Source organism: Sphaerodactylus townsendi, linkage group LG08 (assembly GCF_021028975.2).
Source record: "Sphaerodactylus townsendi isolate TG3544 linkage group LG08, MPM_Stown_v2.3, whole genome shotgun sequence".
Classification (NCBI taxonomy): Eukaryota; Metazoa; Chordata; class Lepidosauria; order Squamata; family Sphaerodactylidae; genus Sphaerodactylus; species Sphaerodactylus townsendi.
The window spans coordinates 62,269,291-62,413,469 of record NC_059432.1 but is presented as its reverse complement, the minus strand read 5'-3'; the positions used below and the strand labels follow the sequence as shown (position 1 = coordinate 62,413,469).

The window sequence follows — 144,179 nt, the reverse complement described above, 5'->3', positions numbered from 1 at the left end:
AGTATTGACAAGGGAAAGCGCCAACGAAGGATTTGGGCGGCGGAGTCCCCAGTCGGTTGGCTCATAAAATTATTACCCTGATGGATGAAGGCATTGCCATGAAGGGGGCTTAGCTGAACTCCGCTATAGGAGAGTCTCGAGACAGCTTTACCCAAAGGCGAGGAGGCGAGCAGGAGCTTAGCAGGCTCCCGACTCCTAGGTACTGGCCAGAGCAGAAAAGATAGAAGGCGATTGGCAGCGGCAGCAAACTGCTCCCAGGAATGTTGGTCTGGTGAAAGCTTCGTCAGGGGGGTGGCCGATAAAAGCCATGTCGGCAGGAGGCGTGAAACAGAGCAGGCAAAGGATGGTGGCGCCCGAGTTGGCGGTGATGATCGCCAAAGAGAGGCACAGAAGAGGTTCTCGGGTGTCACCGGGGGGTGGTCTTGCTGGCGCGCGCCCAGCGTCTCTAGGAAGCTTGGCTGGTGAAGTAGCCTTGACGTCTCCCCAGGTCATTCTGGTCTTTGGGCGTTGGCGACGGCGTTCCTGTTGAACGCTGGGCGGGATGCTTTAAAGAAGATGTGTTCCATCTCCCGGGATGGGGTTAGTTTTTTCCTCCTGGCGCCATTCCATGGGTTGGCCCTGTCATGGCGAATCGAGTCCACAGGGACCTGTAGGAAGAGGGACTGAAACACACCTTTTTTCCCAGGTTTATGGGGGGGCGAAGGTCCATGAACTCCAGTTCTAGGCGGATGGCGGGGAGATCAGGATCGGGTTTTGTTTGAGTTGGGGTTTTGAGTTTAGAAGTTTAATATAAGAAGGCTTGTTTTGCAGCCTGTGAAGGTTGCTTGAAATGCCAATCCTCCTGGGGGCCGCTGCTCACTCTTTCTTTAATTGTTTGACAGGGGAGGGCAGGAGTAGAAAGAAAGCGACCCTGAGAATGGAATTAACTTTCAAGGCGTCATCAAGTGCGTCAAAGGCGAGGTCGAACCTCGAAGGGACAGAAGCGGGTCCTGGGGGGATTGTGGGTATGCATGCTTAATCAGCAACACAAAGGGGCTTTAGGCGCCTTTTGGGGGATAGAGTGCATCGAGGAGAATGATACAATCAGAGGCTGATTAGAGGCGAATTCTAGCACACAAACAAAAGAGTTTCTTTGCAAGGGAGTTGCACTTACGTGACAGCAATGGTGGCTAGGCTGGATGGTGCTAAAGTTTTGTGATCCGAGATTATCTTGGGGAATTGCGGCCTGCGAGACCGCTCCTTAAGAAGTGGTTTATTCGCGCTCCTAACGCTAGCGATGGTACTGATAAAGTTGCCAGGCGGCTGGGCAATATAACTTAACGGAGTTTTATTATTAGGGGCATAATGGTGGCAGCCCTTTTTTAACCTGGGGCCTGTCCTGGCAGTGCTGCGGTATCAGAAGGGCGGGCCCAGATTTTATCCAGGGAGCCAGTCAGCCAAGTGGCCCTCCGCCTCTGGTCGAGAAAAACAGAAGAAGGAAGAGGAGGAGGAAACAGTTTTTCTTCACGGAATTAGAAAGTAATTTTCGAGGAAGAACACTGATAGGATCAATGATCTGTGGCTTTACCCATCCCAGACCAGAGTCGTTTTGACCTGACTCGGCGGTCCCTTCCCAGAGATTGACATGGATGTCTAAAGCGATGGGGCGGACTGTCGGCTACGCTTCAGTCCTGGGCGCTGTTGACCGTGGCGGATGCTCCGTCTGGCGGTTTGTCTCCCCACCCCAGATGTGCGGGCAAGCCTCGATTGACCATTGAATGGGGCCGCACCGGCTTAACTCTGATAGCGGTAACATCAGCGCCCGGTGTCCACCAGGCCTTGAACATACATCCTTCTATGGCGAGCTCCAGGTATGGCGGGAGCTCCGATAAGCGTCTCCACCGCTGCGGCGGTGGCGTAGGCATCGCGCCATGTTGGCTGCTGGGGCTTGTAGCCTTTATTGGAGTGAAGCAGCGGGCAGCATGGGGGGGTAGAATCAACTGGCGCAGCTGGCTCCGAGCAGGCAACTCCGCAATGGGATGTTTGTCCAGACCCCAGAGATGGATGGGTCCTTGAGTGCGTGGAGTCGATCACTCCGAGGGGCGATGAACAGTCCTGTTCAGCGGCAGAAGGCAACAGCAGCATAGCCCAATAGTCGGTAGGGATAGGCTCGTCATACTGGAGTTGGGGCGACAAGAACCTGGGTAAGGGGAACTTAAAGGAGATGGGCTGGGTGCATGCGGCGGCGAGATGATACCCGCGAGAGGGTGGTTTTGGCAGGAGCCTTGGTGTTTGGAGTCTGCTCTAGTATTCTCCTCCTTGGTCCTGGGCTGGGGGGAGGCGCCGAGGCGGGGAGTTTCCCGGCGGGCAGTCGTTTCTCCAGTGGAAGCCTTTCTGGCATCGTGGGCACCGGGTTTTAGGTGGCCTTCTCCTCCTGGGGGGAGGACCCTCCCTCTCCGCGCGCTCGGGGTTGTAGGCCCCACCGGGCTGCCTACACCCGCAGGAAGTGTCGGATCTGCCGCAGTTAAAGCAGTCATCCTGGGGCTGCCTCCCGCCCGGTGAAGTGCTGCCCGGCCCGAGGCTAGCAGTGGCGGAGGATCCGATGTCCTGGCAAGCCTTAAGCATGTCGGCCAGTTCAGGATTTTTGCCCAGGCCCGTGATTGCCCTCACGGCACTCCGTGGAGGCGTTCTCTTTGCGAGCGCATGAGGCTTCGTTTGGGCCTCTTAAGCTATCTACCTGCCTCTTGGCGCTTCCTGGAGCCTGTTCACAAACTTCGGCATAGGGCTCTTGGGGTTTTGCGGATGGTGGAGAAACTCTGGGTTAGCTGGCGGCATTGGGGACTTTGATAAATGCCTTATAGGCACTCAGAAGGTGACCGTAGGAGTGGCCTCAGAGCAGGACTAATCTGATCGTTGGGGTTGGCTTGTCAGAAACCGTAAAGCTGGCTGTGTAAGAGAGCGCCGCCAGAGGTGGCTGCCCTGTTGAAGCACTGCTGGCGGAACTTCGCTTTCCCAGATCACAAATTGTGCAGGGCTCAGGAGCATCACGAAGGTGGTTTTCAGTCGTCCGGAACCATTAGGTGATTCCTCGCATGATTGCCTCCAGCATGCCTCTCACGTGAGGGGGCTGAAGTGATTCCCTACGATCTTTCGCCGGCTAAACTAGCGCGAGCTCAGTGAGGGGATGTTATAGCTTAAAGGGGAGTGCGATTACTTTCGACAACCCAGCCCGAATGACGCCTTCACCACTCCCCTCGGTATCTGTGAAATGGGCCGGGGCATGACAATGCAAGAATGTCGGCATAGATCTTCCGTCAGGGGTTTCTTTCTTCTGCCAGATAAATCGTGGCTAATGCGTTCTCGCGAGAGTTTTGAAAACCAGCGCCATTCACGTCACGATATGGCGCTAGCCGGAGTCGGTGGCCCGGTAATGAAAAAATGAAGGCGAGGAGCAAAGGGGAGAGGCGGCTGAGCAGCGAAGGAGAAGTTTGAAAATGGGCGAAGGAGCAAGGGGGGGGGCAGAAGAGGAGGACGAAAGCGTCCAATTTAGCGGATGAGAAAATTCGGGGTTGAAATTGAAGGTGAAAGATGTCGAAGGAGGCGATGACCTACAGCAAAGGGAGCCACCGTAGGTCATGCAGGCTGATGGCGACATAACATTGTCTCCACCGCGTCCGGTAGCAGTGACTTTATCCCGGTAGCGAGGCTCTGTGTCGCGAAAATTAAGAATGCGCCCGATGTTTTCCCAGTCATAAGATTCAATGTCCCCACTCTGGGTACCATGGACACTGAGCTTCAATGCTCCCTCAACCAATTTCATCAGCTCCCAGCGCTTCTCTTCACGAGGGACCCTGCGCGTCGCCATTTTAGCTAAGCTTTCAGTTAGAGTCAGCGTGCTTGTCATAAGCCCTGCTTTGCAAGCTCCCCATACTTCCGCACCGGTGTTCCGTCCGGACGAGAGAGAGAGTATCCTAGGAAGGGCAGCTGGATGTCTCTGCGATCGCGCCCGATCCAGAAGGACGGAAATGAATGCCGAAAGCTTGGTGGTCCCCTGGATGCGCCCGATCCAGCGGACCCATTATCGCTGACCCTTTCCAGAGGCTGACGGTGAGCAGGGTGGAGGTTCGAAAATTCCGGGTTTTACGGCACCAGCATGATAGTCAGAGCCCGCGTGGTCAGCGTAAGAACGAAGAGCGAGACGAAGGCGGAGATAACATCTGGTGGAGATCGCCAGCGAAGCGGGGAGCCGAGGAGGAGTCCGTGTTCCCCTAGCGAGTCTCTCCCACGGCGCATGCTGGTTCCTGGCACCTTTTATTGTTATTCTATCGGTGTAGGAGGAGGAGGACCGGGAGTTCGAGAGGCGGGGCCGAGAATTGAGAGAGATCATCATGCTGTGATGCATGATCTCACCTGGCTTCACGTCGAGGAGAAGGGCGTAGCGTCTGAAGAGCCTGAAATCCCTCACCTGGGGGCAAGATCATTGTCCCTGCGCCCGGTGACTGAGCCAGACAGTTCATGACCCGTGACTCATAGGGGGATGAGGAGTGGGGGTGCGGTGCGACCAGAAGGCCGTAGGTCCGTTGGCGTCCCAACGTTCTACCACGGTGCTGCTGGGTCAGCAGTGCATTACTACAGGTTCCTCCAGATCAGAGTGCACCTGCTCTTAGCCACTATGCCACTGCTGCTCCCAAAAGGCTATGCTGGGGATCATTGGACCTTCATCGATATCTGTGTTGGTTGCAGACTGTGATGAGAAGGATAATTGCCACAGCAACACGTGGCCGGACCCTGCTAGTTTGAAATAAGATTAGCGGGAACAAAAGGCAATTTCTGTACAGTGCACTAGCAACTAAAGTGCAACTTCCCTCCCCCCAAGCCCCGCCTTCTGGCAAAATAACATTGCTGTTCTGGAACATCTTGGACGTGGCATGCTTGTCTTTGCACTGATTTTCATTGCTGCTGATTTTAATTTTATGGGTTTTTTTGATTGTCAGTATGTTATTCATCCTAGTTTTCATTTTTTTTTAATTTGATGAGGTTCCTTTATTGCTTGAGAGTATTGTTTTTGGCCAAACAAAGTTACAGTCTTCTAAGTCCATAGAAATCAAGCCACCTTGCATGCTTTTTTAGAAAGTGAAAAAATGGGTTTATAATCTAAGCAAACAACAACTAAATAGATTGTGAAGTTTCCACTTTATCAGGCAATTTAGCTCAGTTACAGCCCCATCCAGTGGGCTGCCCCAACCATAGCAGCACAGCTGCGACAGCCAGCCACTCTCACACAGGCTTCCTGGCAACGTGGGGAGGCTTAAAATGCAAAAAAGTCTTCCACCACTGGGAAGACCATGGGGCTAACAGGACTTACACCACCAAAAGGGTAGCATAAGTCTGAGGGCTAGGAGCCAACTAATGTCAGCTCTGCCTGTGTGAACACCATGACCTGCCCCCACCCCCCCATGCTGCTGTCCGATTGGGATGGTATCATGAGCCATTCTCCGGACACTGAGGACTCTGATGTAGAGACTGGAGACACTGTGGAACCACATCTGGCTCCTCGCGAGGAGATGCAGGCAGCAGAGCCAGCTCCAAGCCCTTCCTTGCAAGACAAGGCAGAGTCTGATGCTGTGCAGCTGGGAGAGCCATCAGGAATCTCCAAAGAGCCAAGTAACAAGCCAGCTGCTCAAAGGAGGCAAAGACAGAGGATACAGCTGTAGAGTCAAAGGAGAAGTACTTGCATTGCTGCTAGATATGGCAGAAGGCTCTGCCAGATGGAGGCATCTGCATCTGAGGAGGATTGAGCTCTTGCAGGATCCCAGTCTCATTAGTCAGGACTGCCTTGAGCTTGGATGTGCCTGGGTGTAACGAGTGTACTTCCTGGTAAGCTCCATGAGCTTGGTCTCTCTCCTCCAGCTTTCAGCCTGCCTGCGTGCCTGATTTCCTGCCTATGCCTTGACTTTGGTTTGCTCTGACCATGCCTTTGGTTGCTGCCCTGATTCTGGGCTGTTTCACTACACCTAACTTTGTTGCCTGCCTTGACTCAGGTCTGCTTATTAGTACTTGCTGGCACTACAGATGCTAGTGCAGCCCAGCTGCAGCCAGGGCTTCTGGGTGTTGTGATGGGCGGCTGGCAGCGCAGTTGCCACCTCCAGCAGGGTAGGTGTTCCAGGGAGAGCAAATGTGCCAGAGCAAGGCTGAGCTACCCCATAATTCCCTTTTGCAGCCCCATTTGGATGACACTGTTAGAAATCCATTTATGATTTGCTTCAAATGACAAGACGAAACTGAACAGGTATGAGCTTTCCTACTATGTCGTTGTTTTCATGTATCCCACAATGTTCCTGTTGGCACTATTGTTGTACTATTTTTCCTTCACAGTCCAAGCCTTTAGCAAAATGAAGGCATGGGAATGCCATTTTAGAGTTTGCAAAATCCCAGCTGCTTTATAATTCCATAGTGTTATCTCCAGGACATACATGCAAACTAATTCCTTACCAATTCTCCCCCCCCCCCCCATTACATGCAAGCTATTGATATTTGCCAGCTTTCACATTTGAAATAACTTAGCCTCATTTATCAAAAACATTGTATATATATCAGATGCACAGAAACAATGTATGGTAAACCAAAACTAAACCTAAAAAAGAAATGTCAACTGCAAGAAAGTACCCATGTTCTAGATATCCCTTTAATCTGGTATCTCATATATCAAATTAGACTGAGTCAGACCATTGGTGTATCAAAGTTAGCACTGATTGCTCGGATTGACAGTTGCACCTCACGTAACAGTCATTGTTCACATAGCCTCCTAGTTGCCCTCTAAAAAAAACAGGAGATGCTGGGAGTAGAAACTAGGGCATTCAGCAAACAAAGCACCTACTCTGCAACTGAACCATGGCCTCTCTTCTCTAGCAGGGACCAGAGGCAAAATAACTGCTTTGCATTTAGAGGGCCTCAGGTTCAATCCCTGGTATTGCTAGGTAAATCTAGGAATGACCACCTGGCAACCTGGAAAGCTGCACCATTCAGGGTGGGCAGAAGAACATAGATGGATCAATGACAACTTCTTATGTGGCAGCTTTTCAGATCTGCAGAGCAGAATGCTGCAGAACGGGACCATAAGGCAGCAGAGTTCTCTGTTAAGTCAGTGCCCATTCCTTTATTTTTGTTTCTTTTTCTTTGCTGCTGTTAGTATTACACAGATACAGATATTAGACACACAGAAAAAGATATCTCTGCAGGAAAAAAGCTAAAGTTTGAGCTCTAGTGAGCCTGACTTTTCAATAACAAAAAAAGTGCAATGTGGCCATTGAGGTGAGGGGAAGAAGAGAAATTTGGATTTTTAACCCAGCCTTTCTTGCCTGTAAGGTGTCTCAAGGAGGCTTACAAACACCTTTCCCTTCCCCACCCCACAACAGACATCTTGTGAGGTAAGTGGGGCTGTCAGAGTTCTGAAGAACTGTGACTAGCCCAAGATCACCCAGCAGGCTTACTGCACAGGAGCAGGGAAACAAAACCAATTCACCTGATAAATGTTCACTGCTCATGTGGAGGAGTGGGGAATCAAACCTGTTTCTCCAGATTAGAGTCCACTGCTCCTCACCACTACAACATGTTGGCTCTCAAGCCAAGAGTAGGACTGAGAAGGAGTGCATCAAGGTCACCATTGCAAAATTGTGAGAAGGTAGGCTGGACTGGACAATAATAGCCAAAAGGGCTATGCAGGTCAGCAAAAGTCAGCTTGATCACAGTGTAGGAGGTACTACTGGCTGGGGATTTTCTGCTGCTCTACATACCGAGATTCTGGCTGGGATCTGTTGAGGAAGTTTACCCAATTTGTCTGCTTAAAGCTGCCTTTTTAATTAGACAGCATTGTTGAAACAGATGGGAGTTTTGAACCTGAAGGCTTCAAATCCTGCCTGAGCCATGGATTTCACTTAGGTGACTTGGGGAAACTTGGAGCCTATCCACTGTACATATATAAATTGACTTGAAACAGAAATGAAGCCAAAGTGAATTTCATGGCTGCGTGAAAGAAACCTGGGAATTGGGCTTTTTGTTAGGATGCTGAGTATTTTACAGTTACCATCCTTGAATTCCTTGGAACCATTACAATTGAATAAAAATGGAAAAGATACATAATGAAACCATACTTCAAATCCCACTCCAGCCATATAATAGGCACGGCTTAGGCCAAGGCAAGAGCAAAAGAGATGGGGATTTGTTTTTGCATACTCGTTGACATTCTTATGCATAGTTAATATCAACAGTTAAAACTCACCATAACTTAAAAAAGGCAGAACCTTCTTGGTCATAATACCTAGTTATGTAGCGTCATCCCCACCATTATTTGCCTACCTATTTTACTGTTGAGCTTTTGACTGAATAAAGACACACATTTTTCCTAGGCATTTTATTACTTATTTTTGTTGTCTTCTATGTATTGCTTGGAGAAGGGGATTGTCTTATCTGATTTATGTTGCATGTTTTATGAAATTGTTATCCACTTTTATAATTTATGATGCTTCTTGATTGATTTTAAAATATATTTGTTTTTTTACAGCAGTGGTTCTCAACCTTCCTAATGGTGCGACCCTTTAATACAGTTCCTCATGTTGTGGTGACCCCCAACCCTAACATTTATCCATTTTACAGATGGAGAATACTGATGCAGAGAGTCTTAGGCGACCCCTGTGAAAGAGTCATTCGACCCACAAAGGGGTCCCGACCCCCAGGTTGAGAACCACTGTTTTACAGGCTATTTTTAAAAATGCTGCTGTATTGTTTGATGCTGCCATAAGTTTCCACTTTTGTTAATTGTACTAATACAGGAATTCCCAGCCTTTTCTTTAATGAGTGATGCATCTCAGTAATTTAAAATATCTTGAGCTACTTCCTACTCTGACCAACATGATACCAGGTTTTGTTTTGTCCTAGTAACAGAATATAGACTAGCAAGACCATAAGAAATGAAACTATCAGCTAAGGCACACTAGGGGAAAAAACCCTCTATATTTGCCGCCTTTTCTAGGTCTTATAAGGGATGTGTAAGTTATTGTGCAGTTGCCAACAAGCTACCAGAAGCTCAAGAGCTTCCTGTTGGAACTCCCACTTTTAATTAATTTGTGTTTGTTTTTATTACCAATATTGTAGTTTTAGAACTGTTGCAAGCCACTGTGTTGCTTGAGAGCTATGCAATAAAAGCAGGATAAATAAGTAATGTTTTTAAAAGAGCCATAAAAACTTTAGTAAAATTAGATATGAAAATATTATAAGTGCTGTAGTTTAGGCATAAGGAGAACTACTAAAATGTTTATTTTAACAAATTTATTTACTTATCAAAAAATTGATGTGACATTTTTTCAGAGACCCTATTCAAATCAGCTTACAAAGCAAAACATGATAAAATCATAAAACAGTGAAAATAAACTGTTAAAGAACCAGCCATTAAAAAAAGCCAAGCAGGGCATAAAAACAGCATAAAACATTTAGCAGTCTAATATTATTTTCATTTTCTTATAAGCTTCGTTTCCCTAGGACTCAACAGCCCTTAAAATGAAAAGTAGTGAATCACATTAAACAGTTTCCCCCAAATGCTGTGGAAGCAGACCTATTTCAGCAAGGATGGTGATAATGGTTATAGTTTAAGATCTAGATTGAATCAATCACGAATAAGCATGTTCAGAGCAATGCAGAAGTCATTAAATGTTTTGGAGAAGAACCTTTCCTGAAAATGTGCACAGCTAATATGCACTCCCCCATGCCTTGGTTGTGATAAAATATGAGCTGTGGGCTATCTTTCATTGCTAGAATGCCTTTTCATTATCCCATGGAACAATCTTTCTCCACCAACTTTGACTTTAAGCCTGTTAAATCGTCCTGGGTTGTAGTAATGCACCGCTGACCCAGCAGCACCGTGGTCGAGCGCTGGAACACCTACGCTCCTACGGCCTTCTGGTCGCACCGCACTCTACCTCATCCCCTATGAGTCCACGGTTCATGAACTGTCTGCCTCAGTCACCGGTACGCGAGGGACAATGTTTTGTCTTGCCCCAGGTGAGGATTAGGCCTTCCAGACGGCTTACGCCTTCCTCAAGACGCGTAGCCAGGCGGGATCATGCATCACATGATGATCTCCCCGACTTCCCGCTCTCCGAACTCCTCCGTTCCTCCCTTCTGCGCCCGATAGAATCACAATAAAGGTCTGCGAGGGAACGAAAGCACGCTGGAGACTTCAGCTAGGAACATCGACCTCAGCGCTACTCGCTGCTGGCGACTTCCACCAGATGTTATCTCCGCCTCTGCCTCGCTTCTTGGCGCTTCGACCACGCGGCTCCTCGACTACAAGCTGGTGCCGAACCCGAGGAATCCTCGAACCTCCACCCTGCCTACCGTCGGCTTCGGGAAAGGGCCGCCGATAATAAGTCCGCTGGATCGGGCGCTATATCCAGGGACTTCAATGCTTCGCATCGCTTCGTCTCCTCTGGATCGGCGCGATTCAGAGAGACATCGCCCTAGGACACTCTCGTCCGGAATGAACAGACACCGGTGAGGTATGGGAGCTTTACTGCAAAAAGTTGGTGCTCTGATGACAAAGCAGTTGACGAACTGAAAGCGCAGCTTAAATGCGACAGGGTCCCGTAAAGTAGCGGTGCCGCTAAATTGGTTTGAGGAGGGTGAAGCCTTCAACGTCCATGGTATTTTGCCAGTGAGGGGGACATTGAATCTTATGGACTTCAGGAAAACATCGGTAGCTTTACTCTTCGCCGCACAGAGCTCGGGCTACCGATGTCACTGCTACTCGACGTGGAGACAAATGTTATGTCGCCATCAGCCTGCAGACCCTATAAATGGCTCCCTTGCTGCAGGCAGCTGCGCCCTCACTTCTATCTTTCAATTTCAATTCTCAACCCCAATTCTCTTCTATCTACGCCAACTGACTCTTCTGTCCCTCCTTCTGCCCCACTTGCTCCTTCGCTTCATTTTCAAACTCTCCTGCTGCTCAGTCAGCCTCCCTTCCTGCTCCACTTTCATTTTCCAAAGCCACGCTTTACCTCGTCGAAGCGCCAGTTTCATACGTAATGGCGCTGGTTTTGAAATCAGCAGAGCCGAGCCAGCCACGATTCAAAAGGAAGAAACCCTGGACGGTATCTACGCCGTGATATTCTCAAGACAGTCTCTCGGCCCATTTCACGAAGACCGGTGGGGAGGGTAAAGCGTTCAATTGCGGGCTCGTCGAGCACCGCCTCTCTTGCTTTATAACATCCTTTACTGAGCTCCGAAAAGCGATATGCGGGACGTAGGAGTCACCAGCCCCATGTGAGGCATTGCTAGAGGTAATCGCGAGAAATCACTTAATGGTTCCTAATTTTACTGGAGGAATCACCCTTCCGCGCATGCTCCTGAGCCCTGCACAATTTGTGATCTGGGTGCTGAACTCCGCCAGTAGTGCTTCAGCAAGGCAGCCTTCTGGATGGGCGCCACATCACAAGACAGCTTATGCACGGCTTTAAATGCCTTCTTGTGCACCCCAACAATCAGATTGTCCTACCTGAGGCTACCCTCACGACGCTTCCTCCGAAAAGGGCCTTCTACAAGGCATTTGTCAGGACTTCCCAATGCCGGCCAGCTCCACTCCAGAGCTTCTCCACCATCCGGCCAAAACCCTAAGAACCCTATGCGCCGAAGCCGTAGAGCAGGGCTCCGGTGTGAAGCTTTCGTGCAGCAGGTTGACAACTTAGAGCTCCAGGGTGAACTCCTTAAAGCTGCCTGCCAAGGAGAACGCCCGGCTGAGGCTTCAGCAAAGCAATCACAGGTCTAGGTAGTGAACCCTGAACTGGCCCGACATGCTTAAGGTTTGCCAGGATATCGGGTCCTTCCACCACGCTGGCGGACCTCCTGGCCGCAGCCCTCTCCATTGCTGTGAAACAGCCCCAGGCAGATGTTTCAATTGCCACCAGTCTCTGGACACTTCTCAGAGATCGCAGGCTACCCAGTAGAGGCCCTGCAACCCCACCGGGGTCTCCCCAAGGGGAGAGGGACTCCCCAGGAGGCCCGGCCCCCAGAGCCTTCTCCCACCTTTAAACAAGAACTATCCTCCTATTGCAGGGGCCACTGACTCCTCTGCAACGTCTGGCCAGCATTACGCACACACCCCAATGTGGGCGGGTATCCTTGCAGGAACAGCCCCACGAGGGCAGCCGCGTACGCCGCTGGCTCCTACTTCCCCAAGAGTATCCTCACGCCCACTTCACACACAGTTCAGAAGGCCCAGGTAAACCCCAGGGTGCAGAGAGCTCCGCACGCCATCGGGCGAAGCACCCGATGCCTGATCGACTGGCCGCTGTGCATTTTATTTATAGCTACCTGGGAAGAGAGGAAGGTGGTGCCAGGCCACACCGAAGCCCTCTGCGGAACTCGGGCGGGTAACTCATCAGCCCTCCCATTGCCATGGGAGAGTTCGAGGCGCAGTAAGCCCGGGCCCCCACTGCCCTCCCCCCTCACATGGACCACTTAAGACCCCAGTATGGGTGCAGAACAGTGGCCACTACCCCAGAGAGAAAAATCACCTGACTGGGCTATGCACCCAACCTGGTGGAGGAACAGCTGGCTGCGGGCCACATTGGAGATTCCCTACCATCACCATGGAACACCGCCTGTCTTTGTGGGATAAAAAAGAAGAGGGCCGATGGCGCATTGCTACAGGATCTCTCGCAGCAGTAAATGCCTGCATCCAACCCATGGGCCCCCTCTTTCACGCGGCTTCTGTCTAACCCTAACCTTATCCCCCTCCTCGACTACCAGGTCCTGGCTGTTGACCTGAAAGATTGTTTCTTTTGTGATTCCCCTCTCCCCAAGACCGAAAGTACATTTCAGCCTTCACGCCGGTGCGATTGGCAATCATCAGCAGCCCACGGCCAGATACCAATGGAAAGTATTGCCCCAGGGAATGCTCAACAGCCCCCACCTTGTGTCCAGTTTTTTTGTCCATCACGCCCTAGTCTCCGCTTTCACAAGGCCAGCGCCTGGAGAGCCATAATCATCCACTACATGGATGATATCCTGAAGTAGCCGCGACCGACCATCCTCGCGAAGTGGATAATGCTGCTGGCCGCACATTAAAACAGAAGTCAGGCCTATACATCGCCTCCCGAGAAGGTGCAAAGAACGAGCCATTCTTGTATCTGGGGCATGAACTCCTCCCACTCCTACTCCGGCCTCGTCATACCAGAGATGCAAATCCCAGACATGCCTTACACTCCTCTCCAGCTGCAGCAGCTGCTCGGAACCCTCAACTGGGTCCGGCCCCTTCTTGCGTCTCACTCACCCTCTTTGCATAGCCTCCCCTGTTCTTTCGCTTTACTCCCGCCGCCAAAACCCAGGGGACAGGATCCAACTCGCACCAGCACAGACGCTTCTTCGGTGCAGTAAAGGGAGGTCCTAGTTCCGCCGATGGGTGGATCGGGTCCCCAAAGATCAACCTCTCTCCCTCTTCCTCCTCTTGAACACCCCCCCTCTCCCCAACCGAGTCCTAGGGCACACCTCGACCGCCACAAACCTTCTCTTGGTCTAATGAAATCTCTACTCCACCCCATGCGCCCCGCGAAAAAATCTCTCCACCTCTGGCCAGCTTTACGCCAGATCTCGTACTGGACCAAGGGCGCCAGCGACTATGGCAATGGTGGGGTGTAATCCCCAGCACCGGGCTATGCCTCTAAACAGAGCAGAATTCCAGCATCCTTTTGAACGGCTTCTTCACCCCTCCAGCTGGGTCTCTGGAGGGATTTACCTGGGGAGATCCTTTTCCACCTCCCCCCGGATCCTCGGGCCACTCTCCTCCACTCCCCCACCCCGGGTCCCGCCCTCGGCCTTTAGCAGCCTCTGTCCCCACTCCAAAGCTCTTACCCTCATCTTCGCCGACCGGCCGGGGGGGCAAACGCTGCCGGGCGCCATTGCGATTTCAACGAAATGGTCAATAATGGCAGACCGCTACACGCCACCCTAAGCTCTCCACCACGGCTCAACGGGGAGCGAACTTCGCTATGGCAGCCATTCTGGCCTTCCAAACCTTTCCCCTAACCTTTTCAACCTTTTGGTCGTATTCTGCAATACGTATGACGCGGATCGCAGACACCTACTCCGGAGCCTCACGCCGCCTCGAACCGACTTAGAAACCCCGCGAGTCTCTTTACGACATTACTACGGAACCTACTAGCATCCAGAACCTCTCAATACCGTAGGCCATAGCGCGCAGCCACACGCCGCCCCAGGCCCCCCTCAGCCGAGGGAACCAGCGCCAAGCAGGACAATTACCCACATCTCTGCACTTTCTCCTCGGACCTCTTCCAGTCACACGATTTCTTTCCCACCAGGGGCAAAAAGCACTCCCTCGATCACTGTAGCATCCCTCTCAACCAGGCACAATCCCATCGCTAAATCTTGTGCTTCATCGCTCACGCCTTTGCCCTCGTCAGACCCCGGGTAAACCCGGTGGGGGGTTCTGGCAAATGATTCTGTGGCAAGCGTGGATCGCAACCCTGTCCCTGCCTCTAGCCCCTGGAAACAATTTTACATGTAACTATAGATACCTACCGGGATACGCTCTGGGCCAATTCCCACTCGAGGTATGTAAACGCATTCAATCACGCCATATCCAGCACCTTCTTTGCACGCATAACCCGCCATGGAGCGCCCCTCCGTAGCCTAAAAACGGACAAAGCGCCAAGATATTCTTCCGGGCAGCATGCTCCAGTTCTGCGCACTAACTGGGGAATCGTGCTGCTACACGCGAATTCCCTACAACAGCACCCGGAGCAAGCAATGCGCTTGAGAGAGCAAATCGCAACTTCAAAGAAATTCTAGCCAAACAAAACTAAAAGAAAGGGAGGTAGCCCCCCCCCCATTTAGGCCACATACAACAGACGAGTATCAAAAGTAATCTTCACCATCAATCATTTTAAATCTGCTGCGCCTCTACCATCAGGGCACCAGGATACACCCGATAGAAAGACACTTCAGGTGCAGTCGTAGACCCCTCTCCCCACGCCAAAGTCTACTACCGCCAGCTCCCTAGATCGGAACCTGGCGGGGACCGGCCCCCTCATAACCTGGGAAGGGGGTGGCGTTTCAGTCGCTTCTTCCTACGGAGGCCTCTCTATGGATTCCAGCCCGACATGTCCGGACCAGCTCGAGGGAACGTATGCCGAATCTAAGCCAGGCCACACCAATAAGATGGAGTAGGTCCCCCGAATTTACCCTCTTCGCCCCATAGCTTCAGCAGACCTACAATCAACATCGGAACGCACCTGAAGATCCAGAGGGATCCGCCAAAGGCGCCAGACATACGACCAGCCTAACCCGAAGGTTCCCGCAGCAGCCGGCCCGGCTCAAGACACCCAAGAATCCCAAAGTTGCAGCCTCGGCGCGGCTATCGCTAAGTGATTTCACAGCCATCGCAGCTACTCACACCAATTTCCCACCGTGACAATCGGGTCACCCCTGCAGGATCAACGCCTTCACCCATAACCGCCATCTCTCTTCTTTCCTCCTTCACTGCTGGAATTTGAATTTACAGCCCGGGAACATCCCTGGCGGGTTAACCCTTGGAACTCTCCGCTGTTTTCAGCCCGGCTGAATATTGTTGAAACCACGCTTTCTCTCACAACCTTTGCTCGTGAGAATCACTGAACCTGCAATGCTAAAGCAAGACTAATAGTAGCTCTCCCCTACGCATCTTAGCAGAAATCGCATGGACTCTAACTCCATCGGGCTTCTGTAGTTTTGCAGATAGTCAAACAGCAAGAGCCATGCATTACACAATTATAAACCACAGGTTTGCCTTCCTTCCGCATACATCATCCAGCCTATGTATCGATTTAGCCATGTTTTTTATTGTTTACCGCTTGAACCAACCATTGCTGAAATTCTATTGCATGCCTTAATTTTAGAAGTTATGTTATTTGTTGTTGCTGTATTTCCATACCTGTCTGTCTGCCGGGACTCTCTGCTATCAGCCTCACCATTATCGCTTCTGCCTCAGGCTTCACCCCGAAGCTCCAAGCACAGCCAGCTGGCTCCACCCTTCCCTCACCCCTTGTCGATGCATGCGATCCTAGCTAAGGCGGAATTAATGGTGGGCCTCTAACTTCCCCTTGTGGGAGCTCCCCGACTTGTTTCCTGTAACATCTGGCACTATTGGCCGGTTGGCCTGTTAACGCCTCTGCGTAGATCCATCAACTCTGCACCTCCCATTGCTCCTGGATGCCCTTGGCCTCCGGAAAGTAGCAAGAACTTCGGCCAGTTTAATTTTAGATAATCGCGTGCACGCCATTGACTATTTGTTGTTATCATCGAGATCACCAGAGTTGTGAGAATGTACACATAATATGTGTTGCTTTAATCTCTTTGATAATTCCCAGTTGATTCATGAAAGTAATGCGTGAGTTGCAAGGAGTTGCATCCAGTCTGGAATATGATGCATACCGCTCCCCATTGGCGGTCAGCCCTCTGGAGCTGACTTTGCCGTGGAGGATGGTTAAGTGCTATCGTGACAGCTCCGCATTTACCGATTGGCCCATGCCTCATCATCCGGATCTTGCTTTGTTCAATGTGTATCTAATATTGCCTGTACCGCGTGTGTAAAGAAGCCCCTCGACTTTCCCTGCCCCGCAACCAAGTTCTAATAATGTTGCACAAGCTTAGCTCGGCCAAATCGCATTAAACAGCCGGAGGAGACAAAGCGCCCTCTAAATGCAGCCTCTGGCATTTCGCCTCCCCTTCTAAAAATGTAAGCGTGGTATGGCAAGTAATGCAACGCCGACTCCAGCAGCACCGCGGGTCGGTAGCTGGAACACTCTGACGCTTCCTCACTGCCTTCTGGTCGCACCGCATTCCCCACTCCTCATCCCCCCCTATGAGTCACGGTTCATGAATCCTGTCTGGCTCCAGTCACCGGGCGCCAGGGACAATGGTCTTGCCCCCAGGTGAGGATTGAGGCTCCAGACGGCTTTACGCTTCCTCTCCAAGACGCGTAGCCAAGGTGGAGATTCATGCATCACATGATGATCTCCCGACCTTCCCGGGCTCTCCCGGAACTCCCTCCGTTCCTCCCTTCTACATCACCGATAGGAATCATCACAATAAAAGGTGCAAGCGAACGCAGCACGCTGGAGACTTCGCTAGGAACACGGAACTCCGCGCTCCCGCTGCTGGCGGTCTCCACCAGATGTTATCTCCGCTAGTCTCTGTCTCGTGCCTCTTGGCGGCCTTTGGACTAATACTTGGCTCGACTACACTGGGTAGCTTAGAGGCATTAAGTTATTCAAAATTTGCTACAGGGACATAGGCCTGGCAGGGAGAAGGAGAGGAATATAGCTTCCTCCTCCACTTCCCCCTTTTCAAGGCTCACCACACCATGGGGCGAGGAGGAGAGTACACAGAGTACACAGACTGGACACAGTGTGTAGCCCACTTCTCTCTGTGATATTCTTCTGAAGATGCCAGCCACAGATGCAGGTGAAACGTTAGGAACAAGATCTACCAGACTGTTACTGGTTAGGGTTACATCTTTTATACTCAGGCAGACAAGACCATGGCCACACAGCCCGTAAAGCCCACAACAACCTAATTGGAAGTTTGTTTGCATATGACACATGTTTAGCACAGGAGAGTGTATCCCTCTTGATTCTGCTGGAACTTTTGATACAATCAGCTATGGTATCCTTCTGCAGAGGCTGGGTGGATTGGGAATAGGGGCACCATGTTTCTGTCTGGGTATTTTTAGCAGAGGGTACTGGAGGATTCTGCCTGACTGCATGCCAGTTAGGCTATAGAGTCCCTTAGTGATCCATCTTGTTTCCCATGCTTTTTTAATATTTACGAGAAGCTGCAGAGAAAGATTGTCCTAGAATTTGGAGGGAAGTGCCACCAGTATGTGGATGTCACCCAGCTCTGTTCCTAGAAGCTGAGTTGGGGTGGGTCTGTGGAAGTCTTTAACAGTTTTCTGAAGAAAGCAACAGGATAGATGAGGGCCAGTAAACTGAAGCTCAGTACAGATTGAACTGCTGGTCAAGGTACTGCTGGTAATCAGTGACTTAGTCGGCATGTCTTGCAGGAGGTTGCACTCTCCTTAAAGGAGCAGGTTTGTGTTTTTGAGGTACTGCTGGATCCTGGCTACAGTTGGAGGCTCAAGTCTTGTCCGTGGCACATAGTATCTTTTATCAGCTTTAGGGCATGCACGGGTTAACATGGCAGCTTTCAAAGGAGCCAGAGATACAGGTCAGGAAGGAGCAGGCAGGATGCCTCCAGGCTGAGGATCCCCACTGGCTGTGGGAGTATTTCCAGGCATAATTGCAATTGTTGATTCTTACCTTGAAGGCACTAAACAGTTTGGGGGCAGGGTACTTGAAGGAACACCTCTTCCTGTACTGTGCAGCTTGCTGCTTCAGATCTGCAACCTGAGATGGGGCATTTTCAGTGGTGCTGTCTCAGTTTTGGAATGTTGTCTGGTTAACTACCTGACTTTACATTTGTACCACACCAGAACCTTTCTTATTCCAGAGTTTTCAATTGAGAGATTTTATCTGTGTAAGCAGTCTTTATGGCCTGCTTTTAGTCAGAAAATTGTTTCATGAGCATCATTTTAGGTTCCACAATAATTTTTAATGCTGTTTTATGTCCTGGCTTGGTTTTTTAAATGACTTTTAAACTTTCTGTCACAGCATCTTTTTCTTTTTTGCCATCAAGTTGCAGCTGACTTATGGTGGCACCATAGACTTTTCAAAGCAAGAAGCGAACAGCAGTTGTTTGCCATTGCTGGCCTCTGTGTAGCAACTTTGGACTTCTTTGGTGGCCTCCCATCCAGAGTTATATTTACCTAGGGACATGGGGTACCCCATGTCCCCGGGCTCAACCATTCCGGTCACAGTCACGTGGGGACGCAAAATCAGCCCCCCACATGACCAGAGAGTCGGGCCAAAGAGGCGGAAGTCTGACGAGCCGAGGGAGAGGGGAGGAGGTGGGGGGCTCAGAACCTGGCAGACTCCAATCCCAGCACAGGCTGCAGCTGGCCTTGCCCTCCCCACCTTTATTGGAGACTCCATGGGGTCTCTGGTGGAAGTGGGGAGGGAGTGGCTGCTGAGGTGGGTGCAGGCTGCAGCCAGCTAATTTGCTGGGAAGAGGGGCTGCCGTCGGCTCCTCTTCTCTTCCAGCAGCTAGGACATCAGTGACATCCGGGCTGCTGGGCTGGGAAGAGGGGCTGTCTTAGGCTCCCCTTCTCTCCCACCAGCCTGGATGCCAGAGAAACTGACATCCTGGCTGCTGGGCTGGGAAGAGGGACTGTAGCCCAACTCGTGAGTAGGCTGTGCTCTGCGCAGGGAAGGGGGCGCCCAGAGGGTTTTTTGCCTCTGGGCACCATTTGACCCCTTACGCCTCTGCTCTCATCCTAGTACTACCAGGGCTGACCCTCTTAGCTTCTAAGATCCAATGTGATTAAACTTGCTTGGTCTATCCAGATCAGAGTATCTGTTGGGATTTTGCAAATTTCTTTCACAACTCAGTCATAAAAGGTTAACTGTTTGTATGTAAACAAGTTGCTGAAGTTATCGTTTATGACCTGGTCTGTTGATTAGCTATTGACCAGTCAGATAGCCATTGCTTACATGTTAGTGAGCACGTAATCTGAAGCTATAAAGTTAACTCTCTTTCTTTGCTTGAGCAAAGAACATCATCACCACTATGAGCACGAGACAGCAGAAAGGTACCAAGATGCAACCAAATGTACAGTAATATAGATGTGTAAGGATTTCTTATTTTATCTCCATGTAAACCTCCCCTTATAGTTAGTAGAACAGTGTCTGCTCTACATCTCACTAAATAGCTGTTTGGGTGTCCTGCTGAAAATATCTAGCCTACTGATCATTAGTGAGAAAAAGCCATGTCTTGCTTAATTTTCAACCTGCTTCCCATTTCTTTCTTCAAGTGTTCTCGTATGGTACGGTAGATTCTCTGCTGATTTGTTACACAGTGGGATGTTTTACACCAGAAGTAGGCCTCTATTATGATATATAATAGACATACCCATTTGTAAGAGTTGCCTGTCCCTGGAAGCTCATATTCCTATACGTATAGTTCAATAGCTGCAAACATTTCAGCAGCTGTAACTATTGTTAAGTTTGTGTTTGTCAAACAGAATAAGGAATTAACAGCTCTTTGGAAATGAGGGTTTTTAACTTTGCTTCCATTCATCTCAAAGAACTAGTGTATCAAGAGCCCATCTGGGAAACAAAGAAGTGCCGCATTCCCCAAATAATATGTTCTTCTGTTCCAGGTGTAGTTCTTCTAAAAAGGTCCCAGATGGTCATGAGGGCCATTCACCTCTGTGAGGTTTACGTAAGTGTCATCATCATTTTCAGAAATACAGCATATTGCATAGTACTGACACTGCCAATTATATCAATGATATAACAACAGTTACAATTTCTTTTACTTTTTCCTTTGTTGCAGGAGCACAAATATGTCATCTGGCAAAGTGAAGAAAAATGAAGAGTCTGATTAGAACTTTGATGGGATTCCTCCTTGAAAACACTAATGGGAATATATTCAGCTTGAGAGAACAATGTTCTGGTTGGGTTTTTTTTATTTTTTTATAACCAAGTAGTTTCTGCTTGTAGCTTAAGCTGTGAATGTAAAGGACTAATACAATGTCTGGAAGTGGGCATATCCCTATTGCCAGAGTTGCAGAGTGCTAACTTGGGAATCCATTGTGCTGGCAACAGGAAAACCTACCAACAACCCTTAAGGCCTCCCTTTTTATCACTGCCAACAGCTGTAGTAGCCTCATAAGGATTTTGAAGCAGGCCAGGAAGGAAGAAGGTGGCACCATGCTGTGTGGGAGACACCCAGTAAGGCAGAACAATAACAATGATGTCCTGATTTCTCCCCACCCGCCCTTCTTAGGCTCTGCAAAGCCAAACAGGGCAGGAAAAAGTGTGATGAACAAGGGAACCACTGATGATAAGGGCACAGTGGACGTCAGATCCTGGGCTAGCACTCCAGAATTGTTATTTAGGGCATCAGATTCCCTGTTTAATGCTTTCTCTAGATTGCCAACCTTAACACCTTCAGCTATTGGTTGTACACTGCGCTCACTACCAATACCCCAGTTCCAGGTACCATGTTTCTGTATGGTGCTGAATATACAGATGTTGGCATTATCTCGAGGGTACAATGCATCTGGGATTGCCATCAGCTGTCAGTGCAAAAAATAGCAGATTAGGAGGTGGCCTGCACCACAATTTAATACAATGTCATTAGTTGAATTTGAATTTGTGGCCCTGGCTTTAGTATCAGAGATATACAGAGCTGTATAATTTTATCATGCATCAACCTTCATCTCTCAGAAAATGTTCTCATGCATCAGCTTTCATCTCTTTATCTCTCCAAAATCCTCAGTAAATTTATGCCACTCTGACACTAACAGTTGACTTATCTTTTCCCCAGCCAACCCACATGCTCCTCAGGGTTCCAGTGCCCAGCAAACATGCAGGGAACGCTCTGAGGACTAAGCCCGATTAGACACTTGTGTTTCTCAAGGATGCTATTTTGCCTGGCTGTTGTAGGCCAGCTTCTATTTTGCTTTGGTTCTTGGCTCTGACCTAACATGACTTTGGTTTATACCTTGGTAAAACTCTCATCCTGTTAACCCTAGACATTTTTCTGCTTTTATCCTGTGATATGGGAGGTAACCATTACTTAGTCCTCTACAACAAACATCCATTCTCATGCTTCAGTTCATTTATTTCTTTTCACCAAGGGCAGGAAATAGCTCAACTTTTACAGGCCAGAGTTGAAGAGCTACTTGAGCTCAGATGCTAAGAAATGCAGATGCTTTCTTAAGTTATTTCCACACTTCCTCCTTTTCATAAGCTTTTGTAAAACCTCTGTGTTTGCATAAGAAGTCCAGCTAGAGCACATGGTTGTGCTGGTCCCCTGCATGCCAGAAACAAAGAGGTTACATCAGGCCCTTCTTTTTCTCCTTCTCCAGATCCAACAGTTCGATTCACAGAAGCTGATCCTATGAGAAATGCTACAGCAGTAATTAAAATATTTAGATTAAGACTTCAGTTGTACACACACTGATTTGAGAATAACTGCTATTATCCATGGGACCTACCTGTGAGTAGACAGGCTGCACATGAATAACTTTTGTTTATAATAACCTGTTTTAACTCCTCCATTCCATCCCATTACTCCCTTCTCATTACATTTCCTCCTATTTTATACTTGTCCTTTTTCTTTCCCACACCCACTTTTTATAGAAAAAAAAAAGAATGGTAAGGTTTACACAATTTTTTCACAATTTTTTCACAATTCTGATTTACCCAATAGCTGTATACTTACACTGTCTAGTTGACCAAACTAAACATCCTGTTCCCAAACCTTTGGAAAATCAAAATGAATTATTATAATAAATGATTATGGACATAATAATTTTTCATGACTTAGTAAAAAGCTTGAACCTGACAAAAGTTGGTTTCAGGTAGCTGGCTTAAGGATGTCCCAGCTTTCCATCCTTCTGCGGTCAGTAAAATAAGTACCCAACTTGCTGGGGGTATTGTAGTGTAAATGATTGGGAAAGGCAATGGCAAACCACCCCATAATGTATAGCCTGCTTAGTAAAAGTCATGACGTGAGGTCACCTCATGGGTCAATAATGACCAGGTGTTTGCACAAGGGACTACCTTTACCTTTTAAGAAAAAAACTGAGGCATGGAAGTTATGCACAAAAACAGGATTTGTTCAATTTCATCTTGTGGTTGAATTTCTAAATGAGAAATTCTCTACTTTTCTATGGCCCAGTTTGAAACAACCTTCATGTGAACAAACCTGCTGTTCTCCTTCTCAACTTAGCCTGTGATCCCATATGCTTGACACTAAATTCAGTGGGTCTTATTTCCAAGCAAGCATTCTTTGAATGGGGCAGCACTGTAGGAGCTGAATAGCTGGGTTGGGTGAGGTCAGGAAACCTAGACTGGATGTTCCACGGTTGCATCATCCTTGCTTGTCCCCTGGCAGCCATTACCTCAACCTCTCCTAAATCAGGAACTTGTGAGTTGGAGCCACAAGTAATACAAACATATTGCAGGCAGTAGATCATAAGGCTCACTCATACAACCTCAGGCTGGTTTGAACAGAGAAGCTTCAGTAAAAAGAGCAGTCATAGTGACTAGATCCATAAGGAAAGGTGGATAAGCAGCCTGTGAAATAATGGGGACTTTCCCTGGGCAATAAATATACACATAGATTACGTTCCTACAGAAACAGCTTTGTTTCCAGAGTTTCATTTGTACAACTTGTCAGTGTGTCAAGTTATGGCATCACATCAGTACCATTTGGACAGCTTTTCCAAGGACTGTGACAATTTGCTGGTGAGCAAGAGGCCCATGTAAGGGCTGTAGCACATACTTATTGTTGGTGGATGGCAAATATCCATGTGCATAGTTTGTGCCTTGCTAAGAGACACGTTCCTACATGCAAGTATTTGTTTTACAGTCTTTTTAGGCAGGCAGGTGAGGGGCTTTTGGGATTTATTTTAACACCCAGTGAATATATTTTCAAGAAATCCCCAACTGGAATTTACCTAGTTAAATAGTTGTGAATAAGTAACTTGCTTCACTGTAGCAAGGAAGCAGATAAGTACATTTCACTGCAACCAAAGAACACAGTTCATTCACCCTCCATCGTTTTTGAAGAGGAAAAAGACAAAGAAGAGCGGGGGGGGGGGGGAGAGTTTGGAATTATATACTACCTTTCTCTCCTATAAGGAGACTCAGGGTGGCTTACAAGCTCCTTTCCCTTCCTCTTCCCACAACAGACACCTTGTGAGGCAGGTGGGGTCGAGAGAGTTTCAAAGAACTGTGACTGGCCCATGGTCACCCAACAGGAATGTAGGAGCGTGGAAACACATCTGGTTCACCAGATAAGCCTCTGCCACTCAGGTGGAGGAGTGGGGAATCAAACCTGGGGAATCAGATTAGAATCCACCTGTCCTTAGCTACTATACCATTTTTTGCTCCCTGTGTTTAATATAGCTTTGAAAAGTTGATCTGTGCCAACTACTGCCTTATTGTCAGATTGTCCAAAGATTTAGACCTTTACAAACTGTATATGTGATGGCTACATTGCATTAATCCCTATAGTTTGTCCTGTAGGCTCCTTTCACATTAAGTACCTTGATTCTTCCTGCTCTGTTCATGTGCTGCATCAAAACAACAGGATCTATGTGGGTGATACCTACATATGTAGGTGATGTACATACCTATGTAGGTGATGTACATACCTATGTACATACCTATGATGTAGGTGATGTACATACCTATGTAGGTGATATACTGTTAAGGGTGATGGACAGATTAAGATTCTACTTCAGGTTAGAGGACTGGACTAGACATGCTTCCAGCACCATGATTCTGTGTTATATACAACACAAACATTTGTATTGACAGATGCGAAGGCAACTTTTACACATGCATGTTTCTTTTGCCTACTTCTTTCATCCCAGGAATAGGAAAACAAATCTGTTCTCAGTCTCTTCCCCATTCTGAGGTCACTTCTTGACCAAAGACGAATATCCTACTCTAGTTCATAGAAAGGTTTTCATGCTTCATCAATCTTAAACCAAGTCATGTGTCATCATGTGGAAGACAGTTCCTTTCGTGATGTCTTCAGGTAAACCAAACCGGCAGATGTGGTCACTATACTGCAAGTAGCATTGACATCAAGATTCAGAAGAATGTGGCTTATAAATAATGTTCTGGATTCTTTGCTTGTAAACTAGTACAAATACTAGTTTGTACTCCAAATGAGGACATGTGGTGCTGGTTTAAAATGCCATCAAGTTGTAGCTGACTTTTGGTGAACCCATAGAGTTTTCAAGGCAAGAGATTCAGAAATTCATGTCCCTGGACTTCCTGGGTGGTCTCCCATCCAAATACTTATCAGGGCAACTCTGCTTAACTTCCATGTTCTGATGAGATTGGGCTAGTTTGGGCCAACCAGGTGAAGGCAAATGAGGGCATAAGGAGGCATTAAACCTGAAATATATCTTCTAATAGAATCAATCTGGTCAGCACATGATCAAGCAGCCTGATTTGGAATAATTCCTGATTTAGCCAAGCATATTTTCCATCTTGAGTGGCTCACTATGTTCAACTTCCCGTAATCACAGAGTTACTGACACACTTACTTTTGTCTGTTCTTAGACCATGCCAGAAAAACAACTTCCTCACATCATTTATGAATTTGGACAATTCTGACCAGGATCCTCAAAGTGAAGTATTGCTTGGCCAGGGTCCTGGAGGGGCTTGGCTGTTGTCTTAAGTTAGTCAGTTAAACACTCATCGTTTGAAGAGAGCAAGATAGTTTTGAATAGCTGCCATGTACATTACCACCAAATGATCTGGACTTGAGTCTGACCAGTCCTCAAAGTTGCTGATTTTCCAGGTAACTGGAAGGCTGAGCTCAGAGCCATTTAGCACTTGTGGTAGCTCATAAGGAATGTGAAAAAGTCAGAAGACGTTATTTCCTCTGTGCCTATTATGACACTGAATATGTAGACATATATTTGAGACCTGTTGAATAGTGGCAAAAAGATATGGTTGCCCCATGATTCTTCAAGGGGACCTAGATGCTAGTTTCAAGTAAGGTGGTAGATACTTGAGATCAACAGCTGCTTCAGAAAATGTCAGCTTTGGTCTCATCACTTTTAACACAGGAATGATGATTACCTGCTTTCAGGGCATTCTGGTGTTTAGTTTGCTGACATCAGCAGAGTATACTCATCTCATCAGGTAGAAGATGTTATGGCAATTCATAGTATTGTGTGATTATAAATCAAAGGGAATTAACCTGTTTAAAAATCAGTCCTGACTATGTGGATTGTGAACCCCTTAGGCATGGACTTAACCTGTCAATTGAACTCAGCCTATGTATTTGGTGCATTTCAAATCTTTACAAATTTAAAAAATCAAACAAACTGGGATGGATTGTAAGCACTGTCATGAATAATCTGTCCAAAACAACGATCATACTACTAGTGATCTCTGATTTATCTAGTATGTATATAGTGTTTTATTTATTTCACAGTAACTTTATAGAGTAGGTCATTATTATATCCATAAACTGCAGATGGAGAACAAGCAGATGAGACGTCTTGTCTAAGGCTACCAAGTGTCACTGAGCAGGTTTTAAAATAAGCTCCCAATTCAAATCTCAAGCCAGTTTCCCATCAAACCTCTTCTCTTTCATTTGTTTAATGGATTCAGTTTTCAAGCACATAAATTAACTGAAAACCTTAATTTTTTGAATGATTGATTTTTTTATATTTTAAGAATTTTACATTTTAGATATTTAAAACTTTTTTACATTTAAGGGGGGGAAGCTAGACTGTTGGTTTGCAGGGGAAAAACAATAGTGGCATATGGAGTACTGACCTTTACTTATAAATAATCATGATACAGAATAAATCTTTGAATTTCATGGGAATTCTTTTCAAGTAAAGCATTGCATTTCATGTATTTTTAGAAAGTCTGCAGTTCTACCTCTCCTCAACGCAAGGTCTCTTAGAAGAAGAAAAAGATTTTGGATTTATATCCCCCCTTTCTCTCCTATAAGGAGACTCACAGGGGCTTACAATCTCCTTCTCCCCTCACAACAAACACCCTGTGAGGTAGGTGGGGCTGAGAGAGCTCTGAAGAACTGTGACTAGCCCAAGGTCACCCATCTGGCATGTGTTGGAGTGCACAAGCTAATCTGGTTCACCAGATAAGCCTTCACAGTTCAAGTGGCAGAGCTGGGAATCAAACCCCGTTCCAGATTAGAGTGCACCTGCTCTTAACCACTACACCACGCTGGATCCCCTCCCATGAGCGCTTCTGGAATGTTGGGGTAGGGTAGGGTACACCACCACAGAATGGCTTGCCAGGGGAGGCAGGATCAATCACAAACTGGCTGCCATGGGGGCAGTTACAAAAGGTTGGGAAGTCTTGAGTCAAGCATCCTTCTATGATGGAGCCATATATTTCTGAGAAAGTGTTCCCTGCAGAACTAAAAATGAAGCTTCCTGTAGTCTTCTGATGCATTTTCTGCTACAATGAGGTTGAGAAAAGTCAGGACTGGCACACATGGGCACCATGCTGATGATCACTGTTTTAGTGGAATTATTAGAGGTCAATATATTTGTTCTACAGAAAATGAATTTTACAGGGGTATATCTTCATTTGCATTTTAGACGATATCTGTATCTTATTCTGCTTTAGCAATGTCAGATTGCAATCAGTTCTATCAACTGAAGAATTGAGGCAATCAGGGTCTAGAAGCAGCCAATGCAAGTTTTCTTTGACAAAGCTTTTTAATTATCCTTCCCAGTCAAGGTATATATACATATTTTAGCATACCAGATAAAATTAGTAATAAGAATTTACATAAAATCCTTCCCCCGTAGGTTTATTTTACAATTAAGAGAGCCTGGCTTATCAGCATATAAATTCCACCTACTCTAACCTTACTTCCTCTAGGAAGTAGTCTGACCAGCCCTTTTTCTCCTTTTAACTAAATTAGTAAGTTGCCCATCCATAGAGACCATGACCTCTTCCAGGTTCTAAGCACTAAGGATGCAATTCCACTGTATTAAAATCAATGAGTGTTTTGTTTGTTTTTTAAAAATTCCTGAATCTGAGCTTAGGCATTTTTCTTCTGGCATTTGTCTGTTTACACACACTAGAAAAGTATATTATACCCTGCATATTTTCCTGGATTTGGACTCATAACACTCTCCCCAACCTCGTGAGAAAAGCTGCTGCTGATAAGGAGATTGGCAGGAAAATTCTGATAACAGATATACCATTGTGTTCACTTCCAAAGAAGGGAAGAATGGCTCAATCTTCCAAAAACGAGAAGAAAACAATAGTGAATATTTAACATTTCTTACACACACACACACAACCCAGGTCCTTTGTGGGTACTTTCTAAAATTATAAATACAAAGTAGAGTTGAAATATGTTAGAATAATGGCCTTTGGCTTTAGAGCTAGATTTGGTCCCAAAAGCTGAACAGTTCAATGTTAATTTTATTTAGACTGTTATCTAGCATGAAAGGTTAGCCTTGACTCAGGGTACATCCGAAACATAAATAATAACAAATTTCTATGTGATCAGTTTCAGATCATTTTAAATTGTCATTACTTTGAACGCCTAAGGACTTTGAGAAATTTAGTTTTGTGAGGCTGCTTGGACTTTTTTGGTTGGTATCCCCATAGCAGCAGGGAGAATTGAGAAGAGTTTACACTTGTATTATATAAAAGAATGTTCTCAATGCCTATTTTTTTCCATCTGTGGTTGGGTAACCAATATCCCATAGTACCAGTCAAAACCATAAATGTGTACTTTGAGAGGTGGATTTACCCACTTTGCATCAAATTTTAAAAATAGGCCATTAAAACCTTTCATTTGCTATGTGGTTCAAGCAGCCCCATCCAAAGCCATCAGCAGCAGGATATGGGGCTGCTATGGTTCCGCCCCACCGCCTCCAAGAGGGCTTTCTGGCTGCACAGAGAGAAAAACATGTAATCCCCCCCCCCCCCCCCCCCCCCCCCCCGAAAGTCCTCAATAGGGCTTACAGGGTCGAGGGCCAGGGTGCTGAGCTCCTGGCCCTAAACCCTGGATGTGAGCCAACTAATGTTGGCTCCACCCCTGGGAACGCCTCCCCACTGGTGTTTGATTGGGATGCCAGTGCAGCTCTGCCGTGGGTTGGACTCTGTTGTAGACAGGCCCTTACCAAGCAGAGTCACGAGCAGCTCACAGCTGGGTCAGTAGTTTAATGGAATCCAGCACCAAGTACAGAACAATGAAACAGAACAGAGTCCAGAGTTCAAAGCAAGACCAAAACTGGATTCAAGCACCAGAAACATAAACAGTGTCTTGCCAATCCATGCACGACACTGCTTCCACAACTTGACTATCAACCCCTTTTATAGCAGATATCCCACCCACCAATGCAAACACTTCATGCAGCTGTGTTACTGCAGCCTGGCTCTTGCAAAGACTTCATCAAGCCCAGCTGGCCCCAGAGCTGCTCGCCTGATGCTGAAGCTTCTTCCCTGCAAATTGGCATGCAGCTTCCTCCAGTGACGATCTTGGGGCTCTGGAGACAAAGGGGACAAAAGGGCTGGCAGGACCTCCCCTGGTTTGGTGTTAGGAAGCTAGAGAATCTTGGAACTGGGGTCTGACTGTGGCCCCCCAGCCTACTTGCTCTGTCAGAGCCTCTGGACCTGGTCCTGTTGAGACTACTGAAGGTTTTGCCGGAGCCTCTGGGCCACGTACTGCAGGAGGCTCAGGCTCAGAGTCTGTAGGTGCTACCCAGGACTCTGGTTCCAAAGCTATGCCCTCTTCCCTGTCTGCGTCCTCCTCGGAGGTCCTCGGAGGGGTCCCCAGACATACTGGACTGGGCCACAACAGACTTCCAGGTTTTGCAGTGACAAGGTTGAGAAGCAGGCAGCCACCTCCACCTCTTCCTCCTCTGCAGGGGTAAATACTCCAGGGAGGGCAAATGTGCCAGTGCAAGACTGTGTTGCTCCCTCCAGCCCTTTTGGTTCCTCCTTTGGATGGGGCTGTAATTGCCACAGTCTACATAACCAAGCCCCAGCCAGTGTTGGCAGAATCAATGTGGGCAGAAGGCACAATTCAGTTCAAAGTCCATGCTAGATAAAAAGTACTTGTTTTTCCTACTTCCTGTATTTCCAGTATAGTACAAATAAGCTACGTCAAGTTCTCATTCAGACATGATGTAAAAATCAGCTGAGATATTTTAATAAATGAAAATACACTCATCTGATTTTTATATCATGTGTGAATGAGAACTTCTTGTTCTGACCTAGCCTATTGGCACTATACTGGAAATACAACAGTAGGAAAAAGAAGTATTTTTTAATCTGGCATGGACATTGCTACAATGCTTATTTACTTGGACTCAAGGTGGTTGTCTTAACAGGTTGTTAAAAGATGGTGCTTTTGGAGTCCCTCAGGTTGTGACCCTTTCAAACACCCCTGTGCCACACATTAAAATGACTCCAGGATGATAGCAAAAATCATGGTTCAGTGGGGGATAGTTGCTTGAACCCATCTTGACATTGGAAAATACCATGCTATTCTATGCACCCCAGGAACATATGCATCAAAGAACAGCATAGATTGTTTTGGCATTGTGCATATTGTCTTCCCTAACAGGAGTTGTATTTGTATTACATTTCATATAATTATACTCCCCAAAGATTATAGGATAAACATTTTTTCAAGAACTGGTATGATTTAATATGCATATATATATACTAATCGTGAACAAATTTTCAGGGCTGTTTTGCATATTGCCCAGCTGTAGTGACAGAGAATGTGTGAGAATCTGTCATGGGGAAAGTTGTGAGCATCTCCCAAAGGCAAAGTCATGTGCTATGCCTACCCATCACAATGCATGAATTTTGCTGTGGAGAAAATGAACATTTCCTCCTTCCCATGAGAATTTAAAGTGTGGGAAGAGTAGGACACTTGTGTATTGCAGGTTGCTCCTACTCTGTAATATGCAAAGTGGCCTTTACAGAGCTTTAGTCCTGCTAATCCTGAAGTGTTCACATGCATCTCATTCTAAATGCATGTTAAAAGCATCCTAAACTAGTGCTAGGATACTCACACCAGAAACTCCCGAGTGCGCAAACAGTACAGAAGAAAAGTAGTTAGGGAAAGAGTAGAAAGGGATTCGATAAAATTTAAACAGGCCCAACAAATCTATTTTGTCTGTCTACCGTTTTTTATATAATTTTATATTGTCCTTGATGCCATGCAATAAGTGATTTTGAACAGATATGCATTTAAATTAGTTTGCATATGCAAACATATCCCCTGATGATTGCCAAACATGGATACATGTTTTCTACAATATAAAAAATACATGTTTTCTATGATATTAAAAAGAGCTACTCAAACTGAAGCTGAACAATAGTTGTCAAGAGAGTAGAAGGTAGCATGGTACAACCATTGTATCCCACATATTTCTTTCATCCTACTGTGACCTCTGGTCAGAAAGGTTGTGGCAGCATTACATAAACTTGCAAGACCTCTGAACAGACATGACACTGAGTGATGAGTGTGGGCATACCATGCAAAATAACCACACGATTTTTACTTCTCTTTAAAAAATTGCTGTCTTCTGACTGAGTTGGATTAACCATTTCTACTGGCATACCTCATAAAAGAAGTTTGGAAATTTTAATTTCAAAATGTGCATTTCCTACCTTATCTAGAAAACATACAGTTCTGTTTTTTAGTAGCCCCAAATCTGTAAATTAACACATTATATGTATCGGCCCAAATGCAGGATTTCATAAAGCCCTGGCCATCTCACTCACCCATCACTAATGCAGGGGGAATACATCACTGTACATGCTGTGGAAATAATACATTACTTCTACAGCATGCACAGTATCTAGCAATTAGCACTAAGTTAATGGCAAATTTTAGCAGCAGTAGCAAAACATAAAAGATGGCCTCCTCTTGTCATATTAGTACAGTGGAAAGGGAAAGAGAAAAGGAATTTCAGATCTTCTTCCACCTTCTGGAGAGTGAATACTGTAAAGAAATTTACTTTCACCCATCCTTGGAATATCCCAATCTTCATACCACAGATCACTGACAGAGATCATTCCCCTCCCCATTATTACACATTAGCAAATGTCTCTTTTCTTCCTGCTGTTTTCATTTACTTTTCAACAGCCTATCCTCCATCGAGCTGAAAGCTGGTTAAAAGTTATCTAAAAAGCATAATGTCCTAACAGTGCATTAGCAACGTATCAAAATATAACTCAGCAGCTGCAAGATGTGAAATGGCAGAATGCATGTTGCATGCATTTCCACAGGTGTGTATCAGAGGCAAAGAATATATGTTCTTGTGGACAAAACTGATTTCTGAAAAATGAAAGGGCCAGTAACTAATCCAGTAACATTTCAACAAGACAACCCCACCACTGCCCACAAAACATTAAGTAGGGGCACCAATTTATGGTGAGGAGTCAGATACCCGTCCCTGGTAAAAATGGTCAACTGGAGTTTATACAGAGGACAGCTAGAGTCTTTGTGTAGAATTTCCATGAGGCCATCTTTTCGACCCTTCTGCTCTATTCCGAGAGCAGCTCTTCAAACAAAACTGAACAATAATTTTCAAGAAAGCTGAAGGCAATGGGGGGAGTACCTATTAATTTCTTTGATTCCTATCATTACCAAAAGGATTTTGGAGCAGTAGGACTCGACAAACTGCCCTTCTTCCATGCAGCCATTAAACCTATAGCAAAGGTCACCCTGTACGTTCCCCAAAAGCAATTACACCGTGCGGTATGCCGGTTATATACATTATACATGTACTGCGTGAAAACAGGCACTCTGCGCCTGTTAAATAGGCAGACCTAGCACGGGTCCGCAGGTAAGAGGTGATAACTCATTATGACTCATCCTCTAACACCTGGCAAATGTACGAGAGCAGAGTGGGGCGCTCAGCAATGGCTGGCTGTCCTCCGACGAAGCAGAAGACCTCGCCGCCGTTCTCTTCACCCCGGGTAAGTAAAAACCCTGACAGTTAAGACTAGGCCGAGGCCGCTTTCCCAGACGCCCCTTCGGCAGAAACGGCATTGCCCCTTTAAGAGAGGACGGACGCCTTGTGTTTAATGTATCGAATTGTGGCGGGTCACGTGAGGCCCCGGAGAAGGGGTTGAGCAGGAGCAGCGCCGTCCGCGAGCCGGGAAGAGAAGGGCTGGCTGGCGGCAGCAGCGGTGGTTGCGGCTGGGCTGGGCGCAGACCCGGCGGAGGTGGGAGCGGATCGAGGCGAGGCCCGGAGCCGGCGCCGCGGTTCCCTCTGGATTTTCCCCCTCCCCCTCTGGTTTTGTCCTTGCTGCTCTTCAGGCTCTGCGTTTGTTATTCAGTGGAGTTGATTGATTGATCGGCTATTGATCGGTTAAAGGGGCCCTGCCGCTCGGGAGCTACGACGTCGAGATCGGACTGAGCCGCTGTTCCTTTAAGCCAAGCCGGGAGGGGAGGGGGAAATCCAGAAGTGCGCCCTTGATCTTTAGTCATCCTTCCGCCCTTGAGTTCCTTCATACCCCCATTGCACCCTCCCTTTCTTTCACACCAACCCTAATGCACTTTCACCACCCCCGGAGGAAGAGGAAGCAGCATCTATTCCCATAGGCACCCCCCCTCCTTCAGTCTTTCTCCTTGATTGCTACCCTGTCAGAGCCGCCCCCCCCCCTTTAATTTTCATTGTGCCATCTCCCCAACCCTTTATGTTTCGAAATATTGGGCTTATAGGGTTTTTCTTTCTAATCGGCTGTTTGTGTGCGTGCGCGCGAGCAGAGAGAATTCTCCTAGGCAGGCAAGAGCTATAGGCTCAACTTCTCCCCCCGCGCCTCGAATAGGTAAAACGATTAAAAAAAATCTTTATAGGTTTTCTATTTCGAGGTTTAATCTATAAATGGGCCTAGATATATATTTTTATCACCTAGTTTACATGATCTGGAACTCTCGTTTTCTTTCCTTCCTTTCTCACTAGCGTGATAGAAATCTCAGGTCCCCCCCCCCTTTTTTTTTTTGTTGTGTTCTTTTCTTTGGTTTCAATTGGGAATCTCGATTTTTTTCTTTTGCATGTGATGCAGGTGAAAGACAGTGCCTGATCCATTAATCTGTTAGTTCATTTTTGTTGTTGCGTTGTTACTGTGACAGCATTAAGGAGATGTGCTGAAAATTATCTATCTATATAGATTTGTGTATATATATATATATATTTATTTATCTAAAGTGGGGAGACCCAATATGGCTGGAAGTGGCTATGAAGAGCATGTAGGGTTTTTTTGATCTGATGATAAAAGCTAAAAGACACAGCAGCTGCGGCTGTATAAACTCAATTTAGAGCCCTCCCCCTTCCCTCCCTCTTCTCTCCCCCCCCCTCACTGACACATCAGGCGCTTACTTTGCAGGGTGGTGCCATCCACCGGGCCTCTCTTTTTTCCTCCTCCTTTAACAGATTTGTTTCTGTTTTCTCTAATAAAAATATTCACTAATTTAAAAAAATCAGTTCAAAATGGCTGAGGATTGACCGAGTCCTCTTGGAATTGTACATTTCAGCAGTTCCTTTTAAGCTTGTGAGTGTCTCTCCCCCCCTCCCCTCCTTTGCAGGCTGGTTCCAAAAGGAGAAATAGCTTTCATGTCAGAAGGAAAACAGAGAAGCTAAGGGGAAGAGGCGGGGGCTGGGCTCTTCATTAGCAGTTGAGAAATTCCTTTTCAGTTTGATCAAGGCATACTTGTTTTCCTTCCAGCAAGAGCAACCCATCACTCTCCAAAAGATTGAGGATTTTGGAGAGGGGAGTACTGTTTCCATTTCAGTTTTATTAAAATCAGAACTGAGACTGATTTTGCGAGGAAGAAATCCCAGGGCGTACTGAAAGCAGGTTGATTCTCTTGGTTGAATTCAGTGGTTTCCACCCTCCTTAGTCTTTAATTTTTTCCCCTCATTCCTATTTGAGAAAAGGAGCAAAGGATGGGAGGGTCCCTTTGGCTCTGGGCTGGAATTTCATCCGAATGACTGACCCGTTTTCCTACTGAGATTGCACTGTCCCAAACCAGCGAAGAATTTTTTTCTGCACCATTCAGCTCGTTCTGATCTTCTGCTTTTTAAAAACCTTGCATTTGGATTTTATCTCTTTGTGATTAATTCTGGACTCTCTTATGGGAGGAAAAAGAATTGAAAAGGATTCTCTTGGGCTTAGTTAGGAGAGATAAAAGCCCTTTAAATGTTGAACGTTGGACAGAAAGTTGTCATAAAATACTGAATTCATAGTTTTTAACTTGGACAGCTTATATGGAACGTGGATCTTGTCCTTCTGGATTTTGTATGGATTATTTTCGGTTCCGGGTAAGTTTTTCTTTTAAAATTTGCTTTTCAGAATCGAAAGTAACAAGCTTTGTAAGAGTTTAGATTAATGGTTTTAATTGTTTGTTGTGTCTGTGCTTTGCAGTTTCTCTACCAGTAGTTAATTACGTTATATCTATTGGGATTTTGTGAATTTTCTGGGAGGAGGAGGTATTTTACTTTGTATTTTAGGTGGTTCTGCTTTTAATTGATCTCTCTTTTTTTGGTTCATTAGCAACTTAGTGGCCTTTCTGTTGCAAAAGTGGAAAATTATCATCTGTGTCGGTAGACCAAAAACTGACTTTTTAAAAGCGAATTTTCTTAAACAAAAATATCTGTGGTGTTAAGACATGGCTGAAAACTGGAAGAACTGTTTTGAAGAAGAACTTATATGTCCCATTTGCTTGCATGTCTTTGTGGAACCTGTCCAGCTTCCTTGTAAGCACAATTTTTGCAGGGGATGCATAGGAGAGGCATGGGCCAAAGAGACAGGGTTGGTGCGTTGTCCTGAATGTAACCAGGCCTACAACCAGAAACCCAACCTTGAGAAGAACTTAAAGCTGACCAACATCGTGGAGAAATTCAACTCTCTCAACCTGGAAAAGACCCCCACAGTCTTACACTGTGTGTTCTGTCGCCGTGGGCCACCTTTGCCTGCTCAGAAGATCTGTCTGAGATGTGAAGCTCCATGCTGCCAGTCCCATGTTCAGACACACCTGCAGCAGCCGTCCACAGCGCGTGGGCACCTCCTGGTGGAGGCGGATGACGTCAGAGCGTGGAGCTGCCCCCAGCACAATGCCTACCGACTGTATCACTGCGAGGCTGAGCAGGTTGCTGTTTGCCAGTTCTGTTGTTACTACAGTGGGGCACACCAAGGGCACTCTGTATGTGATGTGGAGATCCGGCGCAATGAGATCAGGGTAAGTGTGGAGCAGTGCCCCTCTCTAAAGTTGCTTTTTTGTCAGCAAAACATGAGAGGGGTGTGTCTATTACAGTACCAGAAAACTAACACAAAGTTCATTCCTGCCTCAGGGAGTCTCAATTTTCTAAAAGATAAGAAGCCCTTGAAACAATTTCTGCCAATTCTGATCAGTGGCCGAGAAGGGACCATTAGAAAACACAAATAGTACCTTGTGGGCAGAGCTGGTTTTGTGTGGATTTCTTGCCTATTAAAAAGATCAGTGCTGGTCCTACTACTTCTTTTTAACTTGGCTTCTTCCAAGAGAGAGGGTGCTTCTTTAGCTGAAATTTAGCCTTTAAAAATCACCCAGTGGAACAATTCCATTTAAAGATTTTTTCCTTTTAAATTAAGATGGAGGATTCCCTCCTCTTCCTATCCTCTTTTACGAGTTCTACAGGACAGATCTCCCTGCCATCGCCAATAGAATTTTCTGTGAGTTGCCTAGCAGTAGCTCTTCCTGTACCAGAGGTATGCTGACATCTTAAATGTGGTGAAAATGAGGAAGTAAACAAAAGCAGACATGATATTTTCAGGCTTCATTAGAAATGCATGCAGGGAAATGGACCCTTGCTGAGCAGGATGTTATGGAGAAGGAAACAAACAAGTGTGTGTGGGGGGAGGGGTAAGGGCTTCTTTCAGTGTGAATGTGGCTGTTCAAACAATAGCATGTGAAGTGGGGGAGGAAAATGTGGTGGTGGTCCCTGAGATTGGTTGTCACACTGTGGAAACAACAGGATCTTCAAATCTTCTAACTGCTTAGCAAATAAGTAAGATAATAGGGGAAAATCTGCTAAAGCGACAGATTGTTCTTACGTGGTTGGGGATGAGTGCAGACCCATTAGCAGGTACGAAAGGTCCCTCCAGTATTTGTTTTTTGTGGTAGTCAGTGAGGGAGTATAATTCTTTTTTCTTTACTTGTTTAAAAAATGTTTGGGGTGGACCTTGTCGAAGGCCCAGTCTTTTTGTTACTTTCCACAGGGGAATAATGTGAGTGTGGTGTGGGAGGTTGTTGGGGGGTGGGAATCCAATGGCTTCGAGTCTTTGAGTGCACTAAAATCTGGTTTCAGGCGGCTTTGCTCCCGGGGGTTGGGAGTAAGGCCTTGATTACAGACTAGTGTGGCTATTGTAAGGCTTGCCAGTGTCAGATCATGATTTTCTCACCCCCTTCCCTGGCCAAACTCTTGGGAATGGGAAGCTGTGTTTGAATTCAGCTCTCTTGTGTGATGCCTTGCCTTCATGGATGGAGGTGCAAAGCTATATCTTCCTAGCTGTCCAAATGGGGAAGGGTATTCCTGTGACAAGCTGATGTTTAGTGTTGGGGGAAGGGAATGTCTGTAACCAGTGTCCCAGCAGCTTCCTGCTAACATTTGCCCTAACAATGAAATTGAGGAGGAGGGATCATAAGAGATCTGTCTACTTCCAAAGCAGACCAGATCTCTGTTTTTCATGTTGAGTTGACGTTTGAAGTAAGGAAGGGTATGTGTGTTTTGTAGTAGTAATAGCATCTAGGCTACAAGATTCCAGTGTGGCTCTGTTCTCAGGATCACTTCATTTTCAGGTGTAGTTATCCCATATGATTCTGCCTGTATACAAAAGAGTGGCTTTAAAAGACTGTTAAAATAATAAATCCCCACTCTTTTAATGCATGTTTGTGTTTGAAAATTCTAATTTACATTGATGATTGGAAACCAGTGGTATTTACTCTGGACTAATGTTCAAGGTAATTGATGTTCAGGATAACACCCCTACAGAGAATTTTCTGTTCGTTCCTGAGAAGGATAGCCATATTAATCTACTGCAGTAAAAATGAGCAGAAGTATAGTGGCACCTTTAAAGATTAACACAGTTTTTTTCCCCCAGTGTAAGCTTTTATGGAAGCCTGTGCTGAAACAAAATCTTGTGTCTTTTAAAATGCTACTAGATGCCTGTTTATTCTAACTCTGTGGCACAGGTCGAATGGCATGTAGGTGATGAACACTACAACTTTTCACAGTTTCACTGGCTAGAGTTTTCCCCTCGTTCTCTCCTGCTTGGGCCACTAACTTGCCTCTGTGGTCTGATCTCGCAACTTTGAAATCTCTGAAAGCTGCACAGACAGGCCTTTGGATTCCTTATGAGGACCATCGTTGTGTAGGATAAATATTTAACAACAAATGAGCAGCAGTGGCTGTAAAACAGAGACAACTTCCTGTGTATTGTAACTCTGCCAAATGAGTCACCATTTATCCATTAAAAATGAGGGGAGCCATAAATAAAATTGCTATCAAATTATTCTCCAGTTGGACATCCAGACCTTGATTTGGGGGGAGGAGAGTATACTGTATAGAAAGAGGAGTTTGTGTGTTTGAACAGGAAGGCTATTTTCTTCCTTCCCCTCTGGGGTTTTTTGGGAAGCTGACAGCCTCAATGGAGGTACTGGCGGCTCCATCACACCCACACAGGAAGAAGGAAGCTCCAGCTAGTCTTTCGGGAAGCAAAAAGGCTTGGCTTCTCCCCACCACCTCTTTTCTTTCTATTAATAGTCACCCATGAGGGAGAGGAGAGAGAATGCTGGGCCAAACAGAAAAGATGCCTTTTCCCCTAATCTGGGAGAGGCTTAGTGGTGACGTGACGGGCACCCTGATCTTGGCGAATCCAGCAATGATTCACTTGAGAGCAAACTTTTTTTCCTGCTTTTTAATGAGTCAAGTTTTAGGAATTTTTGGTCATGTCCACACCCATCCTTTACTATAGGCCTGCCCTGTGCTTTCTTCTTTTGCTTTAGGCTCTTAATGTGGAAACCTACAGTCATCCAACCCCATTTTACTTTCCCTGTTGGCAACAGTCAGGCCACAATCTGTGTGAGTTGCTCAAAAGCCCTTGCAAAAGCTCCAGCAGGGATTTGCTTGAATGAGTAGTGGTAGGCTGGAGCAGCTGAAGCAACTGAACTCTGCCCTTATATTGGGGCGGGTGACTTTGGTTCTATTCTTAATTCTGCAGGCCTGTATGTTGCACGCAGGGGGAAACCTCAGCTTTTCTTAGCTCTGCCAAGGCTTAAGTGGCAGAGCGCTTGTTATGAGGCTACTTGGTATCCTGTAGCACTTCTAAATCTTACCCACCACTTTATCTCTGGGGCTGTTCTTCACCCAGATTGTGAACCTGGGCTTGTGTGCAGCTCCCTGGGCAATATTATGTGCATTTCTAGAGCTGCTTGAAATAGTATATCTATAGGATGAGTTGTCATTCACACAGTATGCTCTTGAATGGAGCTGAAATACCCATAACTACATTTGCTTGCACTTATCCTTTTATTGGTGTTACCTTTTCTTCGCCTCCTTTTGTTTCCCTTACTGTTGAGGTTTAGATTGGAATCTAATTGGGGCAGCAGCAGCCTGCTTATTTTGCTCCTACTCCCATGCATCTGGATGTTGCTATGTAACATAAGGCCAAGCAGCTGATGGCCTTCCACACTTTGTCCTTTCCCTATGTAGTACTTGATTTCCCTTCTCTCCTACTTGTATGCTAGTATTTCATTGAAGAAGCATCAGTGCTTACACCTTGCTGTTTATGTTTTCCTGGATTTCCTGGAATGTCCTCCATCCCAGCCATTGTATCAGTACTCTGGTAACAACCTTACTTTTTCTCTTCTTCGTCTTTTAAAAAATCCTCTATTTTGATATTTTTAAATTTCAATTTCCTTGGAACCTAATTCTGAGCAATTTTCTCTCCTTTATAAGAATGTTAAGATTAATAGATAGTAGTGAGTTAGTATTAGTGGTAGTAATATTATACTTCATATTTTATTTGTCAGCTTACTTAAGCAAAAAGGAAATGTGTGGTAAAAATGGTCAATATACATATTATAAACTTAACTGTTTTGTTAATTTAGATAGATAGATAGATAGATAGATAGATAGATAGATAGATAGATAGATAGATAGATAGATAGATAGATAGATAGATAGATAGATAGATAGATAGATAGATAGATAGATAGATAGATAGTGGGAGATGTTGGGAACTGAAAAGGCATGCTGATGGCAATACTCCAAGTGCAGCTGAATTCTGATTTAGATTTTTGAGAAGCTGAAAATATTGAAATGTATTGTACAGCCTTAAAATGTAGAGTTGGAGTGGTAAAGTTTTGAATATTTTTTTCTTTTGTAAGGTGTATGGATGTGATCTAAATACAAATAGTGCAGTACTTGATCAGTGTTACTGGCTTAATGCTGTTTGGGAGCTGAGATTCATGGATAAGGAATGGAAGCAGTAGGTATGCAAGGAGGCTGGGACATCTCACTTACGTGTGAGTGTGTATATGTGTGCACATGCTTAAATGCAAATGTTCTGATTGCATTCTTGGCACCATTTGACAAAGAGGCTGAAGTCACGTCTTTGGCTAAATATTGTAAAGATTAGGAAGCATACTGGATGGTTGAACAAGTATTAATGAATAAAAATTTGCTGTATTGATATGCACAAATCCAAATTACTTATTTTTCTAAAGGAACTTGCTCCAAGGATTTGGAAATTTCTGAGGTAAAATTATTATTTTTTCGATGATGAAAGAGTTCTCACAGGACTTATACATGTGTGTTCTCCAGTAAACATAATTGCTGCATAAAGTGTGAAAGGCAGACCCATATTTTCAAATCAGCAACAACTTCTTTTTAAAATATCTGTTTAACAGTTTTGTATATTGGTGCGTGTTTATTTGATTTATTTATACCTTTCTCATGGAAACTCAAGGTGCATTACGTGGTGTAAAGGGTTATAATCAAATAGCATGAGAAATCCAATGAACAGTGCAAAAGCACTGGGATTATAAAAATTTAAAAAGTAGTGCAAAAGAGAAACAGGCATATCAAGCTATGCAGATTTTACAAAAGTAGAAGACAATAGTAAGAACAGGATAATGTATACATCAAATAAACAATATTAATAAATATTTATAAATTTATTATATATTGAGATGGATAGACAGTTAGATAGATGCCCCCACCTTGCAGAAGCCAGGAGTCTCCCACACTTCTCTCATCCTGCAAACCATGAGAAACGGATTTGTTCAGGAGAGCATTTTTACTAAGGGAATAGGGCTGTGGTATAGCAGAAAGGTCAGAAAGGTGCTTCTGTAAGATAACACGACTGTATTCTATGCCTCTTTTATGGGGCATATTATGTCTCCTTTATGTGTTATTCTACTCTTACCGTATTCTAATTCTGTTAATTCCTCTCTCCACGTTGTTTGACATATCATGTCTGATACTTTTTTATTTTTTTCTTATTTTTGTAATCTCACTCCTATTGCACTGTTAGATATCTCATCGTATGTTCCAGAGATACCTGACCTTTTTGAGCACCTCTGGATTTCTGACACAGGGTCGTGGCCATAACCCCCAAATGGCTGCTGCATAAGGCAGAGCCATCTACAGAGGAATAGAAGAATTTGAATTTATACCCCACTTTTCCCAATCATAAGGAGTCTCAAAGTGGATTACGAGCTTCTTCCCTGCTTCTCCCCACAAGAGACACCTTGTGAAGTAGGTGGGGCTAGTTCTGAGAGAATAGTCATCCAGCGGGCTTCATGTGTAGAAGCGGGGAATCAAACCTGGTTCACCAGATTAGAGTCCACTGCTCTAAACCACTGCACAACTCTGTTAGGGAGTGAGGACTTGCCTAATTCTTATACTGACTCTTATACATTTCAGGCAGAAACTCTATTTAATAGGATGCCTTTATGAACGTATTTAAGAATATTTTCTTTCACATTTAACATACCTTCGGTCACAATGTGAAGATCCATGTGCTGTTGTGGCAGCTGTTGTCGAAGCACTTTTTCAAAGATCTGCCAAGTCAAGTAGATCTCCAATAGTCTATTGGAAGCCCTGCTGGCAGAAGCACGTCCTGACTCCACCCACTCTGATAACACTTGGCAGGCTCCAGGCATGTTGTTGTTGGTGGGTCCCTTGAAACCCATGGACACGGTGTTGAGGACCCTTGCTATATGCTGTTGGATTACCATGTAATCTGCCTTGAATCTTGGTGAGAAAGGCAGACTTTAAATTAAGTAACCAAATATGTAGCATTCATAGTGGCATAGATTACAGCAGTGTTTCACAGAAATCTTTCATGTGTATGTGAAGTTTATTTTGGGATTATATATAAAAATGTTGTCATAATTCTGTGAGCTGAGAAATGTTGATCCTTGAAGATAACGACTTCATCTATCCTTCTAGCTCCTAGCATATTAGAGAACAGAGATTCTCAAAACAAAGATGTGCGTTTCTCAGAAAGAACTATAGTGATGCCCAGTTCTACTCTATGCCTTCTGGGATAGCCAGCTCTTTGGATTATTCCGGCTAGTAGGAAACTGATTGCTAAGGCAGGGCCTTCTGCCCATTCCTGCCAGTGCTTGAAAATCTAAGAGATTTTCCTTTCAGTGATGACCTGTGAGTTCATGTCACACATCATAAAGCTCCATCTTTCTATGCTGAACATAAAACCACTACAATTTGGTCTATCTAAATTGCAGGCCCCTTCTAAATGTATACTGATACACCCACCTCCCCACCCCCCCAATCATACTATTGTGATTACCATATCTTAAAGTGGTTTTCAGTTTATTTTCTTTAGTTTGGCTTTGTTGATCTCTTGCAAAACTTACCTTAGCTTGCAGAAGGGAGGAGAGCTTGTGATGCTCTCATTTCCAATTTTCAGGAAATATTCATGAAGAAGTAAACATTATGGAATAAAAAATAAATGATAAAGTACAAGATTAAAATGCTCTTCCACCTCTCAAAGAAAGAATTGGCAGACCTGTGTGTTTCTGGGTTGACTGTATTTCTAGCGTGTGACAGGATGTACTGAAAGGCTGTTGGACCAGGGGACTGCTACTTAGGAGAAGGCTTGAACTGCTGTAGTTGAAATATACTCTTTTTTTCTCAATATGCTGTGTCAGAACTGTTAGTTGTTTGTCTCTTGCTATTGAAAAAGAATCCTAGCTCTCCTAAAAGGGCCTAAAGTATTTAAAATCCCCAGGTACCAAAGCTGGACACCAGCATTTCTATGTGTAGTGTAAATTCGAGTCAATATGAAGGGGGTTGGGGGTGGGCAGGGCAATTCCAACAATTTATAGACTCCAGCACAAGGGGCAGCCTAATAACATGAGTGTAGCTGTCAGGACTTCCTTATGGGGATCAGTTATATTTTTGGGCTACTGTCAAAGCTCTTGTTTTAGTCCCAAGAAATACAGTTGAAATTACCTGGCCCAAGATTAGTCTTGAATTATCCAGCAATTACAAAGTCTGTGCATTTTGCAGCAGCCTGTGGTTTGTCATCATCTGGTGTATGAAACACGCTTCCTTCTCTTTGAGCCAATTCCTGCTTGATGTCATTCATTTGTAGTATTAGGGACCCTTTTATGTTTAGTGCTTATTTTGCTTGTTGCAGAGTTGTGCTAAGTTGTTTTTGCTCTAGCTCGTCTTCAGGCGCATGCCTGGATGATGCCTCCAGTAGTAAGCCTTTATTTGCTTAGGTTCTTGTTATACCATTACACAGCCATTGGAGTAGGGCAGTGGTGGTGAACCTATGGCACGGGTGCCAGAGGTGGCACTCAGAGCCCTCTCTGTGGGCACACGCGCACAGAGTTCTCTTCATGTGGGGGGTTGAAAATCACCCCCCTCACACACCCACACCTAGTCTGGCCTGGGCCGCTGGGTATGACGTGCGTGTGAGCAGGGAGGACTCAGCTCGGGGACCTGGTGCTTGTGCTCCAGGTGGCTGCTGCCCAAGTGGGGGGGGGGGGCAGAGGAGGTGAAGATGCTAGAGAGGCACAGAGCAGCGTGCAAGGGATTTGCTGGAAGCTAGAGGCCCCTGCTCAAGGAGGTGGGGCAGAGACAGAGGGGTGGGGTGGATGCGCTGGAGCAGGGCAGGGCAGAGCTGCAGGTGCATGCAGGGCCTGCTGGAGACTGGAGCAGGCAGGCTGGCTGCTGCTGCTCGAGGGGCTGCTCGAGGGGTAGCCACCACCACCAAGTTTACTCCCGAGTAACGCACACCTCGGAGCCAACCGTTTTTTCTAAACTAAAATTCAGGTTAAATTGCCATGTTGGCACTTTGCGATAAATAAGTGGGTTTTGGGTTGCAGTTTGGGCACTCGGTCTCGAAAAGGTTCGCCATCACTGGAGTAGGGTGTGTGTTAAGTGCTATTCAAGTCACTTCCAATTCATGGCGACCCTATGGATCAATGTTTTCCAAAACGCCCTATTGGTAACAGCCTTGCTCAGGTCTTACAGAGGAGTAGTAGCCTTTAAAAAGTCCCTCTTAAAAAATCTGAAAGGTTGGCTTGGATGAAATATACACATTACAAATCATCCCATGTTCTGGCTGCTTGCAGTTGGCTTAATGTTATATTACATATAAAAGTAAAATGTTGTATGTACAGCCTTTTCTCCCACTTTCAAAATGAACATTTATTTTTTTGGCAATGTTAGAAACTTTGTATACAGAATGTTTATGAAAGCAAAATGTTTACTGGTCCCACTGTAGACTGTGTAAAGGGATTTTTTTTCCTTGCTGCTGCAGTACTGCTGTGGCTAATAAGCAGAAAGGCTTTGCTTTTGATTGTGAGATGTCCATATAGGGTGGATAGAAGTATCTGTTTTACAGAAGACAAAACCCATTCTGTTCTATCTAATGAAAGAGAAGCTAAAACTTTGCTTTCTGAAATTGAAGGGTAGGTGATAGGTTTGTCCAGCACAGACGGATTTTTGTGAGTGTAGACAGTACTGAAAGGAGTGATCTTTTGGGAGAGATCTGGGACTGAATACTGCAGCATTGTCCAAGAATGACAGGAGAGATTGGAGAGAGGTTTTCAGAACCCCTGCATCAACTGGACTAGCTAAGTAGACAAAGCAGGAGCCAGCTAATGCCCTCTGAATGGTATAGTCAGATCTCTTTCCTTCACTAGCTGCAATCAACCACTTCAAAGCCCCCACTTTGCCAATAGCAAACATTTATTGGGGGGGGGGGGTATAATGTAAGTTTTGCAGGTGATACATTACCCTTGTAGCAAAAAGGCCTCCTCATTTTAGTATGAGTTAAAAATTCAGAAGTGATTCACTAGAACTCAAACCATAGAGCAGTGAGACGACAAACAGACTTGTTCAACTATTCAGATCCTAGTCCAGCACCTTTACCACTACACAGTGCTGGCTCTCGTTCTTAACTTAACAGGGTTGTCACACACAGTCTTGGCTTTTTGACTTGTACACGAATATACTTACAAGGACAGACCAGGTTCATTGAGCTGACCTGTACCATGTGTCTTTCACTGGCCAGTCCTTTGGGCGCTATATCTTGCCTTAATCCCACAGGCCATTGCTCCTGCACTGTCCTGCTACTCCTCTAGCTTGTTACACCCTCACTCTTTCCCTGTCTATATTGCTGAGTACTGCTGTATATAGTGATTTCTTTCCATTGGGCAGGCTGCCCATATGTACTTTTTCATTACTGGTATGATCTCAGTAAATCTGCCGTCACTCCCCCAAGCCTCATTCTCCTCCCCCTTCGCTGGTTCTCCTTGATTGATTTGTCTGGACAGACCAAGTTCTTTAAGCCGGGCTTTTGTTTTCATGGAAATTTAGAAGGCAGGAAATTAAATTTATGAGATAGCAAAAAAGGCTGCTTCATAGGAATCTGTGAGATTAAGGTTTCTTAACCATCACAGATGCTGGTGGCTTTGCTTCTGGGGTATTATATTTGTACAGAAGACTTTATCCTGCTGTAAGACAAACATGCCTTAGAAATCTTGGGCTTAAAATGACCTTGCATTTCTGTAAGCTTGTTTTATTTTTTTTCTGGTTCCCTTTTTCTGCATTTCTTGTGAGCTCTGAATGTATGCTTACTCTCTGTGGTTGCCTTGTAGCTAAAAATCCTTCACTACCCCTACCCCCATATGTGTTATGTTGAGTCAACCAAGAAAAATAGGCAGATGTTAGAAAGGGTAGGTTTAGCTCCTAGTAGAAATGAATACACGGAGTTGGTGATGCAGAATACACAGTTCCAGGGTGATTGCATGTGATGGGAGCTGGCGGGGTGGAGAAGGCATATATGATGGATGATTTGAAAAATAGCTTGCCGGTGTGAGTGGGCTTGTGCTTTGTCACCAGTACTCTTAATTGATATATTTAGGCTCCCATTTTGCCAGTAAGGGAGAAGGGAGCACATGAGAAAACTTGAGCGCCATTAAATGACCTTATGAATAGGTTGGGGAATGGAGCTGTAACTCATGGCTTTCATTGATGTCCATCTTCCTTAGGCTGTGCTTGAAGGAGAGAAAAGCAGAGAGTGGTTGTCTGCTGCTATCTTGTTACATTTATTCATTTCCAAGGCCACGCTGGGGGAAATTTGACAAGGTATTCCCCTCTGGAATACCTCTGGACCAGCAGATGTATCTAGAACTTTCTCAAGGGCTGTGGAAATAGCTTGGCAGTGATAAATTTTGGTGCTGTATCAGTCTGACCTTTGGTCGCATCTGTGCCATTGAGCGGGACCATTGGGTGAGCAAAGGCACGGTGAACTATTCTTTTTCCTCCCATGAATCCCATTGAAAAGGCTAAAGGCACCTTCATTTAAAAGTCTAATTTCCTCCTCTGAACAGAGGAACTCGATGGCAAAGCTTGACATTCTCTCTGACCTCCCGCTAATTAAAAGGGCAGAAGACGCGCTTTTTAGTATGGGTCTACATTGTTTGGTAAGCTTGCTCTAGTTTCTTCCTTCCCTTATCTCATGGGCTGTGCTTTAGTTACAGTTCCTTGCTGAAATATGCTTTCCTCCCCTCCCCCCTTTTTTGCTCCCCTTCACTGGAATTGCTCTTGATCCAAACCGGTACCAATTCTCTGCTCTTGTATGCATTGAAATGAGATAGAGGATGAGGGCTGTCTGATAGCAAATGCGTACATGATTGGCTGGGAGCTGGAATAAAAGGTGCTTGCTTCCCTAGAGCCTCGCTGCTCCTAGCCCCTTTCATCTCCCCCTCCCCCTACTGTTGGTGTGTGTCTGATAGCCTGATGCCTGGCATTATTAGGCAGTTGGGCCATATGTTATGGGGGAAGCCAGAGGCTTTCTGGTGTGAATTACCTTGCAGCTCCCTGACTGACCCTGCCTCTTCACTTAACATAAAACAAAACAAAACTCTCGCATTGCCCCTCAGCATGCTGTGTTTGTGGCGTATATATGCTGTATGAAAAAGAATCAGGACTTCCAGAGATTCCAAGAGAATGAGGAGGTCAATTGAAGGAGCAAAAATCTGAACTGTACCACTTTGGAATACTAGCAGAAGATAGTGTGAAAGGAAAAAACTTTTATTCAAAATAAAACACTCCTGTTATCATAAACACACATAATGGGCTGGGGGGAGAACTACTTTTTTCCTTTCTTCCCGATGCGCCAGCTTTTGGTACACAATATGTTTGTTTATTTATGTACTTATGTACTTATTTGACTTCTATACCGCCCACCCCTGGAGGGCTCTATGCAGTTCTTTTCCTCCATTGTATGTATTTTTATTTGTTTTCTTGATTTATGCCCCACCTTTCCTCCTAGTTGGGACCCAGAGCAGTTTGAAATGTTCTCTCTTCCCATTTTATCCTCACAACCACCTTGTGAGGTAGGTTAGGCTGACAGCATGTAGCTCAGGGGTGGACAACCTATGGTGCTCCAGATGTTCATGGACGACAATTCCCATCAGCCCCTGGAGCACCATAAGTTGGCTGCCCCTGATGTAGCTGGACCAAGGTCATCCTACAATTTTCCAGGGCCAAGTGGGGATTCAAGCCTGGGTCATTCAGAGCCTGGTCTAAGATTCTGACCACTATTTCCTTAGATGAGGCCAAATATTAATTAATATTCTTAGCATCTTAAGGGTATAAACAAGAATTTATTCTTGCCCAAAGTCTAGAAGCTTTATACAGCATAATATATAGTAGGTTTGCTGTTGTTGAGGAAATGATTGAAATTATCTTGATTCTTGCTTTATAAAATAATATCAAAGCATGTTTCCAGTCCTCATATGCAAGTTGCTGTTTGTGCTGTACAATTCAAGTTTTGTGTTTGCTATGCTGATATGATACCTGATTTAAAAAAAAAAGTTTAGTTGATTTCAGACCTGCAGTTCCGTCTGTCCTCTCCACAAGGGTGTACTTCAAATGAAGAAGCAGAAGGTTGGAGATAAGAGAGGCTGACAACTAATGCCCTCCCTAAGAAATAAGTTGCAGAAAGGACATTTACTGAAGGTTCAGCAGCTTTCCAGAAGGGCTGTTCTGTACTATGTCATCTGAGTCATTCCTGTGCTGCATAGCCTGCCATGGGCAATGTGATGGGGGAAGAATGCTTTGAATTGGGAGCATGCCAACTGTAATTGTGTCAGAGCTTTAAAAAAATGCATTTATGAACAGCTCTTAAAGTCAGCACTTGTCGGGAAGGATCCAGCCCAGCGCACTTGTGCTTTTTGCCCCAGTGGTAGACAGAAGGTGGTTCAGGTCTGCTTATCTGCTGGGTTAATTTTTTTTTTTTGGTTCTGACTATACATTCAGAGAAGTAGGCTTGAAGTGCAAAGGATTTTGATTACCTCTACAGGGAGAATGGCCAGGAAGGAATGCTGCTGCTGCATGTGTGTTCTCTTAATGAAGAGCTAGTCTCCATGGTTAAAGTGTTTTTGTTCTGTTAGATGCAATGTCTTCGTTCCTGTTGACCATGGGAAAGTAAAATAGCTGGCTTCTGTGCCTATAAACCCCCTCTGTTCTTGCACGTAAAATAGTGATTTTTTTCCCATTACTGCATTTTTATTTAATGTACTGGCAAACTAAAAACTTGATATGAGCTCCGTGAGGAATGAAGGCAGGCTATTTCTATGAATCACAACTCATGTAGTTCTAAAACAGCTGTGCAGTAGAGATCTTAGATGCTGCTAAATGCCAGAGAAGATATCTGTCTTTGTATGTTGAACATTTCTAGGGTGGAGGGGCTGAAAGTTAGATATCAGCAAAACTGTATTCTCTTTATACTCTTAACAATTGAATTTCCATACAATTCCCACTACCGGTCTTCTTCACACTTGTAGAACTGCTTTAAAAATAAATCAGTATTTGATTGTTAATTTGACTTTATTTATTAATTAGATCTTGTTGCTTTCGGACTTGCCTTGGTCAGGTTTTGCAACCTTTGCAGCTAAAACAATGTTTCATTTTAAAGGAAGTAAAAAAAAATCCCTAAATTTTTTAATCTAATCCCATGAATCTGGACTTAAAAGAGTTCTGCAATTAGTCAAATTGGAAAAATAGGAAACTTCTAAGAAATGCAGGTGGCTGCTGAATGTTGTGCATATTCAGATTTCCATGGAAATCACAGGAGCGTGAGGGACGATAGTTGTATAACATTTGCAAAGAGCATTGTCAACAATCAAACTGTCAGGGCTTCAGTCATCTGGAACAAAATATATCTATCATTATGACCTCTTTCACATTGCTGTTTGAAACCGGTTGTTAGTTGTTGCTGGCCTGATGCCTTGTAAAGCTGGATGGGGACAGGTTTATAGCACCCGGTATTCCCAGCCAGTCTCACCAGGCCGGACCCTGCTTAGCTTCCAAGATGAGATCGGGTGCATTCAGGGTGTTATGGCCATAGGTGGAACAGAGGCTGAAACAACATGTTTAGATCCATTTACGAGTTGTGTCAGAAGCAGTCTGCCCTTTTCAACCACCACACCACTTTTTCATGCCCTTTTTTTGGCATGTTCTATTTTGGCTTTTTTTAAAAAGCCATTCTATCTTTTTAACTATAGTGCTAGACCAGTATAGCAATTCAGTGAATAACTGCAAGCAGCTGAATGATAGTATAGCACTGAATTGCTATGTTGGTCTAATGCTATAGCGCAAAAGGTATAATGTTTTAAAAAGCCAGAAGAGGACGTGCTGTGAAAAAGGAGAGGGGAAGCAGCACTTTCAGAAGCATTGCAGACATTTCAGAGAACATATTGCATTGATTCAGAAATGCAAATAACCCCTGAAAACAAAAGAAAGATCTGCCCCACTTTGCAAAATGTGTCACAAGCGGTTTCATTTCAAAAGGTAAATAAAATCCATTAGCAGCCAGCTAATGGATTGCAACGGTGGTTTGAAAGAGACCAAAGATTTTATGTAGTTTGATTCTACATAGCTAGCACAGTGGATAATAGACTGAGCTATGAACCAAAAAGTCCCAAGCACAGTCTTTCCCAAGACTCTTGGCCTGTGCTGTTTGTTTCCTCTGCACTTATTTACTTTATTGATAGCCCCTCCTTTCTTCCCAAGAGGGACCCAGAGCAGCTTAACGTTGTTCTGTTCTTCATTTTATCCTCACAAAAGCCTTGGGAGGTAGGTTAGGTTGAGTGTGTGTGATTTACCCAACGTCACCTAAGAAGCTTCCAAGGCAGTGTGGGGATTCAGACATGGGGTTTCAAGATCCTTGTCCAGCAATCTAATCAGTATACTACTGAAAGTGTAAGCTCCTGAGGGGAAAGTCACCAGGCAGTAGATAGGAGGGATCATCAGGACTTCCGTAGTCCTACTTCTGAGTCAGTCACCACAAAAGACTTCACACGCAACAGTGACTCTTGGAACTGGGTACAATTTGTTGTCTGGAAGATTTTTTTTCTTAGAGTCATCTCAGATGAGAAAATGTAGGACAGACTCTACTTCCTGATCCCTAATGATGCTGGGTTGAATGCTAATGGTTTTTAAGGCCATTGGCCTGGGTTTGACCCCAACGGATATTTTCCCATGACAGATGTACGTTGTCCCTAATCTGGGTTCTGCTTTTCAGTGAATGAGACCAGTTTAGAGTTAACTTGCAGGTACTTTTCTCATATGATAAACAATGCTTTTTCTGTGTAAGGTGTCTGTTGCAGCTCTGTCCAGGAATACAGTATAAATCCAAATGCAGAGCATCCAATCACTAACTGAAACATGCTTGAGACATTTTGAGGTACTAGTTTCTGCATTATAACTTCTATTTTTATGAAGCACTCAGGAAGCTCTTTGCTGTTCTGAAGTTTTATGTTCATCCCTGTTTGAAAAGCTCTTTAATCAGTAAATATTTATTATATCTTTCTTTCCCCCCAATTGGTAGATTGATCACAGTTTACAAAAAAGAAATAATTTAGACAAAGGGAAAAAACCCCACAAATCTCACAGTCAAATCAGCTCTAACTCTCAGCTATTTATCGTTTAAGAAGAGCAGAGAATCAAGATTTGGGAATATTATATAGGGAAAACACTTCTGAAAGAAACACAGTTGACTCTCGGCCTATCTTGCTTCTATGGTTGGGGGTGGGCGGGGTGTCATTACAATAAAATGCAATAAGATAAATCTGTAGGCCCCAGTGGGAATGTAGAAAACCTCGTCAAAGGAAAGATGAATCATGTATACCATTTCCAGGGGAGACACTATGCAGCATGCTCCAGTGAAAGACTTCTAGTTTAGTGGTTCCCAGTCTTTTTAGTATGGTGACCACATGTTCAAATTTACTCATCTAGGACAGGCCCAAGGTTTTTTTGTGTCCTAGGCAAAAGATGACCTTGGCACCCATCTGTTCTAGTGTCCAACCAAATGTTTTTTGAGAAACCAACAAATCACACAAAGGGTGCAACTGCCCCCACTTCAATAGGAATTGCTTAACAGTGAGATCTTGAATTTCAAATAGTTCCAATGAGTAGGAAAAATGGGAGATATCTAAGGAAGCCAGGATGGATGTCTAAAGAACTTTCAACTGAGCTAAGGGACATGTACAAGGAAAGGAAAAAGGGGAAAATTACAAAAGAGGAATTCAAACAAATATCCAGGACGTGTAGGGAGAAAGCCAGAAAAGCTAAAGCGCAGAACAAGGTTAGGCTTGCTGGAGAGGTTAAACACCATTAAAAGGGCTTTTGGGTTATGCACATAGCAAAAGGAAAAAAAGAATATGATGGGGTCAGTGCATGGCAAAGATGGCAAATTGCTAATGGGACAGAGAAAAGGCCAAACTACTCAACGCCTTCTTTGCCTCGGTCTTCTCCCAAAGGAAAACAGTGCTCAACCCAGGGGAAATGGAACAGAAGATGTGGAAGGGAAATTCAGCACAGAATAAATAAAGAGGTAGTACAGGAATACCTGGCTACTTTAGATGAATTCAAATATCCAGGGCCTGATGAACTACATGCCAGGGTATTAAAAGTACTGGCAGAAGTAATCTCAGAACCACTTGCAATATTCTTTGAGAATTCCTGGAGAACAGGAGAAGTCCTAGCAGACTGGAGGAGGGCTAGTGTTATCTCCATCTACAAAAGGAGGGGGGAAGGACTCAAACAATTATTGCCCAGTCAGCCTGACATCAATATCAGGAAAGATTCTAGAGCAGATCATTAGACAGACAATCTGTAAGCACTTAAAAGGGAATGCTGTGGTCATTAAAAGTCAACATGGGTTTCTGAAAAACAAGTGAATGCCAGACTAATGTTATTTTTTTTGATAGAGTGACAAGCTTGGTAGATGAAGGGAACTCTACAGACATTGTATATCTTGATTTCAGTAATGCCTTTGACAAAGTCCATGACATTTTTGCAAGCAAGCTGGTAAAATGTGGGCTAGACAATGCTACTCTTAAATGAATTTGTAATTGGCTGACTGTCTGAACCCAAAGGTTGCTTGCTCACCATGGCTTATCTTCATCCTGGAAAGAAGTGATTGGTGGTATGCCAAAGGGTTCTTCTCTGGGCCCAGTGCTGATCAGTATTTTTGTCAATGACTTGGATGATGGAATAGAGGGCAAGCTAATCAAATTTACAGATGACTCCAAATTGGTAGCAATTAGGAGGGGTAGCTAATATCCCATAAGACAGGGTCAGAATTCAAAATGACCTGCATAGATTAGAGAGCTGGACCAAAAAGAATAAAATGAATTTCAACAGAGATAAATGTAAGATAATATACTTAGGCAGAAAAAATGAAATGCACAGATATAGGATGGGTGACACCTGGCTTGACAACAGTACACATGAAAGGGATCTGGGAGTCAGAGTAGACCACATACTGAACATGAGTCAGCAGTGTGATTCAGCAGCCAAGAAAGCCAGTGCAATTCTGGGCTGCGTCAACAGGAGTATAGTGTCTAGTTTGAGGGATGTAATAGTACCATTCTATTCTGCATTGACCAGACCTCACTTGGAATGCTGTTTCAAGTTCTGGACGCCACAGTTCAAGAAGGACATTGACAAGCTGGAATGGGTCCAGAGGAGGTCAACCAAAATGGTAAAAGGACTGGATTCCATTCCCTATGAGGAGCTCGGTATGTTTAGTCTGGAGAAGAGAAGGTTAACGGGTGACATGATAGCCATATTTAAGTATTTGAATGGATGTCATGTTGAAAATGGAGCAAACGTGTTTTCTGCTGCTCCAGAGTTGTAGGACAAGGAGTTGTAGGTTCAAGAAAAGAGATTCCACCTAAACATTAGGAAGGACTTCCTGACAGTAAGGGCTGTTAGACTGTGGAATACACTGCCTTGGAGTGTGGTGGAGCCTTCTTCTTTGGAGGTTTTTTCTTTGGAGGCTGGATGGCCAACTGTCAGGAGTGCTTTAACTGTGTGTACCTGTATAGCAGGGGGTTGGACTTGATAGCCCTTGTGGGTTTTTCCAACTTGGTGATTCTGTGACCCCAACCTCCTTCTCCTCTGCTAGCTGGGTCAGAGCTGAAGTTAATGAGGCACTGTGGGGGCAGGGGGACTTGGTTGAGAAGATACATGAAGATGCCAGTGAAGATACTGGTTGCAAGGGTCTTGGTACAGCACATTTGCTGTAGCAGGTAGAGGTCAGTGAAGCAATGTAGGGAACTGGGTAAGAGGTTGGATGCTGAAGGAGCAAGACAGAACCCATGCATATACATGTCTCTTTCTGTCCTTGTCTGGTTTTAGCATGGCATGCTGAATAGCTTCCACCTGTTCTCCAGGCTTCCTGACCCTCTTTTAGATACCACCTGAATTACTGTCACAAAGGAGATGGAGATGAAAATGTGAGAACCTGGTGAGGAGGAAAGATGGAAGCCACCATTAGGGAATGCTGGCTTACCACTCAAGTTTTGGAAGTTTCTAAATCTACTTTTGCTCTAGTGTATCTTGCTTCCCAAAGAACATAATGATAAGCTATGATGCTTGAAGCAGTTGCTGAGTGATTCCAGGCCATAGATAGTGTGTCATGGGAGGAAAAATAGGATACGTTCTGTAGCCAATCCCTAAGAATGATAAGCATTTAGTTTATTCTGAACTGGAAGTTTAAACAGGCTTCCTTTATTACATGAAGACCCTAGCCTTCATAGCTTCCATGAGAGAACAAGATAATTTCACAGTGTCAGAAGACATGAAGAATGTTTACTTCTGTGTGCAAATTAGATCATCGAACAAGAGGTTTCTTTGGTTTTGTTTCAGTGAGCAGCATTATTGGTGTCTTGCCCATTGGGCTTTCCACATCACTCAGGGTAGCTGAAGTGCTGATTACAGTGGCAGATAAATGCCTATTCATGACAGACAAGCATACACAACACATCCATAACTGTAAGCTAGCTCACTTGAAATGGCTTTCTGATCAAGTATAAATTCTCCAATCAGATCTATTTACACAATATTTATGGGTGTCCCTGGACCCCATGTGCGCAGTATATTTCTGTCTCAAAGGGAAGATCTGGGTTGGTTTTCTTTAGCAGAGTTAAAATCAGGAAGTCAGTTAGGACCAATATCCCTTAAAATTCTGTGGCTTCTCATTAAGATTATATTCTTTTAGTATTAAGAAATGTAACAATGATAGGGTCCTTTTTTCTTATCTTTTTGTTCTGTTGTATTAATGTTTATTAATTAAAAATTGAAAAAATAAAAAATTATATTTTATGCATATTTTATGCCTATTTCACATTGGTTGTGTGATGGTAGCAAAAACACTCTTCTAAAGATATTATGAGTTGGTGGGAGGACAGTTGTCTACCCAGAAGCGAAACTTCAGAGATACCCCAGAAAATGGCTGTGGATGTGTTTACTATGGTTGTTTAAGGAAGTGTGGGACCTCAACCACCTCAGGAGCTAGGATCTAGACTAGAGATCATTCAACAGATTCTTTAGAATTTGGTCGGTTTCTTGAATATTCTAAATAAGACGAGTGAAGTGTTTGGATTTCTTTCCTGTAAGGAACTCAAAGGGGCTTACAAACTCCTTCTCTTCCTCTCTCCCCAGCAGACAGACATCTTGTGAGGTAAGTGGGGCTGAAAGAGTTCTGGACTAACTGTGACTAGCCTAAGGTCACTCAGCAGGAATGTAGAAGTGCAGAAATGAATGGGGTTCACCAGCTAAGACTCCACCGCTCATGTGGAGGAGTGGGTAATCAAACCTGGTTTTCCAGATTAGAGTCCACCTTCTCTTAACCACTATACTACGCTGGTCCTCCTACCTACACCACACTGTTTTATGTCCAGACACACAAGAAATTGAATATAATTGTGCATCTAAAGTAGTACAAATCTGCACATACAGGTATGCTCATTGTCTTTTTGCCATTTCCTCGTCTTGTCCAGTATCAGCTAGAACAGTGATGACGAACCTTTTCGAGACCGAGTGCCCAAACTGCAACCCCAAACCCACTTAGTTATCGCAAAGTGCCAACGCGGCAATTTAACCTGAATACTGAGGTTTTAGTTAGGAAAAAAATGGTTGGCTCCGAGGCGTGCGTTACTCGGGAGTAAGCTTGGTGGTAGTTGTTGGCTTTGCTTTGAAGCAACCGTGCAACTCTTCGAACCGGTGAATCACGACCCTAGGAGGGTTTACTCATAAGCACGCCATATTGCCAGCAACTGAGCTTACTCCCAGGTAAAGGATCGTGCTTTAGTTCTTTGAATGAAAATCAGTGGGATTTAACAGCGCTTAACAGGGTTACCTACACTGCTTCCCCAAAACTAGGTCTTAGGTTTAATGCTAATAATCGAGCCCAGTGGCCCAGGTCACCCTAGATGTGTGGGCGGGGATTTCCCCCCCCACACACACACATGATGAACTCTGTTTGCGTGTGCCCACAGAGAGGGCTCTGAGTGCCACCTCTGGCACCCGTGCCATAGGTTCGCCATCACGGAGCTAGAAGCTAGGTCTTAGTGGCCACTCCCATTTTATGGATCAGTCCTTCTGATGCTGTGCATAGGGTTCCGTTCCGCCTAGTTTTCAGGATAAACATAGGACTTGATTATTCTGTCGGATTTTTTTTCTTCTGAATTTCGAAATTCCTGAATTTTCTGATATTGATGACCTTCTGGATTTTTCTCGGTTGTGATTGCGAGTGGTTGAATTTAGCTTTTGGGGAATGAGTTGTTTTGGTGAGTTAAACTTATAATTTTATTGTTCCAATGTTTTAATCTTCATTAGCTGCCTTGAGTCTATTTAAAAGGTGATGTAAATAGAAATAAATCAAGAGGGGTTTTTGGCATTCTTTGACCATTTGAATGGATTGTGCTCTGTAAGATGTAGGGAGAAAGAAAAAAATCGCAGGAAACGTAATAGTGGCTTGTATATGGCAGCTATACTTCAAGATACGAGATGAAATAACACTTTACCCAGTAGATACTCTCACAGCTTCTAATTCAGAAGCAAGTATTCCATTCAAATCAAATGTTTGGTGTTTGTGTGAAATGCTTCTGAGCCTTTGTTTGCTCTAAATAACATCTTAACTTTTATTGCATCTTGTAAACAATTCACTGTTAGAACTTACAATACAATGTGGGAGTATTTTTGAAGGATGGTGCAAGGACTATATATTGCTTTCAACCGAAGTGGAGATTTTAATGCAGTGGAAAATTCCTTGATAAGTCATCAAACAGTGAATCTCCAATACGTGAACATGTGACTTTCCTTTTTGAAAGGCAAACACTTTCTTTTCTCCCTCTGAGCCTCTGCTTGGCAATGCACTTTCCCCCCTGCATATTTATTTAATTTCAAAATTTATATCCTGCCTTTTTGTTTGAACAGGGCCGCCAACACAGCTATTAAAGAGTTACATAATATTGAAGACTTACATAATAGAATATTAAAAACAAAATCAAACCAAGAACGCACAATTAAAATTAAAACTAAGCTAAAATATACATACAGTACATTAAAAGGTGGGCAGGAGGGATCACTGAAGAAATACCAGATGAAACAAAATCTTCATCTGCTGGTGAAAGAAAGCAACACAAGAGGAGGAAGTTTGAATTTTTTGGATATGACTGAGAAGGTCCTCCCCTGGTTGCCACCTGACTAATCTCAGAATGTGGAGGCTCATGAAACAGGTCCTCAGAAGATGGTCATAGCAGGCAAGTCAGTCCCAAGTCATGTAGGGCTTTAAAGATCAATACTAGAACCTTTAATTGTGCCCAGAATTGAAACTGTGTATATGGATCAAGGCTGGAGTGATATAGTACCTACAGCTCACTCCAGTCAACATCTTGACTGCAGCATTCAGCACCCTTTGAAGTTTCCAAATACATTTGAAGGGCAGCCCCAAGTAGAGTGTATTGCAGTAATCTATTTTAAATGTAACCACAGTAAGTACCACATTGACCAGATTGTTTCTGTCCAGGAAAATATGCAGCTGGGTAATCCATTGAAGCTGAGAAAAGTTCCTCCTGGTCAATGCTGCCACCTGCTTATCCACCTTGCACTTCAAGGGGCGTGCAATCCCTATCCAGAACAGGTGCTATCAGAACTGCTGGGTCAGACTGTCTGTTCACTAGTAGCACTTTTAATCTAGTGTATTAATGAAGCCTTTCCTTCTGCTGTTAAACCAACTGGGGCAATGCCTAGAGCTTTTTCTTTCCTATCCAATGTGTGCATAATTCATAAGGATAAGATTGTCCTTTTGACTGGGCATGGACTTTAAGCTCAAGGTGACTCTTCTTTCTTATGGGTTCTTTGTAGTAAGAAAAAAAATGACAGCCATACTGTGTAAGAACAGAAAAGATTTTATATTTAGGATAAGTTTTAGGAAGGACTTGACTGCTTTTATGAATTATGGCATGGAAAATACATGCAGAAAAGCTTTGACAGAGCTTCTATCTAGGCAGATAAAAAGCATTGAAGCAGGCCTCTGGAGCTTCTCTCCCTCACACAGGTGATGTCGGGTGGCTTTCTGAAAAGGAAGAGGAATGCTGAACAGCTGCCTGGAAGGGATTTCTTTGTCAAGTGTGAAGAGTAACTGGATTCAGTTCAGGTAGCGGTTGGTTGTATGATACTATAGACTGTTCTATACTAAATATATATGTTCCATTTGGGCAAAATAAAGGAACTCTGATCCAGCTTATTCTAATTTGTTCTGCCCATTCTTGAACAGCTTCTGCACTTGGCTGTGATTTGTCTTTTTTGTCTTTTTCCTTTATTTAATTTTTCCCTGTCAAGTCACATCTGATGTATGGCAACTCTGTAGGGTTTTCTAGGTGAGAGACATTCAGAGGTGGTTTGCCATTACTGCCTCCACATCATGCCCCTGGTTTTTCTTGGAAGTCTCCATCCCAAATACTTGCCAGTGTTGACCCTGCTTAGTTTCTGAGATCTGACAAGATCAGGCTAGCCTGGGCTATCCAGGTCAGGGTGTATCTTCTTACTAATTGTTAATTGTTGGGTGTGTTTCTTTTCCCTCCCAAGTATTCAGGAAGTAATGGTTAACACCATTCTTTCAAAACAATAAGAAGGCTGATAGAGGGGGCTTCATGCAAGGGTATGGGATTTCTAGGGGTACTGTCCAATCAGTTGTTGTAATATGGTCCATCTCCTATTGCCCCGGGTGAGTTTAAGCTATCTTTGTGGAACAGACCTGAAGGGATCCAAGAGGACACACATGAGCACTCAATTGACTCTTTCCCTGTATTATGAATGTTCCTAATTTTTCTTAATTGCTTCACATGTAACCCATTTTTTAAGTTCATGATAGTTCCTTGCTCTGCCCACCATTTCTCACCCCTTAGCAAAGGCCCTGTCACCTTGTGAGAATGTTGTGCTGTTGTGAACATTCTTACTCAGAATAAAAAAATAAACTGGGCTGTACAACATGTCGCAAAACACAACAGTATTTTAAATCCCCACTCTTCTTCTCTTTGTCTAAATAAGGGCGGAGAGAAGGTTAACTTGTTTTATCTAGAAGTTACTACAGTACCGCCTGACTGGCTTACTTTTGGCCTCAGGCAGGGTGGAGGAGAACACACATATTAAAGGCTCTGGCTAAACTGAGTACTGTTATTGAAGTATATACAGACTCAAAATTGTTCACATGCACGGTCATTGCCCCAGTTACTACCAGTCCTTGCTAATGAGGCATGATCTAACCCCATGGTGGTGAACCTGTGGCACTCCAGATGTTCATGGACTACAATTCCCATCAGCCCCTGCCAGCATGGCCAGTTGGCAGGGGGCTGATGGGAATTGTAGTTCATGAACATCTGGAGTGCCATAGGTTCGCTACCACTGATCTAACCTATCTTTGCCTGGGAATATGTTCCAGTTCCAAAAAATGTTGTGTTGGACTGCAGCCTTAGCCTCGAAATAAATAATCTTGCTTAGTATCCTAGCATGTATGCAAAGAGCGATAAACATGTTGCTTGTTTAAGCAGATATAATTTTGCCATGCATGTGCAGTGCCTAGTCAAAGGTTTTTGGTTATGCTCCTGAATTATTTAAAAGTTCTGCTTATTTGCTACCAAATTAGCTTCAGTGATGATATCAGCTAATTTACATATATGCTTGTCCAGGAAATATGTTTTTAAACTCCCAGTGTCTACAATTTCATTACAAAGTCTGTTCCTATCAGTCTGTCTCTCATCCTCAGCTACTGGATGTTGAACATGCTACAATTAAGTGTACAAAGGTTCCTTTTGCCAGTGGCTCCCATAATCATAAAATGGTTTTAATTTATATGCCGCCTCTGCAGAAACCTTCCCAAGACAGGTGACATGGTATAACTTGATTCATTACTTACTGAACTTGGTCCTAGCTTTGTTAGTGGGATAACCCTCTTGAATGTTCTTGCCATGACTGAAGAAAAACTGCCCATGGCCATGACTCAGTTATTTGTCTCACACATGCAAATGTAATTCTGGGTAAATGGGTCTCCTGTACACGCAAATCTTTAGGTAACTCTGAGGCCAGATATTCTCACATCAGAGCTCTTAAAGGATATTTATCATTGCAATAGTGTTTTTTTATTTGATCATATTCAATAACCCACGCAGGTTTCTCTAGGTGTATTAAGATATAAACCAGCACATAACAGATAACCATCTCTCTGGTTTTGGTTGAGCAGTGGGTAAAGAAAAAAGCAGGGACATAATAAATTTCAAACAGACAGCAAATCACAGGAGACTGAAAGCCTGCTGCAAACAGCAAAGACTCATGGACACTATAGAATAGTAAATGAGCTCTTGGAAATGAAACTTAAAGGCATTTTTTCTCAATTTCTTCTGAGGCATTGTGGCATTTCCATTTCCCCCTTTCTCTGGAAAAAGAGAAAATATATAATATTGCTACTGTATAAGGCTATGTGATAGTGGCCATTTTAATAGGCAGACCAGATCACTGGGATAGACGACTTTACTGCAGAATAATAAGAGAGAAAAACAGATGGAAACAAAAATTAATACATTTTATCCCATCCAAGGAGCTCCAGGCAGTGCATATCATGCTCTCCTCCTCCATTTTATTCTCACAGCAACACTGTAAGAAAGGTTAATTTGAAAGAAGTAGAAGATGAGCTTGGAGTTATATCCCCCTTTCTTTCCTGTAAAGAGACTCAAAAGGGTTTACAATCTTCTTTCCCTCCCCCCCCCCCCACAAACACTCTGTGAGGTGGGTGGGGCTGAGAGAGCTCTGAAGAACTGTGACTAGCCCAAGGTCACCCAGCTGGCATGTGTTGGGAGTACACAAGCTAATCTGGTTCACCAGATAAGCTTCCACAGCTCAAGTGGCAGAGCAGGAATCAAACCCGGTTCTCCAGACTAGAGTGCACCTGCTCTTAACCACTACACCATTCTAGCAAATGACTGGCCAAAGGTTACCCAGGAAGTTTCATAGCTGAGTGGAGATTTCAACTTGGCTCGTCCAGTTCCCAGTCCAAGTGGGCAAATTGTGTGGTAATATAAACACCAGAGGAGGGAGTCCACAGGCATACATTTCACATAATTCATGGTTAATGCCAACTCTACACCCATGTTAGCTAGGCATGTCTTTCCAAGTTGTTAAATATACAAAGCATAGTAGAACTCCAACTGAACAAATATAAGAATTAATTTTCATAACAAAAATCAGTGGATAGGCAGAAAAGGCCTCTAGTTGCATCTCTGAGGTTTCCCTACCTGTACTAGGTTGCAACAGAGACCTTTCTGACTTTCATTGTATTTTGTTTGCATTCCAGCCACCGTGCCCCTATCCCCAAGCCCTTGTGAAAGCAAATTTCAATGTCAGTGTATGGTACAGCAGAACAGGAGAACAAAGGGATAGGCAGGCACACACTCCCTCCCCCACGATCCCTTTGTCTGCAAATGGCCATCCTTGCCTGCTATAGTAGCAGTTTGTACTGATTAGGCCATCCCTGCTTAGACGCTGCTTACTATTATTTCTCTTTTGCATATGCGTAGCCAGCCCCTTTCCTTACAGAGGCAAAAGAAATCCTCCCAGGCACCAGATAAAATATCAGTGTTCTTTCCTCTACAGTTGAATATCCAACCTCATGCTTGTTTGCAGTGTCAGCAAACAGAGCACAGAGAATGGAGAATGACCTACCGGGAGCTAGCTAGGGCAAGAGAAAAATGGATTCAAGAAAGGGCAAATTGTACAGCCAGTAAGCCCAGGGTTCATTAGATGGAAGTTGAATAGAAATGAATCAAGGCGAAGTTATAATGCTGATTTTCTTGCCCTGGTTTACCATACTGGCTTTTGGAAGTGCTGCTGGGTATGTATTTAAAAAAGGTTAAATAGGTAATATACTAGGCGAAGGGGGAACAACAGACCACAGTTCCCCCCCTCCCCCCAACTGCAGACTGTACAAGCAAGATTGGCTTGCCAGTCAACATTTATGCATATTTCAGAGAAAGAAAAGACAGTCATCCAGAACTTTCTTGTCTGCCAGCTGTTTCATCTGGATCCATGAACAGCTGATATATTTCCAGTTTTGTATAGAAGAAGAAAAACGGGAGCCCTGCAATGCAAGTCTGATACCGAGTCAAAAAAGAAGAGCCAGGTTCTTTAAACTGCAGGCTCTTTACTGTGCTCGTAATACAAGCCATATTAGATCTGACCTTAGTCAGCCAAATAAGAGAAGAATGAGGTTCTCCTTGGTGACTGAGTGTTTTTAAGCTGTGTGCCTTGAGGGACTCTCTGCTTGGTCATAATCTTTCTTTTCAGTGTATATTGACTAAAGGCCGTTACTGGCTGGGGTTACAATTCAGATCCACTTTCAGACTCTGCGTAAAATAGTATTAAGTTATTTTGGTCCTGTTTGTTGTTGTATTTGATGAAAGTTGATGACTTGAACCTGACGTGACAGCCCCCTTCCCATTTTTACACCATACAAATCAAAATATAAGCTTTGTTAAAAATGGGACCATACTTTGTTCCTTCTAGTAATTTGATGCATTGCAGGAACCACAATGAACGTGTTCGCTTTTATAATATTTTAAAATAAATATCAAATTACTTCTTTTCAGAAATAAGACAAAGATTTGTATCTAACTTCCATATAAAATGTTTCAAAAGTAAATAAACATGTGTGGAATCCACTACTGCTTCACTACTTAAATTTTAGCTGTATTTGTTAAGCTTCATCCACTTCTGTCTGCCTAGCACTGTGTTCCAAATATTCAGGAAGTTTTATTGGACAGTATATGGCTAGTAAATAACCAGTAGTTTTCCACACAGTCTTATAATTTGTTTTTCATAATTTTTCTGATATTATATTGACTCTGGTATTTTGTTTCTCATGGGTCTCAAAGGAGTGATCTGACTCTTTGAGGGGTAGTGCTACATTCTCGTATTTTTGGGAGACCCAGATTTCTAGGTGTTCATCTAGAAATCTTATGGTAACAACAGTACTAATTGGGATGGCTCACTATTGTGGTACAGATCTGAGGATCCCCACAGTGTGGGCTCCTGTACTTTTTGAACGTGGTTCTTATGTGAGGCTGGCAATGTAGGGCAGTATATTTATACATGTGAACCATTTCTATGTTTCCTTTCCATCCAAATAGTGTCTCCAAGGTGGTGAACATCAACACTTTAAAACAGTTCAACTATTCTAATTACAAACATTATTTTGGTGGGGTTTTCTATTTCCTTGTTTTTCTTTGTGTTTCTGTATTTTTTCTTTTTTAAATTAAGATATATGTACAATATACTTATACAACATTTTTGTATAAGCTTTACAACTGTATGAAACACTGTATTGCCTTTCTACTTAATTTTAAATTATTGTTACTATATTTGTGCAATAAAATTTTTAAAAAACCATTTCAACTTTAAAATATTTGGGACGTTGAAACAGCATTTATATATATATTTATTTAGCTAGTTAGTTATTAGGCTTGATATCCCTCTCTTCCTAGCAGATATCCAGGCTCAGAGCAGCTAACAGATATGAAAATAAAACATAATCCATAACAATAAAAATAAAATTAAAATAACATCTCCATAAAATACTTAAAACAAATCTGATAAAATATAAACACATGTGACACAACTACAGCGGAAGACCAATAAAGGGTTTGTGAGAGGATGCCAAAAAAGTCTTCACCTGCTCTGGAAGGCAATGCTAGAAAGAGACAGAAGACTCTTCCTAGGAAGGGAGTTCCAAAGTTTCAGTGCCGCCCAAAGAAGGCCCTTTCTCCAGTTGCCACCTGTCAATCCTCAGATACCGAGGAATCTGAAGCAGGACTATGCACTTCTTATATAATAGGTTATCTAATGTATCAAACATACCAATATTCAGATTCATGTGCAGAAGAAATTATGCGGAAGAAATTATGAGCTAAATCAGAGAAAATTATTTCTGTGTAAAATTACATTTTGGATTGTTTACATTTTTATAGTATTGTCATCATGCAAGACAACAGTAGTATCACTCTCAAATGTTGGTAGAATCTTCTTGATAACACAGCCTACTTCCTTTTGAAGTTGTAAATCATACTGGCTTTCCTTCGAACTAGAGAAGATGGGGGATGTAAAGGAAAAGAAGGAAATAGTAGTATAGCCCCAATTTTAAGGTTAAGCAGCCATATTTTGAAGCTGTCACCTCTCACCTCCAACCTACAATACATTATGTGGGTTTATTTACTTGAAAAAAAAATTCAGCTCTTTTTGTATGCCACATTACAACTAAAATACTCTGGCCAAGAGTTCCTCCAAGGCCCCAGTCTGTGCATGCCAAGGAATTCTGATCCAAATTCCTTGCCCCTAAGCTATTTCCTTTTCTCATATCCTCATTCCTCACACTTTCTGATTTTGGTTTCCTGTTCTCTACCACCCATGCTTACCATTGCAATGCAATGTGCCATGAAACAATTAAACATCATGAAGAAAATGCAAGGCACAGAAAGTTTGAACTTGTCACTAGCAACCACACTAGCTAAGATGGTAGTAAGTGATTGGTCACTCAGAAGACAGCAAAAATAGGGGAAGTCTGCTTAGGCTGTGTGCAGGACTTCAACTGTGTAGTGTTCCTGACTGCATGATTCTAAGAAAGCTGGGAATGGAAAAGCTGAAATAGGAAGTTGTTGGAGAAGCAGCAGGGAACTGCCTTTTGTTGATACCAAGAGTGAAGATGCTATTGGATCCAGAGAATGGTCTCAAGGTGCCTGATACAGCAAAGCAGATTTGGGCCTAACCTGTAACTAGGGAAATATAGCATTGGGAATTGACTCTGAAGACTAGGCCTCAAGAAACTGACACACTAGGAAACTTGCTGTATTAAAAACAGTAATCAGAACTAAAAACAAGATAAGCTTTGTGTATGCAGACAGTTTGCCTTCCTGTAAATGTGTTGACCAACTGAAAATACAAACAGGAAAATGGGGAAAGGTGTTTTTTTTTTAACTTTGAAGGGATTGGGGGAAGACTGCAGCAAATAATTGAGGGTTATAAAATTGTGTATTGTTTGGAGGAAGTAAATGGAGATTTTTTTTTAAAAAAATATAATATTAGAATAGGGGTCATCCAGTGAGACTGGTGATAGATTTAGGATAAAGAAGAAAGTACTGTTTCAAGCAAGGCATAGTTGGTCAATTCCCCATGGGGGAAATATCCTGGAATTGGACCGGGACCATAAAATACCAGTACCTTTTGATCCCGGTCTGTCCCTCCCCACCACAGTCATGTCTGCAGAGAGCTCTTGAGTTGAAACCAGGATCAAGACATCCACCTCCTTTCCACGAACCTGGAAACAGCTTGGCGGCTCTTTTGTTGCTAGTTCTGATTGGCTGTTGCTTTGGGGCGGGAACGTGAACGAGCATTCCCTTTTCTTTTTTCTGCAACAGCTATGTAGTTACATTGTCACAAAGCAGAGAGCGTCAGGAGGCGTATTGAACGTCAGTTTTTTCCTTTGCATAGTTGTAGTTTTGTAGCCATGAAGAACATATTTTTTTAAAGAGCACATTCCTCCCCCCGCCACGCCCCTGAGTCACTCGTTCTGAGCATGCCCAGGCCACTGTGCTGTGACTGGCTGATGGCTCGAATGGAGACTCAGGGCGGGAACAATAACACAGGACAGTTCCCCATGATACTGACCTCATCCCGGGATTCTCAAAAAACACCATCTTCCTGGTGGTTTTTGAAAATCCCGGGATGAGGAGAATATCCCAGGGCAGGGCCGGAACAGAGCCAAATTTGGCCTAGGAGTTCTTCATCTGTTCAGTATTGTATCCTTGCCTTGTTAAGCCCTTCATAAACTAGAAGCACTTAATAAGGCTTTGCTACCGGCTTTGTCAGTGCAAGATTCTATGCAGTTCCAACAGAAATAATTTATTTTAGTTAGGGTAGGCTGTTAGAGTCCATCCTTCAGGCTTGTGGCAGAAATTCATGGTTGGAACTTCTGTTTGGTCAGTCTTGTATCCTGCTGTGTTTTTTCCTCCGAAGACAATTGTGATAGTTTCCTGGTATTTGAACAAGGAAGATAAAAGATCAATCACTGTTGCAAGAATTCTAGTGTTCAAAGGGGACAGAAGCAAACAGATCTTTTAGTAAGCTGGTATTGGGCTAGATTGGTCAGTAGTTATTCCCACACTAAAATCTGTGAGGGTATTCTGGGTTCAAAATACAACACACTTAATATTTAGGCTATGCTGGCTCCTGGATGTATGTATAGATATAGAAAATAAGCTTTTAGAGGCAAGGTGCTGATGTTTCCCCTTTTTGTCATTCTCCTGTTATTAATGGTCCCATCAGTCCATGAGGAGGGCTTCCTCCTCCTCCTGTCAGCTAACTACATCCTACTTGCAATGCTTCTACAGAGTTATTCTTTGTGATATAAGGTAACCTTGGCTTGCTGAATGTTGCAGGACCAACCTAGAGAAGTGATAGCATCACATTCCTTCCCGCTGATCTTGTTTAGACCTCAAGGTTAATATGATTATATTTTTATCTACTTTAAAATAATGTGTATCGATATAGTTACAGTTGTGTGGCATTCACATTCAGGGGTACTGTTGGTTTGTTGGGTGAAGACTTGTTCCAGATTGCATGTACAGACATTATTCTGGGAAATTAGTCAGAATGAGCTCAACATCATACATGCCATCCTGGTTTAAATTTGTACAGACTGGATTTGACAAAGGTCAGAACAAAGCAGATGAGACTTTTACTCCTGGATCTGAGTCTTGGCCCTGATCAGCATAAGGTTTTATCTTATGAAGTCTGTCCTAACCAGGGCTTTCCTTAGATATAAGGTTTTCTATTATCTTGGTGTTTGGTTTCCTTATTACCCCTTAGGTGTAGCAGCTTCTCCAACAGGTAGCTCTTTCCTCGTGTGGAGGAGAAGCTTCATCATGGTCATGAAAAGGAACAAAGACCCTTGCAATGGAAAAAAGTACCTTGTTCACAACTGCAACTACTCTCCCCAAACCTGCTATTTGACTAGCAAAACAAAGAAGAGGTGGTGATGGAAGGATTACTTAGAGATTATATGTCTGCATATGCATCCCAAAAGTGTCATGGAAGCAAACTATACTATGCGCTTACAATTAGTTTGCTTAGATACTAATAGCCTCATCACTGTTGTGTGGTGTGGTTAGGAGAGATGAGGTCTGATAAGTAATCAGGTATGCCTTTCTGCTGGCAGTGGCCAAGTTCACTGTTTTAACTAATCATGTCCTGCTTTGTCATTTGGTCCCCCTGCCACCCTCCATATTATATGGTATTGCTATGAGTATAATTATAGCCGGGCTGTAAAAACCTGATTGCAGCTGAGCCTCTATACCATTCCCTGACAAATATAGCTAAAAGCTGTGCTTTTATTGTGCAAAAATGATAATCTTCAAAGTTGTTGGTGGTATGGGTACTGAAACGTTCATCTTTAGTATAGCACACGTTGCAGACAGCAGATTCCCCCAGAACGCATCCAGAAATATTTGCTGTTCCGGAATAAAAGGAAACAAACAAACCCAAACTCATTTACCCTTACAGGTTGCATGTCCAATGTGAAATATTGTGCAGAACATAGATGCAGTGTTTTGGGCACTTACTGAACAATGCCTATGACATCACTAATTTTTGCACAAATTTTCCTTTCATAGTTCTGTCCCAGTATAAACTCTTTAAAAGTAGTGAAAAGCAAACTTAAAACCCAATGCTCCTGCTTTGTTCTAATTCTTCATTCAAGAGTTCCTGTAGCAATTGTAAAATAAAAAAGTGGCATGTACATATTATTATTATTATTATTATTATTATTATTATTATTATTATTATTATTATTATTATTATTATTATTATTATTATTATTATTATTAGGGTGCTGTGTGGTTTCCGGGCTGTATGGCCATGTTCTAGCAGCATTCTCTCCTGACTTTTCGCCTGCATCTGTGGCTGGCATCTTCAGAGGATCTAGAACACGGCCATACAGCCCGGAAACCACACAGCACCCAAGTGATTCCGGCCGTGAAAGCCTTCGACAATTAATTATAATTATTGTTTATTATTGTTGTTGTTGTTGTTGTTTATTGCCTTCGACAATACATTGTTGTTGTTGTTGTTGTTATTTACATTTGATAACCCGCTCACCCCCAAAGGGCTCTGCCCCTTGGATGTTATAGATCTTTGAATGCAGTGTACTTGTGGAAGGTGCATTTATCTTGAGTTTTGGCATTATTTTCCTTGTATTGTCGAAGGCTTGTATTGTCGATGATCCTCTGAAGATGCCAGCCACAGATGCAGGCGAAACGTCAGGAGAGAATGCTGCTAGAACACGGCCATACAGCCCGGAAACCACACAGCACCCAAATTATTTTCCTTCTCTCTCCCCAACCCCCAACAGCTATCCCTGTTCCTTTAAGCAGTGGAAGAATGTAACATGCTGAGCTACAACAAGAATAGCACTAAGGAGTATTACCTGAAAAAAACAACACATCAAAACGTTGCAGTGCAGTTCTAATCACTTAACCTTGCATGCTTTCAATTAATAATAGCAAGTGCAGACCTGCAGGTGGAATTCCATTTCTGGTTCTGTGTTCCCATCCTCAGGCAATGGACTTCTGTTGAAATCCATCTGCCTCCTTGCATTTTGGCCAATTCCATTGGTATTCCTTCAATAGTGTGGTTGCATGCTATTAAAATGGTTCGGAACAGAAGTATGTAAGTGTCATTCAAATGCAAATGGCTTGGCACAGAAAGGTTAAAATATTGCAAGTACATGAAAGGGCTTAGTTGAAATATTGCATGAATACTAGCTCATATGAGTGTAATTTGCCAGCCTGGGCTGGATTTAAAACAGAACTGGATACCATCAGCAAACTGATGACACTTCTCCCCACGTCCCTGAACAATCTTCCTATAGACACTAAGTGTTTGGGATGAAATGGATCCCTCATAGTACATAATTGCTAAGAGCTTAAGCTAACATTGTCCAACTCCACCTTTTGGAATCTACCCTCCAGATATGAACACTGTGCTTTGGTAGTTCTGTTTCCATCTCCCATGCCAAACAGGCCTTCCATATTGGTAGTACAGTTAATGGGGCAACTGAAAGATCTAGGAGGATCAACAAGGTAGCACTCTCTCAGTCTGAATGAAAAATATGGATCTTTCTTTCAGATTGAAGAAGAAGAAGAAGAAGAGTTTGGATTTATATCCCCCCTTTCTCTCCTGCAGGAGATTCAAAGGGGCTTACAATCTCCTTGCCCTTCCCCCCTCACAACAAACACCCTGTGAGGTAGGTGGGGCTGAGAGAGCTCCGAGAAGCTGTGACTAGCCCAAGGTCACCCAGCTGGCATGTGTGGGAGTGCACAGGCTAATCTGAATTCCCCAGATAAGCCTCCACAGCTCAGGCAGCAGAGCTGGGAATCAAACCCGGTTCCTCCAGATTAGATACACGAGCTCTTAACCTCCTACGCCACTGCTGCTCCAGGGTGATTTCAGTACCAAATCCTGACCTGAAGCCAGAATATAATGGGTCCATTTAGTCCACTTCCTGTAAGCGCTTGGAGTTGTCCTGCCTCAGTCCACCAGTACTTTGCCCAAGATTTGCAACCAGGGGCAGGCAAGGGTTTTTTTAGGAGTGGCTCACTCACTCTGCTTTTCACAGAGACTGACTAAAATCTTCTTGATACAGCTGGTTACTCTTTTCTAGTCAAATGCAAGGACTGAATAGATGGGCTAAGCCAAGCACCCTACCCACATCCACTGATTGCAATAACTGGAGTTTTGTTATGACAAATCTTGACATAATTTCAAAGAGCAACACTCAACCAATACTTGGAGGAGGACATTTGGCATGGAAGAAGTTAAAAAAGAGGTATCCTTTGAATACTGACTGATAATGAGGGGCTAATAAAAAAAATAAAAATGGCCATGAGGGTTATAGGTGCACACTAATGCTTGTGGGATTCAGCAAACAACATTTTGAAGAAATGAATAGTCTAGTTTTGTGATTTGTGGATAGGTGGTCACTTTAAAACACCTATTTATTTACTTATTTATTTATTCATTCTAGTTCTTCATGTTTACCTAAGAGGGATGCCTTATTCACTGAGGTTAGGTGGTTCTGCATCTGTCTGAAACACACTGGAGAAGGTAGTGGTTCTTGACAATGTTTTTCTTTGCCCAGTGATCAGCACAGTGTGTGTGTGATTATATGGCAAATTACATGATTGTGGAATGGTGTAGATTTTGAGTTCCCTGAGTGAACTCTAAAATACACAGAATAAAGTTGGATTTAGGCTATCTAATTTGGAGAATTTTGAAAATGTCTCCTGGAAATGTGGACATGGGCATTGGTATGTTGATGACACCTTCCTCTTGAATTTTTTAACAAAGCAACATGGAACTGTCATCTTGGCCTAACAGCTTTGGTTGAATGAATGTGGCTGAACAAGCTGAAACTGAATCCAAACAAGTTGGAAGTAATGCTGATAATGCTGTGCCCTTTGTGGTAGCTGATACTCTTGAAACTGATGTCAGATATCTTTGTCACTCCTGGGAAGAGTAAAGAAGTATTGTTAGATCTTGACCTGTTTGATAAAAAGAGTATTGTTAGATCTTGACCTGCTGTGTGATAATCAAATTGCTGTTGTGGATACAAATGTGTTTTGCATCTTCATTTGACATGGAGACTTTCTGGTTTCCTTGATACAACTTATCTTGCCTGCTGATCTGTGCAACTTCCAGGCTTGGCTACCACAATATGGTGTATGTGAGGTGGCTCTTTAAGGCAGTTTGGGGACCACTCTTCTTTTCTCTCTTTAATGGGACAACTCCCAGACGGTGAGTAATTTTAGAAGGGGAGGGGAGAGTTTAGATTGGATAATTGCATGACCACCTACTGGTTGCCTTATACACCAGATGAAGTTAGTCCCAAGGCACTCTTAGTAACTGTGTTGTAAGGGGAAGCAGTGCCACTAGAGTCTAGACCAACCTTCTTAAAAGTCTCTGCTCTCTAGTGCTCAGGAGGAGAGAGTGTTTTTCAAAATAAAATTTGAGCCCACTAGTTTGAATAATTTTCTCTTAATGAATGCTACTTGCCTCTCCCACCCTCTAGATAAGCAACAGGTTTGGAAGGCAGACAAAGGTATTCTCACCCCATTCCTGCTTCACAGGAGGAATTCCCCACCTCTCTTTCTTCCCCACCCCAGTTTCTCTACACTTCAGCCTGTGAAATCATAGCTACTTATATGTCATGATCAGAAAGCAAGTGGAAGGGTAGTGCTCATTGGGGATTTTGGCCAAGTCAAACCTACCAAGCAAAACCCTATCCACCCTCACCACACCCCCTGGGCCTGCTACACTACTGTCAGGCTTTCCGGGCCATGAGGCCGTATCTGATGAAGCCACCCCTAACCAAGCCTCTCATCTAAGTAACTGGCATCTTCAGAGGTGTGTCACGGTAACATGTGTTTCTATCCGTTGCACAGAGTGGAGCAGTTGTGTGGTAGGAGAGAGAAACACATTGCCGTGACATGCCTTTGAGGGTGTCGGCTATAGATTACCAGACCACGATCACACAACCCTGAAAACCTATAACAGCCAGTTGATTCTTGCCATGAAATCCTTTGCCATGAAATCCTTTGATAATACATTAGCTGAACTAACCTGAGTAAGAAATATCTGCTTATCCTTAGAGGTCAGTCAGATCCTGAATAAGATCCATCTGCAGAATTTTCCAAAACTCATAAACCAGATTCTAAAAAATAAAAATGCTTGATGTTAACTCCCTTTCCCTGTTCAACTTTGACCTCTAAAGTCCTAAGTAAAGTTGTAACTTCAATCTGCCATTTCTTCCTGCCCCCCCCTCAACATGCTCCATGCCCCCCCTTCATTGTTTTGTCCAGACCAGGCTTTATGTGGAACAGGGTATAGTTTGTTCCATGAGATACCATGGAGACGATTGTGTTGATTTGTGCTGCTTTCACTTTCCTTGGCTTGTATAGACTGGTCTCCCCTACAAGAAGGAGTATTCCCACCCTAATGAGAAACGTGCTGTTCTCTACCTTTAGGATAGGCCCAGAATTCAGGAAACAAGGGTACTCCTTTCAAGATTGGCATTGGGGGAGACAGTTCCTTTACATGAAATAATCCTCACAATGTTGTAAAGCCTGGGTTGTGTGCTTGTTAAAAATATAGATCTGTATCATTTTACTTTTTAAAATTAACAACAAAATTCTTGCTGCAAGCTGCAGCCAGCTGCTGGTTGGCAGCTTTTCTTGAACATCTGGTGTTCCTGGGCTGTTATAAGGATAGGATTCAGAAAAGATTATAATTCAGTCCTTTAGAATTCTGAACAACCACCCCCTCAAAAAAAGTAAAATCCAAGCTGATTTTTATTGGATTTTTAAAAAAGAAGACAGCTGGAGGGTGTGTTAGCAAAATAGTCAGGATGCTTCAACAACTTTGTAATTAGCACTGGTACAGGGAGGTTGAATGGAAAATCTGTTCTGATGTGGAAATCTCCTTTCTAAAAATTGCCATGCAACATGGCTGTAGGCTTTGCTAACTGATGAATCGGAGGCCCTACCCTAGAAATAAATGGTTTCTGGCTAAGGGAGAGGACCAGGCATCTCTTGTAGCATAACAGTGAAGAGCAGAGATAAATGATTAAGTAGGTTGTGGTGAATGAATTGACAGGTGGGAAAATGGAGCAAGGCCCAGGCTTTTAAAAATATGCTTATACAGTGCCAAATCTTGCCACTGTTGCAGGACAAAATAAATGGATATGCAAATGCTTATGGTTGGAAGATGGGGGATACATTGATGCAAGCACCATATTTAAAATGTTTTTAGATTCCTTTTCCCCTCCCAACACAGTTTGTACAAAAGGTGGGTATCAGCATAAAATTAGACAGTAATAAATCTAACAAAATATTCTAAGAAAAAACAGCTAGAAAAATAAAACAAAAACAATTACCTTTTGGTGCCCTTTAACTCTGCACACTTGCTACTACACTTGATCTAAGTCATAAGGCCAAGAAGCCTTTTCCTAACACCATGCATTTATGTACCCTTAACTCAAAAACATTATCTGCCCTAATCACTATGCTAGGAACCTCTGTTTTACAGCCTTTCCAGAAGGCTGCAAGATCTTGCCTCTTCTGGGAGGCTATTCTAGAACATGAAGGAAATAACTAGTCACAGCAAGGAGAGGAACTAGCAGAAGGCATTGTTGGTCTTATTGAAACTACTGTACTTGTATTCCTAAGGAGAAGCAGTCATTCTGATATTTGGTCCCAGTTTGGGCAACACCTTGAACTGGACCTTGCAATGACAGGAAACCCGACAGTCTAAAAATATGATTGGTATATTCTTGACAGCTCCAGTTAACAGACCACATTTTTCACAAACTGAAATTTCCTAATCATCTTGAAGCACAGGCCAATGTAAAGCATGTTGCATCGATCTAGCCTTGAAGTTAATATAGAATGTATCAGTGTGGCCAGACTTTATATGAACGAGGCCAGATTCTGTGCCATATGCAGCTGACAATAAGCATGTTTTGCTACCATATTCCCTGGTATCTCCAGCAAGAAAGCAGGATCTAACAGAATAGCTAGGGTTTTGGGTGAGGACTCTCAGTGAAAACTGTACCCTGTAGATATATAAAGTTGTATCTATTGTGGGAAGCAATATCCTGCCTAAAGCAGCAGTCTTACCCCATGAACCTAATTTCTGTCTTACTGGGATTTCATTTCAACTTCTCCCTCAAGACACTTGACCACAGCATTCAGGCACTTTCCCATAACAAACGACAGCACCTGGAGACCTGATTTATGTGATATATGGCTGGGTATCAAGCAGTATTTTAAAAATATTCCAAATTCTTAAGTGCCAATGGCACATGTGAAACTGCCTGGACAGTCAGGTGCCTGGATTTTTCCTGCTTTGCCTGTAACTAATACAGACAGCCGTGTTTTCAGTTCAGGTGATGGATCAAATGTAAATCAAAAGTGCTTCCAACTAGTAATGGCCTGCATAGGGTTTAATGAGTAAAAATATAGCATCCACTAACTGAAAAATTGAAAGCCAGTACGGTGTCGTGGCTATAGTGTCAGACTATGATCTGGGAGACTCAGGTCTGAACCTAACCCCCACCCCACTCCACCCACTGTGCTGTGGAATCTTGCTAGGTGAACTTAGACCATTTACACACTTGCTGTCTAACCTTCCTCACATAGTTGTTGTCAGGATAAATGAAGATGGTGAGGAAAATGTGAGCCATTTTCGGGACTCCCATTGGGGAGAAAAGTGGGGAATAAATGAAGTACATAAAAGAACCAAAATGTCCATTTCTTCTCCCTGCCATCAGTACAAATGGAATCCTTTTGTTAGAAAGATGGGCGGCAAGTGGGGATTTCTTCATCAAGAAAATGTGGTGTTGTTTCCCCTTGACAATGTGGAAGCTTAAGATGCAGAGCCCAGTTTTCCTTATATTGGAAGCAAGCCCTCTGATTTTGGCTTAGATTGCTTCCAAGGAAGCACATTTAGGAGTGCAGCCTCAAGGCATAACTTTCTAAAAGATCCCTTGAGTAAATGCAGTTAATTTTTTTCAGAAGTTTTTTTAAATGTATGTGATCTTGGAAATGGGAAGCTCAGCTGATGAGGAAGAGAAACACAGTAAAACTCAGAGCTGTTCCTATCTTGTCAACAGATGCAGGAAGTCTGATAGTGGGCTTGGGTCTCCGACTGCAACAAGGAGCTGTGCTCAGTCTGACTACAGCTGGCCTGACCTTGAGGGTTTTAAAGGGAGAAATTGAGGGCCTGAAAAAAAGGAAGTGGCAGGAAGCTGGAATCCATGCAGAACTTTCTGGGTGTCAGCTGTGCTGTTCTCTAACTCTGGCTTTACTCCACACTGTATAAGGAATATTTGAAACATTCCATTTTCATTCTAAAGTCATTTCTGTTTTCACAAATAAATATTGCTAATACAATATAACTTCAGTGTTTCTTTAAGGAAAGAAGCAACAGTGTTCTGATACAAGAACAATCCGGAATCTTGTAGAATGTGTGCACTCAGACAGAGTATAGGTCTTCCTTTTTTCACTATGTGTGTTTTCTCTGCCTTTGGGAATATTCAGATATTTGAATCTAATCTGCTTCCTGCAGTAGTATAGTTCAGAAAAAAGATTATATATAGACAGGTTGTTTCTAAGGTACCATACCACATACTAGTCTTTATAAGTGTGGATTTGATTTCCACTGAAAGACAAATGAGTTGTTCTTTATGGAAGTAAACTTATATAAATGTCTGATCTAAATAGCTCAGAAGGAGGTGGGGCGGTAGTCATAAGCTACCTCATTCTTTGTAGTAGGTCCTACATTGTGCGATGGTCTACCAGAAGCTATTAGGAAACCCTCCACACACACTTCTGTTGTTTCATAAAATGTGCAAAACAGAATTGTTCAAGAGGGCATTCTTGTAGAGGGAGCTAAGCTGCAGTGTAATGGTTTAGCTCAGGAAGTAACTTAATTAGGGATAAAGTCTTTCTTACATTTATTAACTTATTGCCAAAAACAGAGGTTAGCACGAATTCTGTTTTTCCTTTCCCCTGTTCTGTATTCTTTGTCCAACTATATTATTCTGTTTCATTAGAAATCTTTGCTTATTAAATTGAGATGTTCAAATGTTATATCTTGAAATTCGTGCACTTGATTGCCTGATGGTACTGTATTTTGTGGTCTATTTACTGGTTGACTGAAAGTTTTTGTTGTACTTCTAGAGAGAAAAACGGACTGCTAGTTATGGTGACTTCATCTCAATAATCAGGTCAACATAGGAGGTTGGAATACTCCCTTCATGGACACCATGCTTCAAGGTGTGTATGTAGAGAGTATCCATACATGACAACAAGAAGGTGGCGTATTTTTGGCCTTCTGTGAGCTGCTGCATCAAGTTTACAGAGTGTGTTGAGAATTTCTCTTCTGCATCCCATTTCTACAGACTTGGGCAAAAGCTTTGTATACCTCCAATCCTAGCTCTGTTGACTTCAAGTGAGCTTTATGATTTGTGTATCCAGAACATCTAGCGGGGTGAAGAAAAACAGCTGCTTTAAATGTGACAGAAAAACTCCTCTGTGCAAATGTGTAGGAGACTTTTAATCTGCCTCTTGCCACCACTTGTAATAGCTTCCCAGAAACTTCCTAGAACAGCTTTCTACTTGGGATGAGCAAGAGCAGGAAAAGATTTAATTCGTCATTCCAAAGTTAGGAAAAGCATCTGGAAATGTCCCCTGTACAATGTGATTTGGTATCCATCCATATACTCTGGCACCATAACCCTAGTTCCTGGTCCAGTGAGTGGGCAGGGGCTGATTGGTTCATTTGTTTCCTCATCTGATCTCTCTCTCTCCCCCTCTCTCTCCTTGAGCTGCTTTTCAGCTGAGCAGATTCTATTCCTTACTTAGCTGATGGTCGTGTCTGCTCTTTTAGCCACTTATCTGCTCACTTGGCCACAGTCCTAATGTTGTTGTGATTGACGAGGCCACACTGGTGACCTCATTCTCCACCCTTCCCCCTACAGAGCTGATACACATGGTGGTGCCCTCCTGTTGCCATGGTAACTAGGCCAGAGCTTCTTCCTGGCTTGCTATAGGTTGAATGGATAGCACTTTAATGGAGGCCCTTGCATTAGGGGCTTTATGGCTGGCACCGTTTCACTTATTGCTGAGAGAGGGAATATAATCTAATTAAGATCTGAGACACAAGGTCCCCCACAGTGGGTATTATTTTCTCCATCTCCTGTTTTGAAACAGAGAACAGTAGAGGGAAGTAGTCATCCCAAACATGATTTTCATCCCTGAACAGCAGCTAACATGGGCAACACAGTATACTTGCAGAGTTTCTGCATGTCGGTAAGATGTACCCTGTTCTTGGTAAAATGCACCCACAATCTCCGAGAGGGCTTTTTGCAATCTGAATTCATTGAATAAGGGTTGATCTACATGTCATATATAGCAAAATCATGTGACAGCCGAGATAGGTGGATCCCAAACTTTTTCAGACTGCTGCCGCCTTGGCTCCCTGGCCCCATCCCTAGTCCCCCCTCTCCCCAACACACATATGAACACACATTTCTTTCTTGGTGTTAGGTGTACTGCAAATGTTTTGAAGCATTTAGCAATATGAAAGAGTTTTACAGTTTTAATGGAATGGTTGTGCCTGGTGCAGAGAGATCAGCTTCTCACCATCAGGCTGCAAGGCACGAAGAAGAAGTCTTAGATCCCCACATTCAATAATTTTCAGCCTGTTTCTCTGCTGGGTGACTGCACTGAAGCCCTTCTCTACTAAATATGGTGTTGGGGAGGCAATAATGTACATCTTGGCTTTGTCCCACAGTTCTGGGTAGTGGTCAGGAAGGGGTTTTTTTTTTAGAGAACCATTTAAATGGGACACAGAAATTGAGTAATAGAGATGCCTTTGCTGGCTCTTCTTTGGCTTGTTGCCCCGCCCCTCCGCCCCCCCACCCCCAGCTGCACAGTGAGGAGAGTGCTGCTGCTTTTCCTTTAAAATCTACCAGTCACCAGAATGGAAGGACAAGACCTTTTTCCTGCCAGTTGGCCCAGGAATCCCTTTGCCATCCCCTATCCCCCCCAAATTCTCTGCCACCCCCTGCTACCCCAACATTTCTTACTTCCCCCTTGATGTTTCCACTGCCCCCAGAGGGCCATTACCACCCACTTTGGGAATCCCTAGCCTAGACTATAGTACTTCATACTGCAGGTATGGAGACTCCATTGTTAGATGTTCCCCCACATTTAAAAATTAAAAGTTAGAAACTTAACACATTGAAGGGAGGGACTTTAGGTTAGTCCTGTTTCTTTCCTATGTGCGTGGGAGTGTTCCAGAAATAATTCCTTCACCCAAGACTATAGTGGAATAGTGCAGGAAGGATCTGCAGTGTGACTTTGTTGTTTCTGTTCAAGTTTGTGTAAATGGGGAGAGTTACAGTTTCTGTCACTGGTCCTTAGTTATGTGCTGTGTTATTGCTTTGGGATTTGCTCATGGAAACTGTATACAAGATTGCTGTCAAGCATGTGGGCTTTGGAGGAGGCACAGGAAGTGCTCGTCTTGGGAACAGAAGCACAGCTAAGCATTCATGGGATTTTTGTCTTTGTTCCTCCAGACATATTTAATATGGGAAACTCGCCTGCTGCAGTTCTCTTCCTCTTTGTCTGTCCCCTCTCCTTGTAGCTAATCTGGGACATGTTAGTATAATATGCAGAAAACAGGTTTCTGTTGAGCAAATCGTCACAAGACTCTAGCAGAGGAAAAAAGCCAGAACCTCCAGTAGATTGGCGTTGTTCACAGTATCAGTGACAGATAGAAAGAATGAGAACCTGTGGGGGGCAAGCAGGGAAATTCTGCAGCCTCTATGAGTAAATGCATCTGCTGAATTTTCCCAAGGCAAAGTTTTGGGACTGCAAGTTGGTGTTACGTGAAGGCGGATATATCTGATCCCTAGTGGGTAATCACAATTGTTCTGTAATACTTTGCTCCTGAAGGTATCGGCATGGTGACCTGTTCTTTTTCTGGATCTTTCTCTGTACCTTGGGAAGCACATCATTTACTGCAGTACTCACTATTAGTATTCAAGGTGTTACTTTTTAAATAATCCTGCTGTTGCCAAAAAAGAAGTGTCAATTACAAACAGAAAACCAACCTGCTGGAAAAGAGATGCAGATCTCTTCCATGGCAACATGCAGAAATATCCAGTTTTCCAAGGTCTTAGTGGGCTTTTTCTACCTTCCTCTGCAGTATTTTGTACTGAGACAATAGGACAATTGGATTGCAGCCTCTGCAGATGCAGTTCTCATCATCTTGTCTCCTACAGAGGAGACATAAATAAGATTACCTGGCAAGCTGGTAGAAAATGCAAGGAATAGCAGTAAGATATCAGTCCCTGGCAAAGCTTTCAGTACATACTTTTCTCCCATCTTGAAGTTTACAGATTATATACAGTGGCCTAATGTCCAGTGCTTCTTCATAGAACTGGCAAATGTATTGTTTATATTAAGCACTCAGCCTGAGATTGAAGCATTCTAAGAACCTGGGTTCAAGCATATTGGTCACATAGGTACTGGGTGATTGATGACTGACTCTAGGGAGCTGAACCAAGTGTCAGATAGTGCAGAGAGGGAAGAAACTGGGTTTGTCATTGTGGGATTAGTAGAGGTGAATGCCAAGAAAACCTTTTCTTGCAACTGATTGACCTGGCTGCAACTGATGAGCCTACAATATGTCCCTTTGGACATGAATGCTTTACTTTCTCCAGTGATTCCTTCTGTGTGCAGACTGCAACCCACATCCCTATGGTCATTTTGTTAATAGCAAAGGAATTTGCTTTTTTTTCAGAACTATGGACCGGGTTTACGCTCTATATCCTAAGAAAGGTTCAGCCCTTCCTTGGGAAATCCATTGGGAATCTTCCTCATTAAGGGCAGATTTTTCCATCAAAGTTGCTTTGTCTTCTGCTTTTCCATTCCTTTTTGCTTTGTAAACGGGGAAAATGAGCAGGGGATTGTTTCACCATAGACCGCTTCTTGATTTTTCATTTAGTACCACTTAGTTCCCAGAATCTTTTTCTACTCTCTGACTCGTATGAATTTTTGTTACTTATCAAAATCCATGTGGGAAAATGCTGTGGAGAATTTTTTTGGGGGGGAGGGGTACATCTAGAGTAGAAAGCGTGACTGAATCATCTCTAAGCATATAATCACCATTCATATTTTTTTCCCCTTGGAAGTTCTTGACTTTGCCTTTTCTAATCATTCATTCCTCATGTGGTGATCTTCTGGTGCCTTCAGGGACTGCATGATTAGTGGGTCTTTACTGGGTCAGGAGAGTTTTTATGATCGTGTATCCTAAGGTGTGAATGTTTTGCCCATTTGCACGTTTCTTGAATACCAGCAGTTCTTGGGAAGCTAAAGGTTATGGTGTCCTTGGAATTGTTGAATCACTGGGTGGAAACATGTATAAGTTTTTGCACAGAATTTACTTCACCCTTGTTCTGTGAGTGTTAGCAAACAGTCTCCATTGCACACCAGGGCTGGAATGTGTTACCTAGGTTTGATGATCTCCCAGGATACATTGTCTATGAAGTCAGCTGGCTGGAATTTTTGAGAAGTCCAAAGTTGACTGGGTGGTACTGTGCTTAGTTGAAGGATCTAGGGACTCCTTCCTGACCTTGGAGTCCTGAGGCATGAAATTTAATCATCTTGACCATGCATGACTTTAAAGTTATGGGTCATAAAATTATCTTGCTGACATACTTGTCTCCATTACCTACCGTGTTTTTCCAAAAATAAGACAGGGACTTATATTAATTTTTGCTCCAAAAGATGCTTTAGGACCTATTTTCAGGGGATGTCTTATTTTTTTCCATGATTTTGTGCCCCCCATGACTAGATCAGCTGCCCTGGGAAATCTGTAACTAGGGCTTGTTTTTGGAGTAGGGCTTATAAGCATCCTCCAAAAATCCCAAAAAATCATGCTAGGGCTTACTTTCGGGATAGGGCCTATTTTCGGGGAAACGGGATATTAGTAATGTCATCTCACTTAGGTTGGCTTTGTGCAACAAGAGTAGTGAAGGGAAGTTCTCTGGTTTGTTCTAACTATGCTCAGTTCTTGCTGCTTAGCTCCATTTTTGAATTAGCCCTGGCCCATTCATTAGCAGAAAATCTTAGTGGGGACCTCTTTTCTGATATTAACAAAGTATGTTTGGCAGAATAAAATTTTTCTTTGGCACTGTGGATTCCTATGAAAGTACACTGTAAATTATTTTGAAGTCTTATTTGCATGTAATTAGCCTAATGTACCTCTTAGCTTCAGGAGCATGGCAGGTACTGTGTTGCAGTTATTCTACAGCACAGATCTTCAATTCTGTTGGCCCTGTAAACAATTGTGGAATTTTGGGAACATGAAATAGATAGCATACAAAAATACCTGCCACCTTGGCAGGGTGGATGAAACCAATCACAAAATAGCTGCCATAGGGACTGGACTTGGTCAGAAAACACTGTTGCAAGCCAAACATACTCCTATAATGGGGGCAGTTGTTTCTGAATCAGTGCTCCCTGAAAAGATAAAGGTTATGGGTTTTTTGCCTTTTCTGCCCCCCCCCCCCCCCCCCGCAACATTGTTGGCTGTTTGCTTTTTAAAACAGATACTTTGAAGAAGAAGAAGCAGGTGGGCACAAGGGAACACATTGGCAGATATCACATTAGGGATTATTGTTCTACAAGATGCTTATATGGCAGTTGTTATATTCCAATATGACAGTCCTGAGTTAGCCTTCGATTTGCAAACCTGAGTGAGTTTGATATGTGGTCTGGGAATTATAAGAAGCATGAATGATTCAGAAAGTGTGTTGCTTTGTGCTATGGTCCCTACTTCATCTTTTCAACACTGAGGGTAGAAAAAACTCTTCATCTTTTCAACACTGAGGGTAAAATATTTCAAATTCTTACAAGAGGTCACTGGGTGCACAAATAGGCCCTTGAAACATGTACACTGCAGGCTTTCTGTTGCCTTCCCCATTTCTAATGTCTCAAAAAATGTAGATGAGATGTCCAGGTATTTTTTAATCCAAAAAATGATCTTAAAATATCTGGAAACACTTTCACCATTGTGAACTTGTTTGATTGGTATAAACCTATTTGATTGGTATAATACAGTGCTCATTTATGCCAGCTAGTGGCATAAGTGAGTTTGGCTTTCTTTGCAGCAAATGCTGTTACAGATTTGTGGCTGGGAATATTGTTTGTCCCCTGTGCTGCTCATTATTGTGTGAGTGTGATGTTAGCCTTGGCAACTGCAACAGCACGAAATGCTTCCTTATGCCAGACAGATCAGATGATTAATTTTGTTTTGGAGGGGGAGGGCTTTTGTTTCTGTGATCCAGTAATGCTGGGCTCTGGAAAACATTGCACCCTGACCATCCCTGTTGAAAGGAGGTGGGGCTTACAATGGGAACATGACAAGAGATTGGGCTGTTGATATAGACAACAAGAGTCTGCTTGAAAGCAAACTTTGGAAAATAAGGTCTTAAACAATAAAATAATTATGAGGCCTCTTGAGTTTAACAGATACTTTTTAAAGAAAAAAAGTAAGAGGTATGTTCTAGTTTTACTTGCCTTTTTCACTTTCTTGATTTTTAGTCACGGTCATGAAACAGCTTGTTCAAATTAACGTTCTGTTTACCCATCTCATGACTCTGAACTACTTCTTAAGATGTATGTGAAGGAAAGAGAATATAAATATATAGTTATATAACATTCAAAATACGTTAAGTCAAGATAAGGTAAGCTTGAAATGAGAATGAGATCAATGCTGCATTGAATCTTAAAATGTCTTGGGGGATTTTAGGCCAATTCTATAGATTAGTTTTAACTAGCATAGAACACTCCCTATAGAAGTATTTTATTAAATAAATCAACAGCCTCATTTCCAATAACCACCTAGTTCTGCCATTGTTTCTAGATTCAGTATTCACAGGCTGGATTGCAAAAGCCCTATTTCAAGACAACAGGTGGGGCTGTGTCAGCACTTGGGATTGAGGCTTGGTCCTTCCTCTGGTATGGGGTAACCACATTTCTTGTATCCAGCTTTCTTGGAGGGATAGTTTGTCAGCTGTCAGCCCCCTCATTGTACCATTTTGTATGATTGATCTCTTAAGATATTTTCTGCAAAGGAGAGAAAACAGTAAGTAAAAATTTCAGTTACAAAGAAGCAAGTTTTGTAACACTATGGTGATCTCACAAAAACTTACATTGATTTAATTCAGATCTAGTGAACAGGCTTAGTGCATCTGGAGTGTATTTATCCTTGGTCTTTACTCAAGTTAAGTTATAACCATATAGTAGTCAGATTGACTAAAGTATACTACATTTTAGTGGAATTAGGGTATCGCAGTTCTGTTTTGCTGCAGGCTGTAGAGTTTGGATAAAATGGCTGTTGACTTAAAAGTTCATATGAGTTTTAGAGTGGAATCCCCAGTAGCCACAGCTGCTTTGAGGAAGTTAGAGCGCTATTTCCCTTCATTCAGAAATCCATTGTGTTCAGACACTGCAATTGCGTCTGCATTCTTCCTGTTCACTATTGTATCACTGGTTGCTAGGGAAACTGGCTATGGTAACTTAAAAATGGAGGTTTCACTCAGTATAGCAATTGGAGTGATACTGAAGGGTGCATAATGTCATCCTTCTGTTCCATTGAGAGACTTTGTGTCTACAAAACCTTCCAGAGCAAGGATGTGCAGCATGGATTGTGTAATGCCGCCTAAACAGAGGCTCTTGTTCCTAGGCTGAAAACTCCAGGGTATTTTGTTGTTGTTAAAGCAAGTTTCTAGTTCTCAGTTTGCAGAGATGGAATTTTTATAAGGTTGCTGAGAGCGATAAGTGATGCTCTGTAAGCTAGACATTCCTGGTTGGAAATATTAGAAAAGCACATCTTGAAATATATTGTGTTTTCGGCCCTTTACCTAAGTGTTCTTCTTTTCTGGCTCAGAAATAGGTAGATGATTAAAAGGGTGTGTTTATTTTCTTTCCAGGTTCATTATTTCTAGTTCACATTTGGGGTTAACAATTCTAGAACAAGCCCATCACAGCATATGGGGAAACAAATTCACTAGTCATGGCTTGCCATATTCTATGCTAATTAAAATTATATGCAAATGAAGTTGTATTTGGCAATGTGTAAATTATTCAAAGCCCTCTGGCTCACTTTTTCTAATGGGAGCTCACAGTACCAGGGCAACTGGCTTCAATAGCAGCAAAAGGTGAAGGGAACATCACCACAAATCTAAAATCTAAATTTTAAAATCTGTATTTTATTAATTTTCTAAAATCTATAGTTTGAAATGGCTTCTTACCACAATGTAAAGGCTTTACATCAGAATTTTAAAATGCTCCTAAGTGGTAGTAATTTAAAGCAATTTTATCTCTTTCTTAATTAAAGATTTTTCTGCTAGCCTCAAGGTTCCTTCAAGTTCATATAAATGTCTCCCCTTTGTGTGACTAGCCCTATTGTGTAGCTTGTTACTCTGGCGCCAGGTTTGGCTATAGATAAGTAAGAGTTGTTCCACTATGCCACTACACCATATTCAGTGATTATCCAGTTGAGGGGGGGAGGGGAGTTTCCTGAATATTTATTTTTATACTAGGAAAATGTACTTGCTCCATAAAAATAGTCTAGTCTAGAATCATGTTTCCCCACAGTGGCCGGGCGGGTACCCTTGAAGGCCTACAGTAGGATACAGAGGACATTCCCTTTGGTAGCTCCTTATCCCCCAGCAACTGGTATTCAGAAGTGTACTGCCTCTGTGTAAGTCACACTCAGCCATCCTGGCTAATAGCCATTGAAGGACCTCTCCTCTGTGAATTTTTGCCTTTAGTCATTGAAACATTACTGCATCCAGAGGCAGTTAGTTCCACTAGTGAAGAAGTCTGCCCTGCATCTATTGCTTATCAATTGTGCTGAGTGTCCTTGAAGTCACATTATTTGGTGAAAAGGGGGGGGGGAGTTTTATCTCCACTGCATCTTCGGTAAACCCCTTGTATAGATTTTTTTTTTTAGCAGAAGTCTCAAATGTTTAGTCTTTCCTCACAGGGAAGGTATTATGGTTTTGTTTGAGCAAATATTGTTGGTACGATATGCCTTGTGATATTATCAGTGACTCCCCTTGCTATCCCCACTTGGCGAGGGGGTGGTATGTGTCTTAAATTAAAAGATCAATGGAGACTGTGAACTCCTCCTTCTGTGCAACTCAAGCACTCAGCAAACAGCAAATCCCCCCTCCCCTTTCCCATGGCTTATAATTCCACAAGTCTTTGGAAAAAATGTTCTTTTTTTGTAAATTTCCCCTCTCCTGTGTTAGATGGCTCATTTTAAAAGACAGTCAGAAGGAGTGTGTGAGCTGCTGCAGCACATGTGGTACTTTGCAGCAAAACTTCCCCACCTCCACCCCCTTGTCAGTGGATTGGAGCACCAAGTTCAAACACAGGATCGTTTACCCCTGTACACATGAAGCTGGAAGATATTCTCAGTCTGTGGCCTCTAGTCTGAAAGAAGGTAGCTGTGTTGGAAGAGCAGTGGTTGGTGACTTGCCTGAAATAGATTTGCAAGCACTGCATATTTGTAACTCCCACATTTGCCTTTCTATTTTAAAGCTTCTGTCATTTTCTGTTTTAAATTTTTCTCACATGAATGCTGCAAAGCCTTGCCTTCTGCTGGTACTTCTCCAGCTCTTGTGGTCCCAGGAGGGGTTCGCCAAATGGAGATGGTCTTTCCTAATGAAGGAACAGTTGAGGACATGGCAGAGGTTTCACCACTTTCTCTGTGCTGGCAAATGAATAGCAAGACCAGGTGCTTGTGCATTTTTTCAGACCCTTTTTTGAAATGGATGTTGAACCTTTACAGCTTTTTTTTTCATTGCCACATTTTATGGCTGAACATCCATTTAATTTCTCCCTTTCTCTCATAGATACCAACTACAACTGATTCATAGCTCACCTTCTGCAAAGCTTACCTTCCCAAAGTAGCAGAACTACTACACTTTCGCACCTAGTTTCAGTTTCACAAAACAGGATTGCTCAGAAAGGATGCATTTCTGAGCTTCCAATAATAATGGCCAACAATCTCTTGGTCAGGTTGAGCTGCAGAAAAGCAAGCAAAGTTGTGAGGCAAAAAAACTCACTTGAGAGATGGTACGAGTCCCACCAGGTGAGTCTTTTTGCTTCAGCAGGCCTAAGAAGCATCAGACCAAGAGGAAGATCTCTTTCTGCTAACATAGGCAGAGTTGTCAAAAGTGTCTCCTTTTAAGGCAGAGACTGCTCAGCTTCTCATTGTGCTTGCCACAGCTACTCAGCTGTTTCTTCCTCCCAATTTCTGCATGTGTTAATGAGGTCTGAGGTGCCTGAGAAATTAACAAAAACAAAGGGGGAAGCTCTACATCCCTGCTTACTGGAATCATAGAATTGGAAGAGACCCCAAGAGCCATCAAGTCCAACCCCCTGCAATTCAGGAACACACAATAAAAGCACTTCTGACAGATGGCCATTCAGCCTCCATTTAAAAACCTCCAAAGAAGGAGACTCCACCACACTCCGAGGTAGTGCATTCCACTGTCAAACAGCCCTTACTGTCAGGAAGTTTTTCCTGATGTTTAGGTGGAATCTGTTATCCTTCACTTTGAACCCTTTACCCCTGGTCCTAGACCTAGTCTGTGGAGCAGCAGAAAACAAGCTTGCTCCCTCATCAACATGACATCCCTTCAAGTATCTAAACATAGTTATCATGTCACCTCTTAACCTTCTCTTCACCAAACTAAACATACCCAGCTCCCCAAGTCTTTTGTCGGGCATGGATTCCAGACCTTTGGCCATTTTGGTTGCCCTCCTCTGGACACGTTCCAGTTTGTCAATGTCCTTCTTGAATTGTGGTGCCAAAAACTATTCACAATATTCCAGGTGAGGTCTAACCAATGCAGAATAGAGAGGTACAATTACCGTATATACTCATGTATAAGTCGTCCCGCATATAAGTCGAGGCACCTAATTTTACCACAAAAAACTGGGAAAACTTATTGACTCGTGTATAAGTCGGTGGGAAATGCAGCAGCTACTGGTAAATTCAAAAATAAAAATAGATACCAATAAAATTACATTAATTGAGGCATCTGTAGGTTAAATGTTTTTGAATATTTATTTCAAAGAAAAACAGTAAACTAGCTCTGTAAGTGGAAAAAAGGGTCAACAAGAACAATATGGTATCAACAATAACTTTAAAAGTAAAAAAAACCTTAACTTTTTTGTAAGGAATAATTGTAAACAATGGATCTTACAATAAAAACTGGAATGAACATTCCTGTTCACTGTGACTCAAAACTACCCTGCTTTTTAAAAGAATAGCTCATTATTTTTAGTGTACATATTTTTAAAATTGCACATAATTTGTTGTCATCTGCAGATTTGATTTAGCATTCACTCTATTCCATCATGCAAGTCGTTGATAAAAAAATATTGAATAGCACTGGGCCCAAAACTGAACCCTGTGGCACCCCACTAGTCACTTCTCTCCAGGATGAAGATGAGCCATTGATTAACCCCCTTTTGAGTTCGGTCAGTCAACCAGTTACAAATCCATCTAGTAGTAGCATTGTCTAGTACCCTTGCATGCCATCCCTCACTCACTCCCCTCCCCCTCCCTCCGCTAGGGTGGGTGGGCTAGGTCCTGATGCCGGGCCCCCTCCCCTCCCTTGCATGCCACCCCTCCCTCCCATCCCTTGTATGCCACCCCTCCCCCTCCCTCTGCTAGGATGGGTGGGCCAGCTCCAGATGCCGGGCCCCCTCCCCTCCCTTGCATGCCACCCCTCACATTTCACTAGCTTACTTGCAAGAATACTATGGGGCGCCTTTTCAAAAGCTTTACAAAAATCAAAGTATTCTACGTCCACAGCATTCCTTTCCTCTAAACTATACCAGTTTAGAGAGAAGGTGATGCCCTTTCCCTGCAGTGCAATTAATCCTTCACCTCCCCCCTGCTTAGACCCAGAATCAATTACTTGATTATTAATTCCATTGTGGTAGTTTATAATGGTAACATTACTTTCAAAATTGGGTTTTGGTGCTGTTTTTCCCCTCCCTCTCAGAAACCCTCCCGGCCAGTTAATGTTTTTTCCTACTTTGTCCTCCCCCTTTCATTAAAGATTTGAAACTAGGCAGACTTTTTTTCTTCCCTGTGGAAGATTAAACACACCATTTAGCGCAAACCTTTGTGGATGCCACAGAATTTTGTATCTACATTATAGGCAGTGTACCCTTGACCTGGTGACTGGAGATGCCCAGCACTGATCCTGTACCAGCAACCCTTAGCTAGAGAGCTTTTTCTTTCAGTGAAGCTGTTGAACAAATGAGTAAGACTGAAAAGTGATTTTGGGGGTACAAATTTCGATTTGACTATCCCCCCCTTTTCTATACAGCCTTGTTTGAAAGACTGTATTTTCCCATTGGGAAATGTGTCATTATTTGCATAGAGTGGGACTTGATACCACAAGTAGAAGAAATAGAATATATTGTGGTGATTTGAAATACTTTGTGTTCCACTATCTCCAGGTCTTTCTAGGTTTGTGCTTCTCTACATAAAGATTTTGTAGAGAGTGGAATATATCCAGTTGTTTATGCAACACGGCCATTTTAAAAAACATGCACACAAACTTCTAACCCTAGTCTCAAGTACCGACCAGAAAAACCTTTTGCTTGATCTAATTAGAATGTATGTGATGGGTGGGAGAGAGAATTGTTAAAGTAAAATAATCCTTCATTTATGCTTGTGTTTGTGTTTCCTCCGTAGCAAAGCAAATCCAAATTCTGTGCTAAAACACTATAATTCTGCAATAAAAATAGAAGCTGCTTAAGGGACATTCCTGTTTTCCTCACACAGAAAATGCCTCTTCTGATATGTTGCTTGCTGTGACAAAAATGTAGCATCTAAAAGCTTTAAAAAGTGTTGTTTGTGGTGGGTTTTCTGGGCTGTGTGGTTGTGGTCTGGTGGATCTTGTTCCTAACGTTTCTCCTGCATCTGTGGCTGGCATCTTCAGAGGTGTATCACAGAGGGAAGTCTGTTACACCCTGTGTCCAGTGAGAAGGGAATGTTGTAGTGGGGTATAAATTGTCATGTCTCCAGGTGGGAAACCAATCAGTAACTGTTTGTGTTTGGGTGTAACTTGCTATGCAAAGGTGTGGTTGATAGTATAATATTGCAGGTGGGGTTTTTTAAAAGTGTGTTTTTTCATGACTGTTTCTCTAACTCCTGGACAGATATATGGAGACTTAATTGGTTAGCATTCAGACAGTTAATTAAGATTAAAGAAGACAACAGACTTAATTTTTAAAAGCCATGTGTTGTAGCCTGAATAAATAAAACAAATGTCACCATCCTCATCGCCATATTTTGTTCATATAGAGCCGAAAATTACTAGGCTCTGTACAATACATAAAAAGATGACTCTGTGCCTGTAGGCTGACAATATGAAATCTGTTGATCTTGTGAGATCTAGAAGGCAGGAGAGGGAAGGAAACCAAAATCATCTTTATTTTGTATTATCGATTCCTGTTTGTTTCAGAATCCTTGGAAAGCAGTTTGCATGACTAGTTTTTAGTGTACTGAGAAAGGATCTGGGAGACCTGGGTTCAGATCACTGCTGTGCCAAGAAGCTTACCATATGACTTTGGGCCAGTCACTCTCAGCTTAGCCTACACCACGGGGTTCTTATGTAAGAATAAAAAGGGAAACCAGAGAGAACACAAATGGTGGCAAAAGAGAAGCAAGTTAGCTGTAAGGGAGGCAAAAAAGGATTATGAGGAACGCATGGCTGTGAACATCAAAACCAGCAACAAACAGTTCTTCAAGTACATCAAAAGCAGGAAGCCAGCAAGGGAAGCGGTAGGCCCGTTAGATGACAAAGGAACAAAGGGTGTGCTAAAAGATGACAGGGAGATTGCAGAAAAGCTGAATGAATTCTTTGCATCTGTCTTCACCCAAGAGGAGGTGAGGAAAATTCCTGCACCTGAACCAAGCTTCTTAGGAGGCGAATCCGAGGAACTAACGAAGATAGTGGTAGACAAGGAAGAAGTTCTGGCAGCCATTGATAAACTAAATGCTACCAAATCCCCTGGCCCAGATTGCATTCACCCAAGAGTTCTTAAAGAGCTCAAGCATGAAATTGCTGATGTTCTCACTTTAATATGCAACTTATCCTTGAAATCAGGCTCCATCCCTGAAGACTGGAAGATGGCCAATGTCACACCAATCTTTAAGAAAGGATCTAGGGGGGACCCGGGAAATTACAGGCCAGTCAGTTTGACATCTGTTCCTGGTAAATTAGTAGAATCTGTCATTAAAGATAAAATTATAAAACATGTACAAAAGCAAAACCTGCTGAGAAAGAGTCAGCATGGCTTTTGCAGAGGCAAATCCTGTCTTACAAACTTACTAGAGTTCTTTGAGGATGTAAATAGGCATGTGGATAAGGGGGAACCAGTGGACATTGTCTACTTGGATTTCCAAAAGGCTTTTGACAAAGTTCCTCACCAGAGACTATTGAGAAAACTCAGCAATGAAGGAATAAGAGGGGAAGTCCTCCTATGGATTAAAAACTGGTTGAGAAACAGGAAGCAAAGAGTGGGTGTAAATGGGAAATTCTCACAATGGAGAGATGTGGGGAGTGGTGTCCCCCAAGGATCCGTATTGGGACCAGTGCTCTTTAACCTATTCATTAATGACCTGGAAGTAGGGGTGGGTAGCGTGGTGGCCAAGTTTGCAGATGATACCAAATTATGTAGGGTGGTGAGAACCACAAAGGATTGCGAGGAGGTCCAAGCGGACCTTGATAAATTAGGTGAGTGGGCTAAGAAATGGCAAATGCAGTTCAATGTAGCAAAATGCAAAGTGATGCACATAGGGGCAAAAAATCCAAACTTCACATACACGCTACAGGGGTCAGTGCTATCAGTCACAGACCAGGAAAGGGATTTGGGCGTCTTAATTGATAGTTCCATGGGAATGTCAACTCAATGTATGGCAGCTGTGAAAAAGGCAAACTCTATGCTGGGGATAATCAGGAAAGGAATTGATAATAAAACTGCAAAGATTGTCATGCCCTTATATAAAGCTGTGGTGCGACCACACTTGGAGTACTGTGTTCAGTTCTGGTCACCACATCTCAAAAAGGATATTGAAGAGATAGAAAAAGTGCAGAGAAGGGCAACGAGGATGATTGCGGGACTGGAGCACCTTCCTTATGAGGAAAGGCTGCAGCGTTTGGGACTCTTTAGTTTGGAGAGGAGACGTCTGAGGGGGGATATGATTGAAGTCTATAAAATTATGCATGGGGTAGAAAATGTTGACAGAGAGAAATTTTTCTCTCTTTCTCACAATACTAGAACCAGGGGGCATTCATTGAAAATGCTGGGGGAAGAATTAGAACTAATAAAAGGAAACACTTCTTCACGCAACGTGTGATTGGTGTTTGGAATATGCTGCCACAGGAGGTGGTGATGGCCACTAACCTGGATAGCTTTAAAAGGGGCTTGGACAGATTTATGGAGGAGAAGTCAATTTATGGCTACCAATCTTGATCCTCTTTGATCTGAGATTGCAAATGCCTTAACAGTCCAGGTGCTTGGGAGCAACAGCCGCAGAAGGCCATTGCTTTCACATCCTACATGTGAACTCCCAAAGGCACCTGGTGGGCCACTGCGAGTAGCAGAGAGCTGGACTAGATGGACTCTGGTCTGATCCAGCTGGCTTGTTCTTATGTTCTTATGTTCTTATGAAAGGGAGAGCCGTGTGTCATCTGGAGCTTCTTGCAGGAGGCAGAGAATTAATCTGTCCTAGGAAGATATAATGTAGTTTTACTGCTAAAGCAAAGTGGGTTTGGCTTGCCTGGGTGGGAGAACTACCTGGAAGCCACAGAGTGAGAGTATAATGGATAGACTACTGAACTTTCATATAACCTATCTGTGGGTATTTGGAATATTGAAAATATGGGGGCCTTTTCCCCATGGTTTTGGGATACCATACACCTATGGTTTCCTTATGTGGACTGGTTTCTACAAATGGCTGTAAAAAAAGGAGTTAGTTTGTCCTGGAGAGCTGATTTACAAAGACATGCTAAATGACATAAATAATTGAAGAGCCAGCGTGCCATGGCACATAAAATACTGAATCTTATAATGCTGGACAACTTTATCCCAGCCTTTGTAATCAGGAAGCGACCCCCTGTCCACTCCAGAATTGCAGATAGTATGTGGCATGGCTTCCTTATCTGAACTACATGAATGTGTGATACACAACTTATTTACTGCCTTTGGATGAGACATATTACAGTCTAGTGAATTATCATAATATAGTCTGTGAGGTTTAGTGGGTGGACATGTGTCAGTCCTGTATTAGGGAGATATGGATTCAGGTCCTTGACAGAATATCACTGGATGACCTTGACAGTGTCAGTGCCTTTCACCCTAACCGGACCACAGAGTGATTGCAAATATAAACTGTTCTGAGCTGCTTCAAAACCAGAGCAGAATATAGCTGTAAGTACACAACAATCATTACATCACAGTTAATCTGCAATCCCCATTTTACTTAGCTTTCAGAGAGAGGGTTTAATCATTATGAAAACAAGATATCCATCATCAGAATGTCTGGGCAATGTTATCTAGTATAAAGGTGTGCAGTTCACAATTTGTTGAGGTTATATTCTGTCAACAGAACCCACTTGTTGATGTGAAAGGCAAGACACTGCAAGACTGGTTAATCTGGATCTTTATTATCAAAAAAACTCAGGTGCCTTAAGTGAAACTGACTTTCTCATGCGAAAACTTCTTTGCCTAAAGTGCTTCCAACTTATTAGTAGTTGAGGACTGATGATGTATTTTGTCTTTTCTATCTAAAGAAAGAACTTTTTAGTAAGAAATAGAAAATTGTGTGAACTTTCTTATTGTGTCAATTGGGCAGTTGTCATAGTGTGATGTGGCTGTGGCTCAATATTTGGTTTTCCATATGGGCATTCAGGGGGATAGTGGGCCAAGGGCCCAGAAAAACCACATGGTAGTGGCAGATAATTAAAAACCTGCCAAACTGTGGAAAGTTGATACAGTCATCCATTAGTGCAAGCAGACCTTCAAAATTTGTGACTCAACAGACCTGTTGAGTGACTCACTGAAGGTCAAGAAACCTCTTGTGTTTGCTGCAGAAGACTAAGCAAAAGGGTTGTTGGACATGTAGCAGCCAGGATACGTGGGACTGGATGTAATGTTAAACTCAGCTAAGACCAATGATCCTTTTTCATTAAGTTAGCTTCTGGAAACTAAAGGACTTTTTTGACCACTGGAGGAAGTCTTAAGGACATGCTTGGATCCAACCTGTGGTTGATAGACTAAATTTGAAGGCTTGTACAAAGCAAGTATTTCTTGAACACCACTTTTTTGATGGTTTGGTTACTGATGGAAGAGTGATCTACATTCCATTCTCCTTTTAATCTATCTATTATTTTATATAGTCTGCTTTTCTTTGGGTCACAGCAACCAGAAATGTTATAAATTACTTTTGTTGAGTTTTTCCAAATGGTTTGTTGACAGTTTAAGACAGTGAGATGAGCAGAATCTCTAGCATACATTTCAGACATTGCTGAAATAGACTGGGGAATCTAGGCTTTTGTGCTGTGTGTTAATGGTCTGTTCATGAGTGAGTACTTTGTCACTGTCTATGTTGTTAAACTCTTAAACAACAAATATTATTTAAAACATTTTATGCCACCTTTCCTCCCAACTTAAAGGTCCCCAAGGTGGTGAAAAACTAAGAACATTAAAACAAACTTATATATAAATATATTAAAACAATTATACAAACACACAAACTCATAAATGAGAAGGAGGGTCAATGAGGAAATGCCAGATAAAACAGTTTCTCTTCACCCACTTTTGAAAGACAACGATAGAAGCACACAGAATGTAGCTTTCTCACAATCAGATACTGATCTTTGCTTTTCAATTCTGAATTAGTAAGGGGAAAGTGTTCTTGCAGTTTCTAACAGAGATCAGAATCTCTAGTTCACACTTCAGGCACTTCTCAAGTAAACTGGGAAATCTGTCCTTTACGCTGAGTGTTAATGGTTTGTTTGTGAGGGAGTACCCAAACCCAGTTGTGAGGATAGGATTAGTCTGTGATAAGTGTTTCTTGTATTTGGGATTCCATGGAAGAGATCAGGAAGGCCCAGGTAATTTTGCACATGCCGTCTCATGGTTCTTATCATTACAAAAAAGAACAAAAGTGAAATCTGGAGAAAAATGCAGAGCTCCACTCTCCAAAGAGGCCATGTCGCCTATTGTTCTCTTCTTTTCCCATGGCTATTTCTGTTGCTAACAAAAGGAAATGTCAGGAAACTGAAGAAGTAAAAACATGGAACCAAGGAGAAGTGCTTTAGAGAAACTGCTCCTCGTGATCCATTTTCCTATTAAGGTTTTGAAAGCCCATGCACACCAGAAAATGTGTGTGAATTGCCCATCATACTTTATACCAGAAGTGAAGAAAGAAAAAGTACATTATACGACGCTGCTGCTTTACCTGTTTCTGGCTCTTTAACCATACACCGTTGGGATCTTCTTCCCTGTTCATGTTCTTCAAGTTTATGCCTGGTTATTAATAAGTCTCAAAGATGGCCTTGAGTATGCTTCCTGGCAATTGACCAACCTGCCTTCTTGAATCACAAGTTTGGAAATGTATTTTTTGGTTGCTTCCATTATTCCTTGTAACTGCAGCAGCTACTGAAGTGCAGGAACCCATTTCTAATGGTCTAACAGCTTTCCCCTTCCCTGTTCTTTCTGTTACAGAAGATGCTGGTGAAGCAGCAGGACCGCCTAGAAGAGCGTGAACAAGACATTGAACAGCAGCTATACAAATTGGAGTCTGACAAGCGGCTGGTTGAAGTAACTGGGATTATTTACTTTATTACACCTTTCCTGACATTAGAACCAAGAGCTGTGCCCACCCAATCTCCTTTGTCAGAGGGGTTCCTTGATAGGACATCTTGGAGGGAAGAGGGTCTCAGCCAGAAGTATAGTGAGAAGCTTACATACAGTGGTGGGCGGAGGATGGACTTGTACAGACAACCTATAGCAGTGGTGGCGAACCTATGGCACAGGTGCCAGAGGTGGCACTCAGAGCCCTCTCTGTGGGCATGCGTAAACAGAGTGCCCACCATACACATCTAGGCTGGCCTGGGCCGCTGGGCTCGATTATTAGCATTAAACCTAAGATCTAGTTTTGGGGAAGCAGTGTAGGTAACCCTGGTAAGCGCTCTTAAACCCCACTGATTTTCATGCGAAGAACTAAAGCGCAATCTTTTACCTGGGAGTAAGCTCGGTTGCTGGCAGTGGGGCTTGCTTCTGAGTAAACCCTCTTAGGGTCGTGATTCATCCATTGGAAGAGTTGCATAGTTGCTTCAAAGCCACCGACTACCACTAAGCTTACTCCCAAATAATGCACGCCTTGGAGCCAACCATTTTTTCTAAACTAAAACCTCAGTATTCAGGTTAAATTGCCATGTTGGCACTTTGTGATAAATAAGTGGGTTTTGGGTTGCAATTTGGGCACTCGGTCTCGAAAAGGTTCGCTATCACTGACTTATAGCATGGCTTCTCAGAAAGTTGCTATCCAACCAGAATATATGAAGTCTTACAGGAAGTCTTGTACAGAAAGAACAATAATGCAGGTTCTGCAAATTATTCTACCACCATTCCTATGCTGTTTGTGACTTTGTTTTGCAGGGACTACACCCCAGATATTTGGTCCTTGGCATGTAGGCCCTCCTGATTAAAACATCTAACTCTTTCCTTGCATGACTAGGGACAAAAAGCCTAAGACTCCTTGCTCACACCCACTTCCAATGTATTTTACCCAATTCTCCTTCCAGGGCCCTCCATCTGTTACTAGATGCCATTTTCTCTGAAACTGAGAGCATTGTCAAGCTATGGCCACTCTGTCCAATTTGTTTTTTTGAAATGCTTCCATATTCCTGCAGCCCCTTTAACATTCTAAAATATGCAACCCTTCATTACTTAATAACTACACTAGAAGAAATGGGCAGAGCTAAGGAGCAACCTCCCCATTATATGAAGTGTGATATGAACTGAACATGGGCGTTTCTCCGTCTCCTTTCCATTTTATCAGGAGAAAGTGAACCAGCTGAAAGATGAGGTACGTCTACAGTATGAGAAGATGCACCAGATTCTTGATGAAGATTTGCGCAAAACCATGGAGATTCTAGACAAGGCTCAGGCTAAGTTCTGCAATGAGAACGCTGCCCAGGTGTTGCACCTCAGCGAGCGCATGCAGGAAGCTAAGAAGCTGCTCAGCTCCGTTCAGGTCATGTATGACAAGACCGAGGACATCAACTTCATGAAGGTGACGTGAGGGTATCGGGAGAAAGGGAGGGTCATGATGAGCATTTGGTGGTGGTATAAAGAAAGATGTGGGAATTGAAGGTGGCAGTCTGAACCCAGTATTGACTGCTTCCAATTCTCCATCTGCCTTAGTATGGCGATTGCATCTTCATCCTCACTCTCATGTATCTCTTTCCTCTCTTGCTTCTTCAAGGTTGTGTGGGCTGCCCATCCATTACCATTTGCAGAGTTCCCTGGGGCATTTCCACCCATACTTTCCTTATGGAGCTCAAGCTGATGATCATAGCTTGCTTTAACCTCACCTGCCATGGCTATCCCAGCTAGAGTCCAAATCAGGGGAGGGGGGCCAAACCCACCTCTGGGGCTGATTCAGCCTTTTACTGATGCAGGCGCCCGGATATCCTGTTGGCACAAGTGGCAAATTTGCTGCTGGAGGGGGTAGATACACAAATGCCTGAGAGCCACGCAGCTCCACAGCACCCAACCCCGGAAGCGGCCGCCATGTCCCAGCTCTGGCAGTGCAGGTTGCTGTGCTGGTGTGGCTGGGGGCAGTCTGGGGATATTCCTGGGGTGGAGCCAACCTTAGTAAGCTTCCAGTCAAGTTTTGGCACCAAGAGTGCAGGGCTCTGGCCCTTGGATGGTGTAAATCCATTGAGTCCAATGGAGGGCTTTCTGGTGGCGTGTTTTTTTGCTGTTTTTTCTCCCTCCTTGCACCTTCAGAAAGTCCTCTGGAGGCAGTAGGGCAGTGCCAAAGTGCCACCATCCTTGATTGCCCAGGCTTCTGGGGTGGGCTGCTATTCTCGTATGCGTTTGCCTGTAGTATCCCATTATTAGTCATTTTGTTGTAGGAAAAGATTAGTTCACCAGGAAAAGCAAAAGGATGAAAGTGCTTTCTTCTTCCATTCCTTTAATATAGCAGTGCAACCACTATTCGTCCATTTTCATACACCACCTAGTCCCTTAACCGAGAATCAGAAATGTCAGAAAGAGTTTGTACATCTGTTGGGAAATGTAGCAGGTCTTTGCTGTTCAAGTAAAGTGAACCAAGATGTGGTTAGCTTCTTCTTCTTCTCTCCTGCCTACAAATGACTTAACTGTTTGGCATTAACCTATCAGACACACCCTCAGTCACCTGCATGTTACATGAGTTACCTGTATAAATATTAATATTATTGATTATGTCTTCATAATAAGTCCCTACTGACCTTTTTTCCCCCTGCACGTTGTACCACACCCTTTGATCTAATGTGTGGTGAAGTCATCCTTACCCATTGACAGGGTGACTCAGACAGCAGACTACTTCTGGGCAATTACCTCAATTGCATGGACTCAGAGATGTACAGCGACATTTGTTAGGACTGCTTCTCATTTTGTACTTTTTTTTGGATGCCCAAAAACAAAGTGTGTGGGCCCTATATTAATTCCAAATAGAGCATGCATTTCAATGATTATTGTTTTAATGATCAAAATACATGGAAAGTCATTAAGGAAAGCACTGGGCTTCTGCTTCTGGGTATGTTATCAGTACTCCATGTGGTACAGGCAGGAGGGTTAGACAAGAAACAAGTTCAAATCTTCCCTCTCTCAATCCTGCAACTTTCTGGGTAATGTTAAACCAGTTGTCATTTGTCAGTCTATATATTTGTGGTTATTATGAGGATTGTTGGGAGAATGATCTGCAAATGGCCTTGGTTGATCTAAATGAGAGAAGGTTGTAATGCAAATGACAGTGAATCCAAGGCACCATTTTAAGAGACATCATGCAGCTAACTTTCTGAAGCTATGTGGGTCCACATCTGAAGATGGGGTCAGGCCCCTAACTTACAGGAATATTATGTAAAATAAGGGAGGTCTGAAAATCCTGTGCAAGCTAGGGTTTATTAAGGGTTAAGGCAAACAGAGAACCACTGGCAGCCTTAAAAACCATCAATCAATCAGAAAAATTGTTAGTGAATGTCTACAACTTGGAGTGAAGTTTCTCCTGGGAAAATCCAGGCAAGCTTCCTTGGGTACACAAAGAAGGGTTTTGTTATTCAGATTCTGCTTTAATAGTTTGTTGTGATGTAAGACTTCCCTCACTGCTGATGATACATAGACATGACCTCAGAGGGTTTCCCAAGATCAAATCTTCCCATGCTATTCAAGAAATGGTTGAATAAAAAGGTCACTTCAGACCTTGTACTTGCGGTAAGCACCCCCCTCTGAGGCTAATCTAAAACTCACAAAGACCAGATGGTGTACTCCTCGGTTTAGAAGATATATCCTTGACCGCTTGATCAGTGCTACCTGTCAAAAGAAGGCGTTCAAAGTAAATCTCAGCAGCTGACTTATAGGGTCTTTGCACCTTAGTATAGTGTATGCTTCCGTCTGGGCTGTTCCATCTCTATTGCCAAAATTGTGCTGTGCAATAGATATTTAAAACAAGATCAGTCAAATGGTCATCTTGATAGCAAATTTAAACATTAGCTTTGCTAGAATGCAGGATGGTTAGCTGGAAGTGCCTTTGAAGAGAGTTTGTGTGTGCAAAGAAGTGGACTAGAGAAGCATATGAAGGTTAGAATAATTTTGTGCTTTAGAGACCACAGACTGAAACTTCAGACTGTAGCTGAAGTGATAGGTAAAAGCTTAGAATTAGTCTTGTGCAGCAAATCCAGTCTTGGACTGAGGCCTTGCCTTGAATTAAAGAATTACTAGGTGGTTTCTGTCTAGCATGCCTGGTTCCTGCAGAGAGAGTATGAGCAACCTTCATTTAGGCTTATGAAGCCAGCCTTTTTTGTTCTACCTTTGTCATCCAGAAGGACTACAGGGGGAACATACCCTTCCAAAAATTATTCAGTTTCTCTGAAAGTGGCCCTACTTTTTAGCAATTAACTCAATTGTTGGTCTTCCCTTTGAACAGTTTATACCTGACTGGTCAATTGGATTTATCAATAACTTGCCATTTATACAACACCTTAATTTTGTAAAGTAGTTCAGTATTGGTATCTCCATAAATCAGTGTAAGGTGTTGCCAGATACCACCAAGATGAATAGTCAGCTCATCTAGGTAAATTTCAGCAGTGTCCCTCCCAGATCTCAAACAGAAATTATTCTTAGGCTTGTTATCTGATATCATTTTGCTGGGGATTGAACATCCAATCTTCTGCATGCAAGCTTGTGCTTTTCTTCAGAACAGTCCTTTCCAGGCCGTGCTGCATGTTTTTGAAGCTGGTTGTGGTGAGTGGGGAGGGTCTTGGGAAACCAAAGAACTGATGAGAACAGCAGAGAAGTCATCAGGTTTGGATGTAGTGAAGACGCTGGGCTATGAGACTGCTGCATGACTGTCAGCTTTTGATTTCATTTTCTCTGTTGCCTTCCAGAATACCAAGTCAGTGAAAATCTTAATGGATAGGTAAGAAATTCATTTCTGAGTAGTTTGGTTTTGGATGAAGCCGGATGCATATGTTTCATATAGCAAGTCCAGATGATCTCCTGGGAATGGAGCTAAAGTGACTTACTGACGGCTGGGAGGGTTTGGGGCAAACTGGTGTTCCACCTTCTGCTGCTTAGTACACTGTGATGGGATCTACTTTGGGCTATCATATTCCAGAAAAAAATATTAAGTTCTGTCCCAGTCAGCTACAGCCATGGGCTGGGAATAGTATTGCTACAGCTAAATTCTGATATCTTTAGTTTAAGAATAATGTTTAAGATTAACAGTGGAAAATTGGCCCAAGTTCTGATCAAAGTCACAAAAAAAACTGTTCTTTGGGAAGGAACTTTCCAGTAAAGTATTAACTAAACACAATCTGTTTAGCTTTCTATAAGGAAGGCTAAGAAGAAATTGGATTATAATGCCCCGGCATGTTCACAGGAAAAAAATGGGATGTTTTCATAGTGGGAAATCAGATAACTAACTGTATAAAGTCCAGTTAGATCTTAATGTGTATTTATAATCTGTGAGGCAGGAAGTTTACCTTGCAAGACTCAAATCTGGACTGAAATAAGATATGCATTGAATGGATCCCATTTCTTAACATGCAGTTTCAACTGCCCTTGAGACCTGCTTTATAGAGCCATCCTAAACAGAGTTATATACTCCTCTAAACCCACTTACTTCAGTAGCCTTAGCAGAGTGTAGCTCTGCCTAGAATGGCACGGGTGGTATCTGTTATATGCAAACCAGAGAAAGGTACAAACTATTCAAATTTGTTAACCATCTTGGTGACCCTGATGAGGGCAGAAAGGCAGGGTATAAATTTTGTAAATAAACAACTATTATGGTATTGGTTTGCATTTGGTTCTACTCTGTGCATCCAGACTCAATTCTGAGGAGGTCCAAGAGCATGGAGCCCTTTTCCAATTCACCAATCTGTGTTGGACATCCTAATTGGTTGAAAGAAAAAGGCTGTGTGTAAAGGAAAAAGTTCAGTGTATAGAATCAAGGCAGAGGACAGTGGCTTCTCCTAAATGGAGAAAGGGAGACAATGTCAGGAAATTATCTACCTCACATTTGTCTCTTCATGGGGCTTAAGCTGATTTTAGGGACAAGGTTCCCCATGGGAGAGGCAGGAGGGAAATACAAATGTTTTTCATCTGCTGTCAGAAGATCAAAAGGAAACACAGTTCTTTGGTTTGTAATATACTGCAATGTTCCTTTAAGGACCCAGAATTGCACAGGAGGCAGCCTGCCCCCTCCCAAGATCGGCCATCTCAACTCTAAGCTCTTCCTGAATGAGATTGCCAAGAAGGAGAAACAGCTGAGGAAGCTGCTGGAAGGTGAGTGTTGCCTCCCCAGTCCTTCTTGGTCTTGTCTGTGCTTGGACAAATCCTCACTGGCATGAACAGCAGCCCTAGAGGGAAGATTATTGTACCTTTCTGCCATCTGAATTTTGGTGTTGCTTATCAGTAGACTTAGAGCAGCCAGAGGGTATCATCAACATGAAGAGAGGGCATAATGGTAGGGGGACTAGCTGTTTCACTGGATGGCAGTCACATGAAGAGCACATGAAGCTGCCTTATACTGAATCAGATCCTGGGTCCATCAAGGTCCATATTGTCAGACTGGCTGCAACTCTCCAGGAGCTCAGGCAGAGGTATATTACATCACCCTCTGCCTGGGTGTTTTTTACCTGTAGAAGCCAGAGATTAAACCTGGGACCTCAAGCAGTCAAAGCAGAACATCTGCCACTGATCCACAGCCCCTCCCAACAGTCCTCAGGATCCAACTTGCTGCTTTTTGAAGCGGTCTCTATGATCAGTACCTGAATTTGACCACTCGCTTCCCATCACCAGCTTTGATGAGATTAAAGCTAATATTAAAAAATGCAGAACATTCTGCAATTGAAAGTGTTTATTTGTTGGAAAAATCAGTTGAGCACTGGACAATTGCCCTTTTCCTACCTGAACCTCAAGAGCCAGAGCTTTCAAAGCAGGAAGGGGTCCTTCCTAAATAAGAGTGGGCAGTTTAAAGGAAATCTGCCCTTATCTGCTGTTTCTGAACATTGTGGCTGATTAATGCTTGCCACTTCCTGAGCACTCAGAACCAAGAACTATGACTGATAGGGAAGACTTAAGCAGTTGAATTGGGGAGGTTCATTTTGGCAAGGTTACTTGTAATATCGATCTGATATTACAAGCAGATCTGTTTCTGTCTCGTCCCTGCTCCTTGTATTTTTGCTCATGTTACTCCCATTGAGCCTTGGAGAGGGTCTTGCTTCCTTTTCAATGTGAATTGGATTGTAACCTTACACTCTAATCATCTTCATGTTCTGTGAAGCAGTGTGTTTGCATCACGCATACAAGAAGCAGCAGTGCTTTTACATGAAGGCATTGTGAGGATAGTGTTCTCTTTGACCTGACATCAACAAGAGCTTCCTACGCAACACACAGGTTTTATTTGCAAGAGGGCAGCAGTTCGGTTTCAGCTGAACTATTTTCTTCTGTTGAAAGGGATTCAAAAATTGTGAGAGAGGTTAAAACACATGACATACAAAATTAAAACAGCTGGGCTTATCATAAAGATTATCAATATGTTACCAAATTTCAAATAAACATTGGCTTCAGTTTTAAAAAAAATCACACACACAAAATGACAAAAACAGGGTGAATGTCAACATGTCGAATACATTAGCTAGCAGCAGATTGCGACCTTCCTGATATAGGAGAGAGATGAGGTAAACAGAACATTACTGTAAAAGTGTTTGACAGTTAAGTGGTGGTTGCTGAACCTCTCTTTCTTCATGTGAGATTTGGAAGAGAGGCTAGATGACAATTGGTCAAAGATGGCTTAGATATAGAGGGAAATTGGAAGGGATGATATGCCTTCTGACTCTCTGCTTCTATGATTTTACTTAATTAGCCTAATGAAACTTACAGCGTAATACTAAGAAGGGTTAGGTTTGCACTGTTAATCACAACAAGACAGAGGTGCTACTGGTAGACAGAAGGACTGACCCAAGAACTGAAATGTCTTTTGGTCTGGATTGGGTTTCATTCCCACTAAAGGAGCAGGTTTGTAGCTCAAGGATGCTGCTAGACCTGTCATCAGTCACAGGTGGTAAGCCACCTGCAGAATTTCCTGGGCAGAATAGATCTTGCCACTCTAGTGCATGCTCTTGTAACGTATAGACTACTGCTATCCATTCTACATGGGGCTGCCTTTGAAGAGTGACTACAAGTTACTAATGGTGTTGAGTTCAGCAGCCAGATTGTGAACTCATGTAGGTCTTAGGAACAGTATCACTCCAGTTTTGTTCTACTAACAGTGCCTTCCAATTTGTTTCTGCCTCCAATTCAAGATGCTGGTATTAATCTTCAGAGCCCTGTATCAGGGAGTTCAGCACACCTTAAGGGTTGCCTACTACTATGTGAATCTGCTTGACCACTCTGATTGTCTTTGGATTCCTGCTTCTGGTGTCCCACTCATCTGACACCAGACAGGTGGCAGCCTGAGAAAGGGCTTTCTCAGTCATGGTACCAAAACAATGGCATTCCCTTCCCATGGAGATTAATCCCCCCCACCCCCCCACCCCCCAATAATTTTCTTTGGGTGAAGACTTTTTTGTTTTGGAAGCCTTCTTCCCTTTTACGCATCTGTGTGTTTTGTTTAATCTGCTTTAATAATTTTATTTGAATCACCCTGTAAACCTTAAGTTAGTTGGATAGGTGGCATTAAAATGGCATAAATAAAATAATGCAGTCTGATTGCACAGTGAGGATTTTCTGGTTATGGAGTTTGGAGACTCTAGAATAGAATTTGCAACGTGAATAAATTACTTGATGATTGAAGAGTCAATAAGAAGCTATATTAAGGAGTCTGTAAGAAGGTATGTTAAATGGAGCCTTACATCCAGAAAATGTAGTAAGGAGTCAGACAGTTTTTTTCTTGCACAGTTTAATTTGTTTAGGGACTTCTTGTTGCCAGCACCTGGTTTCCTTAAATGCTTATTGCTAGTAGCTTTTCAGAATCTTAGGCAAGTTCTTCCCTACCCAGCATTCCCTTTTCTGTAAAGCAGCCTAAAATGTGGCTTAGGATAGATCTGTCATGTCCCTTATTTAAATTGCTTATTTAAGTTCAGGCTGTAGACTTTAATTTTGATTTTATGACTGCCTTAAAGTCCCAAACAATATGTGCCTCATCCAGTTTCAGCTTTTACTTGCTAGTTCTTCAGGAAAGAATCAGAGTGGAATAGGGAGGCTACTGGGTTTAAAAAAACAAACACACACCTATCTGTGTATCATTTGTCTTAGAACATTTCTCCTTAACCTTTCTGGCTGTGGGCTGGAGCTGCAAGGGCCCTCTAGGCAAGCATATATTGCTCTTGAATATACTCAACATTTTTACTTCGTAGACTCTCAGAACCTGACATTTCATTGTTGACAGAGATTTGTTTCTTTTCCCCAGCCTCTCTCTGTGCTGGATTCTAGTATAATAGCTTTTGCAATCTATAGATAACTCTGAGCTGGATTGCAAAGAAGTCATGCATTTCATTTGTGATTTGCTTTAAGAGGACTGCTGGTAATGTTTTATGTTTACTGTGCAGTTGCCATGTGCTAAACACGGTATTGCTGGGGATTTGGGGTGATCTCTGCAGAGGAAGCATACAAACTTCAAAAAACATCATAAAGGTGAAAGGGGAGGAGAGGGCTTGATAACAGAGTAGCAAGAACAGATTGAAGGGAATGTTATATCAGTTGCAGTTGGCAGTGGAGAAGCAAGAATATTGTGGGTTTTCTGGACAAAAGGGAGAAGATACAGGAGGGAGTGAAATAAAGGAGGGCACCAAAGTAGGTCTCGGGAAAAAGAAATCCCTCGAAATCACCATTGGAAAATCCTGGTTTAGGTTTGTAGCCCTGAATGTAATAGAAAATTAGCCTTCTTTTGCTGTGAGAATCCAGCAAGGAGGGTGAGGTAATATTTGACTGGGTCAAGGAAACTAATAAATCCAAAGGTTTACCTTGTCCCTTCTGTGGCATTACTGTAGCTGAAGTGCTGGGAATGCACAGGGGATCACAAGGAGAGATGCAAAATCTTCTGGTGAAGAATCTGAGGCTGCAGTTTCCTGCTCTGAGCCACTTCAGGCTCTGTTACATTATGCAAATGAAATAATAATTGCATGTCAGCATACTTTTCAGATACTGGGCAGCAGAAGATGGATGTACCACTTTGTGAATCTGTATCTTCCGTTTATTTATGGAGGTAGACCTGAGATCTAAGACAGGAATTACTGCGCATTGTCTCTGCTTGTGTTGCTTACTCAAAGTGCTTGGTATTTTGCATGTATTCTGCACTAAATTCTGGGAGACATCTGTCCATATTGCTGCAAATGCTCTATAAAACTTGTCACCTCATCCAGAATTTGCTTCCTTACTCTGAGATGAACCCCTTCACCTCGTTTAGTGTTGTTTGTGTGTGCTTACACCATGTAAGAGCTGGTTAAAATAAAAGGAGTAGCCTTTGAATAATCAAGGAGTCTTCCTGCATCTGTTTTGTGATAACTAGATGCAAGCAATTGCTCTTTTCTTTGGTATATACAGGCAGGCTGGTTGGATCTAGGGAGAGGATTTATTCTGTTGTTTACTAGAGGAAAAGTCAGTACTGGCTTCCTTAGAAAGGTTACATAAATTGTCTTCTCCGTTTTCTTTCAGGCCCCTTCAGTACCCCGGTGCCTTTCCTGCAGAGCATTCCTATGTACCCTTGCAGTGTCAGCAACTCGGGAGCTGAGAAGCGCAAGCACGCCACCGCTTTCCCAGAAGGTAGCTTCCTGGAGCCATCCTCGGGACCTGTTCCCAGCCAGTATGTGAGCCAAGGGGCTTCAGCTGGTGAAGGCCAGTCTGCACAATCCATGGTGCCTTGTAGCTCCACACAGCACATAGTAGGACTCCCCAGTGGCCCACAGCCCGTTCACTCTGGCTCGATGTTCAACCCTTCCCACTACCCCAACAGCACATCAACTCAGCAGTCTGTGCTGTCTCAGTATGGTGGGCGCAAAATCCTGGTCTGCTCAGTGGACAACTGTTACTGTTCCTCAGTATCTAATCACAGCGGGCATCAACCATACCCCCGGTCGGGCCACTTTCCATGGACAGTGTCATCCCAGGAATATTCCCATCCACTTCCGCCTGCTCCATCTGTACCTCAGTCGCTTCCAGGATTGGCAGTGAGGGAATGGATTGATGCATCTCAGCAACACGGACGCCAGGATTTCTATAGAGTTTATGGTCAGCCTTCCACCAAACACTATGTCACCAGTTAACCATCTGGCTTGAATTAAAGCTTGCTCATTTTTGAAGATTTTTTTTAAGTCTAGATTTTGTTGTTTTTAAATCAAATCCATTTTTACTTATCCCTGTCACATGCCACAGTCTGAGAGGGGCATTGCTGTCATCTCTAGTTTTAATTTAATTTTTTAAAAGTCCTCCCTTGTACCAGGATTGGGATGGGAGAGGAGCTGCAGAAGAAATTAATAAGGATTTCAATCAAGAATCTACTTCTGGATCATATGACCTTCCTACTTTACAGTTTGGAAAACTTATAAAAGGGACAAACGATCCTTTTCTATTTCAAAATATCTTTGCTCTTTGATTTTTGCTTTTTAAAATCTTTTTCCTTCCCATTTTGTAAGAAGAGAGAATTTCTATCATTGATTCATTAAGAAATGATACTTGTAGATTTTTTAAGGTTGTTTTTTTTGTGTGTTGAAATGCCACGTATCATGCATATTGGCATTTTTCTTCTTTCAGAGATTTGTAAATACACAATGACAGGAAATGAAATGCACAAAAAAGGGAAAAGAAACTTTAAAAAAAGAAATAAAAAAATCTGTTTTAGTTTCCTGGAAGGAAATGTACACCAAGATGGACACAGTCCTTCCTATGTTTCATTGATGCAACTTCCTCTAACAAGCACTTTGTATTAAAAAAAGCGGACTTCCTGTTATAAGGCACAGGTATTTATTCTGTAACCAATTTTAGAACACACACAAAAATATTCAAATAAATGTGATCACTTAGTGCAAATGCCTTGTTTTGCTTTGCCTGTGGGCTCCTCTTTGCCCTGCGCCTCCTCTGGGATCAGGAAAGTGTTACTGAATCTGAAATCTGATGGCATTTACAAATACAGTATAATCTGATGGCATTTACAAATACTGTCTAAAATCTGTCAGGACTCGATAAATGTTGAGGAGGGTTGGTCAAGTACACTGGTTGCTGTCCTGCACATTCTGATATAAATTAAAAATGTAGCAACTGTATGCTTTCTGCTAGGTTAAAAGGAAACATTAGAACCTGAATTAAACCAATAGTTCAGAGGGGAAAGGAACATTTTTGTTTACAGTTGCTGTATTTAGAAGATATTCAATGTGATATATCTGAACTTTACTGCTTTATTGTTGGGCCTTAGTTACACTGCAGTAAAGAGCCTGGGACAGAATTTGGTTTCCTGAGAATGTCATCTTTCATTTGCAAGAACTACACCAGATATATTTTTTTCAAACCATTAATTATTTTGTATATTGCTACACTTAAATCTTCTTTTCTCCATGTCATAAGGATTGTGATCCATGTGGCTCTCATGATCAGGATGTGGACGACTTCTAGAATAAGGCTCAGTGGTGCAATAAAGAAGTTTCAGCACTGTACCAAGTCGAAGGGTGAATTATGGACCAGCTAAGGCAGGGGTAGGGAACCTGCGGCTCTCCAGATGTTCAGGAACTACAATTCCCATCAGCCTCTGTTAGCATGGCCAATTGGCCATGCTGGTAGGGGCTGATGGGAATTGTAGTTCCTGAACATCTGGAGAGTCTGAGTTCCTACCCTTGGTTTCGCTGGCAAGAATTAAGAGATGAGGTACCGTTGAAAAAAATGTTGTACCAAAGAAATGACAGCTGTCACGTTTTGTTCCAGCAGAAAACTTCATAGTCGTGAATTCTCTCAGCAGGAGATCAAGACAGGTGTGCAAAGAACAGATACTGTTTTGGAGAAGGCACTGGAGTTGCCAACTCTGGGTTTGGAAATTCCTGGACATTTGGGAGTGGAGTCATTTTTCCCAGGGGAACTGATGTCTATAGTCATTTTTTCCAAGGGAACTGATGTCTATAGTCTGAAGATCAGTTGTAATTCTGAGAGATCTCTAGGCCCCACCATAGAGGCTGCCAATCCTTCAGGGTACCCAGTCGAACAAAACAGGCTTTGTCTGATACTCAGGAGGCAGGAAAATACCAGTCAGTATTATTCTAGTTTGCCATTTACTTTTAGAAAATGATACTTGGTCATTATATGCTGTGGCACCTGGTGCCTCCAAAAAGAAGAGCTGTTGCTGAGTTCTGTGCATTAACACCTGGGTTTGTCTCCAGCAGAAAGCAGCCAAGTAGGAGAATAAAGGCAATATAATTAAAAGAAAAGGGGAGAAACTGGCCCATCAGGTGCCCTCAAGTGTTGGAATAAGCTACTCTCCTTCCATCACCCAATTCTCCCTTATGATTCTCACTGCCTAGCAATGCAGTTGTTTGTACAATCTGTCCAGACAGGCAGGAAATGCACCATGATTTTTGGTTCATGGAACCTCAAACATTCCTATTTATTTTATTTAGTTTTTATGCTCTCATAACGATGGTAAATGATTTTTGCTCAAAAATGACAATGAGCTGACTTTTATTTTATTTAAGATGGCAGGTAGGCACCCTGTGTTCACTTGAGAAAGGATTTGCAACTCTGCCCAGGACTTTAGACTGTGGAAGTGCTGTTGACTTATCAGCTGCTTTTATTGCTGTACATTTGACCTGACTGACAAAATGAGAAGGAGCAATGGATGCTGGAAGTTGATGGACCAAAATGGCTTAAGATTTCTTGGTCATGATTCTCAGATTCCATAGGTTCATCCTGTTAGTATTTCTCCTGATTAAGAGGTTCAAATGTATTGATTGGTTTTTCATCATGACAAGAATAGCTGAATATTATGGATGCATACATCTGTGCTATTAAAATAATGTGCTCTTTTAACTTTTTGGGGAGAAACTTAAGTTTTTAATCATGTAGATTTTTATATTAATCAAATTGCTTGCTATGCTTATAGATCTATCCTAAATAATGTTTTTAATTGCTTGCATTTATTTATCTGTTATTTTTAAAAGGTTCAGTCTGACTTCTAAATCCTAGGCTAGTGGTTTGCCCAGTGTGAGCTTACTTTTGTGACTACTCTGCTCCTTAGCATGGTGTAGTGGTTAAGAACAGGTGGACTCTAATCCATAGAACTGGATTTCATTCCCCACTCCTCCACATGAGCTGCGTGGCAGACAGGTGAATTGGAGTTGTTTCTATGCTCCTCCACATGAAGCCTGCTTGGTGACCTTGGACTAGTCACAGTTCTTCTGAAATCTGTTAGCCCAGCCTACCTCACAAGGTGTCTGTTGTGGGGAGAGGAAGGGGGGGGGGGAGTTTGTAAGCCACTTACAGGATAGAAAGGCAGGGTACAAATTCAAATTCTTATTCTTCTTCCCATTGTTGTAGTGTGATTTATTCAGAAAAGAGACTGTGGCCATACAAAATGTGTATAGCAGCAAGTTAAAGTTGCTGCTTCTTATCCTGGATGCATGTATGCCTTTAAATTTCTCAGTGTTATGGGAATGCGTCCAGTCCCATGAGTCTCACCAGGAAGTTTTCAGTAATAAACATCAGAGTTCAGCAATCCTAGGTATGAAGTTTGGTGTCACAGTAATTGACCTGTCTCTAAACTGTGAGACTTCCCCAAATATATATAAATTGGGAATGGGTAAGTGGGTAGTCCAAATAAAAGGCATGTGGGTGAAGAGGATTGAACCATCCACTTCATACTTTCTCTTCAGTCTGTTTTTTGATGTCACTTTTTTCCTGAGCTGCCCTGGTGGTAGAAGTGAGCCTGATTGGGGGGAAAGAAACCGTGTATGTGGCATGTACTGGGAGGGTCTATCGCCCCTCATGTACATGCCTGTTTTGTATATAGAATCAACCTGCTTTTGCTTCACCTATGATTGAGGGCAGATCCATCTTTGTTCATCTTTGCAGTCAGACTAACGAGGGCTCCGAATATAGACGGTGGAATTTTACCTTGTACAGCTTTCCTGACTAGAAGAGTCATGGTGGAAGAAGCTGAAGGTGGTGAAAATTAATCTTAACAATTCAAGTACTCACTGAGGATCTATACCTGGGAACCAGATGAATAAGCAGCATGAAAAAATCTTCTCAGTTTGCTGTAACTAGGGTTTCAAAGTTGTTCCTTGCTTCAAATACAGGAATCTGCCAACTGGATGAGGTGTCAGAAATGACATTTATATAAGGCTGCAATGGAAGCAGTAAGAATAAGGGTGATTATGCAGAGGAAAACATTTTAATAGAAGCATCATTGATTGCACTGTTATTCTGTTAGGAACAGCAACTAGGAACCCTATATAAGTGGCAGTAAATGCCCTTCCTTTTTGAATTAGGGTACTTTACAGCCAAGCTTTCCTACATCATAACTGATTTAGTTCTCTGGTTATTCAACTGACAGAGCCCGGTCATGCTCAGCAGGAGCTGTGGGGTAGAATTTTAGAAAGAGTGTTTAGCTATTTTGATCCAGTTTTGCTTTCAGAACAAGGTATGGCTTCCTTGGCAGCATAGCAGTGCTGTAGCTAGCTAGATCTGAAAGTACAATTGCCTGATTGACTTAATCATCCTATAGTTTTTGAATTCAAAACATGATTCAAAATGCAGAACTATCAGTTTGATTCCCCATTTCTCCACAGGAAGCTTCCTGGGTGACATTTGGGCTAGTCACAGTTCTCTCAGAACTTCTTCAGCCCAAGCAGAACCAAGCGATATAAAACCATCTCCAACCATCTCTTGCCTTGAAAACCCTATGGAGTCACCATAAGTCAGCTGTGACTTGACAGCACTTTAGACCACCACCAATAGTCCTCTAATCCTTCCCTAGTGCTGTGCAGAATGTCACAGAAACTGAGTGGAACTGAGAGCTGCTTAGAAGAGTTCTCCTAGTTTATCCACACGGCAGTGGCTTACAGTGAACATTGACCACCACCATTCAGCTTTAGAATGCAAGCAATGTCAGCCTCAGCTCTGTCTTTTCCAGTACAGTGACTGAGCATTGGGTGAGCATTCTCAACATTCTAGTTACTGTTCTTATACTGATAGGCAGAGGCATAGCAAGGGGGGAAAGGGCCTGTGCACTGGTGCGTCCTCTGCCCTGTCCCACCCAGGAATGCCCCACCATGCTCCCGGAATGCCTTCGATGCACACACCCCACCCAGGCCCAGTGATGCATAAGCCCTCCCCGCCCCCCGGCCCCCTTGGAGCTATGCCTCTGATAGCGGAAAGTTGGCCAAAAAAGAGAGGAATTAGTAGAATTGCAGACCAACAGGTGATAACCTTAAAACAAATAATTTTTATTTACTGAATTTCTCCTGGTTATCTTGCCTGATACATGTTTAGTTCTACATGCTATTTGTGAGTAGCAAGCAGTTAAAAATAGGGCAAGCACCTTGTGAAATTAAACACTGAGATAAGTATCACCCATGTTTCATTTTAAAATCTTTGTGAACCAATAGTTCATATACATCATTTTACAAAGGAAAGGCTCCTCATTTTAGAAATACTAGTACCAAAAAAATCACATGGTGTTTTAACATACTTTTCTTGACTTATTTTACCTATGTTAAAGTATTTAATATTCAGAATACATCACAAAGAAGAATTGGGAGCACTGCAGCTTGAGGGGCGTATTAGGTAAGGGGTTCTCACCGGGTTCAACCCCATAATTACATGTCGAGCTCCACCCCACCCCGTTTGTGAGTTTGTGCATTTTAAAGTGGTTTTTTTGTTTTTTTTTTTGACCTGCAGAAGCGCAGTTTTTTAGGCTAGCAGCAGGGGTAGGGAACCTCTTGTTTCGAAACCGAGAGCATCACGGCTCTTCTGCTTTTGCACTGTGGCTCCACGAGCCGAGCCGCCGGCCCCATCCTTGCCCGCCCTACAGGCAGCAGGACGGGCGCATCCATGTGCTTCTCAGAATGAGCGGAGTAAAAGGTAAAAAAAACCCATATATATATACTATATACTATATATATAGTGTTATCTTTATTTTAAATGTCAAAAATTATTTGCGGCTCCAAGTGTTTTCTTTTCCCATGGAAAATGGGTCCAAATGGCTCTTTGAGTGTTAAAGGTTCCCTACCCCTGGGCTAACGGCACCAAAATTTCAGGCTATCGTCAGGTGACACTCCTGATGATACCAGCCAAGTTTGGTGAAGTTTAAGTTCTCCCAAGATTATGGACCCCCCAAAAGAGGTGCCCCCATCCCCCATTGTTTCCAATGGGAGCTAATAGTAGATGGGACCTTTTGAGGGTCCATATCTTTGGACCTCCTAAATCAAACTTCACTAAACCTAGGTGGTATCATCAGGAGAGTCTCCTAAAGATACCCCGAAAGTTTGGTGCTGCTAGCTTAACAATTGTACCCCTGACAGCAGGCACCCCCCAAATTTCCCCAGATTCTCTTTTTAAATCCACCCCCTTCAGCATGGATTTAAAGTGAGAATCTGAGGTCCCCAGTTCAAACGTTGAAAGTGATGCTGTGATCTCTTTCAATATTATTTTTACTGGGGACCCCAGATTCTCCCTTTAAAATTTGTTTTAAAAGGAGAATCTGGGCTCCCTAATTTAAACACCGTTGAAAGTGATGCTGTTTGGGGGTGGATTCCAGTGTCACAGCAGCCGCCTATAGTGCAGGGGCGGGGGGTACACAAACCTAAGATTTTGCACTGGGCTCCATTTTCCCTAGCTACCCCTCTGCCTGGAGGGAAGAGAGAAGGGACTGCCGGCTGCTAGCTGGGGAGCCCAGCTGGTGGTGGGGGGCGGTCACAGAAGTCTGCCCTCCCTTGCCTCGGAGAGCTGCTTTTTATAAGCACTGAGGCCATGGGCATGGCTTGGGGAGGCGTGGCCACACCCCCAGGGGTGGGCGGGGGCGTGGCCTCACCCCCGAATCCCCCATAAAAAATCTATACGTCACTGCACTGCAGTAAATATACGGTTACTTTGCTTAGCACCTCTTAAGGTTTGCCGCTTTATTGAAGCTCCCCAAAAGTGTGTGTATGTCTGATTTGCAGCAACGGTGGTTTGGCATGAATCTGGACAAGGCCATGTGGCCCTGATTTGGTTTTTACACATGCCTTTTAAGAAGATTGGGTGCATCTCCTTTTCAATAAAACTGCCATGGATCACTCTGTGTTAACATTTTTCATAAGGAACACACGACCGAGTGTGCACATGTGAAAGGGAATACAGCTCTTTACAGTTAACTCTGAAGTGAAATTCAGCTTGTGCCAGTGAAATAGAGGAGCCTGTTAAACTTGAGGACATTTATGGCACCTGCAGTTGGCAGAAGCTTGTCTTGTTCTGCCTAAAGAATCTTCCTTGATTTAAAGCACACGCTGTTGGAATTGGATCTGGCCTGGGAATCCATAACCCAATGCCAAGGCACCAATTATTTTGCTTAGGAAAAGTGCCAGTCCAAAGGGTAGGGAAAGAAAATGGGTCCAAAATGGGGTTCATGAAGAGGTTTAGGCCAAAAAGTGAAACTTAGCTCCTTTCACTTTTGCTTTCTAGGCTCTCTATTTTTAGAGCACAGTGTGCCAGTAACCTTTGGTCTCCATAGTTATAAACTTTCATTTCTGAGTTTCTTAAAATTATTGTCTGTCCTGGAAATGGAAAGAGAAAATAACAAATGCTGGAAATTCCTGGAGGGATACACCCATCCACAAGCCTGCTGGGGGTGATCCAAAAGCAGGTCGTTAAAAGCTCCTAGTGTGGCCAGCAGGAGTGCAGGAGGAAGAACAAGCTGAAGAACTGAAGAGAAGGTGGGTTATCTGTGCTTTGTTAACCCCAGCAGGGGTTTTGTGTGCAAAGGACAGCTGTTGTCAGTCCTCTCCCGCCAATAGCAACATGGGAGAACCTTCTTTCTCTGTTTCTCTGCTAATAAGAATAGTGTGGGAGGATGAAGTCTGAGGGCAGGGTGTTTATTTGAAGGGGTGGCAAAAAGTCACATGGCAAAGAGAAAAACTTTCCCATCTTTAAACTAGTTTCCTTGTGATTATCATCTAATGTGACTGGGGTTGTTACTAAGCTAAGAGAGGAAGATGGCTGAGGAGTGTTAAATGGGGTAGCTACCAAATCTGGAGAAAACTGTCCTGCCTTAAAGTGCAGTAATGAGCTGTAGCTTTTCATGGCAGGCAGGCAAATAACGTCTTGTTAAGGCTCTATTAAAGGGTTCCGATTATTTTTCCTCCAGACAGTTGGCAACCTTTGTAGCAGTCATACCTCTTCTAGGAGCTGGAAGTAGAAAGAGACTAATGGTTTAATTTCTTCCTCCTCCTAGAACAAGCCTGACTGAATAAAAAGTTTGAGATATGTATACTGTATATACTGGAGTATAAGACTACTTTTGAACCCTGGGAAATCATCCATCACCATGTAAAGTGTGTGGGAATTAAGATGCGTCTTCTTATCGCGGGTACTCTTATATGGCGAGTATATCCCAAACTCTATATTTTAACTGGAAAAGGGGTGGGGTAGTCTTATCTCCTTGATAGTCGTCTTATCTGCCCGGTATATACGGTATTCCCAATTGATTATTGCCAATACTGCTTGCAGCATTCTTGCCCAGTCTGGCTATCCTTCAGTTATAAGTAAGCATGCTGTGGGAACTGAGATTTAAACATAATCCTTTTGTCTCCTCTGCATTCTACTTGGAAGGATGGGAAGTTCTGCAGTTTTATGCAATCATTTCCTTTGGTAAACCTCCTGTTCACAAAATTAAAATGTATTTCAGTTGAAGCCAGTCATAAGCTAATAATTCCTCTTAATTGTTTTCCCAAGTTATAGTATGTGGGATTTACAGTTCTAAATGGGCATACCCTTATTTTGTTCTGAAAGTGAAACAATGAACAGCAAGCTATGGGACTTAAGGTTGAGATAACAGGGCCTCCACTGTGAAAATGCTTTCTGGGACTGTCAGTACGCTCAAGCTGTGATGCAGGAACTTATTGCATGGGAGTACTCTTTTTTTTCTGATCCTATCCTTTCCATTTCAGATGGCTACTTAATTTACACTCATACATTATATCATCCATTTATTTGATTCTGTGTGGTAATACAGACAAAAAAGTTCAAAATTCTTTCTTGTTGGGAATGTTCTGTACCTTGCAGAAAAAACAAATTGTGTATTACAGCATAAGCAAGACTGAAGTTTTATTTTCAGGCTCAAATAGATCAATGTCTATTTAAACTGGAAGAAAAATATAACCTTCAATTCCCATATATTGGACTTACAGAATATGGACATGAAAGTAGTGGGTTTGGGTAGAAGAAATGCTCGTAGCTTTCTCTTTCATATCCTGTCCCTCAAGCAGCTTTCCACTGATCTCCCTGCCATTCCTCTGTTGCTATCTCAGCCATCACCAGCCTGCTGTAGTATGAAAGAAGACTGCATCCTCCATGTGTAAAATTGCCACTGTATGCAAATTTGCATGAGGAGTAGTTTGAAGTTCAACTATCTCATTAATATCTAACTAGAAAAGGGTCACCATTTCCCGAATGCAATTGGAACACTCTTATTTAGCATTCTATTAGATTCTTGATAATTTAAAGGCCATTCATAAAGGGTGTGTCATGTATCGAGCCTCAATTCCTTGGAAAAACATCACATATTTAATGTCTCTGAGGGCAAACAACGCAAACCAGAATGGTGGCTGGCTCATTCTGAATCAATTTGGCTAATCTTCAGTGCTGTTATCATTAAACCAAATCTCATAATCTACATGATGACATCATTGTCCCTAAGGTCACTTGTGTTGAACAACAGCTAATGGTGGATACAAAGAGGCTCACTGTGGAGCACCAATACCTGAATGTCAGGTACTAGTGGAGGAAAGCTCTTAGTACCTTTTGCTCTCTCCTCAGAATAATACTGTAATTGTAACTTTTGAGAAACAAATATGGTTAAAATGAAACAATGGGGTACTAAAGGCCCTGAAAAAAGATGATGTCCTTTATACAGCACTGCAACTGCAACATAACCTGCAAGTGGTTCTTTCAAAAGAGTTCTCCAATACATTAGAAGATATGGAACAATTGTGAAATTCTAATATTTTAGAAATGATATATTGGCTGCAGGACTTCCCTTTTCCACGACATTTTTCTGATGACTGGTAACAACATGCAAGCCCCTCTGTGAAACCAAACTTTATAAAAATATTCTAATTTTTAAAATAAAGTTGCCTGAACAGCTAGTCATTCTGTAGAAAGTATATTACGAGAGATGAGCCCCTTCCATGAGAAAATCTGGACCCCTAACTGGTCTGAATGTGTAGGTCATCACCCAAAGCCTATGGTACACTGCTAATGATAAATTTCACTCAAGGAATTGGACCCCTAAAAACCCTCAAAATTCAGATTCTAACACCATCCAGGCCAAGGTATCAAACCAGAGAAGTGAAAACAAAAATGAGATAAGGACCAGAGGAAGGCAGAAAATGGAGGAGTGCAGAACTGGCATACAGTTTGACATCATCTCTGTTTGTTTCTGTTAGGCGTTTCATACCGAGATGGCGTGACCTGGGGATGGTAAAGCGCCCCGCCCCAGGCCGCCCGTTCGCCTGGCCCGGCTGCTGAAGCATGGCAGCACCCGACCTGGCTCCCCTTCCCCTCCCTCAGAAGTGACATCAGGCGCGTCCTCAAAGCACCTTTAAAGGGTGTTTTGAAAAACAGCGTGTTCCCTGGCTGATGCGGCGAGCGGCACCACCGAGTGCGCTGTTCTTCCACCGTACTTGCCTTGTCCACTGTCCTCCGACCCCTGGAGGTCGGAGGGCAGCGTGGGCGGGGCTTAGGAAGACAGCAGGGCGATGACGGGGACAAGGCAAGTAAGCGAGGGACAGGGAAGAGGCGGCTCCATGCGGAGCCGCCTCTCCTGAGCCGGCCTCTGCTGGGGCCGCTCGCATGCTTGCGTGCGGCCTCCACCCCCACGCCGGCAGAATTCTTGCCGGCGTGAGGGCGCCCGGAGGCCTGTGCGGAAAGGGCCTTAGAGAGTAATACCTTTTGACTACTGGACCCAAGACTACATAAGACCCTAGCAAAAATCTCTGCTCAGTATTCTGCAGCTGGTCAGATACTCATGATTACATTCCTTTGCTATTCATTAATGAGCAGAAGTTTCTGATTTAAAAAACCCCAAAACAAAAGTCCTGTGACACCTTTAAAGCATAATGAATTTATTGTAGCCGTCACTTTTTTTTTTTTGCTTGAACCTTCTTGCCCTGATACAATAGCCTACAAAACAGAGTTACAATAGAGTTGCCAGTCTTCAAGGTGTGACTGGGCTGCTTGTTTTTGTTTCAAAAAGCTTGGACTTGATTTAAATGTGATAATAGTGACACAAAAGACCAAGCCTGTGGGGCCAGATAATAATTATAAAACATAAATGGGATTTGGGCGCATCCTCAGCTCATCATCTTAACTGCATGACATACCTGTGAAATAACAAAAAGGGTGGCGACTACTAAAATGTACTGAAGAAACCTGTATTTCCTCAGTGGAGATAATTATAAATGGATTGTTTCAGATAGGCCCTATGAATTCAGTGCCCTAGAATGACTCCATGCAAGATTCAGCTAAGCCCCAGAGTAGTTTGAAGCACAGTGTGCCTCCCTGGAGAAGGGTGCGGGGGATGCTGCTTGTTTTTTTCAGGAGGTGCAGATGTGCCAAAACATACAGCTGTGCACATTGCAGATTCAGAGTTGAGAATGAGAGGCTTTGTATTTCATCAGTATTTTCTTGCTGTCTTTGTGATGCAGAAAGCTTCTTGTTTCTTCCTTCTCTTCCCTCACCAGTGATCCCAGCCAAAATCTCACAATCTTGGTAACCAAGTATCTTTGCAGCATACAGTGTTTTCTGCTGTATTAGAAATGAGGGCCACAGGAAGGATGAAAACAAAATCGGATTGTTACCCCCAGTGTTTCAAAAAACATCCTCTCCAAATATGCACACACAGTTCTAATGAAACTCCCCAAATCAGACGTTCTAAATTTATGTGATTTTAATGTTTAATGTCTATTTCAGAGCCTTTACAGAAGAACAAAAAATGTTGTGACAGCATATAAATGAGTTGTTTTATTCCGACCTGAACATTCTGATCAAGTAAATCTTTGCACATGGAAGAGAATCTGAAAAGCACATTTAGCACATTTACAAATCGAGATCAATCTGAAATTATTCAGCTTTCCTGCCTGGACAGGGAAACTCAGGAGAATGATTGCTTTAGTATAATATTAATGTGTGCATATTACCTTAGCATTTCTGAAACAGCACTGAACTTGATATTTTGGACGACTAATTAAAAAAAATGTCTAGAAGACCCAACTCTTATCAAAGAACTACCATTTATAAAATTCCTTGGAGGGAAGCCTTCAATGTCATTTTTGGTAATTTATTCATTATTTGGTATATTATTACTTTTCTTTCTACTCTGGGACATAGTCAACATTGCGTATCTTATAGCCCAATCCAGATCTCCTGGGCAGGTGGGGACAGCGTTGCTGTGGTGCCTCCAAAGGGTTCTTTTGTGGCATGGGAAGTTCAAAATTGAAACCAAAAACCCCAGTTGGCTAAAATCCTTCATAGGAGATTGGGATGTACACAGTGGTGGGATTCAGTGGGTTTGTACCACTTCAGAGGAACCGGTTTTAAAATGGTGCTTGTAAACAACCAGTTGTTAAATTATTTGAATCCCACCACAGGAACCAGTTGTTGAATCCCACCACTGGACGTACACCACGAAAAATGTGGTGTACATCTAAGGCTGGCTCTGTCAGCACGTGGGGGTTGGGAGAGCAGCGGAAGCTGACTAAAGTTGGCACCATCCCCTGAAATGCTTCCAGAACACCCCTAGCCATGGTGGAGCTTCTTTCTGTGCCAATGGGGATGGAAAATGGCAGCAGTGGTTTCCAAAGTCATATATGTGGTCTATAACAGTGTGCACACTGATAATTTCTGCCTTCCCTCCTAAAAGGGGTTCTCTTGAACAGAACCCCTGCCAAAGCTTCCCCTTTGCTTCTATTTTACAGTCCTTCTCAGACTTTCTCCATGAGTTATTGTTGTCCACTTCAGTCTCTTTTCCTTTCTCATTTCTCCTCCCCCCTCTCCAACAATCTTCTTGAGTACACTGTAAAAGCGTTCATGTAACACAGAGTTCTGCTCTATGAAACAGTTCTTGAAGGCCAAACTTTGGTCTGGTATACCCTCTCTTTGGATGCTGTGGTATCTCCCCACCACTCACAACAAGCTGACTTGTCCTACTCGGTAGCAGAACAGCAGGAAGGGCTCAAAACAGTTTTGGCTTCTGTCTGCTAAGCAGTTTCCTGAGTGGTGGATTTGCTGCATAGAGCACGTGACTGGAGTATATTGCCCCTTGGGGAACCAGGAGCTCCTAATGTATCTGAGCTGGAATCAGACATGTTGGGAGGTCTTTTATAGGTACATTTTATAGGGGTGTTGTTAGCCCTGCAGATGTTCAGCAGCTGTTACTGGGATGGTACTTGATTCCTAGGTGCTGAGCAGACATGGAAAGAGATCAAAACCAGTGCCTGTTTCTAAGGGCTAAAGCAGAGTGAAGGTTTTCTCAGCCCTTGGCAGGGAAGAATTTTGTATTTTGCATGTAGCAGTTCAAGCATCTCCGTTCCACCACAATAGTGAGCCTACCATTGCGATGCTATAAGGGCTTTGATCCAGAGGTATTGGGAAGTTAAAGCTTTTCTTTTTAAAGGCAGCTGTCCCAGTAGTTTGATGCCCACCAAGATGCTTAGAAAAGCATTCTGGTGCAGTAATTGATGTATGGAAAAAATGATGGATGTTTTTGAAAAAAGATTCATATCCTAATGTGAAAAGTCAGACACGTCTTATGGATAAATCGAACGCACAAGTCAACTGCAAATGCAGCTCTGATTTGAGTAGCCATTTCTTTACCCAGATTCTTTCTGTGAATCTTTCAGCATTTTAGCTTCCTTTAGCATTCTATCTGCCTCTGTGTCCTGCACTAGCTTGACCTAAGTCTTAAATGAAATTTGCACATAGTATAAGGTATCTACTTAACATATTGTTATGAGCTTGCACCCTGATTACTGTGACTCAGTCTATCCTACATGCTAAAACAATGGTGGAGGTTGTTTATGGTAGAAATTTCTGTATTGGGCTTTAAGTTTCAGGAGATGGCTCTGGCCAAGTGCCCACTGGGATAGGAAGAGGTGAGATCCCCTCCTAACTGAAAGGATGGGAGAGATGGGAATCTGAATGAAAAGAAAACAATTTCAGATGCTAGAAGAGTGTGAGAAGGAACTGGACAGACATCACTGGAGGTTTGCTGAAGCAGCTTTGTGTGCAGCTTGTGTCTGTGTGTGTGGGGGGGGGGCTGAAGTGAAGTAATAGATCTGGTGCAGCCCTGCAAGAGGGTCTCTTTGCCTCCAACTGTACATAAGTAGATCAAATACAAATTAAAAATCCAGTGCTCTCCTTCAAAGGGAACCAGTTCAGATAAGCACCAGGTTTGAACCACTGCTCACTGAACCATCTCAACCTTGTCTGAAATTATCCTGCTTTAGAAAGGAAGGGATAGTTGAAGAGGCAAATTTAACAATAAAATTTAAGACACATTCCGGCGGACATTTCCCTGCCCTTCTCCTTCTTAAACAGCAAGCCCTGTTTTGTCCCTTCCAGTGAATTTAGAATGAATTACAGCATCTGTGTAACAATTGGAGAATGGTTAATTTTATCTTGCTTTTTTCTGGCCCCTCCTTTTGCAGTTATATTCCTTCCCCTTTCATCTCCTTATTGGCTTTCTCCCCTCTGATCCCATCTCCTCCCCTTGCCTCTTGAAATCCCAGGTGAAAAATATGTGAATTAGATCATCTTTATAACTTGCTTACACGCACATCCGTTCTCAGACACATTCTGCTCGCCTGTCAGCCTTTCCTTTCTCCCAATACTGATGGAAGGAGCGGGGAACCTCATTCATTACTCCAGGGCTTTGTTCTGACCAAGCCTCTATGGGATGTCAGGGTCTGTCTCTAGAGTTTCTCCCCAGGCAGAACAGGAAATCAAATGTTCTCTTCACTGAGTTATGGCTTACAAAAGTATGACAAACACTAGAATAATGAATATACTGTGTCAGATTTAGGGACAAAAATTTAGTGCCTGAATGAAAGTAACTCCATTTTTAATGGGGAGATGGATGAATACAACTGTACAAAACCTTCCTTTTGTCTTAGAACAATAATTCTGATTTTTGTACAAGAATGTGCCATAACTCTAATTGAAGTTGATTATATTAAACAACTGAAAGTAATAATTAAACTATGTTTGAGAGTGGTGGAAAGTAATCTTCTGTCAGATAATGGATCTCCTAAGCTAGCCTTGGTCTGGCCTCCATCATAAAGACCTTTGTCCCACTGTTGATCTTCAAAAGACACAACAGCTGTGTATAATAGAATAACTGTAAGTGCAAAGAAATAACCTCTTCCTGGCATATGGCAAGGACATAACACAGGTCTGTAGCAAGATGTCTATCTGGGATCTTGAGTGGAGTTAGCAGTGGACATCCAGCATCACAGTATTTCAGTGACCATGAAAAATTCAAGTCTCTATTTTTAGATTCCCAGTGTGAGAAACCACAAGGAGCTTAAATATTCCATGGTGCTGAGTTTACTTCACCCTTGGGTTTTCAGTCCAGTGTATTCCAAAGTCACCCTGGGGCAAACAGAACCAAGTTTATAGCATGTATTGATTTGCATAGCTCCTGGAATGTACTGCTATTGACCTGGATTTCTAGAGCAGGTACTGTCACTTTCCCTTTCTATTCCAAAAGAATACAAATATATTATGTGTATATTGCCTTCCCTAAATTAGTAGATGTTCATTCTTCTTATCAGGGGGTATGCATTAAATCATAACTCCAGGAAGCAACCATAGGGCTCTGCAGAAGCCTTGTAGCCTTGAAGCTGTTCCCTGCCCTCCTGCAAAGGAGGATGCAAGTTTCAATCATATTGCCTCATTATTATGCTTTAATCAAAAGCCCATTGAAAGAACTGCAAGCTGCTGTTCTCTGATGTTACATTTATGCTAATAGATGGGATATCAAAATGAGAGGTCTGGAAATGAAATTGTGGAGGAGAGGGTGACTGAAAATCAGTGACATTGAGAAAAGGAGGGATTATTTTGCTGAGACTGATGATGTGCATGGCATATCCACTGTTCACCAGCATTTAGTGGCATTAGAGGATGGGCAAAATGATGGACTGAAGAAAATTGCCAAATACTTCACCAAATGGTAGTTTATAGAACTAAGGAGCATGCTTAGAAAGCTAGCTTTATGAGGTATAAATAAGATATGACTTGATGAGGGAATGATTTGGGATAGAAGAGGTTTTGAACAAATCATACTCTGTTCTTCTGAACAATAGAGGGCCAGCGTGGTATAGTGGTTAAGGGCATGTGGACTCTAATCTGGAGAACTGGGTTTGATTCCCTACTCTTCCACATGAATGGCAAATTCTTATCAGATGAACTGGATTTGTTTCCCCACTCCTGCATTCCTGCTGGGTGACCTTGGGCTAATCACACTTATTCAGAACTCTCTCAGCCTTGCCTGCCTCACAAGGTATCTGTTGTGGGGAGAGGAAGAGAAAGGCGTTTGTAAGCCACCTTAAGTCTCCTTACAGGAGAGAAAGATTATAAACCCAAAACTCCTCCTCTCTTCTGTAACACAGGCAAAAATTAGTTCTCAGTCAGATTGTTACTCAAGATATAACCTGGACATTCAAACCTTGACTACCATACTACCCTTTACCCTTCCTGGACATGTCTTTTTTTTCCTTTAAAATATTTCCAAAAGCACAATAAGTTGAGAGAAAAATGAACATGGGTCTGTTCATGCTTTTATAGATAGACAGAAATCTCAGGTGGATAGGCCCTATGACATCCTTGCGGTCCACTGCCCTAGGCAGCAAGAAGCAAGAGGAGGCAAGCCATGACAACTCTGCTAGAACCTTGGGTGGGGGATGTCACTTTGATCAGACCCTTCAATTGGTTGTCAGTTTACCAGCTGCTACCTCCTTCACTGCCACCAGTTTGTGGAAGGAAACTAAAGATGAGCCAATAGCTGCCAATCTTGATCCTCTTTGATCTGAGATTGCAAATGCCAGGTGCTCAGGAGCAACAGCTGCAGAAGGCCATTGCTTTCACATCCTGCATGAGAGCTCCCAAAGGCACCTGTTGGGCCACTGCGAGTAGCAGAGAGCTGGACTAGATGGACTCTGGTCTGATCCAGCTGGCTTGTTCTTATGTTCTTATGTTCTTAATGCTCACTGTTGGTACCACTGTGTGGAGTGACTCTGCAGAGCCAGTTTGTAGCACAACAAAGGCCACAGAGCTTGTCTTGCTCCAGGGCCAATTTAACCTCCCTATCCTTCCCTGACGGAAATCCATAATCATCTCTTTTGTCCCAGATAGGAACTATGAAGATGCTCCAACTGGAATTTGTACAATTTTACAATGGTAATTGGGTGGTGTTTAAATTGAATACTGCAGTTTTGTGGCATGCAGCTCTGAGGTTTTGATGATAACTTCAATTCTCATTTATTTTGGGCTGAAACTGTGATAATCCAAAAAGCTTAACTGGGTTAATTTAAGCAACAGCCTAACTGAGCTTGTCTTTCCATCTTATTCATATCGTGCATTTCCAGTATTCAAATCATATTTATTTCAGAAAACCTTGTAAGGCAGATTAGTATTATTATTGTCATATTAGTAATACTTATATGTTTAAGATAACCTAGATAGTTCATATTGGAGGTGAAATTTGAACGGAGGACTTAAAGGCGTATAAGCCACCCACTTCTAAGTTCATTGAAATCAGTAAGCTAAGAAATGCGCAACTGCTTTGGACACCACTGTTAGCCACTGTACTACAGCAATTTTCTTATGGGGCCTTGTCATCATCCTTCTTTTCCCCATCCTCCAGTCGGACAATCCTGATGAACGGCACAATGCTTTTGCACTAAAACATTGCTGGTTTGAAGCTCAAGAGTGATTTAAAATCACAAGATTTTTATTAAAGAAGCCTTTGTAAGTTTCAATTCCCTTCTGGTTAACTATGACTCAGTAGAGAACACACAATTCAGTAAATCACATGAACACATGAACACACTGATTCTGTTCCTCTAGGGAACAGACTCAGCTTTCTCATTAGAAAAGGCAGCTGTCCTGTGTGTGGAGGTTCTACGGAGAGCAGCCCCTTGCCATGGACCAGGGCTGTCTAGTCAACCCAACCAAGGTATTGCTGCACTGAAATCCAAACCCAAGTGTGACAACGCACAGAAACAAGAGTAGGCTGCCCAGCTTTTACAGGACTGCCTTTACTTACTGATATTTTAACCCCAAAAGAGGATGCTTAGATCTTTCACGTGAATAATATGTACTCCTCAGTATCTAATGTACTCCAACACCATTTGTCAGCCTTCTTAGGACTACAGCCAAGGTAGCATAGAAACCAAGCTCAGTTTTATGAAAAAGTTACCAAATCCACAAAGTAAACTCTGGAATGCTCTCATGTAATATTTTCTGATTTCTGTACAAATTAACTCAGGGACATCAGAAAATAAATAGAAAACAACATGTTAATTAACACTGGCCTATTTCAAATGTATAAAGGCTATGGAATACCGAAGTGAAACAAATGAGAACAAAGGAACATACTTTACACTGAAAGCACCTCCCTGGCCATGCCCTAGAATTACATTACAAACTTAGGTGATTCAAAGTCAATTCAGCTGCACTTGCTTTTATATGCCACATTGGATGCAGACTTAATTTGCCATGTACATTTGGCAGGGAAGAAAGAAAGGGGAGATAAATGCCTCTATAACCTTTTCTCCGGCCTTTATTCATCTGACTCATGAAACCTTATGCCACAATGAATATGTTACTCTTCAAGATGCTTTGACTCTCTGCTATTTTGGGTGCAGCAACCTACCCCTGCTTCCCCTTCTGGAATTTGAACTCTTGGCTCTGTGATCAAATAGTTAGGTACTGCTCCCAAAGCAACAAAGGTCTCTAGAAACAACAGTTTAGCAGGCCAAATGCACGGCACAGACAAGATTTGGCTCTCAGAATGAAAATCAAATAAATCTAAATCTTTAAATCACACATATTGAGACATTTAGATTCTATTTGGATTTCACTGGGTTTGTCAGAGGGAAAGCTACTAGTCTCATGATTCCAGAGCTCAGCACAAGCCGGAAAGGGAACCTCCAGCTTCTCTAACTCGGAAGTGAAAGCTTATCTGATGCATTATTCTCAAACATGGCTTGGAGGTCAGGAACACAACCTACAAGTGAGTGTTCTTGTTTTCGATGATATTGATGACGATGACGATGACGACAACGACGACAAACAGGAACTTTCAGGAATATGAAGGCAGCATCCAATTTCCCCTTACTACTATTTCCTCCTATTCTTTCCTGAAAGCCCCTATAGACTCCCCTTTTTTCTGCTCTCCTCCCCATCCACAGCCAGACTACCTCTACTGCCCCCCAGTTTTCAGCTTCCCTCCCCAGTAGGCTCTATCTAGCTTGCTCCCTCTTCAACATGATATCCCTTCAAATATTCAAACATGGCTATCATGTCACCCCTTCACCTTCTCTTCTCCTGACTAAACATACCCAGTTCCTAAGTCTCTCCTCGTACTGCATGGGTTCTAGACTTTTTACTATTTTGATTGCCCTCCTCTGGACCCATTTCAGCTTGCCAATATCCTTCTTGAATTGTGGTGCCCAGAACTGAACACAGATCCCATTTACATGTAGTGTTGTCAAGCCAGGTGTCACCCATCCTATATCTGTACATTTCATTTTTTTCTGCCTAAATGTAATACCTTACATTTCTCCTGGTTGCAATTCATTTTGTTAGTTTTGGCCCAGCTCTCTAATCTGTTCAGGTCATTTTGAATTCTGACCCTGTCCTCTGGGGTATTACTGCCCTTCCTAATTTAGTGTCATCTGCAAATTTGATTATTTTGCCCTCTATTCCATCATCCAAGTCATTTATAAAAATATTGAATAGCAGTGGGCCCAGGACAGAACCATGTGGCACCCCACTAGTCTCTTCTTTCTAGGATGATGAAGATGAGCCATCGATAAGCACCCTTTGAGTTTGGTCACAGTATTTCCTTCTACATGCTTGCAGATTATCTATCTAATGATCTGCCCTAGAATCTTTCCTGGTATTGATGTCAGACTGACTTGGCAGTAATTGTTTGAGTCCTCTTTTTCCCCTTTTTTGAAGATGGAGACACGTTAGCCATCCTCCTGTCTGCTGGGACTTCTCTTGTTCTCCAGGAGTTCTCCTGCCTCATTCTTTCTTTCTCAGCCTTCACCAACCTATTTTTTATATGCCTCCCATCTTCAGCTACATCTATTATTTTTTTGCTTCATTTATACACTGCCTTTCTCCACAGTAGAGACCAAAGCAGGTTACATCATCTTCCTCTGCTCACATGAACACATAAAGCTGCCATATACTGAATCAGATCCTTGGTCCATCAGTCAGTAGTGCCAGACTGGCAGCAGCTCTCCAAGAATTCAAGCAGGAGTCTCCCACATCATCTATTGCCAGATCCTTTAACTGGAAATGCCAGGGTTTTAATGTGGGACCTTCTGCATCACAAGCAGATACTCTGCCACTGAACCAAAGCCCCTTCCCGACAGATTCTCCTTTTGATATTCACAACAACCCTGTGAGGTTGGTTAAAGTGATAGTATGTGACTGGCCCAAAGTCACATATTCAGCTTCCATGTCAGACTAGTGATTTTGAACCTGCATCTTCTAGATCTGTGTCTGAAGCTCTAACCATTACACCACATTGGTTTTCATATGGTGGGTGCTACTGTACAGTAGCAAGCAGCCAGGCTTAGACGAGTCATGCAAGTCAGATGGCAACAAGTCATCCAGTGGTTACTGCTAGGACCAGGTTCTATGAATCCTCCCTCAAAGGCCAAAACAACACTGCAAAGGGCTCTGTCCCCTCCCCATGCCTTTTACTATCAGAATCCAATTCTGGAATGCTGTGATTGCCTAAAAACGACCATTGAGGGCAACTGTTTCTTAAAGCTACAGATGCTCCTGATATCATTTTGGGGATTTTTAACCTCCACTTAAAAAATAAAAGATTTCAGGGGTGTTTTTTTTTGCAAACCTGTGATGCTTTTCTGTCTTATCTGTTCATGGCTCCAATCACTGGACTTAAGTATCCTCAGATTTGATCAAGTTGATGATAATATATGATAAAAATAACAAAAATGTAGGTTACATGTGTGGAAAAACAGACCCAGTTGGTGAGAAGACCCCCATATCATGTTGTTTCAGATCCTGTTAACAAGCTTTGCAAATATGCCATTCTTGTGGCATGACAATGAATCATTGTTGGTGAGTATATTTTCCATAAGAAGTTAATCATCTTTACAAGTCCAACCTTTTTTATTCTGGATTTTTATTCTAGACTTGCACATATGTTCACTGCTGATTCACATTGCTTCTGGCACATTTGGATAACATATACTTTGATAGGACCCTTTTAAACAATTAGTCAAAATATGCCTCAATTTCAATTTGGCCTTTGCGTAATGCATCTGTAAATCTGTTTTCAGTAGCAATATCCAAATCTTGCTCTGGGGAACGGAATGGGAAATATTAGTGTTGCTGTATGAGCCACTTTTAGAAATCTGGTTAGGTATCACTTCCAGATCATGCAGTGTGAAAAGCTGGCCTCTTTGGATGATGTTTGCATTTGGTTGGCCGTTTGCTGACTTGTTTTTTTGTACAAAATGAGAAAATCTAATTTAAAATAAAAAGAAATAGAGCTGCAGTTCAACAAGGCACCCTTATGCAGGGAAGGCGTTTTCAACAACAGCTGTACCATCTCTGCTTCTACTCCAAAAAAAGTGGCCCTGGACCAAAGAGGTACAGATTATTTTTTGTCAGAGGTACCTTTACTTTCTCCGGACAAATTTTAACGAAACAAGAGGGGCAAGGATCAGCTTTCCAAACAATGGCAGAGCAACCCTTTGGGGGTCGAATGACCCTTTCACAGGGGTCGCCTAAGACCCTCTGCATCAGTGTTCTCCATCTGTACAATGGATAAATGTCAGGGTTGGGGGGTCACCACAACATGAGGAACTGTATTAAAAAGTTGCGGCATTAGGAAGGTTGAGAACCACTGCTATAGATACTGTCAAGTTACAAGGGTCAATCTGAAATGGTCCACAGACATCTGATTCAGATGCTTCCAACAGAGGATCTGAGAGATTTTAATGCCAGAGAATCTTGCAAAGGTGTCACTGTGGACTAAAAAAACTTCTTCATCTTTCAAGCCAGCTCTGGGTGTTAAAAGGCCCCAGCCAATTTTTAAAAAGCTTTTCTGGATGCAATTCAGCTGATGCAATGGTAGCAGAGAAGAATGCTTTCTTTGCCATCACTGACACCTCATGGGCCTGCAGATGGGCTCCATGCCATGTTCTGTTTGATTAATCTTGTGTCTTTCACCAACATCGTTCTAGTAATCTCCCAGACCAGTTTAACTCCACAGGCTCCTGAGTATGTCAACAACAGAAGAACTCAGTATTCCAGAGGGTTATCAAAGACTCAACAGAATAATCACCGAGGCTTCCAGCATCCCAAAGAACATTCTGGAATCCCACTGTTTCCATAAATCTCTGGGAGTAGACTATCTTAATGGGCCTGCCACCCTTGAAAGGGAAATGAGCCTTAATCAGTAGTGATCTGACCATGACAAAGGCTTCAGCTCCTGCAGCCTACCAGATCACAGGCGCCAGATGGGACCTTTCAACTCAACCTTGTATGATGTGCTCATCCAGAAACTGGTGGGGTTAGAGTGTTAAATTTACAATTAGTTTCTTTTAGCAGCCCCTAAACCTGACTTTAAAAAGAAGAAACAGAATTGCCATAGATCCCATTCTAATTGATGTAACCTAAATATATATGCTCTCAGTTACTTTCAGTGCAATCCTAAACAGAATTAGTCCAGTGAAGTCAGTGGGCTTAGAAGGGTGCAGTTCTCTTTAGGACTCCCCTGCTAGTCTGTTTAACCCAGTGGTTCTCAACCTGGGGGTCGGGACTCCTTTGGGGTCGAACAACCCTTTCACAGGGGTCACCTAAGACTCTCTGCATCAGTTCTCCATCTGTAAAATGGATAAATGTTAGGGTTGGGGATCACCACAACATGAGGAACTGTATTAAAGGGTCACGGCATTCAGAAGGTTGAGAACCACTGGTTTAACCAGCAACAAGTCTAAGAAGATATTACATTGCTTTCCATCTGAACATCCTTCTGTGTACCATTTGCTGTTTTTCATGCCTTTATGTCAGCATGAGACCCAAAACCAAAGCAAATGCCTTTGGTTTCCTGATTCTTCCTCAGGGCCCAATTTTGGTAACCAAATCTTTAAAAAGAAACTGCAAAATAGAGAGATTGATCCCCAGGTGATTGTTTATGACAGCAAAATTGCCACTTGAAAGCCTACAGAAAGCATATCATCTTTCCCATTCACAAATAATAAACATAATTAATCAGATAGGGACCCTGGTTTGCAGAAAAAGTTTTGCTTTTCAGGGAGGTCTCACCTTAAGCTAACCTGCAAACCAAGTCACACACGTAATATGGGTATTTTATGCACATCTAAAGCATCTGATATTACTACTAGAGGCAGTATACTGAGATGAATAGCTATATTTCACGAAGCTGTAAGGTAAAAGTGAAAAATTAGAAATGTTTTGAAGAAAGAAGTATTTTGATCTGTAGGCAGTTTCTAATCCACTGTGCCCCTGAAAGTTTAGTTAATTATTTAAAGAACAAAAAGGACATCATGAAAGATGCCAGTTCCATGGAGAGAAGTTTCTATAACTGCTTCCGGCATCCAGTGTAAGCCACATTGCATAAATACAGACATCCTGCTTTAGCTGGATTGTGTGTGGGGGCAAGGGGGTCAGGGTGAACTGTTTGTGTTTCACAGTCAGTCATTTCAGCTTGATGATGAAAGGCTGCAAGTTTGGCAGGTGAATGCTGACATAGCTGATGTGTAGGAATGATGCTGTGTGAGAGATTCATACAGAAAATGGAAATTAGTAAGGCAAAGGATACGTTAACGGAGAATTAAAATATTAGCATCCCAGTTGAGCTGTAGCTATGCTAGAATGTAACATGGGGATGTGCATCCCACTGAAATGGCTGACATCTGTAGCTGGATACATATGCATCTGGTTTATGCCCATCATAGCTCTTGATCTAGACAAGACCTGTATGTGGAAACTGCTTCTGCATGTAGATTTTTTCAATGGATGAGTGTAGAGTCCAGTTTTAGAACAGAGAAAAAGCTAGTCTAGAGGAATTTCTGAATGATGAGGTCAAAACTAATATAACCTTACTTGCTTTCTCCGTAAAGTTATAGATGTTATTTATTGTATGAGATTTAGATGCCTGTTTCAGTACAGTTTTTCTGCTGCAGTACTCAAAACCCACTCTTACACAATAGGTCACTGGGTGGGGGGTAGGGACAAGAGGTTTCTCTTCCCCTTTGACGTTCCAATAAGGAAGAAAGGGAGCCACAGGTATTAACACAAGTGCTAGCTGCAAAGTTGGTTTGTGGAATGCTGTGTGCAGGAGCATTGTTTAATTTGTTAATCTTCCATGTTTCATGTCTACTACAGTCTGAGTTTTTTGTCCCAGACCTAATTCACAGACTCATAATGTAATATCTCTGTACTTGAGTTGACTGACAGCCAGATGTAAGAACAAACATAATCTTAAAGTAACATCTTCTGCATATCAGTTGCACCCTTTCTTCCTAATGCTGCTTGTGATGATAACTGGAATGTTATCTTGCCTGATATCTATCCTACTCTTCCTGCTTTATTAAAAAATGTGTTTAAAACCCCCTCCTCTGTACTCCAAGCATCTCTGTCATCTGTTTTCCTCTTCCCTTATGTGTTTCATACATTTTAGAGGGCAGTCTTAGGAGCAGAACTATGTTGATTTGATTCTTATATGGAGCCTAAGAATTGTAAGTCCTTTAGGAAAAGATACATTAAGTTTTAGGTTTAAAAAAACTGTTTTAAAATTAACATGCATAAATGAGCTGAATTGTGTGTATGCCCTGTGTATATACCCGTTCTTATTCCTTTTAAGCCTGCCTGTTGTTAATTTTGCACATGATCTCAGTTTTGTTGTTATTAAGCACATGTACTGACAGTATATACTGGCTCTTGTGGACCAAATATTTTTAAAAGGGAAAAAAATGATACAGGGTCTGTAGTAGAATATAGTCAAGCAATCACCTTGTATCCTTAATCTTAACATTAGGCAAGACTACTGACAAGGACATTGATGGCACATTAATTATGTGCTCCTGCATTGCAGGGGGTTGGGCTTGGTGGCCCTTGGGGTCTCTTCCAACTCTATGATCCTATGATTCTATGGATGCCTCCTGTTACCTCAAGTCTAGCTCCTCATCTCATGCATTCACATGCACAACACTACTCAAGACCCACTTGAGACTTCCTTTTCTCCCAATGCTTGAAAGCTTCCCATATCTCATTTCCTTACTACTTTCACATTCTCTGATCCACGTCCACTTGTGTTTTCGTTAGACTCTTGTTTAGTTGCTCTTTCTGCCAAAGACTCTCTATCCCTGCCTGGGCTAAAATAATCAGCCAGCCAGCCTCTGTTTCCTTGGGAAGCATTATGCCTTGGGAAACATTACACAGCCTACAAACAAGAATTGTTCTCCTCTTTTCCCAGCCTTCCTTGTCCACACTGACTGCAGATTGCTTGTGTTGCTCTGGGTGGGAAATTTGGTCTCTTTGAGTCACAGCCTTAGCTTTTCGACAGCTGTGTTGGGAGTTGGCATTCAGTCCAGGTCTGGCCCTGCATGCCTGCCCTGTCCTGCCAAGAATATACTTGGACACAAGCAGGTGGACCTGAGCCTAGAGTGTGCCCTGGCATCACAAGCAGGCCTAAGGCTAGCAAGATTTTATTAGATTCTTCATCTTCTGTTGGTATATGGGGGGGGGGGAGAGGGGGCAGCTGGACACTGCATTGAATAGGAGAGAAGGAAGAGCAGGAGCACAGATGCTTTGGAAAATGGATTTATTTTATATAGAAAGATAACAAAGGGAAAATCAGGCCTCCAGAGTAGTAACCCCCGCCATAGACAGGAAGTTTAAATCCCATATTGAGAAGATACTGATCTATGAGTAGAAATGCCTTTCAGGGAGCTGAGGCCAACCTGTTTCTGAAAGGCACATAAACTAAGCCACTAAACTATGCTGCCTCTACCTCAAAGCTCTTATGTATATTCCAGAGGGGGAGGGGATTGCCACAAACATCCACACAGACACATAGCATAGTTAAAGTGAAGACTTGCTGGGTTCATCCAAGCTAGTTGAGGGGTGTTCGGAACACCGTGTTTCTGCAAATCTTTTCTGTGGGTCGTCCCTTCAGACTGCTTTTTACTGACATTGGCATCACTTCAATTGCCCTTCTTTTCTCTCACCCAACCCTTCAATAATCATCTTACTGCCTATTGCAGTAACATGAGAAGCAGAAACCCTGCAAGACCAGAATCTGGAATGAATATCTCTTCCATCAAGTGGGCAACTGGTAATATCATCTTATCACAGTAGCAGCCAACAGAAATAGGATGAAGAAAAAGGGTAAGGAATGGGAGGCATGCTGTAAATATTAGGAATAGTGAAGGTTTTAACAAGTAACTCATCAGAAAATGACCTAATTCACAATGTACTTTTTCTCTTGAGTCAACTGCCCCATGTAATCTCAGGCCCTTTGTGCACTTGTTTATGGCACATCTGTATGCTTCGCAGTGGGGTTTCCCTGGGACTTTCTGTTCAAAAGGGAAATCTCCTGCTGGGAAGTACCCCAAGACAAGCTGATTTGATCCACCATTTTGCCCACCTGCTGCTGCCTTGCTTGCTTCCTTGAAACCTCCTTTTGGCATCTTTTGTTTGTTTGTTCCTTGTCTTTGGTCTACTGTTATTTAATTTCTCTGGATTAAAGATAGATAGAGCTTCTCTACTAATGTTTAAAAAGAAGCCATTTGGATCGCTCTTAATGTAATGGTGGAATGAGTGGAACTGCTGCCTTCCCTCTGCTTCCTTGTTTCTGTTACCTGCCACCTTTCTTCCTGACTTCTTTTGACAGAGTGGGGTGGGGGGGACACAACTTCTGTGTCACTTCGCTGTCATAGTTGTTTGCTGCATCAATAGATCTTTAGACTTGTAAAAATAATAATAAAAGAAGACCTTATGATCAATCTCAAATGGTGGAACAAGGGTGGGTGGAGGCAGGGAGGAGTGAGATAACCAGAAGAGTGAGCAATACACTCCGTCTCCTTCACTTTCCCTGCAAAGGCGGTGGGGGAGGGGGGAATCACACTTTCCCTGCTTTTGGAAACTGCAGGGATTCTCTCATCTGTGGCATGGTAAGTTTGGGATTGGGAAAAACATGTGTGGAATCAAGAATCTGACTTAAATGTAATGTATGGACCGGAACACAGTGCACACATGACCACATTGTTGCCAGCATTCAGCATGGCAGTTGGCCAGGAAGCAGCTGTTGATGCATACTCACATTTATCTTGCTTGTTTGAGTTACGTATGCCCCAGGGTATTTTAAATTCAGCTGGGGAACAAGCGTGTGGTTAAAGTGTTATGTCTGGGAGAACCAAATTAAAATCCCTACACTGGCATGGAAACTCTCTTGATGGGATCTTGGGCTAGTCACTTTCTCTCACTCAGCTTAGCCTACCTCATAAGGTTTTTAGGAAGATAAAATGATGATGTGTATGTTAAGTGCTGCCAAGTTATCTCTGACTTATGACAACCCTAAGTATTAATGACCTCCAAAACATCCTATTGTTGACAGCTTTTCTCAGATCTTGCAAACTGAGGGCCATGGCTTTCTTTTATTGTTAATCCATCTCATAATGGGGCTTCCTTTCATACTGCCTTTAGCTTTTACTAGCATTATTGTCTTTTTTAGTGAGTTCTGTCTCATGATGCGAACAAAGTATGATAATCTTAGTTTAGTCATTATAGTTTCAAAGAAGAATTCAGGCTTGATCTGATTCTTGTCTTTTTGGTGGTCCATGGTATCCATAAAACTTTCCTCCACCACCACAAATGAATAAATTTTTCTCCCTGATATTTCTTCATTATCCAATGCTCACATCTGTACTTAATAATAGCAAATATCATAGTATAGACCAGGGGTCGGGAACCTTTGTCACCCAGGGAGCCATTTGGACCCATTTTCCACAGAGGGGAGGGCACTTGGAGCCGCAGATACTTTTTGACATTTGAAATGAGGATAGCCCTGTATAGGGGGGGGGGGGGTTGCCTTTACACTTTCTATAAAGTAGAGAGTTGTGGTGGGTTGCTTTGGGGGTCCATTAGGTGCTACAGAGAAAATTTTATTTTTTTTGTTTAGAGAAAACATTTTGAACATTTTTATGGGGAAAAGTGTATGGGGAAAGGGTGGAGCCCTCATGGGCATGTGCAACCTGGAGGGAGAGAGGGATGTGGAGGGAACTCCCTTTTTTTTTTTGTAGCGTGATGGCTCAGTGGCGGCAGGCTACGCATGCCTGCTGTGGCAGCCCATTGTGGCCACAGCTTGCCTGGAGCAGCTAGGCGGGGTGAGACTTGGGGACACCAGGACCTCTGAGTTGTCTGGCACGTGAGTGCTCCCCTGCTTTCTGCACTCTTCCCCCTGGCACCACACCTTTCTCCTCCGCTTTCTCCCCCACCTCATCCTTTTTTTTCTTTTCTCCCGGTTTCTCATGTCCTTCTCCTTTCTCTCCCTCTTCGCCTTCAGCTTACTCAGCCACACTGACCTCTCTCCCGCTGGGTGCAGTCCCTCCACCCTTTGTATTCCCTCCAGAGCTTGCCAAGAGCTCTCCACCTCGGCCCCGTCTGGGCATTGGGTTCCTCCTACTGCTTCTCTCCTCCTCGCCTGTTCAGGCGTCGGTTCTGGTGCCTGCTGGTGCCCTCTGCGGCTGTGGCCGTCATCCCTCGGGCTTGAGCGGGCACGGCTCCTCTTGCCGCTCACCGCCCTGGCCGAGCCGGCCAAGTGCATGTTGCCTCACGCCACGCCCGCTGTCACCTTGGCCCCATCTGGGCGTTGGGTTCCTCCTCCTGCTTCCCTCCCTCCTCCTCACCCATCTGGGCGCCAGTTCCAGCGCCTGCTGGTGCCCTCTGCGGCTGTGGCCGTCGTCCCGCTGAGCGGGCGCAGCTCTCCTTGCTGCCCACCGCCCTGGCCGATTCGGCCAAGTCTACGGGCTCCACACCACGCCGCCGCCAGCGGCCCTGTCCTCCCTCTGGTCCCAGCCAGCTGGCTGGGGCCAGGCTCGGTAGCTGCCTGCCGCTCCCTGCTGCTGTCGACCTTAGCAGAAGGAGGAGGGCTGCCGCCAGCCGTCTCCATGGCGCTCTCACTTGCCGGAGCGCCCGCAGTCGGGGGATGACCTCGGTGAGGCCCGGGGAGGGGAGAGTCCCTGCTCCCGGACAGCTGTGTTGTGTCCGGAGCCACTGTGCAGGGGCGGGGGAGCCGCATGCGGCTCCCGAGCCGCACGTTCCCGACCCCTGGTATAGACCAGTGGTACTTAACCTTCCTAATGCCGCGACCCTTTAATACAGTTCCTCGTGTTGTGGTGACTCCCAACCATAAAATTGGTATATATAAAATATAAAAAGTCCGTTTTCCGGTGGTCTTAGACGACCCCTGTGAAAGGGTCGTTCGACCCCCAAAGGGGTCCCAACCCCCAGGTTGAGAACCACTGGTATAAACTATCTTGATATTGGTCTTCAGCAACACTTCCTTACACTTAAGAACCTTTTCATTTACGGTTGCCCTTCCAAGTCTCAGTCTCCATCTGATTGCTTAGTTGCAATCTTCCTTTTGGTTTATGGTTGAACCAAGGATTAGAAAACATTTAACAATAAAATGGAGGAACAATGTTGTAAGCCTCTTTGGGCTCCCATTGGGATTAAAGGGGGGGGGGGTATAAATATAAAGAACAAAATTAATACATTGTTTTCTGCTCCTGTACGGTTGGTGGCATCCATCCATTGGCAGCATTCTTCATGTTGGCATGTACTCAGAATTTATTGGATTAAATTACAATTCACAGGAGGCTGCGTGAGATCCCATGAAGTATTGTAAGCTAAGTTAGAACATCCAATGAACGTGCTTACTACATGAAGTCAGGCAGGCAAAATAAACAAGATTGGAAGTGTAGAGAGACAGGCCAGGTAGCTCCCCTACCCTACCCTGTAGGATGGAGAGAACCAAAGAAAGCTCTTCTTTTGTAAGTTAATTGTTTTATTGGTGGACTGGGAGGATGCAGGAGGAGAAAAAGGGACAACAAAGTATGTACAGGTTTAAAAAAAGATCAGCAATGCAGCTTAGAATAAATTCAACTGCTTCACAAATTCACATTTTTCATACTGCAATTTATAATCAAATTGTGATTTGAGCAGAGGTGTAATTGCACATCATGTGGCATTAAAAACAGTAACACAGTACTTTACTTTTATTGCCTAGCCATTGTCTGGAATTTATATTGGGAAGGCAGTAAGTGTAACATTTGAACGTATTATTAACACATTCAAGCAAAGAATCACTTTCCATTCAGACATACCATAATATTAGTTCCCTTCTACAAAGTTAAAATAACATAGATCAGTTCACAGCATAGCATGAACTCCTGGTTACAGGTGCTGGTACTGTGAGCCACATAGCCGCTCCCAGGAGTTGTCATTCTGACTGGCTTTATGCAACTGTGGAAAGAAGTAATGTGACCTGGAACTGTAGTGAACGCAGGTAAAGGAAGGGAGAGCAGAATGAGACAAAGACATTAGGAATCTATGGAACAGAATCTATGGTAGCCATTCCCAAATGCTCTATAGTAAGCATACCTAAGTGGTGCTGTTAAACAATTCCCTTACTACATATTTGCGGAGTGTGGCATTTGCCTCTGTCTCCTCAATTCTACAGTGCTGTCTTCCTGTAGGTGTGCTGGTGCCTGCAAGTGTTTCTTACAAACCCAGTAAGTTAACAGTATGATTGGTATAGACAGCCTTTTGAAAATACAAATTTATCAGCATTAACTTCTTTGCAAACAAAATCGGTGTGGAACTCTGCTCATCCCTGTCATTTACACATCTGCCAATCCCGTTTCCCCCTTCCCTCGTGGACCTTTTTGAATTCTAGGCAAGAAAGCTAGGTGCCAGAATAGGGACTGATTCTGAATGTTTCTAAATATCTACCAACTATAATTGATTTTCAGATCAATTTTCAGATAATATTATTGTATAAAGTATTCTTGAGCATTAGTTAATATCTGAATACCCATTTGTACTCATTAGTTTTCATTTGCCCTACTACAACAACTTGCCACAAATAATACACAGTACATGGCTGCTGGGTGATCATTCCTTTGTTTGGGTAATAGACCATCATGACTGGCTGATATTTTAAAAATGACACCTACTATCTAGGATACAATTTCCTGATAGACGGAATTGTGCATTTGAGTGATTTATCTTTCACAGCCTAGAGAAGGTGACATATATACCCCTGCTGCTTCCCCTCAACTGGGGAGGAGGGTTGTGTGTATAGTGTATATATAAAAAGAACAGTTTTGAAGTTTGAACAAGGCACAGCAGAGATGAAATGAAGCATTTTGAGGGTGAAAGGACTATCTCTGGAAATCCGATGTGGTGTAATGATCATGCTGTGTTTGTAGGAATGCCCCCTGCCTTCATCTGTCCTCTACATGTATATTTTTAAATAAGGAAGATTCTGCAGATCCCATACATTTCTAGTGCCCTCTCAATGTAAAGACTAAAACAGGCAAACACAGTGGCTCTTGAAGATTCTCACCACTCAGGGAATTCTTATGCATATAAAAATAATCATAATCTGTGTCACTGTTTTAACGGATGAGTGCTATTTATAGATCTGCTGTGATTGAGTTTGGGGAGAATTATGGGGCTTTTGTAGACTGATGGATTTATTGTTGTACACTTCTTTGTAAGAATGGAAAAGTGATATATTAAAATTCTAAATACTTTATGTATCTTTTTATACAAACAGCCTACTTGGCCCATTCTGAGATTTCAAACATACAGATTTATTTATTTGTCCCCATCTTCGGAGTTTAGATGAGCAGCAACTTGAGAGAGGGCCTCCTCCATCACGGCTGCAAGATTATGGAACTCCCTGCCCAGTGATATTCATCTTTCCTCCTCTTATCACTGCCTACCAGCAGCTGAATTTTTTTCTATTTCGTCTGGAGTTCCCCAATAATCCCTCATTCCTGCCCTATCTTTTTAATTCAAGTTTCTCTGTTGGTTGTACAGCCAGCCTGTTCAGCCCTGCCTGGGACAGACCCTCCTGTTGGTCTGCCTGCCTGCCTGCCTGCCAAGCAGAAGTCCACCGGGTGAGCTGCCGCCTGCTGCCACTGGGAAGGAGTGAGAGTCCTTCCCCACCCACCCCATTGGGAACACCTGCAGGGGGTGGGGCCTGGCAGCTACAACAGGAGTTCCACCAGCAGCCCAAGGCAGCCAGCCTGTTCAGCCCTGCCTGGGACAGACCCTCCTGTTGGTCTGCCTGCCTGCCTGCCTGCCAAGCAGAAGTCCACCGGGTGAGCTGCCGCCTGCTGCCACTGGGAGGGAGTGAGAGTCCTTCCCCACCCACCCCATTGGGAACACCTGCAGGGGTGGGGCCTGGCAGCTACAACAGGAGTTCCACCAGCAGCCCAAGGCAGCCAGCCTGTTCAGCCCTGCCTGGGACAGACCCTCCTGTTGGTCTGCCTGCCTGCCTGCCTGCCAAGCAGAAGTCCACCGGGTGAGCTGCCGCCTGCTGCCACTGGGAGGGAGTGAGAGTCCTTCCCCACCCACCCCATTGGGAACACCTGCAGGGGGTGGGGCCTGGCAGCTACAACAGGAGTTCCACCAGCAGCCCAAGGCAGCCAGCCTGCTCAGCCCTGCCTGGGACAGACCCTCCTGTTGGTCTGCCTGCTTGGTGTGGTAGTAGTTAGCGAGGCTATAGGTTTTGGGGAGAGCGGCTGAACAATGGGGGCACCTACTTTGGGGCAGGGGATCCCGGTATTGATGGGACGGGGTAGATATAGCGGTAGGCGGCGGCCATATGATAGAAGGCGAACAAGATATGGTTATGCTCGTTCGCCTTCTGACCTCCGACCTATCCCAAGAAGACAGCGGTGGCAGAGTTCAGGGTTACTCTGCTTGCGGCTGGTGCTGATCAATGCCAGGTCCATCAACAATAAAACCGCTGTGCTCCGAGATTATCTCGAAGCCCAACAGATGGACCTGGCTTGTATCACTGAAACCTGGAGTGCGTGAGGGGTGAAACCGTCGCCTTAGGCGAAATCACGCCACCCGGGTTCGCGTGCCTCCACCAGCCACGAACACAGGGCGGGGAGGTGTGGCGATGTTCATCCGTGATTCCATTCCTTCAGGCGGCCCCCATCCCAGAGATTGCGGCATGGAGTGTGTCAGCCTAGAGTGGTTGGCCGTGGAGAGGATGGCGGTCCTCCTGGTGTACCGGTCGCCTAGCGCACCAGGGGACAGCCTGCTGCGGCTGCTGGAGGTGGTGGCGGACTGGGCATTGTGGTTCCCCAGTCTTATTGTTCTGGGGGGACTTTAATGTCCATGCCGACACCGCCTCATGTACAGTGGCTGCGGACCTGGTGTCATCCATGGCGGCACTAGGCCTCTCCTTGGTAAGTTCTGGCCCCACTCATGAGGCTGGCCACACGCTGGATTTGGTCTTTGGTTTGGGGGTTAATATGGTCATATCCTCTACGGATAGAATGCCATGGTCTGACCATTACGCCTTGAAGGTTCGGATGGCCCTGCCACGCCAAACCCGTCTAGGCGGGGCTGATTTATGCCCGCCAGCGGAGACTTATGGACCCGATTGGTTTCCTGAATGCTCTGCGGGACCCTGAACCCGCCCGGCACACCTCGATGAGCAGGTGGAGGACTGGAACTCCGGCTCTCCGATGCCATCGAGATTGTTGCTCCCCGGCGTCCTCTTCGCCCCCGTGTTCGCAGGCTCCTTGGTATACCGAGGAGCTCGCCATATAAACGGATGCTTAGACGACTAGGCGAGTGTGGCGGAAATCTGGCGGCGGCGCTGCGCGAACATCTTATAGGGCGTTTATGAAGGCCTATGAGATGGCAGGGAAGGAGGAGAGGAGGGCTTTCGTCTCCTCGTCTCTTGCGTCTGCTAGCTCCGCCCGAGCGCAATTATTTCGATATAATTCGGCTCTTTGACCTCCTTATCGGAAGGGTCTACAAATCATCGATTGGCTATTAGCTGTAGAGGCATTCATGAGCTTTGCAGATAAAGTCACGTTGTTATCGCCCGGGACCTTCCCGCCACGTTATCTACAATTAGTGAACTGGAGGCTCCCTTGCCGTCTTCGGGCCCAAGTTTGGCCCAGTTCTCCCTGCTCTCTGAAGCCGCTGTTGACAGGGCCTTGGCTGCTGTTAGACCTACTACCTGTCCTCTGGATCCGTGCCCCTCCTGGCTTATAAAAGCTTGCCAGGCGGAGCTACGACCCCATCTGTTGAACATCATCAATGGCTCCCTTGAGCAAGGGGTCTTTCTGGATGGGTTGAAGGAGGCAGTGGTCCGCCCACTCTTGAAAAGACCATCGTTAGATCCAGGTGATCTGGCCAATTACCGCCCCGTCTCGAATCTTTCGTTTCTGGGGAAGGTAATTGAGAGAGTGGTGTTGGAGCAGCTTCAGGGTTTCCTGGATGACGCATTGGCTTTCGACCCCTTCCAGTCCGGCTTCCGTGCTGGGCATGGGACCGAGGAGACCGCTCTTGTCGCCATCACAGACACGCTCCGGTATGCAACTCGACCGAGGCGGATCGGCGCTGCTGGTTTTGTTAGATCTTACACTTAGCGTTTGATATGGTCGATCACGACCTTTTGACCCACCGCCTGGCCGCTTCGAGTGCGGGGCACTGTCCTTCAGTGGATTGCCTGCGTTTCTCCGGGACCGGAGTCAACAAGTGTGGTCGCGGGGATGAAGCCTCGGAGGTGCCCGCTTCAGTCGCGAATTACCGCAGGGAGCGCTACTATCCCCGCTATTATTTAACATCTATATGCGACCACTTGCTCAGTTGGTGCGGAGCTTTGGGCTGATCTGTCATCAATATGCTGATGACACTCAGCTCATTCTGTTGATGGAGGGCGGTTGCAGCCCTGCGGCTCTCCAGCATTGTTTGGAGGCGGTAGCTGGTTGGTTGCAGCAGAGCAGGTTGCAACTGAATCCATCGAAGACGGAGATCCTCTGGCTAGACCGCAGGGGTGAGGTTAGGGATTTCAAGCCGCTGGTGTGGGAGGGTCTCATTGGCGCCGACCCCCTCTGTTCGCAGTCTGGGGTCCACCTGGATTCATCTCTCAATGGAGACCCAGGTGGCCCATACAACCCGGACTGCATTTTTTTCCATCTTCGCCAGGCCCGGCCGGTTGGCTCCCTTCCTCTCCCAGGCGGATCTGGCCACTGTGATCCATGCTTGGTCACCTCCAGGCTGGACTATTGTAACTTCGCTGTACGCCCGGCCTTCCCTTGCGTTTGATTCGGAAGTTAAAACTGGTCCAACATGCGGCAGCACGCCTGCTCACAGGAGGCGCCTTCAGAGAACACATCCAGCCTGTGTTGCGACAGCTGCATTGGCTCCCGGTTGAATTCCGAATCATCTTCAAGGTGTGGGTTTTGACCTTTAAGGCCTTGCGCGGCCTGGGACCCTCGTACCTTCGGGACCGCATCACCCCATCACCCCATATGTCCCAACTTCGGCCTCTGCGGCTCTGCAGAGGCCAACCTGGTGGCCCCGGCCCCTCTATGATGCGGCTGGCCTCCACGCGGGCCAGGACCTTTACGGCACTGGCCCCGGCCTGGTGGAACACCCTTCCTCCAGCTGTCCGGGCCCTGCGGGACCTGGGTGAGTTCCGCAGGGCCTGTAAGACTGTGTTGTTCCACCGGGCCTTTGGAGTGTCCAGCTGCTGATATGGTGCCCCTTACTGCCCTGCCCCTAGGGCAGTTACATCAGGGTCCCCTCATATTGAGGGGTCCTGCCGTCCCCCCCCATGGGGGTAGGTTTTAAATTGGGGTCGGACGCCTTTTATTATGTATTATGGTTTTTTGCTGTTTTATGAGTTTTAAGCTATTTTATGGATTACTATTAATGTTTGTTACCGCTGTTTTAAAGATTTTAGTGACTTGTTTTACCATGTTTTATGCTGTACACCGCCCAGAGCCCCTAGAGGATGGGGCGGTATACAAGTTTAATAAATAAATAAATAAAAATAAATAAATATGTTATATATATACATATGTTAGTTTATTCTGATTTTATTCTGTGTTTTTATACTGCTATTTTTAATTGCTAACTGGCTTAGTAGCCCCAATTGGGCTTGGCCTGAAAAGCAGGATCTAAGTCTTAAACAAAGTAAAATAATAACAATAGCACTAATAAATATCAAGCAGCAGCAGAGTAGATTCTTTTGCTTGCTCTTTCCAACAGCCTCCTCCAGCTATTTTCATCAACACTCAGGTGATACAGCTGCTTCCATTTCTTATTCCTTTTCTTTTGGCATGTTGCACCTGTTGGCACACATGGGGAATAACATGTAGAGCAAACTCTACCAACACTTATTTGTGCTCTCAGAAAGACAACTCTGCAGAATAGGGCTGAAATCTCACACTTGAACTTTTGCCTCTTCACTGTAAATATAATTTGCTTATCACACACTGGCAGTATGAAGTTTTAGCCTGCCTAGGCCTTTTATGAACTCTAGATTCCTGACCTCCTGACCTTGACGAGATAGTAGCATAGCAATATCCTCTCTCTATTTCTCTTTCGGTACCTTTTAGGGACCCTGAGTTTGAGTATGGATTTGAGTACAGCCATCTTTGTGATCTCAGTGTGGTACTGAAGTAAATCTCTGTATTCATGGGGGTTGTGGAGCGTAACACAAGTTCTTTATTGCAACTAAATTCAGACTAACACAGAAACTGAAAGCAAGAAAAGAGAACAATCTAGTATGTGGAGTTTTTCTACAACTCATAATCAAGTTTCAATTAACTCTTTACTATCCATTTTACTACAGCCATCCATAACCCTGGCCTAGCCTTGGCAGCTGCAAGGGTTCTTAACAGGCGCTCCGTATACCAATTCTCTTTGATGGCATTCAACCAGTTCTACCCTGCCAAAGATGAGGATGTCATTAAAAAAACCTCCTTTCCCTGTCCCAGTTATTTGCAATTGCTCCTTGGCCGTGTGTTCCACAAATGTAATGATTTCCTCAGCATGCTTGTGAAGAACAGGGAGGGGGAAAGGAATTAGAGGGCACAAGGGAAGGTTGACATTTCATGTTTTATTGATGGACTACTTCTTCCTGAAAGGGGTGGCGGGGAAGGCAAAGGCCTGAAATAGAGCATCAATATACAGCTCAAGTTGTAAATGGTGAGAGATGGATTAGGAGCTGGTTGAAATTGTGTCAAAATGCAGGAAGAAAAATGAACAGCTGCCTAAAGAAAAATAGGCCTGTGATGAAGGGCATAAGACCTGGTGAAGCAAGCGACTTGGAGCTGGTGACACTATTCAGAAAAGTTTGACAAAGAACAGCTGGGTCTGGCCAAGGAGTAAAATTTTAGTAAAGTAAGAGCAGTAAATGGGATAAAGTAAGAGGAGAGGTGTGAGAGAGTCTGAGACACCAGAGCTGTAAGAAGCAATCACCAAGGACAAGAAGAAGGTTTGGGCTGGGCGTGAAGGAAGATTTAGGGGAAGTAATCCCCTTGTTAGAGACATTATTAGCTTTGTTTGGTTCTTTCTGTTCCCAGATGGAAGTTAATTGTATACTGTTTGGGTTTTCCTGTTCTCCTGAATTGTGAGGAGTCTCAGGGCAGCTCTCATTTCCAGAGGGGCAGCTGTGTTATTGTAGTATTCTAGCATAAACTTTTATGGATTAACATCTACATCAGATATCTGTATTCCTAGTTATGAGGGAAAAGCTGTGAATAGCCAGGTCAAATTACCATGAAATGCAAGAAGTGCAGAGTGAGATGTAAACTGATGTGTAGATAGTAATAGCAATCAAATATGGGGCAGAATAATCCCTTGGTGCGTCAGGGTGCATGATAGTATATTCATCACCTCAAATTATCATAGTTAATACAGTAATTATTATTATATACCGGTATTCAAAAGGGGGGGGAATATAGTGAAGTGTGCCTTTAAGAGTTTAAGTTGATGGGCAGAGTTAAGAGATGGGGGCGGGGAAGCAGTTAGTGATGAGACCTGAGAGAGTTAAACTTAGAGCTTTTGGTTAGTTG

At 43.4% G+C, this 144,179-nt stretch overlaps 1 protein-coding gene across 1 annotated transcript; it reads left to right on the top strand.

Moving 5' to 3' along the window:
* Positions 1 to 32,758: 32,758 nt before the first annotated feature.
* On the top strand, positions 32,759 to 106,608 carry TRIM8 (tripartite motif containing 8). The gene is made up of 7 exons (XM_048505578.1): positions 32,759 to 34,975; positions 35,208 to 35,892; positions 94,537 to 94,632; positions 95,876 to 96,109; positions 99,468 to 99,499; positions 100,751 to 100,866; positions 105,238 to 106,608. Exons 2-7 carry the CDS (start codon positions 35,323 to 35,325, stop codon positions 105,843 to 105,845), a joined length of 1,656 nt encoding a protein of 551 aa, XP_048361535.1. The 5' UTR covers positions 32,759 to 34,975; positions 35,208 to 35,322; the 3' UTR covers positions 105,846 to 106,608.
* Positions 106,609 to 144,179: the final 37,571 nt, after the last annotated feature.

Excerpts from the sequence above, each read along its gene's own strand:
- TRIM8 (XM_048505578.1), top strand. The coding sequence starts at position 35,323 with ATGGCTGAAAACTGGAAGAACTGTTTTGAAGAAGAACTTATATGTCCC. Across the intron at positions 35,893-94,536 it reads TCCGGCGCAATGAGATCAGG|AAGATGCTGGTGAAGCAGCA; the intron begins GTAAGTGTGGAG and ends TTTCTGTTACAG. Across the intron at positions 100,867-105,237 it reads GCTGAGGAAGCTGCTGGAAG|GCCCCTTCAGTACCCCGGTG; the intron begins GTGAGTGTTGCC and ends GTTTTCTTTCAG.